The 144,179-nt window shown below is 43.1% G+C and overlaps 1 protein-coding gene across 3 annotated transcripts; it reads right to left on the reverse strand.

Moving 5' to 3' along the window:
* Positions 1 to 7,547: 7,547 nt before the first annotated feature.
* On the reverse strand, positions 7,548 to 106,549 carry ARFGEF2 (ARF guanine nucleotide exchange factor 2). 3 transcript variants are annotated; one of them, XM_027087072.1, is made up of 39 exons: positions 106,278 to 106,545; positions 91,894 to 91,924; positions 91,110 to 91,233; positions 83,770 to 83,916; positions 82,648 to 82,827; positions 82,055 to 82,289; positions 70,730 to 70,798; positions 68,950 to 69,101; positions 65,132 to 65,262; positions 63,708 to 63,942; positions 62,980 to 63,079; positions 62,123 to 62,262; positions 60,736 to 60,844; positions 59,843 to 60,026; positions 57,991 to 58,102; positions 57,213 to 57,418; positions 54,815 to 54,899; positions 54,540 to 54,711; positions 53,413 to 53,564; positions 52,216 to 52,344; positions 51,040 to 51,198; positions 47,231 to 47,378; positions 45,992 to 46,091; positions 44,057 to 44,097; positions 43,785 to 43,954; positions 41,058 to 41,209; positions 32,855 to 33,027; positions 30,488 to 30,648; positions 28,445 to 28,575; positions 28,166 to 28,295; positions 24,965 to 25,100; positions 23,973 to 24,111; positions 23,810 to 23,864; positions 22,521 to 22,635; positions 19,493 to 19,623; positions 15,544 to 15,712; positions 13,790 to 13,928; positions 11,802 to 11,919; positions 7,548 to 11,246 (listed from the first exon to the last, which is right to left on the reverse strand). In XM_027087072.1, the coding sequence occupies exons 1-39, from the start codon at positions 106,396 to 106,398 to the stop codon at positions 11,070 to 11,072; spliced, it is 5,358 nt and encodes a 1,785-aa protein (XP_026942873.1). In that variant the 5' UTR covers positions 106,399 to 106,545; the 3' UTR covers positions 7,548 to 11,069. The 3 variants fall into 3 exon arrangements, with proteins under 3 accessions (XP_026942873.1, XP_026942875.1, XP_026942874.1); XM_027087074.1 differs by lacking the exons at positions 91,110 to 91,233; positions 91,894 to 91,924; positions 106,278 to 106,545 and adding an exon at positions 85,129 to 85,236; XM_027087073.1 differs by lacking the exons at positions 7,548 to 11,246; positions 11,802 to 11,919; positions 15,544 to 15,712 and having other exon boundaries at positions 13,791 to 13,928; positions 106,278 to 106,549.
* Positions 106,550 to 144,179: the final 37,630 nt, after the last annotated feature.

Below are 144,179 nucleotides of genomic sequence, written 5' to 3' on the forward strand. Positions count from 1 at the left end.
GGTGGGAGTGTATTCTTGATGCCCTCCCATTGTCCCCAGTCCTCTGTTTTCCCAGGTGTGCTACTTTAGAGCTGGGCAAGCCTTTGGACCTTGGCCACTGTGCCTTAGAGGACTCCACGCTGGCCCTCCTCCAGCCACTCCCTGCCCACAGGCCAGGGGTCCACAGGCCAAGTGGGTTCCCTTCCGTGCTCACCCGAACCTGTGCCACCCCCTTTCAGACCACATTCCAGTTGTGCAGGACCCGGGAAGTCCTCACCCTCAGGCCCTGAGCTCTCTTCCAGGGTCTCTGGAAATCTCTTGCCTGGGTTATTTCTGAGAGCAAATACACAGCTGGCGTGAGCGCCTCTAAGCTGGAAGTGTGACTGGGAGGCAGCGTGTTCGCAGCTGTTTTTTTTTTAAAAATAAATTTATTTATTTATTTTTGGCTGCGTTGGGTCTTCGTTACTGCACGCGGGCTTTCTCTAGTTGCGGCGAGCGGGGGCTACTCCTCCTTGCGGAGCACGGGCTCTAGGCGCACGGGCCTAGCTGCTCTGTGGCATGTAGGATCTTCAGGGCTCGAACCTGTGTCCCCTGCACTGGCAGGAGGATTCTTAACCACTGTGCCACCAGGGAAGCCCCTGCAGCGGGTTTGGACAGAGCTGGATATCCACACACACATTCAAAGCCCTGTGGTGCAAGTTGAGGCTTGAGGGGGGAGGAGAAAGGGTGCAGGACAAAGGCCAATTCTCCCCCCACTGCTCTGTTCTGGCATGGGGAACTCTGGGGAGCCTGAGAATTCAACTTTTGAACCTGGACTTGCAGGTATTACAAAGGTATTTATCAAGGAAGGAGGTTAGGGTCTGTTTTATTCGAAAGCTTATAGCTTGACATATAACTTTGAAATATGTAGACTTAACTGCATGAGCCCACGGTTGTATTTCTGCCCCATAGCCAGCAGATGTCAGTAGTGGGCTGTGCTCTCTGCCCTCTGGAGCCAGTGCCACAATGATCTATCAATACGTCCATCTGTCTGCTCTCCAGCACATTAAATAGCCCTTCCCTTGTGTGAGATCCCTCCTTAGGGAGGGACTGAAGGGAGCATCAATGATGCAGTGGAGGGAATTCCCTGGGAGTCCAGTAGATAGGACTCTGAGCTTTCACTGCCAAGGGCCCGGGGTTTGATCTCTGGTCAGGGAACTAGGATCCCGCAAGCCACATGGCCCCCCGCCACCTCCCCAAAAAAAGGTGTAGTGGAGGAGAGGCATGCGGACAGGAGGTGACGGCTCTCACAAGCACTGATAAGTGGTGTGCAGCAGTGGTTAAGAGGCAGGCTCTAGAGCCAGACTGCAGGGCGTCAAATCTAGCTGTGTGGCCTTAGGCAAGTTCCTTGAACTCTCTGAGCCCCATGTTAAAAAATGGGGTGTGATGGGAATTCCCTGGCGGCCCAGTGGTTTGATCCCTGGTTGGGGAACTAAGATCCCACAAGCTGCACAGCCAAAAAAAAAAAAAGGGGGTGTGATGATGGTAGCTATCTTATGTCCTTATGGAGTAGTTGTGAGAATTAAAGGGGATAATATATGCAGAACAAATGCCTCGCACATTAAAAATCCAGTAAATGATCACTATTTGATCACTGCTCTGGTGCTATCACAGAAATGGAAAAAAAAAAAAAAGGCTGAACAATGGCTGAAATGGCAAAGAGCATATCAAATGATCAACAGGGAAGACTAACAGAAGAAATGAAGTTCTCTTTCTCACCTCCTTTGGTGGAGAGGAAGGGGAAAGTGAGGCCGGCAAGAATCCAGGGAGTGTGGAGTTTCAAACCAGAGCCCTTTGGGCACCTTTGGAGTTGAGGACTCAGCATCTTCCTGAATGCTCTCAGGGGAAGCAGGTACCTAGTGCTAATTTCCACCATGGCAGGTATAGAGGGCAAGTGGGGTCTTTGGGTGGCAGCTTCCTCTTCAAGCTGAGCAAGGCAAATGGAGAGTGGAATTGCCAGCAACTCAAGAAAGCACAGGAAATTACCAAATTCCTCTGGGTTTGTGAACTGTCCCATGATCACCCTAGAATTTCCACTTAAAAAAAAAAAATCCCGGGGCTTCCCTGGTGGTGCAGTGGTTAATCTGCCTACCAATGCAGGGGACACGGGTTCAAGCCCTGGTCTGGGAAGATCCCACATGCCGTGGAGCCACTAAGCCCGTGTGCCACATCTACTGAGCCTGCACTCTAGAGCCCGTGAGCCACAACTACTGAGCCCGTGTGCCACAACTACTGAAGCCCGTGCACCTAGAGCCCATGCCCTGCAACAAGCCACTGCAATGAGAAGCCCACGCACCACAACGAAGAGTAGCCCCCACTCACCGCAACTAGAGAAAGCCCGCGCGCAGCAACGAAGACCCAACACAGCCAAAAATAAATAAATTAAATTAAAAATAAATAAAAGAACTAAAAAAACATTTTGAAAATCCCTACATTCTTTCACCAAAAATTCACTGTATTTTATACCTGGTACTGTGTTCTGGTTGGTGAGACCGTCATAAACAAAACAACCCTGGTTCCTGTCCCCACTCCATTCCCCCATTTCAGTGGGGGGAGACATATCAAACAGATCATTACAGATGGTGGTGAGCTCTGAGGAGGACACCAAGAAGGCACAAGGAGTTAGTGTTTCGGTTGAACCCAGGAGGAGGAACTAGCCATGAAGCAATCTAGAGAAAGCGCCTTCCAGGCAGAGGAACAGCAGGGGCAAAGGCCCTGAGGCAGGAGCAAGTGTGGGACTCTAAAGAAGTCACGAATTCGTGCCTTTTTTAAAAAAATTGGAGTATAGTTGATTTACAATGTTGTTAGTTTCAGGTGTACAGCAAAGTGATTCAGATATCTATATCTATAAATATCTATATCTATATAAATATCTTTTTCACGTTCTTTTCCATTATCGATTATTACAAGATCTTGAATGTAGTCCCGTGTTATACAGTAGGTCCTTATTGTTTATCTGTTTTACATATAGTAGTGTATATCTGTTAATCCCAAACTCCTAAATTATCCCTCCCTCCCCACCTTTCCCCTTTGATAACTGTAAGTTTGTTTTCTATGTCTGTGAGTCTATTTCTCTATTGTAAATAAGTTCATTTGTATAATTTTTTTTAGATTCCACATATAAGCGATATCATATGATATTTGCCTTTTTCTGTGTGACTTACTTCACTTGGTATGATAATCTCTAGGTTCATCCATGTTGCTGCAAATGGCATTATTTCATTCCTTTTTATGGCTAATATTCCTATACACACACACACACACACACACACACACACACACACACACACACACACACACACACACACACACACACACACACCCGTCTTCTTTATCCATTCATCTGTTGATAGACACTTAGGTTGCTTCCATGTCTTGGCTATTGTAAATAGGGCTGCTGTGAACATTGGGGGTGCATGTATCTTTTTGAATTAGAGGTTTTGTCTTTTCTGGATATATGCCCAGGAGTGGGATTGCTGGATCACATGGTAACTCTGTCTTAAGTTTTTTAAGGAACCCCCATACTGTTCTCCATAGTGGCTGCACCAATTTACATTCCTACCAACAACATAAGAGGGTTCCCTTTTCTCCACACCCTCTTCAGCATTTACAAATTGGTGACGTTTAAGGTGTGTATTAAAGTGGAAAAATGAAGGCACAAACCACAAGCGCTTACTGGCCCAACCTCGGCATCTGCTCGCTTCCTCTTACATCTTCTCTGCCAGTCACTGTTCCTTTCCTCGACTTCTGAATGTCTGTGCTAGTCTGGAAAGGCTCTGAGGGTACAGCCCTACCAAGGTAGTGTAAGAAATCTGATAATGATTGTTTCTAACTCAGGTGTTTGTAATATCCAAGCAGTTAAACTTACAAACAGAGGCCTTGGAACATCAGCTCCTCAGAGACCAGGACTGTGTTCTGCTGGACGCCCTGCTGGGTTTCCCATCTCATCCACCACATCAACCGGCGCAGTGAGATGCAGTGTGGTTGGTGTGTGTGTACTCTGAAGACAGAGTCTGGGTCAGAATCCCAGCTCTGCCACTTCCCAACGGTGTGATTCCCCGCCTCGGTGGGCCTCTTGGGCCTCAGTGTCTTCATCTAATGCCGCAACCTTCATCATATGGTTGTGGTGAGGTTTAAAGGACTTCCTGTAGGCAAAGCACTTAGTAAGGTGTCTGGAGTGCTGTAAACATCAATAAATGTTAATGATGTTGGGATTTCCCTGGTGGCGCAGTGGTTAAGAATCCACCCACCAATGCAGGGGACACGGGTTCGAGCCCTGGTCCAGGAAGATCCCACATGCCGCGGAGCAACTAAGCCCGTGCGCCACAGCTACTGAGCCTGCGCTCTAGAGCCCGTGAGCCACAACTACTGAACCTGTGTGCCACAGCTACTGAAGCCTGTGTACCTAGAGCCCATGCTCCGCAACAAGAGAAACCACTGCAATGAGAAGCCTGCGCACCGCAACGAAGAGTAGCCCCCGCTCGCCGCAACTAGAGAAAGCCCGCGCGCAGCAACAGAGACCCAACGACCCAACGCAGCCAAAAATAAGTAAATGAATTAAAAAATGATGTTAATTAACATCATTAATGTTAATGAATGAATGACATTGATAGCCTGCTCAGTGCTAATACCCCGAAAGGGCAGAAAGTTAGCACAAATCCTTCTACACAAAGAGTTCTTCCTTTTTGGATTTCCTTCTCATTTAGGTCACCACAGAGCACTGAGTAGAGTTCCTGTGCTATACAATAGGTTCTCATTAGTTATCTATTTTATATATAGTATCAATAGTGTATATATGTAAATTCCAATCTCCCAGTTCATCCCACCACCCCACTTTCCCCCTCGGTATCCATATGTTTGTTCTCTACATCTGTGTCTCTATTTCTGCTTTGTAAATAAGATTGTCTATGCCAATTTTTTCAGATTCCACATATATGCATTAATATACGATATTTGTTCTTCTCTTTCTGACTTACTTCATTCTGTATATGACAGTCTCTAGGTCCATCCATGTCTCTACAAATGACCCAATTTCGTTCCTTTTTATGGCTGAGTAATATTCTATTGCATATATGTACCACATCTTCTTTATCCATTCCTTTGATGATGGACATTTAGGTTGCTTCCACATCCTGGCTACTGTAAATAGCTGCTGCAATGAACACTGGGGTGCATATGTCTTTTTGAATTATGGTTTTCTCTGGGTATATGCCCAGTAGTGGGATTGTAGGTATAGCTGATTCACTTTGCTGTACAGTATAAACATAATATTGTGAAGCAACTATACTCCAAAAAAAAAAAAAAAAAAGATATGAAAAAAACAGAACAAAAGAATTCTTCCTTCCAGCTTCCATGATCTGACCACTGGCCTCTCCTACAGCATGGTGCTTGGCTCTTCTCAGAAACCCATGCACTCTGGAGAAGGAAATCAATATGCCATTATTTAAGCTCAAATTCACTCAAGTTAAGGAGTTTATTAGAACATATGGGTATTTCTTGGACATAAATCAAGATAAATTCTTAAGGCAAATCTGAACTAGGTTAAAGGAGACGAGGCTATACAAGCTTCATGTAAAGACTGGGAGTCTCTGGGAAAGATGAAAATTGACTATTATATAAAATTATCCTCCGAGGCTCAATCGTCAGTTGAGTACCAGATAAGGTTGGCTTGTGTCTAGAAATAGGCATTTTAAAAAATACTGAAATCATTTTTGCCGGAAGCCTTGGGGAGTTCCCGTCCCTGTCCCTCCTCCTCTCGCTGTGGGCATGCAGCTGCATCTACTGAGCTGGACGCTCCTAAGATGTGATACAAATCACTAACCCAAGGACAACTTAGATTTCTTAAACAGGACAACAGGCATGTTACACAGGTTTGCAAAAATTCCGGGGAACCACTCTGGTCCTCTGAAAAAGGAAACGTACTTTTGCCTAAAATGTGTTCCAGTCTGTTGGCAGGGTACAAATGCAGAATAATGCTAAAATTACCTTTCAAAATGCTTAGGGGGGGTGGGATGAATTGGGAGATTGGGACTGACACACATACACTACTACTATGCATAAAACAGATAACTAATGAGAACCTACTGTATAGCACAGGGAATTCTACTCAATGCTCTGTGGTAACCTAAATGGGAAGGAAATCTAAAAAAGAGTGGATATATGTGCACATATGACCGATTCACTTTGCTGTACGGTAGAAACTAACAGAACATTGTAAAGCAACTATACTCCAATAAAAATTAATTTAAAAAAAAGCTTAAATAAGTAGCACTTGAAGTAAGGTGGAGCTGGCCCTTCCCTAACCAGTGACCTCAGCATGCCCTCCATAGGGGCGAGCAGAGGAGACTTTTTTTTTTAACAGGAAGGCCAAAGAAAGCTGAAAGTATCTGCCACAAAGGGACTTTTAGGTCCTGTAACACATGCTGAAGGAGCCCTGTTACTCAGAAGAAAGAAGTCACTTTAGTTCAGGGTGTTTCAACCTTGGCACTACTGACATTGGGGCTGGGTTATTCCTTGTGGGGCGGGGGGTCGGGCTGTTTGTTAGCCTCTACTCACTAGATGCCAGTAGCACAGCCACTCCCACCCCATTGTGACAACCAAACATGTCTTCAGACCTTGCCAAGTGTCCCCCGTGTTCCCTGGGGGCAGAACTGAAAACCACTGGTTGGCAGCAGGTTGAAAACCACTGCTCTAGATAAAACTCAGGCACTATCTGCTCTGAAGAGATAAAGACACTTCAGAAAACTTTTCCAAAAGAAAGCACTGTCCCTTTGTTCTTCCCTGGAAGCACCTGAAATGTGGCACCAGAGAGAGATGTTTTATACCAGTGAATTAATAAAGACAACCATGTATTAGTCAATTTCACCAGTGGATTTTTTTTTCTTTTTCTGGCCGTGCCGCGTGGCACATGGGATCTTAGTTCCCCTACTAGGGATCGAACGCATGCCCCCTGCAGTGGAAGCGTGGAGTCCTAAACACTGGATCGCCAGGGAATTCCCAGCAGTGGATTATTTTAAATATAATCATAATTTACAACTTTACATATTTCAGAAGGAGTGGATTCTGCGCTTGGAGGCAGGAAAGGCAAGGTTAGAGCTCACTGTCTTCCTAGGCCAGCTCCCCGTGTGAACCTCAGAATCGTGTCCGGCTCAGTGACCACTTGGCTTACCTGTGAGTCTTCCTCTGCGATCTCGCCTTCAGTGCCAGCGGAAGGAGATGTCTGTCTTTTTGGGAACTAACCCACTGGTCAAACTAATTAATGAGATAAATAAGAGTCTTCTCATGACCTCATAACTGGATATTCTTCCCTTTCACAGGGGGGAGGACAGTGAATGAAGGGAATTTTACTTAAAAAAATTAAAACCCACAATTAATATTCTCCCATTAATAATTATAATAGTTAAACATAAAGACCAAATTTGACCACCAATACCTGCCACAAGAACAAACTAACCCAAAACTTGATATACATTATTAAGTTTGATATAAATAATGGCTTGATATACATTAATTACTACATTAAAAGCAGCTTTACTTTTTAAAACTTTATTGATTTACCACCTGATTAAAGCATGGGATATTTATTTTAACAGTATTATACATAATATTTTTACATAGAAAACTTTACATAGCATTTCGTATTATATAATTCTGCTTATTCTTTCAAAAATGTATACATCCATTGGGCAAGGAATGCTTTTCATTAAATTACCAATATTAAATGCACTTAATCATCGTGTATAGATTAAACAAAAGCTATTAACTAACTTTTAGGCATTTTTAAGGAGGTAAAACATACATTTGCACATAAAGAAATATTTGATGCAAATATGCAGATAAAATTTTTTAAAAATTAGAACACTGAGAAAAACTACACTTTTGATGAGTGTCTTTTTTTGAGAGCAAGGATTTCCATATATAGTCATTCTTTTAAATATTCAGCTTTGGTTTCTTTGTTTCCCAAACTACAAAGCTGCCAATAGCAAAATTCCAAGATTTCATATGAGTTCAAGCTATATCTACTTTAACACAAATACTAAAACAGAATTCAGAAAATGCAGTATTAAGGATCCAGCTTCTATTTAAACCAATACCCATTTGCATCATAACAACAAACGTCTGAATGAGATGGCCATACTTGCATTTATCAGCAGGTTCTTTTAATAACTATAAAGACTACTAAATGTATAGCCATAATCACAAAAGAATGACGAGAAAGTTTAGGGTTTTTTTTTTTTTTTTTTGCATTTTGTACAAAAGTCACCTCTCAGAGGAAAATGTTGTTTCCAGATATTATTATACAATTTCCACTATGTGTGTTCTTTGCTTGTATGTGAGGAGTAACAGGGAAAAGGTGTATTTGAGGTGTAAAGATGCATATTAGAAATAAAATTTCCCATCCACCGTTTGTTGTTAAGATGCCAAAGCTGGTGATCTCCCTAAAGGACAACAAAGAAAAACAAAACTGCTCAAAGCAGCAGTACTGTAACAAACGAAAACTTCTCCAGAGACTCAGCACAAAAAATCAACACTTAAAGCATGCTGAGAAAGAAATAAGGCCTTGGAAATGTGTCGCTCTTCTCCATAACCCTGTGAATGAATGGCCCCTGGCCCAGTGCTGCAGGGTCACCACACCCCTTTCACTGGTGTGTGAGTGGCACAAGCCACGTTCACCGTGAGCTAGAATAGATTCATCACAAAAGAGAACTTAGGTTGAATGACTTACTACTGAAGTAAGGGATTTCCTCTGTACCGACAAGAAAAATCACCCTAAATGGTTTTACATCCAGTCTCTAAAAGGTCTATGCTGGTACAATTCAAATGCCTTATTCAGAATACAGAATCTTTTAAAAAACACAGCTGAAAAGAAATTCAAACCTGAATGTTTCGGGAAGTGACAAAACGTGCTTACACATTTCCTACTCTGCGAGAGGGGGCAAAAATGAAAGAGAAGGCAGGAACACACGGGCGAAGTCTTGCAGTCACATTCGGTGAAGAAAACGTCACATGAGAACCTCAAAAGGAAAGGAAAAATCTCCACCTAGGGACGCAGCTGGACAGAAAATGTAAGTATGAACAAACCCGCATGCTCCACGTTTATACCTTTAGTGCAAATGTCAATGGAGACGGCTGACTTGCGAAGGCTATGACCACCACAGTACCAGTGAGGACGTCTCAGCGTGTGGGGTCCATGCTTCAGGGTAAAGATGTAACGGATTCCAGGACCAGGATGTCAAACATGCTAACCTTTTCCATTCACAGTAAAATATTTAGCAGGTCCTTTCCTGCTAAATTCCGTAGCCCCTCTTCTCTCATGTATGTAAATAATGTAAAAACCTAAACCTGCTCTTTTTTTTCTTTGGTAGAGAAATTAAAACACTTTTGAGGAAAGAAGAAAGTAGACAGAGTACTACAGTTGGCCAAAACCAAACATTGCTCAAGGCCGTTAGAACACAAAAAATGTAAGAAATCGGTCTCTTAGTAAACAGAAGCACCAGAAATCCTTCTCTCTAAAGAAAAACTATCCGATTGTTTAGATAGGTTCCCAACTTACTAACTTCTAAGGCACCAGAGTTGACATCAATACAACCCAATTTACAGGACTACAGGGCGTAGGGAGCAGTCTCCACGCGTTAATAACTCGGCAACGCTTCTAACGCTGAGTGCTGCTCTCGGTGAGCAGGGGATGAGAGGCCAGAGATGAAGCCTGTGTTCTTTCTCACTGACTCAGAATAAAATTCAGCTCCCAAATCTACTGCTTGCAGGCTTCGGGCGGTATTCCTAGACCGCCAGCTTTTACACAAGCTGCACCAGAATTCAGTTCTCCTGCAGCTGAGAGTATTGCACCGTCATTAACGTGATAGGGACCCCAGAATCTAACCCTTCCAAAGAATTCAGCTCCTTGGTTCAAATTAATGGAACCACTGAACACAGGCCATCTCCTGCCAAGGTCATGGTCAGCTGTGCTGGCCCACAACAGCACAGGTCTGCTCGGGTTCAACCCATGACACGTGGCTGGGGGAGGCTCACAGGAGCCACCCTTCTCACGCAGAGCCCCCAGCCCCTCTCACTGGAGGGACCTTGCGTGGGGACTGTGCCCAAGCAGGGACACTCGTCACTGGTACACTCACTATCCCGAGGTACAAAGGAAAGGGTTACTCAGGTATAAATTAATTCTCTTAAATTACTACTTCACTTTGTTACTGCTTCATATATTAGATGGACAATGTATTCTGGAAATTTTAATACCCCTCCACAAATACTTACTTCATTGAAGACTAATCATCTTCATTCAATTGTTGACTTTTTCCTATAGACTTTTTCTCCCCCAGTTACTAAAACAGGGAGAGCCAGGAGGCACTACATTTGTTTTTTAAAACTTGCAAGCTCTTAATTCTAACTTAATTACTAAACTCTGCCTTCAATCAAATCCTCAGTAATATCTTTTTTGTCAAATGCTTTAAAAATCACCCAGACGTTAACAAACGAAACAGAAAAAACCAAAAAACCCAACCCTTTTCCCCCTACCTTTCCCCAAACTAATATAACTACAGTTGACTCACAACTGACAAAAACACTCAAACTTCTCTAGCACACTCAAACAACAAAAGATCCCAGCATATTTTAGGTGGCACTTAGCCGTTACAAGAAATTTTATTAACATACTCTCTAATAATCACGAACCTATACAGCTATGCTCAGTATCTTCAAGGAGAGCGACTTCCTCTGACAGAACATCTACAGCCAATCGTGGGACTTTGCTTGAGAATGACGGCAAGTGCAATGACAGATGTGACAGGCAGTTCAACTGGTAAAGTGGAATGACAGAGATGAGACAGACTCCCCACCTACTGTGTTAACTGGGTGCGCAACTGTTTAGGGAAACACCACAACGCCTCAGTCGGGGACTCTGATGGAACCATCTTTATCCAGGCCACGCTGAGCTCCAGGATGCCGACTTTCTACGGTCTGACCCTTCCCGAGATGTGCCAGGCAGAGGCGGCGAGGTGACAGTGCTGCAGAGCTGCAGCAGTGGCCCGGAGGGGCCAGGGCTACCATACTGGTGATGGAGTCCCTGGTACCTGGGATGGCTCTTCTGGAATCCATATCTTATACACAACACCTATCCTTAGGAAGAACTTCCGCAGAACTGCTCGGAGCTCAGGAATCAGGTCAAACTGCATAATTTCACACAAGTAGGGGTAGTACATTGAAGCATGTGCTTTAAACTTGAGGTGGGAGAAACAGAGAGAGAGAAAATTAGACATGGAACTATTTTTTGGCACTAGTTTTTCAAAAGTATTCATCTCACCCTGGAACTTCTTGCAAATAATATTGGTGTTTTTTCTGGTTATTAGAAAGTAAGTGCAAAAAGTTTGTAAATTAAAACTTCTTTTAATTATATTTAACTCCTAACACAAACTATTTGGGGACAACCTTGCTACCAAAGTCAACTTTCATTTTAGTAAATCAAGTCTCCAGTTCTAAACCAGTGTTTCACAATCTCAACCCTCCCTTCCAACAAAGCCACAGTGAAAATCACGGTAGCTGTTTAACAGCAACCTGCCTGGCTTCAACTTCAGCCTTTCTCCGCTGAGGCTCTTTGAGAGAAAAAGCCCCAATAACCCCAGGCGCCCATTGTTTGTAATTAATTAACTTCTCTGTGATGCATCTAGAATGGTGCTAGTTACGTAACCATCCTTGGAAGAATGAGGAAAGTAGTTACTTCAAAGTCTCAATGAAAAGCCAACCCAAATCCCTGTGAAGACATTACTTGTTTATACCTTTTCATCGTTTATTTTGAGGGTTTTTGTTAGAAGTAACAACAGGAGACTTGTCCACGCCTCCCGATGGCTTTCAGAGTTCACCGTGATGAAATAGGCCAGCGCCTCGCTGCACACACTAGAAGAATCAGAGGGGGGTTGCGGGGGGCGATGTCAAATAAAAGAGGAACATCTCACATTTCACTAGAGTGAAGAACTCTTTATTCTTTTATTATTCATTTATTTTTAAAAAATCTTTTGGCTGCGCTGTGCAGCATGTGGGATCTTAGTTCCCCAACCAGGGACTGATCCCATGGCCCATGCTGGAAGCATGGAGTCTTAACCACTGGACCGTCAGGGAAGTCCCAAGCACTCTTTATTCTTGCAATGAGTATTTAGTGAACACCTGCTCTGGCTGTGCCATCTTGAACAAATCCTGAGCCTCAGTTTGCTCAGCTGTAAAATGGGAATAAATAACTGTACCAAACTCAAGGGGCTGCTGTGAAGATGAAATGAAGCAAGTACATTAAACGTTAGTCCAGTGCAGGCCTGGCACGTGGCTCAATCAGGGTTTGCAGCACAATCAGCACAAGAGCCTGTTACCCACAGTTAACCATGAACTGTCTTTCTTTTCCCACATCGCACACAACGGCTATTTTTAAAACATGTTGTGCTAAAAACATTTATGTATCTCCTTTAGAGAAACTTTATGAGACTATGTAGGTAGTTCTCTTTTGGGCTTGATGTAAATTGAAATGAGCTGCTGATGTCCTCTTTAATTAATTCATTTTTCAGTTTATGACTTGTCATATATTCTCATTGCAAGACGACTGAAAAGTGCAAAAAATTATAGAAGAGAAAAAAATTCCCATAATTCCGTCATCCTAAGAGACACATAACAATATTCTGGAATAGGAAATATTCCAGTTTTTTTGTCTGTGATTTTTAAAAAACATTACTGAAAAACCACAAGTATATATGGTTTTACATCCTGCTTTTTTGTGGTGAAACTTGTATTATGAGCATGTTCCCACATCAAGGAAAATTATTTTTAAAAAACTTCATTTTAAAAAAAGTTTTATTTTTTGGGGGCCACGCTGTGCAGCTTGTGGGAACTCAGTTCCCTGACCAGGGATTGAACCTGGGCCATGGCAGTGAAAGCCCGGAATCCTAACCACTAGGCCACCAGGCAACTCCCCAAAACTCCATTTTTAAAGGCTGCATAATATTCTATCATAGGATATACCACAATGCAGTTATCCATTCCACAGCTGAGCTGCTTTAAGTGTTTTCTCTTTATAAGTAAGTCTGCAATGAATGTTCTGTGTGGGAATGCTGATTCCCTAACAGTGGATTACTGAGTCAAAGAAAGAGACTGAACCCTTTAAGGCTCTTGATATATATAAAATGCCCCCTGATTTCCAGAAATTGGAGAGTGAGTGTCTTTATCTCGTGTTTGCCAGCACTGCATGTTAATGTTTTCAAATCTTAAAGGAGCGAAAGGGGGCTTAGACACAGCATCTTGCTCACAGTTGCCCAAGACACTGGGTGGCAAAGATCTAGTTCTTTGCAGGGGGCTCTCTCAATGCCATCCACTGCCGGCCCACTGCTGCATTTCCACACAAAGTAAGTACATCCTGGTACCCACACGATTCTAATATGTTCCTCTGGGGAAGAAGGAATGGTGGGATGTTAGAGCTGACAGTGCTCTAAAGAGGACCCAGTCAGGACTTCAATCCAGGCTGGATGACTCTGAGCTCAGAGCACTTTTCCCTGCCTATGTTTCTGTGCTTTAAACAACGTTGAATGGAAGAAATGAGGCCCTGCCCTCTTCAGGGCATTAAGAAAAGTGAAATAGAAGAACCAGATAGGATGAAAAAACAAAAAGGAAAACAGTTGGTGAGGGTGTCAGCATATAGGTATTTTTCTCCTACTCTTTTCAAATCACAGTATTGTTATGAAGCATCTGTGTATTACAGGTAAGAAATTTAATCAGAAATCATTCTTACGTTAAAAGTCGCTGCTGTATTTCTTCCCAGGAATCCCTGCGGTTCTCATCGACATACATTCGAAACAGGATCCTCAAACAACAGGCCAGGCTGCTGGTTTCTTGTTTTAGAAGGTTGGGTTTAGACTTGCCCTTAAAACCTGGAGATCAGATATAGTCGTATAAATAGTGCACACTTCCAGGGTAATGCTGAGAAATCACGTGGGAAACTAATTGAGTTACTTTAGGAAATACTGAAAGATCTCACATTTTTAATACGGCTCAATTGTGATACCAGACGAGGCAGCCCTGACATCTCATCCTCCCCACAAGACACACTTTGCTCAACACCCTGAGTTGTTCTCCATTTAGACTCTGCTCACTGGCTGGTGAAGCCATTCATTTCATCTTCTCAAGTGTAACAGCTTTTAAGAATTCTAGAATGTCTCTGACTTGCTAGATTTTTTTCACAAACCACATATAAGAACACGTTTTGTTTTTGTTTTGAGAACCAACATGATAATTATTTTATTTTTCTAGCCTTCCAAATTAGACCCTCCATTAGAGCATTTTATCATTTGAAAATAAGGACCACTGCCCTAGATGAAAACTGCACAGCAGCTCCTGAAATAGCTCCTCAGTGCGTCTCTGTCATCTCTTCTCCCTCTGCCAATCCATCCCACACACATCAGCCAGAACAATCTTCCATAAGTATCCTTTCCTCTGTATCTCATCCCTGAAGAACAGTTTTCTTAAACAAAGCAATACCAATCTGCCACAGAGATGTGTAAACCACTCTTATAAGCAAAATCTTTTTTTTTTGGCCGTGCCATGCAGCATGTGGGATCTTAGTTCCCTGACCAGGGATCGAGCCTGTGCCCCCTGCAGCAGAAGTGCAGAGTCCTAACCACTGGACCGCCAGGGAAGTCCCTAAGCAAAATCTTATTATAGGCAAAGACATAAAATACCTAGATAGTTTAAAGATATAGAGAAAAATGACATTTTAAAATTATGGATTAAAACAGGCATTTGGGTGGAAAATTCAAGTAATTGGTAACAATACAAGAATTATATAAAGTATCACTTTTGTACACAGTTCACAAAATGAGACTCCTACCATCACCCCTGCACATACATGTGTGTCTACACGCACACACATATCACTCACTTCCAGGACTTACATATTTATTTGTACAGGTGGGAGAGAAAACCCCTAAAAGCCTCAAAAAATTGTATGAATGCTTTTGTTGCTCCTAGATGACCACACTTTTTACATCATCATACTTAATTTTACATACATTTATTTAGGCTGCACCGGGTCTTAGTTGAGGCATGTGGAATCTTTTAGTTGTGGCATGCAGGCTTCTTAGTTGTGGCATGCAGACTCTTAGTTGCGGCATGCATGTGGGATCTAGTTCCCCAACCAGGGATTGAACCCGGGCCCCCTGCATTGGGAGTGCGGAGGCTTAGCCACTGGACCACCAGGGAAGTCCCTAACTGTACAATCTTAACCTAATGTAAAATTTCTTGCCCTTGCTAGATCAATTAAACTCTCCCAATTCATTTTTCCATCAAATACTTACTGAGAGTCTCCCGTGTGCCAGACAATATTCCTGGTACTAGGATGAAATTTCCCTTCTCTCTCCCTCAAGCATGAAATATCTGGTAAGTTATTCCAGCTGTGTGTACCATGCCAGGAATTTTCCAAAGGCTTTAATGTTTTAGGACAGTGACCAGTGTGACCACCTGTCTCATCTGCTGTGCTTCCTCCCTTACCTGCTCGCCATAGGACAGTCCGTTGCTCGTAATTGGAGTTGAAGGCCTTTGAGAATGAATGGGACTCCTGCAAGCAGTCTAAGAGCTTGAAGAGGTGCTGGGAAGACATGCACTTATACATGCCCTGGTCCTCTGTCTCTATATGGATATCTGCATCCAGCGTGTCTTGCTAGAGAGGGGAGGATAAGAGAGCTAAGTAAAGAAGATGGAATGGTTTTGGACACTGTGGTATCAGACAGAGATCATCATAACTCTCCAGAAGTCCTCCTCTCTATAAGGTACACTTCATTCCTCAATACCCGGAAATGTTTTCCATTTAGACTCTGCTCACTGGCTGGTGAAAGAATATGCTGAGCTCTTGCATGACGGCAGGCTTTGCTGGCCAGAGTTTCAGATTTGTCAGTACTGCCTTCATTGCATGAACAGGAGTGTGTACTTCTCCAATTATTTCACTACAGGATTGCACTGTCCTCTTTTTATTTTATAAAGAAATTGGAAAATGAGAAAATCAAACTGTAGTGCACGTGATAGAAGGTGTGAGTCTCAAAACATACTCACTGAAAGAAAGAAATTGTTAAGCAAAGCCCAAGTGGCACCTTTAGCCTCATCACGTGATTAATGAACTTTAATAAGATTGACAACTGTGTTTTCAAATGTGAAGGGAAAAACCATAGAAATAGGTATGGAATGCTAGAAATTTTTATTGAACATGTTCTCTAAAATAATTAGGGATTATTAGATATAATTAAGGATTTTTTTTTTTTTTTTTTTTTTGCGGTACGCGGGCCTCTCACTGTTGTGGCCTCTCCCGTTGCGGAGCACAGGCTCCGGACGCGCAGGCTCAGTGGCCACGGCTCACGGGCCCAGCCGCTCCGCGGCATGTGGGATCCTCCCGGACCGGGGCACGAACCCGCGTCCCCTGCAACGGCAGGCGGACTCTCAACCACTGCGCCACCAGGGAAGCCCCCATAATTAAGGATTTTATATTTGTTGAGCCCTCTAGGAATAGACCACAACCCTCCCTAGAAGCCAGAGGTTACAAAAGGGCAGAGTTTGCAAAACTCCCCAAATTGATCTATAAATTCAATGTAATCCTTATCAAAATTCCAACTGACATCTTTGCAGGAATTGACAAGCTGATCCTAAAATTCATATGGAGATGTAAATGACATGGAATAGCCAAAATAGTCTTGAAAAAAGAAGCACGAAGTTGGAAGACTCATACTTCCCTATGTCAAAACTTACTACAAAACTACAGTAATCAAGACAGTGTGGTACTGGCATAAAGAGAGACATATAGATCAGTGGAACAGTACTGAGCATCCAGAAATAAATCCTCATATTTATGGTCAAGAGATTTCCAACATGGCTATCAGAACAATTCAGTGGGGAAAAAACATCTTTACATCAAATGGTGCTGAGATAATTAAACATCTACATGCAAAAGAATGAAGGGAGACCCCCTATCTCCCATCATATACATAAATAAACTCAAAAATGGATCAAAGACCTAAATAATAAGAGCTAAAATTATGAAACTCTTAAAAGAAAATGTAGGCCTAAATCTTTGTGACCTTGAATTAGGCAATGCTTTCTTAGAAATAACTTTAAAAGTACAAGTAACTAAAGAAAAAATAGTAACTTGGACTTTATCAAAATTAAAAACTTTTGTGCTTCAAAGGACACCATCAAGAAATTGAAAAGACAATGTACAAAATGGGAGAAAATAGGTCAAATCATACATCTATCTGATAAGAGACTAATAACTAGAATATATAAAAACTCTTGGGCTTCCCTGGTGGCGCAGTGGTTGAGAGTCTGCCTGCCGATGCAGGGGACACAGGTTCGTGCCCCGGTCCGGGAGGATCCCACATGCCGCGGAGCGGCTGGGCCCATGAGCCATGGCCGCTGAGCCTGTGCGTCCGGAGCCTGTGCTCCGCAACGGGAGAGGCCACGGGAGTGAGAGGCCCGCGTACCACAAAAAAAAAACAACTCTTACAATTCAATGATAGAAAGATAGAAAGAACCCAACTTAAAACTGGGCAAAGGATTTGAATAGACATTTCTCCAAAGATATACAAATGGCCAACAAGCACAAAAGATGCTCTACATCATTAGTCATTAGGGAAATGGAAATCAAAACCACAAAGAGACATTACTTCACACACACTGGGATGGTTATAATAATTAAAAAAAAAAAAGACAATAACAACCACTGGTGAGGATGTGAAGAAATTGGAACCTTCATACATTGCTGATGGGAACGTAAAATAGTCTAGCTGCTCTGGAAAACAGTCTGGCAATTCCTCAAAAAAGGTAAACACTGAGTTACCATATGACCCAGCAATTCCACTCCTAGGTATATACTCAAGAGAATTAAAAACTTATATGCACATTAAAATTTGTATAAAAATGTTCACTGCAGCGTTATTCATAATAGCCAGACAATGGACACAACCTAAATGTCCATCAACTGATGAATGGATAAACAAAATGTGGTACAGCCATACAATGGAATATTATTCAGCCATATATAAAAATGAAGTACTGATACATGCCACAATACGGATGAACCTGGAAAACATTATGCTAAGAGGCCAGGCACAAAAGCTCACATATTATATGATTCCAGTAATATGAAATATCCGGAATCAGACAAATCCATAGAGACAGAAAATAGATTAATGGTTGCTAGGGCTGGGGCAAGGAGGGAGTGGGGAGTGACACTGATGGTTAGGGCGTTCCCTTTTGCAGTGGTAAAAATATTCTGGTGCAGACATAGAGAATGGACTTGAGGACATGGGGAGGGGGAAGGGTAAGCTGAGACGAAGTGAGAGAGTGGCATGGACATATATACACTACCAAATGTAAAATAGATAGCTAGTGGGAATCAGCCGCATAGCAAAGGAAGATCAGCTCAGTGCTTTCTGACCACCTAGAGGGGTGGGATAGGGAGGGGATATGGGGATATACGTATATATGTATACGTACAGCTGATTCATTTTGTTATACAGCAGCAACTGACACAACAATGTAAAGCAATTATACTCTAATAAAGATATTAAAAAAATATTCTGGAATTAGACAGTGGGGATATTTGCACAACTCTGTGAATATACTAAAACCACTGAGTTGTATACTTAAAAAATAAAACCAAAAACCAAATAAGGACAGCCTTTGTGCTGGATCTGGCCAACAGATGTATTTTTGTTGATCAATAATTATAGTATTTAATAAACAAGAGATGCCCTATATGAGAAAAATCTTGATTTCTGACTCCTCTTGAAAAACTGGAAGACCATCCCAGCTTGAGCCACCTGACAGCAACTTGCCCCTGGAGCTGGAGGTGGCTGGGCTCTGGCGGGCCTCAAGCTCGGTGGTTCCCATTGTTCCACCCAGCCTTCCGCTCGCACTCACAGCATCTCCCAGCCCCTGAAGCACTTAAGTTTGCAACCCATGGTGTAAGGTTACTGTCCAACTTTTGGACACCAAATTCTGTTTCCAAGCAAACCGTATATATAAAAGGTTGCACATAGAAAACAAAAAAGTGCACTTCCTGAAGGAAAAATTGGTACCTTTATCCACATATTTTCCCTCCCAGTGATTCATGGTTAAACTGTATATCAATTATAAGGAATAGTCCCTGTGATTAATAACACATTTTTTTCGAAGCACCAAGGTGGGGGGTGGAGTCTGAGTAGTAGTATGCTGGTAAACTGGCTCTCGGTGAGGGTGGGGGGAGACAATGCCTGATTTTTAGCATTCGGTGATTTCAGTGGTGTAAATACTCCCATCGTGGCCAATTTTAAGTTACTAGTACCCTGTCACTGAATGTGGGCCTGGGAGGAATGAGCATGCTGGGCTCTTGCAAGCCAGTCTCACCAGGCTCCAGCACACCACTGCATCTGAACAACCTCCCGTCAGATGCCCTTCTTCAGGCCACTCTCACCTGGGCAGCAACCATGTGCTCTGCATCTTCCTTTTTGCTCGTTGCAGGGTAGAACACAATGTTGTCAATGGTCTGTATCAATTCCAACTGGACCACGCACTTGATGAGGAGGCTGGCAAACAGTTTCTGATCTATATTAGATGATAAAGATTAACCCTAATAATGATTCAGCCAGTACTGAATTCACTGAGCTCTGACTATGTGCCAGGCATGGTTCTTGATGCTGTGGCATAAACAGTGAATAAGCTGGACAAAAATCCCTGTTCCCGTGGCAGAGACAGACAGTAAACAAGCTACTTAAGTTAAGATGTAGTACGTTAAACAACGAGGACATCAGGCAGGGATGGGGATATGGTAGGGATGGTGTCAAGGTGGGGATGCAAGTTTAAACAAGCTGGTCAGGAAAGGTTCTCTCTGAAAATGAGCTCCCTGAGCAAAGACCTGAAGACGGGGAGGGAGTCAGCGATGCAGGTCCCATGTCTTCTGGCACGTTTTTCTGCTGCCTGAAGGGTCACTCCTACAGACCAGCTCTGGACTGTGTTCTATCCACAGGAGGCTACAGGTTCCTGTGGTAGCCGGGAGCCGACTCTCCAAAGGGCTGAATCTCAGTCTTGAGGAGCGGGGTGGGGGGGAGGGGGAGGAGGGTGTGGCTTATTTAAGCTCTTAGTTCCTGGATCACTTTCTGTCTGCCCTGGAAGTAGTAGCCGCTTCCCACATTTTCTGCTTCCATATCCCTCAGTCTTCTCCTACTTCTTTCAGTGGTTAGCCCTCTTTGACTAGTTAACAATTCTTCTTTTTTTTTTTAATTTTTTAAAATTTATTTTTTTATTTTCATTTTTTTAAAACAATTCTTTATGTAGAATTTTCCCTGTTCAAATTATCAGTGTGGTTTCTGCCTACTGATTAGACTCTGACTAATGTCTCATCTTCTCAATCCCTGGGCTCAGGGACAGCCCATGTCTGGCACTTACAAAGTTGGCTGATTTGACTACAGTAAAAGTAGAGCTTCCTTTTCAACTTGTTAAAGAATCAGAATGTTGAAAATATTAAATAAACATTAAATAAAAACAAGGAGTTGGGTCATCTTCAAGCTTTTGAAAGCGACTGTGAAATTATATATATGCATATAAAAATTCTCCATGCAGAATTAGTTTTTTTTTTTTTGGCCACACTGTAGGGCATGTGGGATCTTAGTTCCCCTACCAGGGGCTGAACCCAGGGCCCCTGCAGTGGACAGTTAGAGTCTTAACCATTGGACCACCAGGAAGTCCCCAGAATTATTTTTAATTGAAAAAGTATACAGTGGAATTGCAACAGATTTACATTTAACATATGCCAATTCAATGACACCATCTTGGACCAAAAAGAAAAAGAAAAAAAACAATACAAGTGGTGTAAGAGATTCTGCCTGCTGCTCTATTCACTGAGCTCATGCCCAGAAGGGAGGCTGAGATGGGAGCCTGGGAGAAACAAAGCACTGTTCCTTGGAGGAATGGCAGGGGTCTCAAGCCCCAGGCATCTCTTAGAGCATAAACATCTTGCTGCACTCAGTGTTTCCATTTAAAGAAATGTCCACTTGCCCCTGCCACACAAGCCAACCCCTTTATCTGGGGCTGATGAGGAAACAGCTTCTCTCCCTGGACACTGGAGAGACACTGGCTATGCTGCAGACACAGAGGAGCAGCCCGTCAGTCTCCAACATGGCACCTCCTGAATGGATTCCATATTTTTTGTGCCTTCAAAAGATAACAGTGACCACACCGGGCTTTGTCTAATGTGCTGCTTCAGAAGTTTAATGTCAGTGTGAACACCTACAAACTGGCATGTTGAGAAGAGGCTGAAACTGCTATGAAGAAAAATAATGGGGACCACAACTTTAAGAAGACCAGACTAACACCTGAGAAGTTCCAATTTCTCAGTCAGCCAAAAGGGTCTGAATCCCAACTCTACTACATATTGGCAAGTCATGTCATCTAAGGCCCAGTTCACTCAAATGTAAAACAGTACCGCCTCAAAGGGCAAGCATAAGGATCACGTGAGAGCACACACATGGGACACACAGTGCTGTGCCTGGCTGAGAGCAACTGTGAAACCTATTTGTTTAAATGACAGACAGGGAAACACACCATAAGCAACATTAAGAGAGAAATTAGTAAAAGTAATTTGAAACTCATATCCAGAAAAGGGATATCTAAGACATAAAGAGCCCTCCCACCCAAACCAATAAAAAGACAACAATCAATACAAAATGAACAAAGATTATGAATACATAGCTCATAGAAATTGTTCTTAAACACATGAAAAACTGCTCAATTTCACTCATAATTAGAAAACTGCAAATTAAAACTACTCAAAAGATACCAAATATCACCTACGTATTCCCAGAGATCACGTAAATAAGTACAACCTTAATAGGCAGCAGTGTGGAATTATCTATCAAAATAGCAAATGCACTTTCTTTTTTAACCTAGCAATCCTTTTTTCTGGGAATTTACCATACAGATAAACTCACAAATAACACATGTATTAGGTGATTCAATGCAGTACTGTTTGTAACAGAAAAGACTGGGAATAACAGAAACGTCCAGGTAGGAACCGAATTAAGCAAATAATAGCACATCTACAACCTGGGGCAATGTACACAATAGTACAAAAGCGCGTGAAAGCACTTTAGGTACTGATTTTGAATGATCTATAAGCTATATTAAGTGAAAAAAGAATAATGCACAGTATTCTATAATTTGTATAAAAAGGAGTGGAGAATTCATATATAAACATAGATACATATTGTATGCTTGTGTATGTGAATATGCATTTGCTTGCATATGAGCAAAATGTTTCTAGAAAGGTATATAAGAAACTGGTGACATTGGCTGCCATGAGGGACGGGCAGACTGAGGCCCAGGGGTGAAGAAAGGCTTATATCCTGTTTACCTTTCTGCACCTTCTGAATATTTGAATCATGTAAACATGTTACCTATTTAAAATAAATAAATAAATACAAAAACAATAAAGAAAGTGGCCTTACTTGCATACGGTCTAGCTTTCCAGCTGTCATCGGTCGGGTTAGAGAGTTGGCTCTGGCCTCTCTCAGAGGCATTTTTATCTATGCTGCTTAAAGACTGGCGGTCCAGATCCACATCCTAGAAGTAAACCGGAGAGAAACACAACGTTCATTTCTCGGTCCACAATTCAGTACCTGGGCAGAGATGAGCCTGTTTTAACACTGCTGGCCCAACTTGAATCTGTGTCTTGCTCAGCTTGAAGTATAGAAGTAGCACTTCTCAGAGGTTGCATAGGAAAGATTACCAATTTCAATTACTTCTCCCTCCCATTAAAATTTCACACTTTCTGATTCCAACTTAGACGGCATTTCCCTATGTACTATGAGTTCATGATGAGTGTGACAAAGTTTTAATGAGCTCAAGTTCAAAAATAAATGAGCACGGTAGCTAGGCTTTTTTTTTTTTAAGTTGACAGTAGAAAGTTAAAAAACAGAGAATGTTTATATAATGTGCTTCATTTTTAAGTTGCTATATCCCAAATGCCTTTTAAAATCTAATGGCTTTATAGGTACTTGGAAATAGAAGCTAATTAGACAAACCCCCTTGTAAACCAAAGTATTTTAAAGTGACACTTGAATGAGAACTCTTTTATGGGGCCTTACACAAAAAATAAAAACTACTATTTCATTGGTGGAGAGGAAAGCGCTCCTTACGTAGGAGGGCAATAAATAAGGATAATGACACCAAAGCAATCTTTGTAACAGTGAAACACCAGAACTGACGAGAGTGTCCAACAAGGGAAAATTCGTTAAATAAATTACAATAATGTGCAGCCACTGAAGAAGTTGTTCTCAGAGAATATTTAAGAATATGGAGGGACTTCTCTGGGGGTCCAGTGGTAAAGATACCACACTTCCAATGCAGTGGGCGTGGGTTCAAACCCTGGTCAGGGAACTAAGCTCCCACATGCCATGCACAGGGCCCCCCAAAAAAGGAACATGGAAAAATGCCCACAGTGGTGTTAAGTAACACATTATGTACGAAGTGAGCCCAAATTGCAAGCATGTGGGTTGTGTGTGCTCAGTCACATAAATAAGAAAACTAGAAGTGTTTTGTGGTTTTTATTGAGTGAAGTGACTTATTTCCTTAATACTTTTCTGTACTTTCTAAAAAATATTTTAATGAACATAGTGTTTAGCTCTTATAACCTTTTCTACTCACTTCCCATCAGAAAAGCACAAACCCTTTGGGCTGCTTAATTTTTTACTATAATATGTGATCAGAGAAAAGACAACTGAAAAAAAAATCCTACCAAATGTTTTTCTGATGGATCTTCCTCCATTCCTACAGGTCTCCATGTCAGCAAACTAAAGAGAATGCAAGAGAAGGAAATCAATCAATGTGAAGGGCAACCCAGAGCTTTAAAATAACCACTGAAAGTAGAAATAAACAGCAGTAATCACATTAACACTTACACATGTGGGATGGTTGTTTTGAAAATATCCAACATACAATTGCATGTTTTGTCCCAGACGTCAGAACTGAATTTCTCTCCATTGGATATTACTAAGTTTTCTAAGCAATTTGTACCTGATCGAGCCAATTGCTCATTATCTGCAAAATAAAACATCTATCATTAAACTTCAAATGCTGTTTTGATTCCAACCTGATTGCTGATACGTCCTATCGTGAAGTAGAGACAATGCAACTGTTTGGGTTGGTTGGCTTCTAATTAATGAAGCACTGGTATGGACGGTAAAATTTTAAGTAGGCTATAAAGAGGCAGAATTATTTATCATGTTATATTGCTAGGGATGGAAGAAGGTCAACATTTTGCTACTTAACTAACTGGCTCCTTGTTCGAGAAATGGTAAAGTAAGACAGAAAATATTAGACCAGTGTTTCTGAAAACTCAGTCACTCAAACATTACATTTCCAATTTTTGCTGTTTATTAACTATTTTATCAGTTACTTGAAAACTGAGTACTCTTGGAAAAACTTAGCTAAATTACGCCTTGTCCTAAGCCACATTTATCTATGGGATCCAGGTCTAATGTGCTACGCGGGTATTTTTCGTAATACATACTAAAATAAACAAGTAAGTACTCAAAACCAAAAACGTCCATTGATGAAGCTGTTGATCTTGATTCTCACAGTACATATAAAAAACATTTTATTTTAGAAAAGTTCAAACATACACAAAAGTAGAAAGAATAGTAATATACAAAGGTACATCTTCTGAGATTTAAAATTTACTATATCCCACCTTAAAAGAAATGCTTTATAAACTGACTTGGTGGAGAGACTGTTTTTATTTTCTAATTAAATTTTAAAAATACACATTTTCACCAATTAAATTATACATTGTACTCCTTGGCATTATATCCATGCTTTTATATACTGAAAAAATTAATCTCTCGTTAAGGACTACGTCAAGAAAAATGATGCCTAACCACATAAAGAGTACCTTGTTTTACACACCACTGCAACTGTGCAAATACATCAGAGAGAAGAACTTCATTCAAAGCTTCATAGAACTGGGTAAATACGTCACAAATCGCATAAAGTGCATGATTGCAAGTTGTTGTCATCCACTCAGATTTCTGGAAAAACAATTAAAAGATAATGTTTAAAAGCCACTCTCCCTGCGGTGAGATGGGCATTCTCACATATCATTGGCAAAATGTTCTGAAAAGCAATTCAGCACTAGGTAGCAACTGTCTTAAAATGTTCACATCCACTGATGCGATAACATTACTTCCAGTAATGGACCCTGAAGAAATAATCAAAGATCTGTGGCTGAAGGTTTATGAATAAAGATGTTTACCAACACTGGTATTTATATACTGTAAACACAGACATAAACTAATGCTCAGTAATGTGGCAATTAAATTGAGTACATCCATATGACAGAATATTAAGTCATTCAGTGATACTTCCAAAAAATTTTTATTATGCTAAATATTCACACCTTACACCAAAAATTTAAATACTAAAAATGATGTTAGATAGGCATTTTTCCAAAGAAGACATACAAATGGCCAACAGACAAGGTGCTCAAAATCACTAATTATCAGAGAAATGCAAATCAAAACCACAGTGAGATAACACCTCATGCCTATTAGAATGGTCATCATCAAAAAGACAAGAGATAACAAATGCTGGGGAGAATGTGGAGAAAAGGGAACCCTTGTGCACTGTTGGTGGGAATGTAAATTGGTGCAGCCACTGTGGAAAACAATATGGAGGTCCCTCAAAAAATTAAAAATAGAACTACCATATGATCCAGCAAATTCTACTTCTGGGTATATGCCTAAAGGAAACAAAAACACTATGTTGAAGAAATATATGCAACCCCCTGTTCACAGCATCATTATTTACAATAGCTGAGACATGGCAACAACCTAAGTGTCCATCGACAGATGAACGGACATAGAAAATGTGATATATATACACATAATGGAATACTATTCAGCCATTAAAAAGAAAGTCCTGCCATTTGCAATAACATGGATGGAACTTGAGGGCATTACACTAAGTGAAATAAGTCAAAGAGAAAGACTGTATGATCTCACTTATATGTGGAATCTAAAAATAACCCCCAAAACCCAAAGAACAAAAAACAAAAAACACCCAAAACCAAACTCAGAAAAAAAGATCAGATTTGTGGTTCGGGATGGGGATAGGGGAACTGGATGAAGGCGGTTAAAAGGTCCAACTTCCAGTAATAAGATAAATAAGCCCCGGGGATGTAATGTATAACATGATGACTATAGTTAACACTGCCTGAGTGTCGGTATACCTGAGAGTTGCTAGGAGAGTAGATCCTAAACGTTCTTATCACAAGGAAAAAGAAAAGTTTTTTTCTCTTTTCCTTTCTATCTACATGGGATAATGGATGTTAACTCAACTGACTGTGGTAATCATTTCACAATACATGCTGTACCCCTCAAACTTATACAGTGCTTTATGCCAATTATATCTCAGAAAGCTGAAAATAAAAAAAATAAAAATGTCATGAAATTACCAAAGGAAATATATAGAGATATTTATAAATTAAGGAAAAGGGAAAGGTTGCTAAGCATGATTTCTAAAGTGGAAACTATAAAGTAAAAAACTAATAGATTGGGTTACTTAAAAGCTAAAATTTTCCAAAACAAAAAAGAAAACCAAGTGGGCAAAATCATCTGCAATTTATGTAAGGATATGCTATATTATTTTTATACTAAAAAACTCATAAATCAATAGGAAAAAAAGAGAATAAGTCAATAGATGGGCTAAGGATATGAAAAGGCAATTTGTGAAAGAAGAAATGTAACGATCAGTGACGTGAAGGAAAACAGAACCTCGCTAGCAGTTAAAAAACTTTTAAATGTTTTACTCTTGGTCTATCATATTGATGATTAAATAAACTAAAATATGAAGAGCTGGAGTGGGTGTGGAGTAACACGAACTCTCCTGCATTGCTGACAGCAGTGTAAACGACTACATATGTATTTGGTCAACTCAGAAGTATGTATCAAAAGCCTCAGTAACATGCATGCCCCAAACCTGACAGTCAGCCACTTGCCCTAAACAAATAAAGAAATAAGTACAAATGTAGCTGGAAAAAATATTCATTTTAGTGCCATTTAAAGACGGAAAAACGGCAAAGAATTTTCCATGGACTATGGAACATCCACAACTAGGAATGTTTTGCAGTCCTTAAAAACATGGTAGAAGAAAAGTTACAGCTGTGGAAAAAATACTTATGTATTAGGTTAAAAAGTATGTGAGGTGGGATTCCATTTTTGTCAAAAGAAAAAAGGTATGAGATATACAAACACACAAGAACTACCTGACGGGGTAACAGTGGTTACCAGTGGAAGACTGAAACTGTGGGTGTTTAAATTTTTTTCTTTGTTTTCCTGTTTTATAAGGAAGAAAACTTTACTTTAAAGTAAGATTAGAAAACTGTATGTATACTATAACCTCAACCACATCTGAACCATGTAGAAGACTGAGGGAAGTTTGCCACAGCATTAAGTCTAATTTCGGAATGGTAAAATTATGAATTTTCTGTATATTCCTAATATTCCTTATTAAGCATATGGTACTTTTATACCAGGGGGAGGGAGGAAACATTGTTCCTAAAAGAAGGTAAAAATGTTGCATTCCCATCTAAAAATCTTGGGATAGAACATCCTTTCCTAACCCCCTTGTCCCTAGACAAAGACTCCTAGATGTATCAAACATTCTTTTAAAAAAAGGCCTAATATTTGCCAACATTATCTCCAGCTGTAACCTCACTAAAAATCCTTTTAATGGATTTTTAAAGGGACAAGAGATGTTCCACATTTTACCAACTGTTCAGAAGTTGATATGAAGCAAATAAAATAAGTAAGAGGACCAGTGGGGTGCCTGCGTGTCCAATGCCTGAGGGCCAAGTAGGCAGACGGTGGTGACTTATTTCCCCTCACTCTTCCCCGGATGCGGAGAGTTTCTTAGCACTACTCGATACTGGTAGAAGAAGGCCAGGAAGGATGTTTCCATTTTCAAAACAGACCCGAAATGGCTCAGTATTTAGGATTTCCGTGTGCTGTGGATGATGAAGCAACACCAGACGCAGACAAAGGCTGGAGGGGCTCTTCTCCCATCTCCCCAGGGCAGCGCTTTAGTCATCACCCACCTCCGACTGCTGCTCGGGGAGTTTCATATTGTCAAAAATCCTGAACACGATTCTGAACAGGTCCTGCCACCAGTGCTTTTCAAAGGTATGGCCATAGCTCTTCATGATCTCGAACATGACCGTGAGCCCTCTGGAGGAAAGAAAGCCAGCATGGAAGAGGGAACGGGTGGGGGAAGAGGACAGCAGAGAAGACAGTGGGAGAGCCTGGGGCCGGGGGAGCAGGGGCTGGAGGCTCATTCAGTGACGGAAGGAAGGGGCACCACCCTAGGTCACAGTTACCTTGTCCGTACATCTAGCTTGCATCTGTTAATGATGCAGGAGAGCTCGAAGAGGATGGGGAACCAGCCTCGGACCCAGACTCTGTCGCCAGTAGCCACATTCATGTCGTCGCTTGTGTATTCTTGCAGCACCTACAGTGAGAATCACCTCTCAGAGACAGACTAAGCAAGTGAAAGGAAAGAACTGAAACAGAACTACATGAAGATTAAAGCCCTGCACATTTTCCTCTCCTGAAAATACCCATTCAGCAAGGGTCTGATGGGAAATCCTGAGGAGACAGAGACAAGCCTGTTCCAAGGGCACATGAGCAGTTTTCCCCTTTGAATCTTTGGAATTTAGTGGGCTTTAGAATAAGTTGAGTGGGACTGACCACAAGAGTCCTGGGGGCAGGAGGTGGTACATTAAGAAAAGCCATAAAGGTCAAATGGTGATAGCAACATGTCCAGGATGATTCATATCTTAGGTCTTTCTGGGATGTTAGTGTAACACGTATTACTTAAAATAATAGCGGCAGCAGCTACTATTTACTAAATGCTTGCTGTGGGTCAGGAACTGTGACGGTGCATTGCATGGATTAACAATTCTCACAACAATTCCATGAAGCAGGTAGAAATAATGGTCCCATTATACAGATGAGTTAACTGAGGCACTAAGAGATTAAGTAAGCCGCCCAAGGTCATGCAGCTGGCAGCTGGCAATCTTTCCACAGTCTGAGTAGGAAGCCCTACTTTCTGCCCTATCTCTGGGATCTTGAGCCCTCTGTTCCTTAACCACTCTTGAAGTAGTATTGTCTGTGGTAATGGAATTTCTTTAACCTACCCTGGTTATTTAACATTAGGCAATTTCTCTCTCTGCTTTGGTTAACTCCCCTGTACAACAGGGATATAATTACTCATCTCGTAGGTCTGATGTGGGATTAAACAAATCTACACACACAAAATGCCTAGAATGTTGCCTGACATGTAGTGAGTACTCAATCAACAGCAGCTCTCATTATCATCACATCTTAATGAACCATTGTAGGGACCAGACATATCATCTTAGGGGTTTACACTTCTGTAAAGAATGCTTAAGAGGAGATCTATACAGGCCATCGATTTAGTTGTGTTCATTTCCACCCAATTTCAGTGTTTTGAGACAGTCAGCTGAACCAAACAGGACTCTTTATTTTTTAAAGGTTTTTTTTTTTTTTGATGTGGACCATTTTTAAAGTCTTTATTGAATTTGTTACAATATTGCTTCCGTTTTATGTTTTGGATTTTTGACCGCGAGGCATGTGGGATCTTAGCTCCCCAACCAGGGACTGAACCTGCACACCCTGTACTAGAAGGTGAAGTGTCAACCACTGGACCGCCAGGGAAGTCCCAAGCAGGCCTCTTCAGAAAGGTGAGATGTAACAGAAAAACCCTAAACATTTTCGGAAGTAAACAAAAGGTCATCTTGTTTTTGTTTTTTTTTTTTTGTGGTACACGGGCCTCTCACTGCTGCGGCCTCTCCCGTTTCAGAGCACAGGCTCCGGACGTGCAGGCTCAGTAGCCCTGGCTCACGGGCCTAGCCGCTCCGCGGCATGTGGGATCTTCCCGAACTGGGGCACGAACCCATGTCCCCTGCATCGGCAGGCGGACTCTCAACCACTGCGCCACCAGGGAAGCCCAAAAGGTCATCTTTAAATGTGATTTCTCAACCACATCACAGTGGTATAATGTCATTTCCTAAAAGAGAGGTTTGTTTTCTTTCAAATAGAAATGTCTTGCTTCTTCAGCTTTGCCAAAATTCATAGCTAAACTACTATTATCATCTACTAAAACAATCTGTAGAATACCATATAAAAGTTCAGTGTGAATAAAATAACTTCATACGTACAAAATAACATAAAAGATATAACCCCTGCGATGGCAGCATTCTGAAATAAACACCTAGTTTAGGGGAAACATGCGTTTCTAAAAGAGTAGCTGGAAAGGTCTTTGTCAGGAGCAAGGGGTTTTTGCCTACAACTCCTTTCCCCCCTCACAGGCCAAATGAGTGAAGAGAGGAAAACCGTACCCGAGGCCTCTCGGAGACATATTTCCCACAGAAGCGGATGAGCCGGATGGCTTCCATGCTAGTGTCAGGGAAAGCAGCATTGCAGGCAAACTCTGATAAGCACTTCACAGCATCCTGAAAGGAATCGATGGCTGCAGGGAAATGATGCTGGAAAATGGTTGCTGGGGAAACAAAGGCACATTTTTTATAAGCCCGGGATTCAGAAATGGGGATTAAACACACACACACATATACCAGAGATGATTACTTTTGTGAAAATCTAAGGAAAGCATGTCAGTGTCTCTGGAAGACAGGGTTTCTTATTAAATTATTCAGGAATGAATGCATTGAGTACAGCTTGGGCTAAACTACACTGGTTCCTGAGCTCACGCAATGATGTAAAGGCCTAAACAGTCACTGATTCAACAAACATTTGCTGAGTGCTGACTACATGCAAAGCGTGGTTGTGGGCCCTGGGTACACAGAGGTAACCAAATTTCCTGCCTTTGCTCCAATGGGCAAGATGGACAATAATCACCTAAATCTGTAGGTATGTAAAATCATCTCAGCTGGGGTAAGTGCTGAGTAAGGGGACAGAAGATAGAAAAGGCTGGTGGTGAGGGAAGGGGGATTCTGTAAAGAGGTCCTTTCTGAGAAGCAGCCCTAAGGAAGTGAGAGGACAGCCAAGAGAAAACCAAGTTTCACCAGGATGCCAAGGTGTCCGTTTTAGGATGGAGCTTGCATAACCACATAAGATATAAACGTGGATATGTGTGGGGTTGGCCCAGAGGGTCTGCCTGACAGAAGCTGAGCACTGAGCAAAGCTCTGGCCCCAGTTCTGGGATTCTGAGCATGTCCCTTAATTCCCCAGCTGTTTCCACCCTAAGACCACACCTCATGCTACCTCACTAGAGCCTTATGAAGACAAAGTGAGATAAAGAAAGTCAGTGAGCTAAAGGTGACAAGCAATTTAGAAACTGAAGGTTTTCAAAACCCTACAAATACCACCTAAGAGAAGAATACAAAAAGTTAAACGACCTCAAAAAATCAAAGCTGACCCACTGCTTTACAATTTCCACAAAAACCAAGACAAGTAAACATCTTGTGACGTGATGACAAGCAGGACCGGGGACCTGTGGTCAGTGCACAGTGGAGGGACACTGCACCAGCTCCAGGCTGGACTGCCAGGTGTCAATCTTCCACCACCTCCCAGCTGCATGACCTCAGACAAGTTGTCCTACTTTACTTTTCTGTGCCTGTTTTCCTCTTCAGTAAAATAGGGGGAAATAATGGTATCCACATCAGTGGGTTCAACCAACCCCAGATCGAAAATATTCGGGGAAAAAAAACTGCAGCAAGTTCCAAAAAGCAAAGCTTGAATTTGCTGTGCACCGGCAACTATTTACATAGCCTTACGTTGTGTTTATGAGTAATCTAGACGTGATTTAAAGTATACAGGAGGATGTGTGTAGATTATATCCATTTCATCTTAGGGACTTGAGCATCTGTGGATTTTGGTACCCGAGGTGTGTCCTGGAACCAGTCTCTCACAGATATGAAGGGATGACTGTAGTCAGTTCTTGTTACTCATGGTACTTGTGTTCTACAAAGTCGCTGTGAACAATGAATTAGCAAATACTGAACCATCTCCTAGGGGAAAAGGGGGTTAGGTTCCTGCGAGGCTCTGGTTACAATACTTTCATCAACCTATTAACACACAACCTTGTTTTACGTGTGTTTCTGTTTAACTTATTTAATATATTTTGTTGATTCATTAACATTACACTCATGGCCAACAGCTCTATAACTCATGCCTGAACGGAGTTAACCTAAAACATGTTATTTTTCTCCATAAAGTACACCACAGTCTCCCTTAGGGACACTGGCCAGCACTTCAGCACTGGGCTATGGACTGGTTTAAATGGCAAAGTTTAACTAAGACAAAGATGCCAAAAACGTGGCAGTAAGTTTTCACCACAGAAAGGCTACCTGTTTATTTACAGTAAGAGATCTGAAACACGAAGGCCTTGTTCAACCTCAGCTGGGAATGTGTGCCTTGGGTGACAAGCATTTTGCTGCTCTGTGCATGCACATGTCAGCAAATGACCACAAAAGGGCCAGGAATGTTGGTTTTGGGATTACGTATAAATTTTAGCAAGTAGGTGAACTCACAAATGTGGAACCTGCAAATAATGAGCGTCGACTGTGTTTCCTTCCTAGGGTTGTTGGGCACATGCCAAGAGCCCAGCACACCACCTAGCACGTCAGCACATCACAGTGTAGCTCAAGAAGCAAGCCCCTCTTGGGAGTAAAACAGATGGGAAAGAAATGATCACCCTTCTAGACTTGCATGTGGGACATTAGTCAGGAGGGAACAGATACACTTACTGACGATGTGGCCTGTGGTCTGGAAGGCCAGCTCCACGATGTTCCCGTCGTGATCCGAGGCGGCCTGGTGGAACACGGCAAAGATGTTCTTCCAGCCTGAGCGGATGTTGGCCGCCTGGGAGTTCACCATCTGGGTGATGCAGCGGATCACCATGTCCCGGATGGTTGGAGACCTGAGGAAAGAATGGGGTAGCCCATGTCATCTGTACTTTGGACAGTGGGAAGATAAACGAATACAGCTCATTGTTTAGAAGCAGCACTTAAAAAAACATTTTTTAAAGCATGTCATAATCTACATTCATTAAAAAAAAATTAGAGACAACAAAAAGAAAAAATAGTAAGACAGTCAACATGTCAGTTAGTTGCCTACCCAGCAGTCATCTTCCCACCTCCTTAATAAGTCTGATTTCATCTGGGCAGCAACATGCCCGACCTCAGGGAACTGATCATAAATAATATAAGACAATATGACAATCTTGTCTTATGTGCCAGGACCTCAATCTCCCAGCCTCCCTTGCAGCTAGGGGAGCTACATGACCTGTTCTAACTAATCAGATGTAAGAGAAAATCTATGGGTATGGGAGGGGAGGGATTTCTAGCAAGGTTCTGCTTTTGTCTTAAAAGGAATACACTTGGGGGCTTCTCTGGTGGCGCAGTGGTTGAGAATCCACCGGGTTCGTGCCCCGGTCCGGGAAGATCCCACATGCTGCGGAGCGGCTGGGCATGTGAGCCATGGCCACTGAGCCTGCACGTCTGGAGCCTGTGCTCCGCAACGGGAGAGGCCATGACAGTGAGAGGCCTGCGTACTGCAAAAAAAAAAAAAAAAAAAAAAAAAGGAACACACTTGGTAGGCTCTGCCCCTTTTCCTCTTGTTCCCATTCTGTTGGTGGGCTCTGCCTCTTTTAATCACTCCCACTGTGAACACGGCATGATGCCTGGAGCTAAAGTTTCTGTCCAGCAATCATGAAACAGTAAGCTCAAGGAAGAAAAGCACCCTGTTTATGGCCAAACAAAGGGACAGAAAGAACCTGGGTCCTTGGTTACAATTTGGGCTATGGAACCAAAGTTGGGACTGCCTGCTTCTGACTTGTTAAGTAAACAATACATAGACTTATGGTTTAAGCCACTGTTGGTCAATTTTTCTGGCCCCAAACATTTAGACTAATATACTCATAATTTTGCCACCCAGAGATAACGATTCCTAAATTCTTAATGCATATCCTCTTAGGTTTTTGGGCAGAGATATTTGTGGATGGCAAACACATACACTTGGATGGGAGCATACATACATAACTTAAGATGAATAAATTTAATTATTGCAAAATAAAACATGAAGACAGAAAAAATGGTCCATTTTCTGAAGCAGCTGCAAGGTTCAACACGGTGTGACCTGGATATTTACAACAGATTAGCACATATGTCTTTCCGACATATATGATTATGGGGTGAACACTATTATCTCACAAATAGCAAGAAGCAAGCAACACAAACCTAATGCTTCTATCATACTACCTTTGAAAGTCATTAGAGAGGTTTTAGGAGAGACTTGGCTTGCAAATTTCACCTGGCTTAGGATAACATTCATGCTTGTCTGCTGGACCTATACTAACTGATAATAGGAAAGGTTGCTTAGAGAAGGCAAGGAGAAAGTTAAAAATTAGCTGAAAGTCCACAAAGAAAATTTGCCACCTGCAGATAATGGAGGACTGACTACATACCTAGGTGACTTTAACACATAATACCAATGAATTCACAGTTTTCTCTCCTGGGAAAAAAAAGCAACTTGTTGGCAAGAACTATACATATTTATTAAAATATTTTTTGCCTGACTGTTAAAAGTAATAAATGATGACAATAAATGTTCTAGAAAATGTAGGGAAAAACATAAAGAAAAAGATTCTTTTATATGATGCTATGGCATTTCATATGGAGAGATATACTATATCACAACCTTTATTATTACAATGACTGCCCAATTCTATAACCTGCTCTTTTCACTAAGCGACTAAGCATTTCTCATGTTATAAACTTTCTTTTTTTTAACTGAATTTTATAATTTTATTTATTTTTTTATACAGCAGGTTCTTATTAGTTATCCATTTTATACATATTAGTGTATATATGTCAATCCCAATCTCCCAATTCATCCCACCACCACCACCACTTTACCCCCTTGGTGTCCATACGTTTGTTCTCTACATCTGTGTCTCTATTTCTGCCCTGCAAACCAGTTCATCTGTACCATTTTTCTAGGTTCCACATATATGTGTTAATATACGATATTTTTCTCTTTCTGACTTACTTCACTCTGTCTGACAGTCTCTAGATCCATCCACATCTCTACAAATGACCCAATTTCATTCCTTTTTATGGCTGAGTAATATTCCATTGTATATATGTACCACATCTTTATCCATTCGTCTGTCAATGGGCATTGAGGTTGCTTCCATGACCTGGCTATTGTAAATAGTGCTGCAATGAACACTGGGGTGCATGTGTCTTTTTGAATTATGGTTTTCTCTGGGTATATTGCCCAACAGTGGGATTGCTGGATCATATGATAATTCTATTTTTAGTTTTTTAAGGAATCTCCATACTGTTCTCCATAGTGTATCAATTTATATTCCCACCAACAGTGCAAGAGGGTTCCCTTTTCTCCACACCCTCTCTGGCATTTGTTGTTTGCAGATTTTCTGAAGATGCCCATTCTAACTGGTGTGAGGTGATACCTCATTGTAGTTTTGATTTGCACTTCTCTAATAATTAGCGATGTTGAGCAGCTTTTCATGTGCTTCTTGGCCATCTGTATGTCTTCTTTGGAGAAATGTCTATTTAGGTCTTCTGCCCATTTTTGGATTGGGTTGTTTGTTTTTTAATATTGACCTGCATGAGCTGTTTATATATTTTGGAGATTAATCCTTTGTCCGTTAATTCATTTGCAAATCTCTTCTCCCATTCTGAGGTCTGTCTTTTCGTCTTGCTTGTAGTTTCCTTTGCTTTGCAAAACCTTTTAAGTTTCGTTAGGTCCAACTTGTTCACTTTTCTTTTTATTTCCATTACTCTAGGAGGTGGATCAAAAAAGACCTTGTTGTGATTTATGTCAAAGAGTGTTCTTCCTATGTTTTCCTCTAAGAGTTTTATAGTGTCCGGTCTTACATTTAGGTCTCTAATCCATTTTGAGTTTATTTTTGTGTATGGTGCTAAGGAGTGTTCTAATTTCATTCTTTTACATGTAGCTGTCCAGTTTTCCCAGCACCACTTATTGAAGAGACTGTCTTTTCTCCATTGTATATCCTTTCTTCCTGCATCATAGATTAGTTGACCATAGGTGTGTGGGTTTATCTCTGGGCTTTCTATCCTGTTCCATTGATCTATATTTCTGTTTTTGTGCCAGTACCATATTGTCTTGATTGCTGTAGCTTTGTAGTATAGTCTGAAGTCAGGGAGTCTGTTTCCTCCAGCTTCCTTTTTCTCCCTCAAGACTGCTTTGGCGATTTGGGACCTTTTGTGTCTCCATACAAACTTTAAGATCTTTTGTTATAGTTCTGTAAAAAATGCCATTGGTAACTTGATAGGGATTGCATTGAATCTTTAGATTGCTTTGGGTAGTATAGTCATCTTCACAAAATTGATTCTTCCAATCCAAGGGCATGGTATATCTCTCCATCTGTTAGTATCATTTTTAAATTCTTTCATCAGTGTCTTATAGTTTTCTTCATACAGGTCTTTTGTCTCCCTAGGTAGGTTTATTCCTAGGTGTTTTATTCTTTTTGTTGCAATGGTAAATGGGAGCGTTTCCCTAATTTCTCTTTCAGATTTTTCATCATTAGTGTAGAGGAATGCAAGAGATTTCTGTACATTAATTTTGTATCCTGCTACTTTACCAAATTCATTGATTAGCTCTAGTAGTTTTCTGGTGGCATCTTTATGATTCTCTATGTATAGTATCATATCATCTCAAATAGTGACAGTTTTACTTATACTTTTCCAATCTGTATTCTTTTTCTTCTCGGATTGCCGTGGCTAGGACTTCCAAAACTATGTTGAATAATAGTGGCAAGAGTGGACATCCTTGTCTTGCTCCTGATGTTAGAGGAAATACTTCCAGTTTTTCACCATTGAGAATGATGTTTGCTGTGGGTTTGTCATATACGGCCTTTATTATGTTGAGGTAGGTTCCCTCTATGCCTACTTTCTGGAGAGTTTTTATCATAAATGGGTGTTGAATTTTGTCAAAAGCTTTTTCTGAATCTATTGAGATGATCATACGGTTTTTCTTCTTCAATTTGTTAACATGGTGTATCACATTGATTGATTTGCGTACATTGAAGAATCCTTGCATCCCTGGGATAAATCCCACTGGATCATGGTGTATGATCCTTTTAATGTGTTGTTGGAGTCTGTTTGCTAGTATTTTGTTGAGGATTTTTGCATCTATATTCATTAGTGATATTGGTCTGTAATTTTCTTTTTTTTGAAGTATTTTTGTCTGGTTTTGGTATCAGGGTGATGATGGTGGCCTCACAGAATGAGTTTGGGAGTGTTCCTTCCTCTGCCAATTTTTTGGCAGAGTTTGAGAAGGATGGGTGTTAGCTCTTCTCTAAATGTTTGATAGAATTCACCTGTGAAGCCATCGGGTCCTGGACTTTTGTTTGCTGGAAGACTTCTAATCACAGTTTCAATTTCATTACTTGTGATTGGTCTGTTCATATTTTCTATTTCTTCCTGGTTCAGTCTTGGAAGGTTATACCTTTCTAAGAATTTGTCCATTTCTTCCAGGTTGTCCATTTTATTGGCATAGAGTTGCTTGTAGTAGTCTCTTAGGATGCTTTGTATTTCTGCAGTGTCTGTTGTAACTTCTCCTTTTTCATTTCTAATTTTACTGATTTGAGTCCTCTCTCTCTTTTTCTTGATGAGTCTGGCTAATGGTTTATCAATTTTGTTTATCTTCTCAAAGAACCAGCTTTTAGTTTTATTGATCTTTGCTACTGTTTTCTTTGTTTCTATTTATTTCTGCTCTGATCTTTATGATTTCTTTCCTTCTACTAACTTTGGATTTTGTTTGTTCTTCTTTCTCTAATTCCTTTAGGTGTAAGGTTAGATTGTTTGAGATTTTTCTTGTTTCTTGAGGTAGGCTTGTATAGCTACAAACTTCCCTCTTAAGATTGCTTTTGCTGCATCCCATAGGTTTTGGATCGTCGTGTTTTCATTGTCATTTGTCTCTAGGCATTTTTTGATTCCCTCTTTGATTTCTTCAGTGATCTCTTGGTTATTTAGTAACGTATTGTTTAGCCTCCATGTGTTTGTGTTCTTTACGTTTCTTTCCCTGTAACTGACTTCTAATCTCATAGCGTTGTGGTCAGAAAAGATGCTTGATGTGATTTCAATTTTCTTAAATTTCCTGAGGCTTGATTTGTGACCCAAGATGTGATCTATCCTGGAGAATGTTCCGTGAGCACTTGAGAAGAATGTGTAACCTGCTGTTTTTGGATGAAATGTCCTATAAATATCAATTAAATCTATCTAGTCTATCGTGTCATTTAAACCTTCTGTTTCCTTATTAATTTTCTGTTTGGATGAACTGTCCATTGGTGTGGTGTTAAAAGTCCCCCACTATTATTGTGTTACTGTCGATTTCCTCTTTTATAGCTATTAGCCATTGCCTTATGTATTAAGGTGATCCTAGGTTGGGTGCATATATAATTGCTATATCTTCTTCTTGGATTGATCCCTTGATCATTATGTAGTGTCCTTCCTTGTCTCTTGTAACATTCTTTATTTTAAAGTCTATTTTATCTGATATGAGTATTGCTACTCCAGCTTTCTTCTGATTTCCATTTGCATGGGATATCTTTTTCCATCCCCTCACTGTGAGTCTGTATGTGTCCCTAGGTCTGAAGTGGGTCTCTTGTAGACAGCATATATATGGGTCTTGTTTTTGTATCCATTCAGCAAGCCTGTGTCTTTCGGTTGGAGCATTTAATCCATTCACGTTTAAGATAATTATCAATATGTATGTTCCTATGACCATTTTCTTAATTGTTTTTGGGTTTGTTTTTGTAGGTTCTTTTCTCCTCTTGTGTTTCCCATTTAGAGAAGTTCCTTTAGCATTTGTTGTAGAGCTGGTTTGGTGGTGCTGAATTCTCCTAGCTTTTGCTTGTCTGTAAAGCTTTTGATTTCTCCATCAAATCTGAATGAGATCCTTGCCAGGTAGAGTAATCTTGGTTGTAGGTTCTTTCCTTTCATCACTTTAAATATGTCATGCCACTCCCTTCTGGCTTGTAGAGTTTCTGCTGAGAAATCAGCTGTTAACCTTATGGGAGCTCCCTTGTATGTTATTTGTCATTTTTCCCTTGCTGCTTTCAATAATTTTTGTCTTTAATTTTTGCCATTTTGATTTCTGCGTGTCTCGGTGTGTTTCTCCTTGGGTTTCTCCTGTATGGGACTCTGCGCTTCCTGGACTTGGGTAGCTATTTCCTTTCCCATGTTAGGGAAGTTTTCAACTATAATCTCTTCAAATATTTTCTCGGGTCCTTTCTCTCTCTTCTCCTTCTGGGACCCCTATAATGTGAATGTTGTTGCACTTAATGTTGTCCCAGAGGTCTCTTAGGCTGTCTTCATTTCTTTTCATCCTTTTTTCTTTATTCTGTTCCACAGCAGTGAATTCCACCATTCTGTCTTCTGGGTCACTTATCTGTTCTCCTGCCTCAGTTATTCTGCTATTGATTCCTTCTAGTGTATTCTTCATTTCAGTTATTGTATTGTTCATCTCTGTTTGTTTGTTCTTTAATTCTTCTAGGTCTTTGTTAAACATTTCTTGCATCTTCTCGATCTTTGCCTCCATTTCCGAGGCCCTGGATCATCTTCACTATCATTATTTTGCATTCTTTTTCTGGAAGGTTGTCTATTTCCACTTCGTTTGGTTGTTTTTCTGGGGTTTTATCTTGTTCCTTCATCTGGTACATAGCCCTCTGCCTTTTCATCTTGTCTGTCTTTCTGTGAATGTGGCTTTTGTTCCACAGGCTGCAGGATTGTAGTTCTTGCTTCTACTGTCTGCCCTCTGGTGGATGAGGCTATCTAAGAGGCTTGTGCAAGTTTCCTGATGGGAGGGACTTGTGGTGGGTAGAGCTGGCTGTTGCTCTTGTGGGCAGAGCTCAGTAAAACTTTAATCCGCTTGTCTGCTGATGGGTGGGGCTGGGTCCCCTCCCTGTTGGTTGTTTGGCCTGAGGCGACCCAACACTGGAGCCTACCAGGGCTCTTTGGTGGGGCTGATAGTGGACTCTGGGATGGCTCATGCCAAGGATTACTTCCCAGAACTTCTGCTGCCAGTGTCTTTGTCCTCATGGTGAGACACAGCCACCTCCTGCCTCTGCAGGAGACCCTCCAACACCAACAGGCAGGTCTGGTTCAGTCTCTTACAGGGTCACTGCTCCTTTCCCTGGGTCCTGATGCGCACACTACTTTGTGTGTGTCCTCCAAGAGTGGAGTCTGTTTCCCCCAGTCCTGTTGAAGTCCTGCAATCAAATCCCGCTAGGCTTCAAAGTCTGATTCTCTAGGAATTCCGCCTCCTGCTGCCAGACCCCCAGGTTGGGAAGCCTGACGTGGGGCTCAGAACCTTCATTCCAGTGGGTGGACTTCTGTGGTATAAGTGTCCTCCAGTTTGTGAGTCACCCCTCCAGCAGTTATGGGATTTGCTTTTATTGTGATAGCGCCCCTTATACTGTCTCACTGTGGCTTCTCCTTTGTCTTTGGATGTGGGGTATCTTTTTTGGTGAGTTCCAGTGTCTTCCTGTTGATGACTGTTTAGCAGTTAGCTGTGATTCCGGTGCTCTCGGAAGAGGGAGTGAGAGCATGTCCTTCTACTCCGCCACCTTGAACCAATCTAGGTCACAGTTCTTGACCCTGTGTGAGGCTGCTTTGGCAGTGGCTCTTTCTCTGAACTCCCTCAGCACCCAGACCCCCGGTAAGGATGCATGACGTACTTCTACTAGCTGCAGTTGTATGATCTGCCCTTCTGGGAAAGGTTACACACAGATCTTAGTGCGATTTACTTAGAGATAATAGGTGTGAATCAAAGTCCGCTCATTTTATTTGCTTCCGCCAAACAAGAGAAGAAAAAACGAATCGTGTGGTTAGTGTTAAGAGACCTTTTTAGACCCCCAGCAGAGATCTGACTAAGGGTCTTCCAGAATAATGTACATACCTGTTTTTCTTCATGATATGCTCAAAGGGCCTCAGAAAATCCTTCTGGAAACGGAAGTTGGCTAATTCTCCCTTCTCAAGAAACTTCATGGAGAGCTGCCTTAACGAGTCAACAGCAAAGATAGCCACATCCTCATTGGGGTTACAGCCAACCTGAGCAGGAACACGAGGTGAGGTGAAATAGGCACAGTGGAACAACTGTGGATATGGGGTTCTGAACCTCAAACAAGGACAGCCTGCCTTCAAAACAAATGCTCTGGGAAAACACACCTCAGGAGGAAGAAAAGGTATTTCTTGGCATGAGCTGGACAGTTTTAAGGTTAATGATGAAACACATTTAATTAAACATGCTTTCAAAATATGCTCACTTTGTGTCTCTGTGTCACATTTTGATAATTCTTGCGATATTTCAAACTTTTTCATTATTATTATATCTGCTATGGTGATCTGTGATCAGTGCTCTTTGATGTTACTATTTGCAAAAAGATTACAACCTACTGAAAGCTCAGGTGATGGTTCACGTTTTTTAGCAATAAACTATTTTAAAATTAAGGTGTGTACATCTTTTTTTGGTTGTTGCACACTTAATAGACTACAGTATGGTGTAAACATAACTTTTTTATGCACTGGGAAACCAAAAAAAATCGTGAGACTTGCTTTACTGCAATATTTGCTTTATTGCTTTGGTCTGGAACTGAACCCGCCATATCTCTGAGGTTGGCCTGTATACTGAATGGATAAAAAATAATTAGCTTTGGGGAGGGTCTGGTTGAGGGGTGCTGATGGTCAAAGGTGCTTTTAGCTGTAATTTTTTTTAAGTGTTCGTGTAATGTTGATGTAATTAGAGACTAATAAGAATATTATTCCCTGGCTCAAAATCCCTGGCTGCTTCAGGAATACACACCACGCTTACCATGCAGCTTTGTACACCCCAGGACATATTTGTGCCCTAGTTTAGAAGAAGAGAAACATGTGACTGTCCCAATGACTGTCCTAGAATCCTGAGAGCTCTACTCGGCCATTTACTTCTTCAAACCCACAGGATTTTCATGTCCTCTGGCTCCCAGGGGGAAGCGGAACATCCTCCTGAGGTGGTGGAAAGAATGATGAGTCCCAGAGTGAGCAACTGAGTTTTCCACAACTTTGTGCTTAACAGCACTGATGAGATGGAGTGGACATTTGTAATGAGGTTGACAACCACGACGTGTCTAATTACTACCCGCCAGCCTAGATCCGAAGCTTGTCATAGGCTTGGACAAGAATACAAGGTGCAGTCACGGTAATGGTTCACATTTTTTCTCTCAAACAAGTTCATATCAGTGATGTCCACTAAGAATTTATTTACCCACAATAGTGGGAAAGATGGTTGCTGAGCTGACTGATTACTTTAGACGACAGTGTTACCACTAACTCAACAAACAGTTGCTCTGGGGCATCTGCAGGCTCTCATGGCCACCTCCTCACCGAGGGTTCAGAAAGGTCACCTCCGGAGAGGCCTGACACACTGCACTGCCTGACCCTTTACCATCAGTTATTTCATCATAAAATCCAAGTGAGCTCCAGGAGGGCAGGGAGCCCATCTGTCTACTACCTGGTACAAGGCACTCGGACAGTTTGTTAAACAGATGGTGTGCTGAGAGGTACCTTACTTAGAGCTGATAAGAAAGCAAAGTAAACAAAGAACTCTGATTAGCTGATGGACCAAGTTAGAAGCAAGACTACATGTGACAATGCCTCATTTCAGTGGGGTTCCCCAGCTGCCCAGAAAAGCCAACAGTACCCAACTCTTCCCAGTTCCCATTTAGTGACATCACACTGCTAACCTTCCATCGATCATGGGGTGGTGTTCACACCACAGAAATCAGCAGACGCTACAAATCATTTACCAGCGCTCTACTGCTTGTTCTATATCCCAACGACAGATTACTTCTTCTTATGATTTTCTCCTATTCAATGTAGAGAGGGCAATTCTCTTTTGGATAAACTGTCTTTTATTAACACTATTTTTAAGCATCTCTATTACAATTCTTTATCTCCAGGCCTGAGAAAATTTTTTTGAAATCATGAAATGTGTTTTGGTAGCAAACAGTGTTGTTAAGCTGTTAGTTTTCCCCTAAAAAGCAAATGACATTACAGATACAGACATTCATATACACATAAAATATATTCTGATTTGTTCAATTTACATGTGCATGTGCCTACGTGTATATAACGAAACCTCGAGCGGAGAAAAATCTGGTTTTCTCGCCATAGTTTTCAGTTTTAGAACACAGAAGTCTCTGGCTTGTTTCTGATTTAAATAAATGTTAGTTTCCTCAACGAAGGTTTTAGAAGAGTGGTGGCAAAGGAAGCCAGAATACAAGAAGTAGTGACATTTAGAGTGAAACTATTGATATAAAGAACATAACTTAATCTTTGGTCATTCAGAAGGTGCTTCAGGATTTCACAATGCTTTCAAACACCAATGTCTGTCCAGTGACTATAATGATTTTTGTGGTGTGAGCCTACCTCCTAAGTATGGGATATTAAAGTATTTTAGATATGAATGGATTTTTAATTCATTCTCCATGAGCTCTATCAATACGTAGGTATGCTACGAGCTGTTCTCCACTCCACAGGGAATGTGAATTATACGCACCTACACACTCAATCATTTCTGTTTTGAAGTTAGTTGCCTGCCTTTTATTTGGACATTGATGGAGTGGGGTTTTTGAATTTGAAGAGTTACCTTATTGAAGTGATCTCCAATCACATGCCATATTCGGGACCACTGTAGTCGGATCCGATTCATGTTGTAGTAAGATATCTCCACAATCTTCTGCAAGCTGAACATGCGGGGGTGATGGGGGGAAGCCAGCTCATCCATGGACACGGCACACAGCCAGCGGACAAAGTCAACTACAGGCCAGACCCGACAACACACGCGAGGCATCGTTAGTAATGGTCAGACAGTTATGATAGGAGGCTTCTGTAGTTGTCACAGGTGAGTCAAATACATACCTATTGCATTTCCATCCAGTCTGGTAGAGCCAGTAAAAATTCTAGGAAGAAAATTCCAGACATAATAAAATAAAAATTAGACTTGGAAGCTGCAGCTTCAATTTCAAAACACTCAGGAAAGACAGAAAGGAAACATTTCAGGTGTGGCACTTCCACTAACATAAACAATGAGGCATCAGAGGAACAGAACTGGTCAGTCAGCTGAGCTGAGAGCTGAAATGCTTATACTGATAGGAAGAGAAAGTGACACAACAAAAGGATGGGGGAGAGTCAAGATATGATAGCATGGAATGTCACGGCAGTGGGAATGGCAGACTGAGGACCTTTAAAAAGCTGCTCCTCCATAAGAGCAACCAAAAAAACTGGCAAAAATTTAACAAAATCAACTTTTTCAGACCTGAACTCTGGAAACTACCAAAGGCTTGTAAAAATGTTCCTTCAAGAAAAATGGCTGAATCTTTAGACAGCATAGAATTGGATCATGTTTATTTTAATTCATCCTGCCAATCTCACTTTAGATTCAAAGACACAAATAGGTTGAAAGTAAAAGTATGAAAGAAGACACAACATGCAAACAATAACCAAAAGAGAACAAGAGTAGCTGCACTGATATCAGACGATGTAGACTTAAGACTAAAATCAGTAGTAAAGACAAAGAACATTTTATAATGATAAAAAGTTTAATCTGTCAAGAAAACCTAACTATTATAAACATATATGCATCTAACAACAGAGCCCCAAAATCATGAGGCAAAAAACACAGAATTAAACAGGAGAAATAGGCAATTCAACAATGTCCAGAATCGGCAAACCTACACAAGCAGAAAGTATATCAAGTATATCAGTGGTTACAGGAAGGGCGGGAGAGGAAATGGGGAGTGACTGTGATACATGCAGGGCTTCGTTATGGGGGTGATGAAAATGCTCTGAAATTAGGTAGTGGTAATGGTTGCACAACTCTGAATATACTAAAAACCACTGAATTGTACATTTTAAAAAGAGTAAATCTTATGGTGTACGAATTATATCTCAACTTAAAACAATTTAACAGCACACAAAAAGGTGCTAGGCAAGTTACTATTGCGCACTATCTGGCTAAGGCAGAAAAACAGGAAAGAAATGTGCGGTTAATGGCACAACAAACATTTTGTTGTATTAGCCTAAACCTAAGGGGAGAAGTAGGGAAAACTCATCAAAAGTACATTACAGACAATATCCCTGTTGGAGAGAAGCAGAAAAGCAACAAGAGCAAGGTGATCAAAATATGCTGATGAAGAGTTTAAAATACTAGGAAAATTGTTCTGAGAGCAACACAAATTATGTCATAAATTCTATATTGCTATCATTTCAGAATTATCTATATTTAATGTACATGATTAATCAATGGTAATTTTCAGAGGTTTGTTGATTTTAAGAAAATTCCTATTTTAAGCCCTCATATATAATGAATATCTTCAAATGGGAATACCTGTATTTCTCCTGGATGTTTAGGTCAAGTTTTAAGTGAACAGAAATAGTGGGAAGGTTTTGAGGAAAAAGAAATGGAAATGTCAACTCGGCCAACTCTCACTCATGGGTAGGCTTTAAATACAAAACTCTTCTTCAAAGTTTTTAAAATGTAATTTCTACACTAAGGAAACAGGGTGATTTAAAACACTAGCACAAGGAAAAACTCTTGTTTTTGACATAATTTGGTCACAGTTATAATTTTAAAAAAGGTTATGATACAACTCAAGATCAAAATCCAAACGAATGTGAAGGTAATCAGTAGTTGCGGATCATGTGTGCCACTTTTAATCTCTCCTAGTTTGAGTAATCTAGAACTGACAATACTTACAACAGTCAAACAAATTAGTGATCATTCATACCCAGTAAATATACAGAAGATGCCAAGCCACTGGGTAGTCCAGCTTCACTGGAGAAGAAAATCATTACCTGTCTACAGCTACGACCACACTCTGTGAGCTGGTCTCACCGACCGATTCCTGGAAGCTGGCCATCTGTCTTTTGTCCACTCCACCACTCACCAAATTACCTGAAACACAATGCACAAAATCAACGGTGTTTCCAAAACAGTGAAGTATTTAGAACAAAGAATCCTGTGATATCCAATATGCACAGATAAGAAACATAAGTGAGAATGGTTTGCAGGCAAAACAAACAAACAACCCCCCAATGATGACAGAATAAAATTAAACTCAGGTTATGGCATTTGGCATTCAGAATACATTCTTATTAGAGGCTCCCTGGCTTGTACCATTCATCTCCCTTTCTTAAGCGTCGTTTACATTTTTATAGTATTAAATGTCTCTTTTTATGAAAACAAATTCAAATTGATCAGTACAAACTCAGAGCTCCAAGAACATGTAATGGTTTCCACATGTAGAAGGTCTGGAGAGCTCTCTAGGATTTCACTCCAGTCACCCTCATATACACCCTAAGAAGTAGGTGCTATTACCCCTCCCCCATTTTCAGAGTCTGTGCTTTTATACTGTACTATACTGTATGTGGGACCTAGGAAGCTTGCTCTCCGCATCAAATGGCCTGGGTTTGAAACCGACCTCTGCCACTTCCTCATAATGTCACCTTGTTCAAGTCACTTCACCCTCTGTACCTCACTTTCCTCATTTACAAAATGGGGATGATAACAGCCCCAATTTCACTGAGTTGTTACAAGGTTTAAAAGAATTAAAATATATAAACTAAGTGCTTAGAATGTAGCCTGGCACATTTGTTTACCCTTTTTACTATTATTATTGTTATATCACGGACAAGAGAGTCTCTCAGTTCACTGTATTGCCAGAAATAATTCTACTTTGATAAGAACATCAGTTAACAAAAGATGAACATGGAAGAGAGGTTGAATCTACCTTTGAAAATCTAGATACACACACCCACTCCTCAAATACCAGATGGCTTTCCCTCCAACATACTTATATGTATAGAAAGAAACGTAATGCACCCTGCTGATGTTGATAAAATAGGCATTTACTCGACAGTTTAATCACAATTTAGAGAGCTGAGGCAGCACTTCCGCTTCCATCAACAAACATACTGTCAGCGGGCACATAAGGAAGAGACGATCTACGGGACAGTCCTGATGAGACAAGAAGGGTTTCGTGCCGGTTAACTGGTGAGTCCGTGATGGCTGGCTGGGGGGGCCTGGTATCTTACCGAGGCCAAGGCCCATGAACTCTTCTCCCGACAACGTGTGGCCCTTCAGGCTCCCTTCTCTTTCACGCCCGGACCCAGACAGGTAGCGCGTCTTGACACCGGTTCCTATCAGCTGAGCGAGCTCCAGCTGGCTGATGCATTTCAAGATCTGATGAAAAGAAGGTGTGAAAAGATGAGTTCCCATTTCATTGGCTGTAAAGGGCACTATCATTTTAAATTAGCCATTAGAGAGTTCTCTGAGACAAGCAGCTTTTCAGGTGAGAATAAAATCTGAGGGTCTCAGACTGGCTTCCCTAGTTCCAGCTAGGCAACCCTCTGAGTGTGGGTCTGGAAGACAGACTTCACTATTTCTTTTCTTTTCTTTTTTTTTTTTTTGCGGTATGCGGGCCTCTCACTGATGTGGCCTCTCCCATTGCGGAGCACAGGCTCCGGATGCGCAGGCCTAGCGGCCATGGCTCACGGGCCCAGCCGCTCCACGGCATGCGGGATCCTCCCGGACCGGGGCACGAACCCGTGTCCCCTGCATCGGCAGGCGGACTCTCAACCACTGTGCCACCAGGGAAGCCCTTGTTTTCTTTTTTTAACTATTAAAAAGGGAAAGAGAAAACAAGCAAAAGAAAAACTGGTAGAGTTATGCAACACAGATGTTTAGTTATGCAAATTTAATAAGTGCTCAATAAAGAAAGAAAAAGCATTTGATTGGAGCAGGGGATTCCATCCACCATGCCACTCAGTAAGTGCACCATCTAGTCTGACTCAGCCAACCCCCATCTCCCTTCCACTCGACCCCTCAGATACACAACACACCAGCCTCCCCAGCCTCCCTGCTGCTCCTTTACCTCGACACGTCTGGCCCTACCCCAGAGCCTTTGCACTCTCTGTTCCTTATGCTTGAACGTGTTCCTTACACTCCTCCCCATGGCTCACCCCTTAGATTCCCAGCTCGGACATGTGTTCCTCAGACAGACCTCCCTCGACCGCCCTGAGATCACACACCCTCCCCCGGCCACCCATATTTTTTTTCCTTAGCACTTACAACTTTTTGGCATTATGCCAGCTATTTGTTTGTTCTCTGTCTTAAGAGCCAACAGGGCATTAACTCTGTCTTGTTCACTGCTGAATCCCCAGCACTTAAAATAGTTGGTGATTATTATTTGGTTAATCAAATAGATGAGAATGTGCCCTGGAATGGTCTCCCAGCCCTACGGGGTGGTGCAGGTGCTTGACAACGCGTCCCTGCGCACGGGCCGTCTCTCACCTGGAGCTTACCTGAAGAAACAGAGATTTGTTTCAACTTCTACTGGAGCAAAAACCGGCTGCTTAAAACTTACTGAGGGACGACGGCACGTAGACCTCTAGGTAAACCCTTCCTAAGGAATTTCCATGGGGACTTCTGACTAAAGCTGAGTTTTGCTTTTCATGGTAGCCTTACAATCCAATCCCAGAGTATGGGACTCCATTATACCACTGAGCACTGCTGAGTATTTTCACTTATCAACAGCCTTCCCCTTGACTGAGAAAGGTACTTAATTCGGCCAGAGAGAGCCAACCCCTGACTGTTCCACATGGCATAATACTGTTAAATTATTACTAGTAAACTGCTAGTGTCCTCCCTTTTCCAGAAGCTGGAATCTCAAGTATGTCAATAACACTTGTGGCCGAGGACTTACTGATTCCAACCTGATTTCTCAAGGTTTCTGCATATCGAATAGGTGGTTGATTCATTTTTAACATTTCCAGATGCTGCTATACACTTGGCAACTGGCAGAACCCCACCTTCACCATATCTCTCAGGTTAAAGAAAAAAGAAAGTTCTAGGAGAGAAAGCAGCTATTTATTGATTCACTAGGTATCATGACTCCTCAGAAAACAGGAAATTATTTCTTAAAAAAACACACAACTCAAAACAACACCACTGCCCCGCCCCCCCCATCTTTTCTAATATGGAATACTCCAGAGTGGTGACCAAGAAAGGAAACATTCGGTGAAAAGGGACTGAGGTATGTGCCATGATGATGATGACCATGACAGCTAATATCTACTGAGTTCTTACTACTTGCCAAATGCAGTTGTAAGCCCTTTTCCACGTTAACCCCCTTTTTTTCTCAGAACAACCCTATGAAGGTTGTAGAGAGGAGGAAGATGAGGCTCAAAGACTAAGCAACTTGCCATGTCATACAGGCAGGAAAAGGATGATACCCAGACTGGATGCCAGCCGTCTGGCTCTAGGCCTTCCCCCTGAACCGCATGATCCCCATGGCAAGAGGAGGCTGACAGCAATTTTCTTTCTAGGGCATCACAGTCCCCACCACTCTCCATGCCCTCACCTCTACTCTTTCAGTTTTCTCTCTAAAACAAAAAGTAATACGTACAGACAGTAGAGAAATTAGAAAACTTCAGGAAAAAAAGAAAATAAATCGCCTCTATAATGCTATCACACAGATAGGATGTTAACATTACTGTTTATCTTTTCAAATCCATTTTCTGTGTACGTCTGGCATGAAGGATGAAGCCTCACGATGTTTATAACGATTTCTCAATTTAATATACTGTGATCACCTTCCCACAGTATTAGACAGTGTTTAATAACATCTTTACCTTTTTCTCTGAAGTCTCTTTCAATCCACAGGCCTGCCTCCGCCTCACCTCCAACCATCTACTATTTTCCATGCAATGTATTTGTTGAAGAACGTGGTCACTGGCTCTGAGGCTCTGTCATATCCTAGAGTTTGCATGCTGCATTCTCATGATACCATTTATTGTGTTCCTCTGTCCCCTACATTTCCTTTAAACTGACAGTGGAGGCTTGAATTGACTCAGGTTGAAGTTTTGGGCAAAAACATTTCTTAGGAGGTATTGTGTGCTTCCATCAGGGAGCATGTCATGTTCGGCTGTCTCTCCCTTCAGCAACATTATTTTATTTTGTTTCGTTTGGTTTTATTTTTTTTTTAAGATTTTTTTTTGATGTGGACCATTTTTAAAGTCTTTATTGAATTTGTTACAATATTACTTCTGTTTTATGTTCTGGATTTTTGGCCACAAGGCATGTGGGATCTTAGCTCCCTGACCAGGGATCAAACCTGCACCCCCTGCATTGGAAGACGCAGTATTAACCACTGGGCCGCCGTGGAAGTCCCTCAGTAACATTATTTTAAATGGCCACACAGCATTCTAAGGAGTGGTGCAGCACACTTTTTAAAAAAAAGGGCAATCTCTCATTGTTGGGACACCTAGGCTGTTTCTAACTTAATTTTTCCCTTGAACGACTAAAATTTCGATGAACAACCTTTCAAACACCTGTTTGTGCACATGGATAATTATATCCTTACGTGAAACTCTTAGAATATGGTTTAGTTAAATAAAAACGTGAAACCACTGGCAATTTCCCTAATGGCTCACTGTAGATGCTGACCATCTCTTTTCTCATACACTTAGGAGAAATCGGGCTCCTTGGCTTTGTCTTAAATCTACTCCCTGGTGGTAAGAGCTCTCAGGAAGTACCTAAGGACTTGGGAAAAGTGGGAAGGAAGCTGCCACACCAGAAGTGCTCTCCGCGTGGACACCGGCCACCGGGGACAGGAGCACCTTGTGAGGTGGTGCATCTGAGGCATTTCACCCACCACGCCCCAGGGAGTCTGACTTTTCTGATACATGATGTATTTGAGGAATGAGACAAAACCCAGTTAAAGTTAGGCTTGACTTCAAGAAAAATGGAATCGACCAAAGAGAGACTGGCTCTGAATCAAAGGACAGCTGGGATTCATCCTCACTAAGAAAAGGCAACCCCAGGCTTTCAAAGAAACACACACCTCGTGCCAGGAATTCCCGAGGTAGTTGCCGTCCGTGTGAGCCACTGTGATGAGCGTCTTTATGGTGTCGATGTTCTTCTGCTTCATCTCTGTGATGCTGGAGCTGGCCGTCAGCAGGGAGAAGCGCGCAAGAGCCTGAACGTAGGCATCGCGTTCCAGCTGTAAGGGAACCGAGAGGGAACGCTGAGATCCCGCCCTGAGCAACACCGTTTTCACACTGAAGGGACTGAGCACTGGATCCTCTGCCGCCTTCTGTACACACGTCGACAGGCTTTACATACATTAACACACCAGTTACTCCACACTGCTATCCTCCCGCTACCTGAACAGCCCATCTCATGTTTGAGAACTAGTCTCTCCTTTGCAGCCGACCTCAAACTGATGTTCACGTTCCATTCCCTTCGGAGGGAGTAGGGGAGGAATCTGCTGAATGCTAAGATTGTTACATAAATGCTAATTTCTCCAACAATCCTGCAAGGTAGGTCTATTTTCTCAAGTTTACAAATGAGGAAATAAAGGGTGTCTTAGGGAGAAGTTAGCTAGACCAATGCTAGAGAAGCAGCAGAGCTGAGGTTTGAAACCCAAAGCCCGGGGTCTTGGTACAAAAGAAAATGTCTAACTGTAAGATAAATGGGAACAGAAGACTGAGTTTTTCAACATAAATGGGTGCCAATTCTTAGTGATTTAGCAAATGATACATGGGACTGACAACTTCCTGATTTCCTAACATTCTGAGGACTGTATTTTGCTTATTTGAGTTTTTCAAGATTCAAAAGATTTACAGACATATTCATTGTGCATTGAACTATTTATTTCCCCCAGAGAAGACCTGGAAATAAGGGAAATTAAAATAATAAGCTGATTTTAAAAGGAAAAACAATATTTTAAGCACCAGGGCAGGCAGTTAGCCAGATGGATAGAAAGGCTGTTTTGTCAAATCCAATTAAGTAGCTTGGACCCCACCTATCTTCAAAGAAGGTTTTAATCCAAATCTCCAATTTTTTCCCCTAATGAGGCTGTTGCCAGCACAAATCTGTGGGCTTCCTCTTGGTGGGCATAAGTATGGAGTTTGCTGAGATGTTTTTGGCTAACTGGAAATGTCTGATAGTTTCTAAATTTTTACAAATCTGAAAGAAAATGGCCCACCAGTATCTCTGGAGCTGTGTTTATACCCACCTGCATTCCAAAGATGCAGGCAATCCGGATCGCACATCGGATGCCTTCCAAACACAGAGAGGCCACTTCAGTGTCGTCACAGTTCTGCAGTCCGATGCTGTAGGCTGCCAACAGTGGCGTCCACACCAGCTACCAAGGAAGGAAGGTTTCAATAACGTCTAGAATCTCAGTGTGGAAGAGCACTTAGAGGCCACACTGTTAGTTATGACACAGCCAGGATGCCAAGTTCACTGCTACTTTGATTCATTCACAAAGTAAAATAATTCTTCCTAAACTGTGGTCAAAGCTGTCACTACAGATATGCCATTTACTAAACGTACAGTTCTAAAGGAAGGATGGCAAACATGCGGCTAGTGTGCCCCCACCATATCTATCTGTGCTCATGGCAGACATCACTGATCAATCAGAGATCCCACTCCCTGCTGAGTCTAATCAGGGCTGGAGAATCCTTTACACAGTGCAGCAGGCATCCATCACTAATCAGAGGCCGGCATGCAAGGTGAAATCTATAAGCAACTTGTGTTCTATAAACTTTGTTTATTGAAAGGTTCCTAATTCAAATTATTTAGACTTTACTTTTCCTCCAAGTTTCTTGTGAATTCCCTGAAAATAAAAGCTCACAAAAATCTAGAATTGATCAACTAACAGGATATTAACAGTTACTATAAAAACATCTTAGAGAAAAACATGAGTGCTATGTATTTAGAAAGTGTACCTTTTCTAGGCATTTAAAAAAGAGACCTTAGGATATTGTCTTTTACTTCTATGTAATTTTATCTGATAAACTAACCCTGAGGCCACTGAGATGAGATGTCACAATAAAACTGTCTCTTATGCCTGAATAATTATTAATTCATTCAATCCCCCGGCAGCCCTGTAGCACTCTGCATTTGTCTCCATTTCACAGACGATGAACAGACAGAGGCTGAATAACCTCACCATGGTCACAGAGCGACAAAGTGGCAAAAGCAGGGTTTAAACCAGACGTTCTGATGGCACAGCCCATGCTGACGTATCCCTAGCATCATCACAGGGCTTCTAGGAAGGACTTGCTTTAGTTGCTGTCCAGAAAGACACACCCAGGCTTGGCCTTTTCCTCTCCCCAATCTCTTCACCATTATAAACTCGCTGGTGAGCTTCTGGCTGGTCAGCTCTAGAATCAGGCTTAGCTGTGTCCTAACTTTTTAGGATACTCACTTTGAACATTGGCCGGACGTGGTCCAGGTGAGTGGCACTCGTAAACGGGGCTTTGGCGTGGCTCACAGCCTCCATCAGGGCTTTGGCTGTTTTAGCCATTTGCTCCATCTCCAAATTGTATAGTAGCCGTCGCTGCTTTTCACTAGCGACACCTACAAAGAAATAAGAGAATAATAGCAGCTAACATTCACTAAGCGCTTGCTATGCGCCAGGCTCTGTTTCAAAAGATTTACAACAATTAACTCACAAACACTCATGAGGACCACTACATGAGTCTGTTACAAGTATTATCGCCATTTTACTGGTGGGAAATGAGGCACAAAGACATTAAGTGACTTGCTCAGGGTCACACAACTAATAAGCAGTAAAGCTGGGACGTGAATCCAGGCAGCATGGCTCTACAGCCCGTGCTCTAAACCAGCGGTCCCCAACCTTTTTGGCACCAGGGACGGGTTTCGTGGAAGACAATTTTTCCACGGACCTAGGGGGAGGGGATGATTTCGGGATGACTCAAGCGCATTACATTTATTGTGCACTCTATTATTATTATATTGTAATATATAATGAAATAATTATACAACTCACCACAATGCTGACAGGAGGTGGAGCTCAGGCGGTAATGCGAGCGATGGGGAGCAGCTGTAAATGCAGATGGAGCTTCACTCGCTCGCCTGCCATTCACCTCCTGCTGTGCGGCCTAGTTCCTACCAGGCTGCGGACTGCTACCAGTCTGTGGCCCGGGGGTTGGGGACCCCTGCTCTAAACCATACACACTGCTGCCTCTCAAATAAAGAAACTGGTAGCTTCACAGGGGTGTTAACTCAGAGAATTCTAATCAAGGTTGGCACAATCACCACTGGTATTACGGCAGAGTTTTAAGGAACATTTTGGGGGAATGATTTAGCTCTCAGATTATTTTAAATTCCCTCTTGTAACTAATTACAAATCTAGCAAGAAGATAAGTGACATTATGAAAGCGCCAACATAATCATAATAACTAATTTAATCATATTTCTTATTTAGATAGCTAGATATGCAAATTAAATCTATCACCAGGGAACTTAATCATGCATTCTGATACGCTCGAAAATTGGAATTAATAGAAATAATTTGCCATTAGACCTTACTCTGCTTAGTAGATTTGGTTGCAATCGTGTGTTCTTTTGTTTCTTTCATCGCAATTTTCTTGCCTTCTATTTCTTCATAGATGCTTGAGAGATATTCTTCAGGCAGATCTTTACTATCATTGATACCCCGATTCATTTTAATATACTGCTCTTTTGTCATTTTATTTTTTACCTGAAATTTAAAAAAATTAAGAACCCATTTAGAAGACAGCCAATGGCCCAAATAAAGCTCCTTATTTAGCCACTATAGTATATGTATCATTAAAATATTTTACCTGAGGGCTGTGCAAGTCTGTAGTTAGCATAATAATTGAATATGCTAGGACATATGCAGTGTCAGCACTAGCAAATAGAGTCTGCCTGAAAAAAAAAAAACGATTCCAGATGTGAGAACATACACGGAGACGAGGCTGGAAGGGTACAGTGCTCAAGGAGATGTGCTTCTCTGAGCAGGCCCACTGCTCTTCAGGATGCTTTCATCATCACTGAATGATAACTAACGATCCAGAGTGCAGAAAAAGCTAGTTAAGAATACGTGTCAGATTTAGACTTCTTTGAATAGAGCAGTTTCAAGTCGATTTTTTATAAAGATCCTTAAGGAGCCTCCAGGGCCAGTGACGAGGGTGAGTCTGCACCTTCAGTGCTTCGCTTGCCTCACGTTGGTCCTGTTCCTGAGAATACCTACTGTGTGCTAGGCACTGGGTGGAAAGGTGACTAAAACTCCTGTCCAGTTATTAGCCATTTAAAGTTTACATTATGCGGGCTTCCCTGGTGGCACAGTGGTTGAGAGTCCGCCTGCCGATGCAGGGGACACGGGTTCGTGCCCTGGTCCGGGAGGATCCCGCATGCCGCGGAGCGGCTGGGCCCGTGAGCCATGGCCGCTGAGCCTGCGCATCCGGAGACTGTGCTCTGCAACGGGAGAGGCCGCAACAGTGAGAGGCCCGCGTACCGCAAAAAAAAAAAAGGCTTACATTATGCACTATAATATTTAACAGCAGAAATACGAAGAAAAATATTTATGTTGCTTTAATAAACAATATGCTGGTGAAGTCTGACTTTTTTCGCCTTAGGCAACAGAAGAAAGACAAATACTTGGGGATGCACAGCCTTGTAATATGTGAGGCTAAAGAAAAACTTGTCTATCCAAACTGCCCCCAACAGGAGAAGGAGAAGTTCTGAAGAACACAGTAAAAGGTCTACATTCTAACGTGACATTTAATTGGGTCACATATTTACCGACTAGGGGACACAGACCAAGGTCTCTAGGTCCACATAAGAGATATGTTTAAAGTAAATAACACCTAATTGTGTCTTCACAGAAAATTCTAATACCTATTTGGTTAAAACAACCAGAGGCTGCCTTTTCTGACCAGGTCATCTCATGGGGACAGCCTGGAGGATTGGGACCAATTAACATGAAAACCAAGCTGACTTAAGAGGCAAAACTGTTCTCAAAATGTTTCCACTGAAAATTTTCCACTTCATGTTCACAGTATATTCAGACATTCTTAACTTCACGTTCAGAGGAAAGAGCATGAGCTTTCTTGAGTCAGATAAATTCATATTCAATCTCTGCTACTTTCTAGCTGATTAATTTTTGGACCGGTTGCTATCTCAGAGCCTGTTTCCTCACCTATAAAACAGGGATACTACCTCCCAGGCTTACCGTTAATTAAGATGAAATGCATGTAAAACTCACGGCACGGCTGGCACACAGGAGGTGTTTAATAAAGGTTAGCTCTCCTTTCAATTTCCATTTCCTACGCAAAAATGAACTACCTAATCAAAAAAGGTCCCAAGGGACTTCCCTGGTGGTGCAGTGGTTAAGAATCCGGCTGCCAATGCAGGGGACACAGGTTCAAGCCCTGGTCTGGGAAAGATCCCACATGCCACAGAGCAAATAAGCCTGTGCACCACAACTACTGAGCCTGTGCTCTAGAGCCTGTGAGCCACAACTAGTGAGTCCACATGCCACAACTAATGAAGCCCACGCGCCTAGAGTGCGTGCTCCGCAACTAGAGAAGCCTCCGCAATGAGAAGCCCGCGCACCACAACGAAGAGTAGCCCCCGCTCGCCGCAAGTAGAGAAAGCCTGCGCACAGCAACGAAGACCCAATGCAGTCAAAAATAAATTAAATAAAGTAATAATTTAAAAAACTGAACTGTAGGGAAAATAAACTATTTTAAAAATAAAAGAATTTAAAAATTTTTTAAAAATTAAAAAAAAAGTAATAGTTAAGAAAAAAGGCCCCAAGATGAAATCATGTACTTAGGTGGGGTTTTATTAGTTACGGAGCCATTTCAGTAACCTGCTCATCAGTATGTAATCAAAGAAAAACTAAAATTCTTGAGATGTACCCCATATATTAAGTCAGGGAGCTGTCCCTGATTAGGAAAGAGATGCCTGAGTGCCTCTTCTCAACCCACAGAACTGCTCTTTTGTCATAATTAAGAGCGTGGGCTCTAGCTGTGTAGTCTTGGGCAAGTTACTTAGCCTCTCTGGTCCTCAACCTCCTGTAGAGGGGACATGAACGGTCGAGGTGAGGTCCTAACGTGAGACACAGTGAACAGAAACTTTAATAGCTTGGCGCAGATTAAACCCCAACCACGCTAAGACTGGTGCTCTGAGGAAGGCAAAAAGAGGGCGCAGAAGGGACTTAAACATGGTGCTCACCCCTGGTTGCACTCTATGTATCTTGCAGCAAACTTCTCCATTAACCGATCAATCTTCTGAGCTTCCCCAGGTAGGCGGAAACCTTCTAGAAACGTCCGCAGGGCTGAGACAAACTCCTTTTCACAGAAGTCAAGTTGGTCCACATAGGCATACATCACCTCCTTGTTGAACTTCATGCTTTCTCCCAGAAAATCACCTACTTGGGTCTGAAACATACACACTCACTCATACCTACAAATTGTCAATTATGAACACCCAGTGAAAGACACTTCAGTCAAAGGCGGGGGTGGGGGTGAGGCCCGAATGCCCTGGCTCTGAACACCCAGAATGGGCTGAACTGCTAGAAAAGTTAGGCAACTCCCTGAGCCTGCCCACCCACCCAACCATTCCAGGTTCCTTCGTCCCGCCACGAAGGAAGAGGGGGAGGCACAGGAGACTGAAAAGTGGAGGAATGATGGTGCACACTCAGGAGGGAGGTGAGCTGCCAACGAGCACCCAGAACAATTTCTAGCAGCCAAGTGACACTTTTAGCTCTGACACTGTCCCACCAGATACACAACCACCTGTCAGGAGGCTGGTTTATTCCCTTTAAAGAACTTTTTGCAACACTGGCCAAAGGGATAAATAGAACTTTTTGCAACACTGGCCAACCCTGCTGTAAGCAGGGGTGTGGACAGTAGCACTGCACTCAGGGTCGGCCAGTCTCTAGGCTAAAGCCAGAAAGGTCTCAGAATCACCCGAAAGAACCCACATGCACGTACCCAGCCCCCAATCTTACAGAATCGAGGCGCTCCTCCTGGTGCAGGAATTGGGCAATGTCTTCAACTGACGTTCCCAGCATGCCCTGCTCCTGGAGATACTGGATCCCTCTCTTGGGTTTCTTGTTGAACCTTTTTCAAGAGATGGGACACAGGTTGCTTATTTCAAACTCTGGAGGATAGAAAAAAGCTAGCATTTGAGGCAAATTACAGTAACACCACGAACTGTGTGTGTCCTGGTAGTTTTTCTCAATTCCACTTTTAATTTTTGACCTAGCTTTAACAGAATCTGCTGGTTGTCACCCAATATCCATTCTCCTCTTCTCCAACACTAATAAAACCTAGATGTTTAGCTGGGCACACAACTATCTGGGATAAGAACTACATTCCCCTGCCTCGCCGTGTGATAAAGTTCTGGCCAGTGAGAGGTGAGCAGAAGTGGTGTGGATACTTCTAGGAAGGATCCTTAAACAAAGCTGACTTGGCAGGGAGGTGCACATTTTTTGCTCTTTCCCCTTCTTCCCCAGAATATATGTGTGATGACTGGAGCTCCAGCAGTCCTCTTAAACCACGAGGCAACACTGAAGATGAAAACTGTATTCAAGATGGTGAAGCAGAAAGATAAAAGGAGCCTGGGTCTCTGACGTCCATAAGAGCCACTGCAACTGTCCTAGCCTGTCCCCTTTGGGATTTTCTTTAATGGTGCTTAAGCACTGTTACTTCTGGATTTTCTGTTAAAGGCAGGCATACTTAACTGACGTATAAATTCAACTTGTTATTTACCAGGCCATGCATTGGGGAATGATCTTCATGTATAAGCACAAACTGTGGCAAGGACTGTGAGGACAGGCTATGACTATGGCGCAGGGACAGAGACTACCTCAGGACTGTTCAGAGAGTGTGGTTACAGGGGGCCTCTTTCAGGAAGAGATGCTTTGCCAAGCCCGAAGAATGAAAAAGATCCAAGAATATTCTAAGCAGAAGGTGCAATAGTGCAAAAAGCTTGAGGTGTTCAAGGGACTGAAACGCCCCTTGTGACCCAGGAGTACTGAACGGAGATGAGGTCAGTGAGGGAGGCTGGAGGCTGGATCGGGCTGTGGGGAGGAAATGGGAAACCTGCAATGACTGTAGGCAGGGAGTGACAAGACCTGATTTAAGTTTTTAAAAGATTCCTTTAGCTGCTGTGGGAGAACAGACTGGGGGGGGGATGCAGGGATGGTGAGAGTGGAAATGAGGAGATCAACATTTTAATTAATAAATGAGTATTATAACATCAACTTTTAAAACAAATTGAGTTTACAAAACTAATCATTCAAAAGTTGGACAGGATGTGAGATTGTGTGTATATGTACTTTTGGGTATAAAAAACTGAAAAGAAACATTATGATTTACCAGTGATTGTAATAATGATGATGTGGTTACATGGGAGAATGTCCTTATTTTTCAACTATGTACAGCTGAAATATTATGATGGCTACAAAGTACTTTCAAATGGTTCAGGAAAAAAATACACAGATAACACTAATATGGCAAAAGTTAATTTTTCTGTATGTTGAAACTTTCCACAATACACAGTTAGAAAAAAGTGTTACCAATGGTGATTTCCTCTAGGTAGAAATTGTATGACTGATTTTAACATCCTTGCTTTATGCTTTTCTGTATTTTCTAAACTGGTTTGACTTTTTTAATTAGGGGGGGAAAAAAGACCAGGCATCAACCACACAAAGCTATTAAATTTCTCTCTCACTCTCAGCCCAGCCTGATTGGGCCTGGGCACAGGTGCCAGCACTGGTCTCTGGAAACAGGCATTTTGTCTTGAGGAGTCAGTGCCAGGTTCCCAAGAGATTCAGCTAGAGTGACAGCCACACTCACAGGTCAATGCCGTGTTCAATCATCTCCTTTTGTTGCTTGATGACCTCAAACTGTTCCGGATCATCCTGGATGGCCGTCTGAGTCCCCGAGGACACCGTGGACTCCATGGATGTCACGCTGCTCCGTCTCGCCATGTCAAGGCCTTTCCCATCCCCCATTTCCTGATCCGTGGACCTCTCCTGACCTGCGATGACATAAAAGCGAAGGAAACCAAATAAACAGATGGGACAGAGACACGGCTGAGGTGAGGTCTGCCTCTGCAGTTCCCTTTCCCAGACCTGTAACAATAAAGTTTGTACTGTAAGGGTCATGAGCACCTTGATATCACTCAGTTACTTTACTAAACAACTTACTTGTTTGTGGAACTTGATAAGCTAATGCTAAAATTCACATGAAAGAATAAAAGTACAAAACCAGTCAAGACACTTAAGGAACAATGAACAGGAAGACCTGTCCTAGCAGGTATCAAAACTCACTGCTAAGAACTCTAGGCATTTGAAAGGCGTGGTATTGGTGCAAGAACAGGCAAATAAATAGAACAGAATATTCAGAAACAGACTTACACACACAGGAGAATTTGGTATATCATAAACCAAATCAGTGGTGCTTCAAATCAGTGAGGGAAGGAGAGAGTACTAAAAAAACGTTGGAATAACTGGCTCCCCTTTTGGAAAAATGGAGTTCGAGCACAACTCACACTATTCCCCCCCAAATTCCAGATGGATGAGAAAACAGAACATTTAAAATACTTCACCTAGTTTGCAAATGAAAGTGTTTTGCTAACTCTAAGACACCTATATCAGGATAGCTTCCCCCGATGACGTGAGCAGCCTATTGTGCGTGGTGGGGGTGAGGGCTGGATGGGGAGGTTGTTTGCAGCAGGGGTCTCTCACCGAGGCTGGCCTGGTGGTTGGGATTCACATACAGGTCTTTGCTCCACTCCACCATGCACTTGAGGATGGACACGAGGCACTCCAGGCCTTTCTTCCTCAGACTGAGCTCCTGAAGGACGAAAGTGACACGACACAGAGACTCAGCAGATAAATTAAGTGCCGACATCTAGAGGGCTCCGGGAATCCTGAGACGACACGAGATAAGCACTGACATTCGGTGCTATTAACCCAAGGAAAAGCTAACAGGTGACATAAATATTGACGGCTCACTGCAAAAGCATGAACATCTTTAAAGGTGTTCATTACAAACTCCCCAGCAGCAAAAATATGGGATGTGTGCATTCCCAAAACAGAGTATTATCTGGATTTTTTAAAAGAAAGTCCTCATTCATTGCTTGTTTAAATTAAACAAAACACTTAAAAATAGCATTTAAAAAAATAAATAAATAAGAGGGTCTTAACTAGTGACCCTGAAAAAAGAGAAAAGAATCTTTTCCAGCAGATGAATGATTGTGGACATACCATTATCCCCTAAACACCCACAAAAGCATTCCATTTTAAGGCTTATTCTGCAAGTAAATAAAAATACTGTTTTTTTTTTCTTCTAAGGAGCATTTCTTAAAAGTTGAATGCAAGTTGTAAATGTCTTAAAAAATGTTGCAGTTCCCTGGTGGTCTAGTGGTTAGGACTCTGGGCTTTCACTGCCAGGGCCCAGGTTTAATTCCTGGTCGGGGGAACATCCCACAAGACACACAGCCAAAAAAAAAAAAAGCAAATTATTTTAGACTCAAAACAGCATCTAAAATAGTACAGATCTCTCTCTGTGAATTTAATGACAACTATGGACCTTCATCTAGGAAAAATGCCCATACACCAAAATTCTATATATAATTCCAGGTGGCTCACAGACCTTCTGACCAGTTTCTTCAGAGACCTCAGGTTAAGAATACTATTCTCTTCGTAGGCACTCTAATAATGAGGGAATCTAATAAGAAGCAATCTCCTTTGCCTTTACTGGAGTCTGGGATCCTGTTTTCACGTGATCTATGGAAAGGTGACAGAGTGAACTCGCTTCTACAGGTCTCAGCTCAAGTGTCACCTTCTCAGGAAGGCCACCCTGATGCCCCATTAGAAATGGCACCACCCTCACCTCCAACATCCCTTCTCTATCGTCCCTGCTTTATTTTCCTCTGCGGCTTACTTCTTCATTGTTTGCTTTCAAGTGCTGGGACCACAGCAATCGTGCACATGGATGTGCATGTTTGTGTTTTTTTCACTGCTGTATCCCCAGCACCAAGGACAGTGCCTGGCACACGGTGACTTTCGAAAAATGTTTACTGAAATGAATGAACTTTAAATTATAAACGAGTGCTCTCAGTGTTTGTACCTGCAGAGGTGTCATTCCCAGCTCGTGTCCACTTCTTCCCTGAGCGATTTTGGATAAATCGTTTACGAGGCGCTCAAAAATGTTAGCAGCATTTAAATCACAGTCGTAGTTGACATAAATATCTACAACACACTGGGCATCTTGGAAAATAACACATGGATATTAGAAATTCTGACTGAACACAGACAGCAGTTACGTTATCTTATTAAATGAGATTCCTCGGTCAAAAACTTTTCCCAGTGAATTACTAACTCAGGCTGGACACACCTCACTCTGGAAATGCATGCTGGAAGGACCAGGAGCATGGAAGGCCCTCTTTCTAGGCCTGCCCTGGTACTAACTGAAATCTTAGGCAGCTGCTTCCACCTCTCTACAGCTCACTTTTCTCATCAAAAAAAGGGAGAACTGCCCGATCCAATTCTTAAAGTTGTGTAATTTTTATGCAGTTACCCAGATAACAAACAGATGCTCGGTTTATAGCTACACAATTGTACAGTGTAAGGGAAATCCACATTTACCTTAGCATCCAATCAAGGGTTGGCAGCACCAAGACCCAGGACCCTGTGACTTACAAACCACGTTCAGCTTGTAGGTAGGGTGACAAGTGTCCTGGTTTTCCAGGATTACGGGGTTTCCCAGGACGTGGGACTTTCCATGCTAGAATCACAAAGTCCTGGGCAAACCAGTCTGAGTTGGCCATTGGGCTAGCAGTAGCCTTTGAGGTAATGATTTCCTCAGCACTTCATTAAAACTCTAAAAGGAGGAGTTAAAGGTCTTAATCTGGACTTTAGAGAATGAAAGCATCAGAAGTGTTTCTGGGCAAGTCAAATAGATGAGCACCCTCAGGGTGAAAATACCTGCACAGATCCTTGTCAGGGTCTGAATGACCATCCACCTGTGCTCAAAAGAACTTGTTGATGTTTCTAAAATGTTCAGGAAAATCTCTTTGAAAAAGACCTATACGACAAGAAGAAGATAAAGGAGGATACCAATTAATAATTTAAATTAGGGCTCAAAACCCCCAAAGCCTTTGAAGAACAGGCAGAGCCTATGAGTGAAGCAGCCCGGGCAGGAGAAGAGGTGAGGCACACACACTGCTGACCAGCACCGGAACCCTGGGTGGGAAGAGCTAATAGGGTAGGACCACAGTGAACCGAGAACACGGCCCCATCAGAGAGAGCAGCTGCTCCTGAGAAACCACCAAGAGCTGCTACGTGGAAATGCAGGACCGGGGTTGTGGTTTTTTGAGAGAAATCACAAATCTGGATGTTCATGGAGAATCTGATTTCTCAATTTGGAAACTAATTCAAGTTATCCCAAACAACTTATAGGCACATGTTTGGGGACTGAGCCCAACACACAGACCATATGATTTAAACCTTCGGTTAAAATGAAGGTATACAAGATTTTGGGGCAGTAACTTTTTATGAAAAGGTGTTCTCTTGCTCAAAAAATTCTTCTTTGGGGTACTAGCAAGTAGACTGTGTAACTCTAGTTCCTGGTGACTATGAGGCCAGCAGTTAACGCATTATGCAAAAGTGTCATCAAACTTAAAAAAAAAGAAAAGTCAATTTGGAGTCCTTACCTCTATCTGCATCTTCAAGTGCATTTTAAAGTTTGAAAGAAGAGTAAGAAAAATGGCAAGAGAGAGCTCAAAGACATCAGGCACTGAGGAGACGCCGTTTTTGGACAATGCCACGCAGAGATACTGCTTGATTGCATTGATGAACATCTCGTGAGTCCTGAAGACCGGGCCAGCGTTCTGCAACACGGAGAGGAGGAGCTGCAGGGAAACCACCTTGGAGCGCAGCTCGTGGGATCTGGCGAAGGAAGTGGAAAACAAGGACAGAGCTGAAAGGTGAAATTTTAGAAAGCATGTTTCTTGAGAAGGTCTCACTCCTCTACCAGTGGAGCAGGATTTTCTGAGAAGCCAGGGAGTTGAGAATTGGCAACAGCACCTAAATGTCAAGAGAATGAGGGCAGATGGCATGAGGTGAGTTCTCACAGAACCTGCAGGCCCTGGGAGAACGAGAGCTGCCAACTCTCTGTCATAAAGCACAGAACCGAGCAGGAGCAAAATAAGTGCACACTGACTCTGGAAAGCTGGTTCTGCAACTAATCTAATAGAACCAATTACTTCACATCCAGCACGTGAGACGAAAACGTCTGTCCCGCTCTACCTTTAGAGACAAGGAGAACAGTGCTCTTCATCCATCTGCCTCATGCTCCCCATCCCGGCCCACAAGGGATGGAAAGAATGGGAAACTTTCATGAGTCTTTTCCCTAACAGTCACCATATTCTTAACAGAAGAGTGAGGATTATTATTAATGACTAATAATAATGATAATAATAGTAACTATAAAACTCTCATCAAGTACTAGGCCCTATGCTTGGGATGTCATTCTATCATTTCACATCATTGATCGTGTGAGGTGATTTTCCGTATTCCCATTTTTCAGATGAGGTTTAGTAGCTCATACGGCCATGAAGTTGGACTCAAGTAAGCCAGGGCTGAACACAGCTCCCTGTGGCTCCAGAACTTCTGCTTTGACACTCCACAGCACTACCATCCTTGTGGTACATCCTTGACTCTAAAGGTTTGGCTTCTCTGAGTTGAATCTGGGGCTTAAATCTGTATCCACGAAGAAGTTGTTTCCAATCAGGGTAAGAAATTGAGGTTTGTATGCATCCTGATGGTGGACCCCCAGATCAGGAGATTAATTCATTAGTCAGTAAAAAGAAGATGAATGTTCAATATAATGATTATTTTTAGCACGTAAACCAAGGAAAGGAAAATTGGGCACAATAATCATGGTTGGTGGGAACACAGAGACAATTCATGATGAAAGGACTAGGGGACCTGCATGAGCCTGAAAAAGTTGTAAAACCATCCCGTAAATTCCTGAATTTACACCAACCAGGGGACAAGGCCCTGGGGTTTCTTGGAGCCCCCAAGATCCTTCTGGGTCATTTGGGTTATAGACGGCCAAGAACTGCTGTCTGCTCACTTTGGATCTGGGGGACCTTCGCCCAGGGGTTTCATGGACAGCTTGCAAAGGGAGCGAAACACCAGGAAGGCGTCCTTCTGCAGAATGTGCGAGAACCTGGCGGCCACTGGATGTCCTTGTGCATCTGATTCCTAAGATTAGAACAAAGATGAGAAAAATCAAAGGGTCCAAACCAAAGGGTAACTCTTCAAAAATAATAAATGTAATTATCTCATGAAAATTTAAATTATTGGGTGGGCCAAAAAGTGCCTTCAGTTTTTTTAAGTAAAAATAAAAGACGCATTTTTTATTTTCACCGAGAACTTTATTGAACAACGTATTCACCCTTTTGTTCCACTACCTTCTGCCATTTTTCAGGCAACTTCATAATTCCATCTTCCCAAAACTTTTTATCTTTTTGAGCAAAGAACTGTTCCAGGTGCCTTTCACAGTCTTCCAGGGAATTGAAATTTTTTCCACTAAGAGAATTTTGTAAAGACCGAAATAAATGGAAATCCAAAGGAGCAATGTCTAGTGAATACGGTGGATGAATCAGAACTTCCCAGCTAAGCTGTAACAGGTTTTGCCTGGTCATCAAAGAAACATGCGGTCTTGGGTTATCCTGACGGAAGATTACATTTTCTGTTGACTAATTCTGGATGCTTTTTCTTGACAGCTGCTTTCAGTTGGTCTAATTGGGAGAAGTACTTGTTGGAATTAATCATCTGGTTTCCCGGAAGGAGCTCATAATAGAGGACTCCCTTCCAATCCCACCATATACACAACATCACCTTCTCTGGATGAAGACCGGCCTTTGGTGTGGTTGGTGGTGGTTCATTTCGTTTGCCCCACAATCCCTTCTGTTCCACATTATTGTACAGTATCCACTTTTCATTGCCCATCACAATTTGTTTTAAAATAGGAATGTTTTCATTACGTTTCAGTAGAGAATCGCATGCGGAAATACGGTCAAAACATTTTTTTTCCCTTAACTTATGTGGAACTCAAACATCAAAGCAATGAACATAACCAAGCTGGTGCAAATGATTTTCAACGCTTGATTTGGATATTTTGAGTATGTCAGCTATCTCTCGCGTGGTATAACGTTGATTGTTGTCAATTATTGTTTCGATTTGATCACTATCAACTTCAACTGGTCTACCCAAACTGGGAGCATCGTCCAGCGAGAAATTTCCAGCACAAAACTTTGCAAACCACTTTTGACACATTTGATCAGTCACAGCACCTTCTCCATATACTGCACAAATCTTTTCATGCGTTTCAGCTGCATTTTTACCTTTCTTGAAATAATAAAGCATGAAAATGTTGCTTTTTTCTTCCATCTTCAATATTAAAATGGCTACACAAAAATTCACCAATTTTGATTTCTTATTTTTAAATGTCTGCTGATATGACAGCTGTCACATACAATTTAACAAACCTGTTTCAAATGAAGTTAAAGACGACTAAGTGCTACTAGAGCATCTTATGGAAAAAACTGAACGAACCTTTTTGCCCACCCAGTATTTATTCAATGGGGAAGTGAGGGATGTGGAGGAGGAAACAATATGTCAAAACAGGAGCTTATGGGGGAGTCATTACAGCAATTCTAAAAATTGTTCCTTGTCCTTCAAAGAGTGGGTGTGGGTGGTTTAAAATGATAAATGAGCAAAGGTTAAACCATAAAAAATCCCAAAACAAATATGGGTAATTATTTATATTAGCTTGGGTAAAAAAGGTATTTCTAAGAATATTATTGCAGGATAAATGGGGGAAAAAATGACAGGTGTTTGTTTTAAAATAAACTTCTTTAAATAAAAAAGTAAGCTACATTAAAATTTTTTTAAAATAAATATTTGCAATATATGACAAGGATTAAATCCTCAACATACAAAAAGTTCTCATAATTCTTTCAGGAAATATGGAAACCCTACTCCCAAATGAAAAACAGGCAGAAAGCATGAGTAAACAATTTACCAAGAAATGCAAATAACAGATAAACCAAAATAACCTTACTACTAATTATTAAGGCAGGATCTTTCTTCCATCAGACCAGCAAAGATTTGAATGAATGCTACTGCTCAGTTTTAATGAGGGAATGGGAAAATGAGTGCTGAGAGCCTCCAAGTGGGCAGAAATTCGACCATTGCCCTCCTGGCCGCCTAATTTGATGTTAAGGAACAAAAGCCTTAAAGCTCCCAACTCTTGACCCAACGATACCACTTGTGTGAATTTATCATAAAGAATTAAGGATGGGCATAAGATCTATCTACAAGGATGTTCAATGTAGAACTGTCTCCTGTGATTAAACTGAAAATAACCCAAAAACCTAATAGGGAACTGTTACATTATGGTAATCCATGATAGAATTTCACATGGCCATTAAAAACATTAGTTAGACATATATGTACTACTGATGTAAAAAGATGCCCATAAAACAGTGTTGAGTGAACAAAGTTGCAGCCTAGTACATAACACACAAATACCTTGTGTGGATTTAAGTACATCCCTATATAAGTGCATTCTTAATGGGGATGATATAACCCCAAGGGGACTGCTACAGACTGGATGTCTGTGCCCCCTACTCCACCCCAAAATTCACATGTTGAAACCTAATCCTAATGTGACAGTATTTGGAGGTGGGGCCTTTGAGAGGTGATTAGGTCATGAGGGTGGAGCTCTCATGGATGGGATTAGTGTCCTTATTAAAGAGGCCCAAGAGAGCTCCCTCGCCCCTTCTGCCAGAAGGACAGAGTAAGAAGACAGTTATCTGTGAGCCAGGAAACAGACTCTCACCAGACACTGAAACTGCTGGTACCTTGATCTTGGACTTCCCAGTTTCCAGAACTGGACTTCCCAGTTTCCAGAATGTGAGAAACACATTTCTGTTGTTTACAAGTCACCCAGTAAATAGTATTCTGTTACAGCAGCCTATACAGACTAAGACAGGGGCAAAAACTGGTTGGGGGCGGGGGCAATGGGTGTGGGAAAAAATCATTCTTTATATGTATAAAGCACAGATATACATACAGTACATAAACAGGTATCTAGTTTACCAATAGCTTTAAAATTTCATGAAACAGGGTGATGAATGGGAAAAATACATAAAAAGGCTCCCGTGTGTGTGTGTGTGTGTGTGTGTGTGTGCGCGCGTGTGTGTGTGTGAGAGAGAGATCATTTAAAAGGTTGAGAAACATTGGTGAAAAGGTACAGCGAGAGAGTGGGTTCAGGTGGGATGTTAATATCATTTCTTCCTGTTTTGAATGTTTATATATACTGTTTTCAAGAGAACAACAAAGCTACCTAAAAAAATAATAATAATGTAGCAGACACACTTAGGGGGGCCCTGAAAGGATGTTAATATACCTCAAATTTAAAAAGCAGGTTACAAGACAGCATGTACGTTGTGTTACTACATTTAAGTGGTAAAAAACATGGGAGGGACAGAAAAATCGAGAGTATAAGTAGAATGTTAACAAATGTTATCTCTGGGTTAGAAGATTATGGATAACTTCTATTTCCTTATTTTCCTTCTCTGTATTTTCTTATTTTTCTATAATGAATATACACCATTTTGAGAGAAAAGAAAAAGGGCAGGAAATATAAGTTTTTAAAAGTCTGAATAAATACAGTTTAACAACCCTATTATATACCACCAACATTAGCATGTTCCAAGAATGGAACCTGTTAACACAAAGACTATCAGGCCAGGATGGTGTGGCTAAAGAATTGAACAGGGCTTGTTGGTTTTCACTCGCTTCCTCTGATAGAGATTTAATTCTGCATCTTCTAAAACAGTAAAAACCAAAACAAGCCTGATAGGAAGATCACCAACGTACCAGATTATCTGCCGATGACAAGGACTGTCTGTCGTCCGCTATCCCATTGGTCTGTGAGTTTTCGTCAGCTGCTGGGGGCGCGGCATGTTCCTGGCACTCCAGTTCACCCAGGACCCTCTCAGGCTCCGTCAGACTGTGCTTTTGTGCTGCTTCTTAAAATACAATGCAAAAGTCATTACCAAGTCAGTACTTACCCTAAAAGGTGGCCTCACACCAAGAAGAAGTTATTCACATAACTTTCCAGCTACTGCTTTTTCCCTTTCCCTGAGCCACTGCCCTGCTCTGGCTATATGTGTCTATTACCCACAGCCCCACTCCCAGGTGGCTTCCTTCATATTGTGGCCCAGGTCAGTGGTGCCTTCAGAATTGTGCAATACAGCAGTCCTGCCCACCCCTACCTACTTCCAAAGAAGATTAGAACCAGCTAAACATAAAAAGCACCGATTTTTTTTTTAAAAAGGGCTACTAATAAAGGGGTTAGAGAACAAGAGTTACGTAAATGAAAAGAGTTTGATAGTTATGATAGAAAACCTTAGTCACATGAAAAAAAGAAATGTAGACCTGAGCTTCCTGGCAGCCATGTGGAAAAGGAAAAGACAAAGAATTAAATAGATTCCATCATTTAATGAAAGAAAGCATATCTGATGATTAGCAGAACATCTGAACTCTATGAGGAATTTACCATGTGGATCATTATATATTTAAGGGACACCGAACAACTTAATAAGCGTAACTGTCCATAATGGTTTTTGAAGCATATATTCATTCAACAAATATTTATCAGGCACCTATTATGTGCCCAGCTCTGTGCTAGGGGCTGAGGGATATAGCAGTGAACAAGACAGATAAGTGTTTATTATGTGAGAACTTCTTGCATTGGCCCCAGGAAAAAAAAAATCTAAAGGTATTATTTTAAAGACATTTCTATAAAAAGTTAAATAATGAAATCTATGAATATAGTTTGGTGGTACCCTAAATTAATAAAAGGATAGGGCTTAGAGCAGTGGGTCAAACTTCTTTGACCACGACCCTCACTAAGAAATACATTTTAACAGTCATGACCCAGTTATACACATGTGCACATAAATAAATCACTGAAACATGTTTCATGAAACAATGCTTAACATTACTATATGAGTCACATTCAGCTTGCATCTATTTTCATTTTATTCTCTTCCATTTAGAAAACGCTGATTGCAACCCACTAATTTATTGACTTTTCAATCCATTAGTGGTTTATTGGCACTGGAGCTGAGTGTTCAGCACATAACCACTGACCTGAAATTTTGGGTAAAAACAAAGGAAAAATCATCTGATAATCATTCCGAGCTATACAAGGTTAATTCCACTGAAACTACACCAAAAACTGAGGGAGTTAAGAATGAAATCTAACAAAATGAACAAAGCCTCCCTGTGCATCTGATACCTGCTGACGTGGGGATGGTCCCCTGGATACATCAATGGCTGGTCAGGAAAATTCACCACCTCAGGGCTCCCCGTCCACTTCTGGAAAAACCTGGCTGTATACAGGAGTGGCCCTCTGCATCTCCATGTGGAGCACCCAACTCTTAACATTGTCAGACTGTGCTTCTTGAACCCAACCCGAGTGAGAATAACGCCAATCACTAACGACAAGTAATTTCTGAATTCCATATGAAAGGTGGGCAGACAGGGGCAGACTCAGTTTCCATGAGTTTACTGGGGGTGGGCACTAAAATACCTGGCTGGGGACTTCTATGATGGAACGAGTAGGAGGAAAGGCTGGGGTCTTGGTTCTTACCTTTAACTGCAGACGTGACCACATCTTCTAAGATCTCCTTCACCACTTCCTGAGCTCCATCTTCGATCCCTACACATACACCAAATACACAAATGCAAACACATACGTGTGGGCATTTCCAGAGAAAACTAAGGAAGGTGGAGAAGGAGATTACGAGTCGCAGTCGGAAGGCAAGGGTACAAATAAGCCCTCTCCAAAGCCAAATCTGATTGTGTCCCAGGAAATCTGGAAACTCAGAGGCAGCATCTGCTATGACTCGGTTTTCCCTCTGTGGAACACTAAGACCTCGCTGTCTTATACATTCTTCCTTCCTGAGTCACAGCTGCTGGCCCAGGGCCCTCTCTACCACCCCGGCTTGGAGACAGGAGCTGGACTGTATCCAGCTATAGTTCCTGGCAGAACAGAAGCAGCAGCTTCATCTTGTCCCTTCACCTCGTGTACCACAGAGCCCTGGTAAATGACATGCCTTCTGCTGCTTTGTTTTCCCACACTGTAAGCCCAGAACTTAGCATGAGATTTCTAATGTGACAGTTGAGAATTTACTAAATTTTAAATTGAATTATTCTATAAAATGTTAACTGTTTAAGTGGAAGAGGTTTGGTACCAGTTGTTTTTGTAGAAAACTAGTTCTGGGAGAACTAGTAAACAGCACTTGACTAGACCTTTGGAAGCAAATATTACTGATTTATAAAACATCACTGACAAAAAGACCATCATGTTAAATAAACAAAACCAAAATAACCCTTTAAATTCTTCCTTAACGAGGATTTTCAATCAGGCCACCATTTTTATGAGTTCTGTGCTTGGTCCATTAGATCCTGCAGAAGCAGCACCAAGTATTTTCATTGAGCACTTAACTCGTGTGAAAGAAAAATGTTGCCCCACATATCATATCAGTAAACAAAAGATGTTGCAGCCAACAAGCCACCAGAGTCGCCCCCTACGGTAAGCCCCGGGGGAACTCAGGATGGAGACAAATGACACCACGCCCTCAGCCACTGCAGCCACCTCCAAAGGGTGCACCCTAAGGGGACTCAGGATGGGAAAGCACAGTATACTGGCCCCAGATAGTTAAGGTGCACATCAACGGAATGACTTCAATGAGCCCAGACTCTTGCATCTTCCCATACACAGAAAAGTACTCAATTCATTAACTTGAGATATCTGGTTTTCTTTAATTAACAGTAATATTTTGAAGTTCCGACTACCTGGTCTTTGTTGCAAAAACTCCTCTATACCCTGGCTCCTCCCTGACCTCTTCGGAGCAGGCCTGCAGAGAGGCTGTGTCCTGGCTTAAGTCCTCAGGTTTGTCCACCAATAAAACATAATTCTCAACTTTTATTCTCAACTGTGCATTTTTTTTCAGTCGATACTCACCATAACTATTTATTTATTCTCCACCACCCAGCTTTACTGAGGGCTAATTGACAAATAAAACCATCATAATTATTTAAATGGGTAAGTAACTTTATGTGGAAAATACTGATGTTATATGCTTTTCTTAGAGGGCAAAAAAGAACTTGAATGGAAGTTAGAAAAGTCCGCAGCCACAGGCAAAATCTTCTAAACCTGTTTTTTCATCTAAATAAGATGATTTAGTCTACATCAGTGTTACTCATACTTCAGTCATTCTCACACAACCTTCACAATTTTTGCCATTTTCGTGCACCACTTATATTATTATATTTATTACACACATATTTACATACACTTTTTTTGGGGGGGGTACCAAATTACTTTATTTGAAGGAATGGTACTAAGGAAAGGACTTGTAGATATTTTGGTACATACATACATATTTAACAGTGCTCTTTAACTCACCTTAAACAGTAACTAACATTCACAAAATCACAGGCTTCACACGCTAATCATACTTTCTGAATGCGTGTTAAAATAAACATACAACTGTTAAAATAAAAACCATTCACCTATGAGCCGTCTAAGATCTCATCTACGCCATGATTTGGTAAACAAATGGCTAGATATTTCCAAGTTCCTTTCTAGTTCCAACATTCTCTTATGCTATGATTTAACAGAATTATGATGACAGTTTCTAATCTGTTAGTCCCTTGTACACATTCAACACCCAAGAAATATCAGCCTGATGCATACATTTCATCAGAGGAGCTGCAGGCTTGATGAGTTAAATCAGAGGCTGGGAAGTGGTGGCTGCCGGGTACATCTGGTCTGCAGATACGCACTGTTTAGCCTATACCCTGCTTCCCCCCACCCCCAAACTTTAGTGAGCTATAAGTGACAAGAATTATATATATCTAAGGTGTATGACTTGATGATTTGATATATGCATACACTGTGAAATAAACACTACAAACAAGACAATTAACATATTCATCACCTCACATAGTTACCTTATTTTTTTCCTTTTTTTTTTTTCTGATGAAAACACTTAAGATCTACACTCAGCAAATTTCAAGTGTATAGCACAGTACTGTTAACTCTGGTCACACAGTTGTACATTAGATCTCCAGAACTTATCCATGTTGCATAACTGAAACTTTGTACCCCTGACAAACATCTCCCCATTTCCCCAGCCACCTTTCTACACTATCTCTATGAATCTGACTACTCTAGGTACACCTCATATAAATGGAATCATGCAGTATTTGTCTTTTTTGTGACTGGCTTCTTTCACTTAGTATAATGCCCTCCAGGTCCATCCATGTTGTTACAACTGGTGGGATATCCTTTTTTAAGGCTGAATAAGATTTCACTGTATGTACATAACCACATCTTCTTTTTCCATTCATCTGTTGATGGGCACTTACGTTGTTTCCATATCTTGGTTATCGTGAATAATGCTGCAATGAACATAGGAGTGTAGATTATCTCTTCAAGATCCTGATTTCATTTCCTTTGGCTACATACTCAGAAACAGAATTGCTGGATCATAAAATATTTCTATTTTTAATTTTTTGAGGAACCTCCATACTGTTCTTTTTTCCCTCCATACTGTTTTTTGTAACAGCTGTACCAACTTACATTCCTACCAACGGGGTACAAGGGTTCCCTTTTCTCTACATCCCCTCCAACTCTTTCTGATGAAAGTCATTCTAACAGACATGAGGTGGTATCTCATTGCGCTTTGGATTTCTATTTTCCTGGTTATTAGTGAAGTTGAGCACCTTTTTAAATGTCTGCTGACCATTTGTATGTCTTCTGAGAAATGTCTATTCAGGTCCTTTACCCATTTCTCAGTGGGCTTATTTGTGGTTTTTTACTCTTGTATGACATTTTGGATGTTAACCCCTTATCAGATATATAGTTTGCAAATATTTTCTCCCAATCCATAGGTTGCATTTTCACTCTGTTGATTGTTTCCTTTGCTGTGCCTATGCACTGCTTTCTAAAACTTCTGAATTAGCTGTGAACATTTAAAAACTGGGAGACATGTCATAAAAATCCAGATCTCGCTTCTATTTAAAGAAAAAAAAAGAATATCTGGTAACACTGGCCCCAACCGGCTAGAACCAGGAGCAGCTGTCCCCTTTAGCCAGGGCATGAACTCTGCAGATGTCCTGCTGCCTCATTCCATGCCGCTCCCAACTGTCTATCCTCCTTGAGGTCAAGCACAGAGAGTAGGAAAGGAACACATGCCTAGTAGCATGTCTCTGACAAGAGTGGTAAAAATGGAAGACTGACAGGGTAGGGTGTTTTAAGAACCTCAGAGAGAAAATGTTCCTCAACACAGTGATTGAGAGTGAGGGCTCTGGAGCCAGTATGCCTGGTTCAGATCCCGCTCTACCACTTCCCAATGTGGGAACTTAAGTAACTGCCCCGAGCCTTGGTTTCCTCAGCAGTAAACAAGGATGATTACAACAGCACCTACCTCACAGGGTTTGTGAGAACTGGATAAGATAAAACACATAAAGCGTTTAAGATGATGCCTGAAAAGAAGAGCACTCAAACGTTAATTTTTCTTAGGCCTGCGTGTTTTATGTGTAGAGCGTAATTGCATTAAGACATTCACGATGCCCTGGTGATAGAAGCTTTCTCGTTTCTGCCATCTGCCTGGCCCTGGAGACTAAGTCCATATTGAAATTTCCCAACTAGCCATGTTGAAAGCACTTTCAGTTAGCTAAAGCCTTCACTATCTTTCACTCCTACAGAGAAAAGTAAAATTTCCATTTCAACATGGATCTCCCCTTTCCTTCACTGCTGTTTTTCCATTTAAACAGCATCAGGATCACCATTTTTTTGAGGGATAAGAGTGTTTAACCTATCTTCCTTGACAGGCTGGATCCGTACCAGCACCCATTCAAAATTAAAATAGTCTCAGGCTAGGAAGGGGGGGGGAGTCAGGAAGTCCAGACTCCTGCGGAAGGTTCCTGCAGAGGGCGCTGTTGCTGAGGAATCCCACTAGCGGCCCAGAAGCAGCAGGACTCCACACAGGAACCCTGGGCCGCTTCCCCTGCTGACATGACTGCCTGCAGGGCTCAGAAGAGGCTTTCCTGGATGGTGTAATGACCACCAAGAAGGCTGCTGGGTTTAAGTTTCAAGCCTGCTGTGAAAATGTGGGACAACCAAATCAAACCAAGTCCTTGCAAAGTTCTGAGTACACTCAAAAAACACTGGTTTTGCTGGTTTGCGGAGAAGTCCAGCGGCCACCACCTGGCCGTTACTGATTAGGTAACAGACCCTACCTGTTTCACAGACTCTGTCCCCAAGTAAAATAAGATAGACACCTTGACTAGGTTCTGACTGGAGAAAACCTTGCTGCCACCCCCTCCCTAGCCAGCTAGACAACAACCCCTGAGGCAGGCACTGCCAGTTACCTAACTCAGATCCTTCTTCCTCAGAGAGCTCTATTTCTGTTTCGGAAGGGGCTGTGCCTACATTTCCTGGCCTTCCTAGTAGAAAGGGTGGCCATGTGACCCAGTTTTAGCCAATGAGGGGCAAGCCTAAGTAACGGGGATGGCACAGGCTTCCAGGAAGGCTCCTTAGAAGGGGCGTGACTCGGCTAGGAGTCCTTTAGTCCATAAAAAAGAAGGAAATCTTGCCATTCGTGAAAACATGGATGGACCTAGAGGGTATTATGCTAAGTGAAATAAGTCAGAAAAAGACAAATCCTCTATGTTTTCACTTATATGTGGAATATAAAAAACAAAACAAATGGACAAATATAACAAAACAGAAATAGACTTACAGATACAGAGAACAGACTAGTGGTTGCCACAGGGGAGGGGGGTGGGGTATGGGGTAAAATAGGTGAAGGAGATTAAGAGGCACAAACTACCATTTATATGATAAATAAGTCACAGGGATGTAATGCACAGCACAGGATACACAGTCAATAATATTGTGATAACTGTGTACAGTTTGTCGCCTCTAAAAATATCAAATCACTATGGTGTACACCTGAAACTAATATCAGGTGGTAAGTCAGTTATACTTCAATTAAAAAAATAAAAATTAGTCAGTCAAAGATCCTTACTCTCATGGTACTTACATCTTAGCTAGGATAATAAATAAGTAAATTATACTTTCTGCTACATGCTAGGGAAAAAGTAGAGTGGGAGAAGGGAGACCAGGAGTTAGAAGGGGCAAGTGTGTGCATGTGGTGACAATGAAATATGACATACACCTGTTTCCTAGAAACAAGGCTTTGGTGATGTCCAGCATCTAAGCATTTGGTAACGCGTAAGAAAACTAAAGGGAAAAACCAAGGCATAAAGCTGTTTGCTGTCACATTCTGGCCACACGCCAATACGGTTCCTCAAATGTATGAAATACATTGGACAACTTATTGTCCCAAAATAAATGTCCATTACACAGCTAATAAAAATGCTATAAACCAATGAGCTGTAAAACCTCCCTGTAAAGCAGGCTGTGTCAAAAACAAGTCAGAAAGAAGGGGGACCTGTGGGTACATTTTGTTGTTTTGATAAAGAGCCTGAGAACTTTTGTTTGTCTGTTTAAAGCTATTTTAGTTTTTTTTTTTTTTTGGCCAGGCAGCACTGTGCAGCATGCGGGATCTTAGTTCCCCGACCAGGGATTGAACCCACACCCCCTGTAGTGGAAGCGTGGAGTCATAACCATTGGACTGCCAGGGAATTCCCCAGACCCTTTTTTTTTTCTGGTCAACAAAAATAATAAAATTCCTAAAGCAGAGGATCTGGTATCATTAACATGGAAAACAGACTCACGTTATCCTACTGCACTGTTCCCATTAACTTCAAGTCTGATTACCATTTGAAATATTTGTAATTTTTTTCTCTAAACTAACTCATTTTTTAAGCTGAAACTTATATGAAAGATAATAACAACAAACACTTATAGAGCCCTAAGTGCCAGACACTGTTCTCATTAATTCTCACAAACCTATAAGTACCAGTTGTATTCTCATTTTAAAGATGAGGAAACTGAGGCTCAGAGAGGTTAAAGATTTTGCTCAAGGTCACAGAGCTACTAAGTGGTCAGTTATGATCTGAACCCAGGCTGTCTGATCAGAACCTCCACACTAGCTGAGGGAGGATACATTTTCTCTATTTTGTAGTACCTAAGAGTTGGGTTGTTTTTCCCTTAAAGAATGGGTTGCAAGATGAAAAAAGTGAGCTAAGAAATCTGTGAACACACTGGTAACTCTGTACCTACAACAGCTACATATTAGCTGTATACATGTAAAAATGCTAAAGTCTAATGCTGGGAGTTAAATAGTCAGAATCTTAAAAATAAACTTAGAAGAAAAGGGGAAGTGACTGCTCGTGGGTACAGGGCTGGGTGTGATAAAATGCTCTCAAACTGATTGTGGTGACTGTTGCAAACTCTGTGACCATACCAAAAAGAACTGAACTGTACATTTTAAACGGTTGAACTTATGGAATGTGAACTGTATTTCAATCAAGCTGTTTTTCAAAAAATTGACGAGAATAGCTGGGCCATCGGAGGGGTGTGAATGGACAAATGGGGTGAGGTCCCAAGGGAAGGCTGCTGGCCATGCCCTAAAATTCACATAAGCTAGCATGTCACAGGCTCAGAAATCTCATTTTGCGAACTTACAAAGAGCTATCTGATCCACTTCTTGCTCAGGCCGACAAGACTGACAAATTGTAGATTTATCAACTTGGGATGAAAAACTGCTGAGGGGAAAAAGATGCTCTGGTCTGTCGGTGAATTGTTACCCACACACATTTCACTGGGAGGCACATTATCCCAAGAAGGCCCAGGAAGGGTTCCCAGTAAAGCAGGACAACGTATGTGGAGCACCCAGGTAGCAAGCACCACTCCTGGCACAGTGACTGCCTAGCCAGGGGTGGCTACGTGACGGCCATTCCACAGGATGGAACCTGCAGGAGAGCTGGATGTATCGTTCTTTCCTTAGAGCCACATCTGGAGAAGTGGAAGCCAGTCACTCTTTGTAAGGGTGACGGTGCACCTCCATTCTGACCTACCATTGGCAGGTTTGGGTCTGATTTCTACAGGCAATCTGATGCCCACGTTCTTGGGAGAAGCCTCACGGGGTATATCATACTGGCAACAAAATCCACAGCAATATACTAAGTGTAAAGCATACTTTGTTAGAACAGAATTTTAAGTTAAAAAACTGTATTTACTGAATATGTGTGCTGGGCACCAGACCAGGTGTTGGGAATATTGTGGTAAACAGGGTGGCCAAGGTCTTAGACCAGGAACAAGTGAACACAAACTCTTCAGTGATTTGGGGTAGTAATAAGTGCTATGAGGGGGACTTCCTTGGTGGGGCAGTGGTTGAGAATCCACCTGTCAATACAGAGGACATGGGTTCGAGCCCTGGTCCAGGAAGATTCCACATGCTGTGGAGCAACTAAGCCCGTGTGCCTCAACTACTGAGCCGGCGCTCTAGAGCCCACGAGCCACAACTACTGAAGCCTGCGCACCTAGAGCCTGTGCTCCGCAACAAGAGAAGCGACGACAATGAGAAGCCCATGGACCACAATGAAGAGTAGCCCTCCCCGCGTACAGCAACGAAGACCCAATGCAGTACAGCAAAGGAAACCATAAACAAGATGAAAAGACAACCCTCAGAATGGGAGAAAATATTTGCAAATGAAGCAACTGACAAAGGATTAATCTCCAAAATTTACAAGCAGCTCATGCAGCTCAGTATCAAAAAAACAAACAACCCAATCCAAAAATGGGCAGAAGACCTAAATAGGCATTTCTCCAAAGAAGATATACAGATTGCCAACAAACACATGAAAGAATGCTCAACATCATTAATCATTACAGAAATGCAAATCAAAACTACAATGAGCTATCATCTCACACCGGTCAGAATGGCCATCATCAAAAAATCTACAAACAATAAATGCTGGAGAGGGTGTGGAGAAAAGGGAACCCTCTTGCACTGTTGGTGGGAATGTGAATTGATACAGCCGCTATGGAGAACAGTATGGAGGTTCCTTAAAAAACTAAAAATAGAACTACCATACGACCCAGCATCCCACTACTGGGCATATACCCTGAGAAAACCATAATTCAAAAAGAGTCATGTACCAAAATGTTCATTGCAGCTCTATTTACAATAGCCAGGACATGGAAGCAACCGAAGTGTCCATCAACAGATGAATGGATAAAGAAGATGTGGCACATATACACAATGGAATATTACTCAGCCATAAAAAGAAACGAAACTGAGTTATTTGTAGTGAGGTGGATGGACCTAGAGTCTGTCATATAGAGTGAAGTAAGTCAGAAAGAGAAAAATAAATACCGTATGCTAACACATATATATGGAATCTAAAAAAAAAAAAAAATGTTCATGAAGAACCTAGGGGCAAGATGGTAATAAAGATGCAGACCTACTAGAGAATGGACTTGAGGATACGGGGAGGGGGAAGGGTAAGCTGGGAGAAAGTGAGAGAGTGGCATGGACATATATACACTACCAAACGTAAAATAGATAGCTAGTGGGAAGCAGCCGCATAGCACAGGGAGATCAGCTCGGTGCTTTGTGACCATCTAGAGGGGTGGGATAGGGAGGGTGGGAGGGAGGGAGACACAAGAGGGAAGAGATATGGGGACATATGTATATGTATAACAGATTCACTTTGTTATAAAGTAGAAATTAACACACCATTGTAAAGCAATTATACTCCAATAAAGATGTTAAAAAAAAAAAGACCCAATGCAGCCAATAAATAAATAAAATTATATATATTTAAAAAATCTGCCGCTGGACTAAAAGGAAAATAAAGCAACCTTACAAAGGATGAAAAAAAAATGCTATGAGGAAAATAAAAGAGGATGATGGGACAGAGTGATGGGGAGCTTCAGAGAGACGGATCAGTTAGAACTGAGAGACCTGAAGACAAAGGGGGGGACAAGGCAGGGACAGTAAGTGCGAAGGCACCAAGAGCAAGCACCACACTTTCAAGAACCAGAACCACTATCGCAAACAAGGGGAAAGGAAGTAAAAGAAGAGTATAGGGAGGTGGGTGGGGCCAGGCCACACAGGGCCTTGGAAGCTGTGGGGATGGGGCAGGCATAGACTTCACTCTGAATGGGACAGGATGGGAAATTATCAGAGGGGTTTAAGCAGAGGGGTGGTGGTGATCTAATTCATGCTTTTAAGAGATCACTTTGGCTGCCATATGGAAAATGGGCTGTAGCGGAAGGACGTTCTTACAGCTCAGAGAGACTTGCTTTTACATCTGCACAGCTATGCTTACTACAGTCTGTTTAAATATTAATATTGATTGATTGAGCACAGTCTGATAAAGGTTACAGTAAAAACCTGCCTGGTCCTTGCCCTGAGAGTTAATAAGGCAAAGACGATGACACCTACAGAGGGTGGGCCAGGACTTCCTGAGCACCTTCCAAGACACATGACAGTGGGACTGAGTAGCCTGCAACAGTGTTCACACGAGACACACATGTAGTTCTTTGTGGCAACTTTTTCTTTGATCCTTGCCTTGGGTAAACTGATACAGAGCAACATGCCAGCAACAACACTTGGTCTGTTCCTACCTGTGCCAAGCACTGGTAAATTACAGATGAACAAAAACTGCTCAAGTATGGTCTCTCTGGTAGCGAACATACCACCAACAGACGTCATTACCAATAATGGGGCAGAAAAAGATATGAGACCAATTATAAAGGCAGGTCAGACATATATACGCTACCATGTATAAACCAGATAACTAATGAGAACCTACTGTATAGCACGGGGAGAAAAACAACACAATCTGTTTGTAGACATATATTAAGTTAACCTTAAAAATGCATTCCAATATACAGTAGGTGCAGAAAAATACTGTTTGATTCCACTTATACGAAATACCTAGAATAGTCAAATTCATAGTCAGAAAGTACACTGATGGATGCCAGGGGCCAGGGGTGGGGAGGGGAAATGGGGAGTCAGTGTTTAATGGGGACAGAGTTTCAGTTCAGGAAGGTGAAAATTTCGGGAGATGGATGATGGTGAGAGTGGCACAACAATGTGAAATGTACTTAGTGTCACTGAATTGTACAGTTAAATATGGTTGAAATAGTATGTTTTATATTATGTGAATTTTACCACAATAAAAAAACATTAAAAAAAAAAGATGGGTCAGATACTTCACTGTAGAGCCGTCAGCTAGAGCGAAGAATTATTTGGCAGAATCACTTGGCAAGAAGGTACATTCTTGAAAAATATATGAACTTAGGATCTGGTTTGTACAAATTGCCCAGAGAGAGATGCAAACATTCAGAAATATATGACAACCCAGTCCAAAATTTCATGCCTCATGTTTTACTTACTTTAAGACTATCACCAGGTGTGGAATATCTCTTTCAATTAAAAAAGCAAACACAACCAAATAGTGTACTTGGTCTCAGAAGAAGAAAACAAAGCTACCTGTTTATCTGTTTCTCTATGAATCCACCCACCCACCCACCTTCTGGCTCCCTTCACAGATGTCCATAAATAGCAACTAACTGTCCGGCAGTGGGCAAAGCACGGAGATCCTGTGGATACGTGACAGAGGAGGTCCTTGTCCTCCTCTGGGAGATAAAAGAGACACTGAACGATCAACTACCCAAACGATTAACTCCTGGGAGACAAATGCTCCAAAGTGAACCCACGGCACTGAAGTTGACATCAAGTAGCAATGGCTAGATATCAATACATTCCAGGAACTATCCAAAGAAAAGTGCACAACTGACAACGTGATCTGAGACACCATGCCTCACTGGCTGTGTTTCGTAAGAGAAAAGTGAAAGGGAAGTCAAGGGGGAGGCCCAGAAATAGAAGAGCTGCTATCAGAGGTTTCCTGCGATGACACCAGACAACTCTTTCACCTGCCCCTCGGATACAGGATGGACAGGGAAGCGCATGGGCCGTACCTGATGGCGATGGGTCTCTCTCTCTGGGCACATCTCCATTCTCTGCGCTCACTTTTCCAGAACCACTCCTGCCATGTTCACCATTGGTTAAATCTGTCTTCTCAGGAGTTGTTGGTTTGCTGTGTGCCTGGCTCTGTTTCAAACGATTGAACTTTGGGGACACTGTTGCAGCTTGGATCACAGGGGACTGGGGTTTCGAATGGATTGGTTTTTCCAATTCTCTGGCCTCCTGCAACTGAAAGGCAACAAAAAAGGGATTCAATCTAAATGGATCCAGCATTTTGATAAGGAACAGAAAATACGCCAGCCTGTTGCATAAAAAATTTCCAAACAGAAGGATAGAATTTTAAAAAGGAAATAAATTCCTGCAGCAAACTCAAAGCAAATTCTGAATGCAAATTTCAAAACCCATGCTAGATTCTCTCTCTGCTTTTTAAAGCAAGGATAAAAACAGAGTGCAGAGAACTCAGAGGAGGAAGGGATTGATTTTAAAATGCTATGAATCTTCACCAAGCACCGAGGCCACACATGAAACAGTTCACAGCATGGGATGGTGTCCCGCCCCCCAGCAGCTGATAACTGCTACCGCTCACCACTTGGTTTTCCATGCGGGTGAAAATGACGTTCAGCATCTGAGTAAGAGTAGCCTTGGCAGTGGTTTGATTGATGAGATTTTTGCTGGCCAAATAGATATTGTAACATGTCCTGACCGTCTGCAGGATAGTACCCTCGTGAATTTCAATGTGCGGGGACGTCACTGCAGTCAGAAGAGCCTAAAACAGAAATCCGCAACCTTCACCTTCACGAGCACCCACCTCCCATCCTCTCACAGCCAAACTTTTCTACACGGTTTGGCTTTGTTTTTAATTTGGTTTGGTTTAAGAAGATGGCTCTGCAAACTAAACTGGATGATTAGTACCAAAAACCAACCCCCTACTGCTTTGAGTTTAAACACAATTATTAACTCCACAGAATACAAGTCATTTAAAGTACGTAAGTTGCGCTGAAGTGGGCTTTCTATCAGCTTACTTTTTAAAAAGCCAAAAATACAGACTTGTCTCAGGAGGGAAAGTGCTCCAACTTGATCTCACCTACGCCAATCACAAAATATACATGTTTTGATGGGGGGGGGAGGGTCAGTTTCGGAGTTCCCTGGTGGGTTTTCAAGGGAGCTTCAGGAAAGGTGTGGCTAACAAGGAGCTCCCTCACAAAGCTAATACATCCAGGATTTAAGATTTGAAACACTGACCGCACCCATCCTGATCGGTTCTCTGACAAGCAGATGGGACCACCCCATGCCAAACCATTCCTGGCAGCAGAAATGGAACAGGGCGAAGGCAAGGGAGGGTAAGAGGACAGGGGCAAATTGGTGATAAAAGTATCAACACGAGGACCTGCTGAGAAATGGCAGTCTGGGAATCCAGAATTTCGAGGGGAAAGAGCAGAGGATTTGAAGTCAATTTAATTCACAAGCAATTTATGTAGTTATCAGTGGAACTGTTTACTTTGAAAACACACCTGGTTCCACTCTTCTTGTCTCAGTCCATGCTAATCAGTTCTGACACTTAACAAAAGATCTAAGTGATGCTTACATTTTTCTGTTCCAGCTCAGCACCTCCTGAGACAACTAACACATGGTAAATTAGAAAGCCAAATTCCCAAGGGCGATGAGCTTTCTCATTTAAAATCCAGACCAGGCAGACAGACAGAAATACCTTAATTATTTGTAACTGAACTCCTTCATCGGTCTGAGGGCCTTGAAAACAATTGCAAATGGTTTCAACAATCCTGTCAATCAGCCGCTTCCCGGGGGCTCCACTGTCGGGGGCATTGCCGGTGATGTGCCCATATGCGATGAGTTTCTAAACACAGAAATCATAGACATGAGAAGTTTCTGCCAGGCCAGGGCTGAGGCCGCCCACAGCAGTAAGAGGCAGGCAGTGGGCTCAGCCTTTAACTTCCGGTTCCCACACAGATCTCTCTGCTCTCCTGGGTGCAGGAGGCACAGCCACCCTGAGAGCGTAGCATCCAGCCTGACTCCCGATGGCAGAAGAGCCCACAATGGTGGAAAAGGCACGTGTAGAACAGCCCCCAGCGCAAAATCACTTGTGTAAAAAATGGAGCGATTAAAAACTATACATAATAGAGACAGAAAGTAGTCAGCGGCTGCCTAGACCTGGGGGGATCCCAGGGAAACAGGGAGTGACTGCTGATGAGCAAAAACGGGGCTTCTTTCTGAGGATAAGATGGTCTCTAATTAGATTGTGGTGAGGGCTCCACAACTCTGTCAATATACTAAAGTCACTGAACTGTGTACCTCAGATGGGTGAATTGTACGCATGTGAATTATATCTCAAGCTGCTAAAAAACTTTTTTTTTTTCCTAACAGTAAGATACATAAAAAGCTAATGATGACATGGTTTGCTTGAGCGCAGGGAGAACTAAGCAGCTGTAGGCAGGGGTGGGACTAACACATTTTGTAGAGCAGGCTTTCATTCTTTTTGAATGTTGAATCAAACCATGTTGGTGTATTTTCTATTCCAAAAATTAAAGTAAAAAAACTAACTGACTTCTGCACCTACGTTATCAAACTGCATGTCACCCGTGCGGCAGCCTCTTCAGATGAGGCTGCTTGAGCTGTGCCCTCTCGGTCAGGTGACAGATCAGTTTGGACAGGGGCCGCCTGCCTGCCTGGGCCACCTCACGCCTGACCTGGATTTCATCAGGGACAATCTGAGAGCTGGAAGGGAACTCAAAGGTCAGGATGGTTTCAAAGCCTGGCTGAGATTCATGGTCACCTGAGGGAGCTCGTTACAAATACAGATTCCTGGACCTCAACACAAACTTCCTCTAACAGAACTTGTTGGGTGGAGCCCAGGAATCGGTTTTTCTCCAAGTCTTCCAGGTTATCCTGATGGATGACCACATAAAAAGAACCACTCATCTGCTACAAGCCCTCTGGGATCTGTGAATTCTAAGGCACCCTCTGCTTCCAGTGACTTAGTAAAGACTCTGACAAATGCTGTTCTGTTCTTTATCTTTTTGGTTTCTGGCGTGTCACATTCTTGATCTACCTGCCCAGAGAGACACAGCTCCTGAGGCGATACACAGTGCCGCCACCACTGCAACAGGAAGATGCGCCGCCCTGCGGAGGCCAGATGCCGTTTCTCAATGGCTCTTCCCCATCATTAGCCTCAAAAGTGCCGCCATTCAATAAGCAGGAAGAAAAACAGATGGAAAGAGAGTGACTGAGAGCACATATACGACATTGCTGGATCAAGTGACCGAGTGAGCAAAAGAGAGGCCTGCACACACTCTGCTGCTCAAGACCAACCCCAGAGAGCTCCAGATGGAGGCGGGGAGGTGCTCAAGTGTGTTTTTGAAGAACAAGTCCAGATGCCTTTTACCCCATCTGCTCTCATCACTGCTCCCCATGCGGGCTTCCAGTGAGGGCAGCGCCGGCCGCCTGGTAAATGAGCTCTGCTTTTGGACACTGCTGACTCCTTACTCCTAATGGACTCAAGTCCGTTTTGAGTACTGGGTTATGAGTGGGATGGTCTATGAGCTCCTAAAATGTGAATGCTGAAAAGCAGGCCCCAAAGAACCCAACACTGATGGTGCAAAGCAAAGATGGAGGTGAATTACAGATGTTTAATTCAAATATAAAAAAAGATTGGAAGTATTCGCCCCTCTGTGCCCTCCTTAAAGGGCACATTACCGTTCCAATGGAAAAGGGTTTTAAGTATAATTTTACTCCCTTGTGAGGCAGGGCCGGAAGAAAGCAGAGTTCCTGCAACCTGTGGGTCTTTCTAGTTCTGCCTTCTCACCCTTCCTTGTACCGGATGTTGTTTTGGCACTGGGGGTACAACAGTGATAAGACAGTCCTTTTTCTCACAGGGGCAGAAGTGTGCTTGGCAGGCTCACTTGAGGAAGGTGCTCTGCACAGTGAGTGAGGTAGAAAGTACTAGCAGGTGTAAGCAAAGGATGGACATGATGGGATACATTTCTAAAGGCTCCGCCCGGCTCCTGAGTACAGAACAGGCTGGAGGGCAACAGCAGTGGAAGCTGGGCACCCATGATGAGGCCACCTCAGCTGTCTAGGGGGGAGATGCTGGTGGCTTGGACCATGAGGGACTGACAGAGATGGAGAGTAGAAGTTCCTGTCTTATTCTTTGCTGATGCGAAGCAGGGATGGGAAGAAGGGCAGAGGAGGGAGGCCTCTGGGCAGCTGGCTCACTGATACTTGTGTCCAAGGAGGCTGCTTGCACAGGGATGCTACTTGTCAATGCCCCTCTAGACGGGGAGGGATAAGTAAGATGGTTGCATAACACATCATTTATCAGTCCACAGGAATGCCCTCAATTTGCATGTAGTGTTCTGGCATTAAAAACACTGGTGTAAAAAGCAAGCCACAGAAAAATCTGTACAAGTATAAGTGATATATGATATAATTTCCAGCTACTACAGCTAAGTTGAAGAGTTGAAATGGAGAACATACGACCTACAAAGCCTAAATATTTAGCATGTGGTCCTCCACAGAAAAATGATATCACAAATGATATCATTTATGTTTAAAAAAAAAGAAAGAAAGAAAAAAAAGAAAGAAAAGAAAAGAGAGAGAAAATTATACACCTAAATAGGCAACTGGGTTTGGGGTTAGCAGTCCAAGGGCCTTCAGCCTTAATCTGTAAAGTTCTGAAAGAAATTTCTAACAGAGAATATAGTCAGGTACAATTTATATTATTACAATAGATTTTAAAATGTGCATTAAAAAATACAAAGTCTTTTAGAAATAAGAGATAAAGAATAATGCTTATGGGCTTCCCTGGTGGCGCAGTCGTTAAGAATCTGCCTGCCAATGCAGGGGACACGGGTTCGAGCCCTGGTCTGGGAAGATCCCATATGCCGCGGAGCAACTAAGCCTGTGCACCACAACTACTGAGCCTGCGCTCTAGAGCCCGCGAGCCACAACTACTGAAACCTGCACGGCTATAGCCCGTGCTCCGCAACAAGAGAAGCCACTGCAATGAGAAGCCCACGCACTGCAACAAAGAGTAGCCCCCGCTCACCGCAACTAGAGAAAGCCTGTGCACAGCAATGACGGCCCAACACAGCCAAAAATAAATAAATTTATTAAAAAAAAAAAAAAAGATAATGCTTGTGGTACAAACCAGATGGCTCAGACCAGTGGTTTCCTACAGCCTTACGTAGAAAGAAAATATTAGAAGTCTGTTTCTATCTACTTTTTTGTCCTACCCTTTTAAAAGGTCTGTTTTTGTATTGTTTATAATGTACATAATTTAATAACAGTAGTACCTGTATATAGTCTTATAATTGAAGAAATACGAATATTCTGAGAGAATATTCTCAAAAATAATTTCTGTGGTTGGTATGTGCCCAGAAAAACTTGAAGATCACTCACTAGTTTAGGCAAGCTTGAACTAACCCTCCTTCCTCCAGTCCTGGTCTTGGGGGAGCGTGTGGCAACCAGGTGCTGGAGAAAAGGAATAAGGAGAATCTTTGTCACTTGGGAGAAGTGAGAAGGGAAGGCTCTGGGCTTCTCCCTGTGGGGGAAGGAATGCTGAGCTCTGTACTCACAGCAAACCAAACCCAGAAGCACCTTTGCTACCCCATCATCTCTCCATGCTCAAAAAGGGACTCCTTAAAATGCCCAGGGCACAGCCTCTGCAGCTGGCTTCAACCCTGCCAAAACCAACCTTTACTCCTAGACACTGGTCCTCCATTTCCAAGGCAGAAGTCACATCACCCACACTGGGAAAAGCCAGTCAAACAGGTTTGCAAGGACAAACCCCAAGAGGAAATGAATTTTTTCATTCAGTATTCCAGGGAGCACCCAGCCACTTTCTAATGTCATAAAAAGGACGATACATTTTGCATTTTGTATACTAACCAAAGAAATCTTAGTGTACCTATCAAATTACAGAGAACTTCCATTCTGAAAAAGAGAGTGAACCACATGCTAAAAGCCTCAAGACAGGTACTGCACTCAAGTTGCTGAAGTACAGCAGGACGTCGATGTTTCCATCAGAAACCATACTCACACGTACACAGAGTTCCAGAAACAGACTACTTCCAGGAAAACACAGCATATTTTTAATTAAAGAGGCCAGACTACAGGGTAATAGTTAAGAGCAGAGGTCAGCAGCCTTTTTCTGTAGAGGACCACATGCTAAATATTTAGGCTGTGAAGTCACATGGTCTCTGTTCCAACTCTTCAACTCAGCTGTAGTAGCTGGAAAGCAGTCATATAGATAATACATCAACGAAAGGGCATGGCTGGTGTTATGGACTGAATGTTTCTGTTTCCGCAATTCCTATGTTGAAGTCCTAACCCTCAATATGATGGTATTAGGAGGTGGGGCCTTTGGGAGGTGATTAAGTTTACATGAGGCCATGAGGGTGGGGTCCTCATGATGGGATTAATGCCCTATAAGAAGAGACCAGACACCTAGCTTGCTCTGTCTGCCATGTGAGGACACAGTGAGAACTTGGCCATTTACAAATCAGGAAGAAGGCTCACCAGGAACTTAATCAGCTGGTACTTTATCTTGGACTCCCCAGCCTCCAGAACTGTAGGAAATAAATGTCCCGTGTTTAAGCCACCCAGTCTGTGGTATTCTGCTATATCAGTCTGAACAGATTAAGGCAGCTATGTTCCAATAAAACTTTATTTACCAAAGCAGGCTGCAGGCCAGATTTGGCTCATGGCATAGTTTAAGGACCCCTGATTAAACACAGGCTTGGGGTAAACAAGTCCTAGACACCCACCCAATCCCATCACTGCCTGGCCAGGGGAACTTGGCAGGGCTGGTCATTTTATTCTCCAAGCCTCAGTTTCATTGATTCTAAAATGAGGATGAGAGTAGGAACCTCAGGTGGTTGTTGGGAAGATTAAACATGATGCTGGGGATAAAGCACTTAGCACAGGGCCCAGCACAGGCTGAGTGCTTAATACACTGGCATTGTTTAGGACACCAATAATGTTAACCATCAGCACCAGCTTCCAAACTAAACCTTAACATGAGGACAAAACAGCTAATTATGCCAAATTTCCTCTGAAAATGTTCACGGCAACAAATATTTCAGGATAGAAGTAGGATCTGAGCCTGCCACTTTAAAATGCTTGGCTCATTACATGTTCCACATATGACAATCTGCACAGAATCATACTGAATGAGAAAATGGCTTTTCATTTAGAAGAGCTGCTTCTGTGAAGAAACTCTCACCAATTTTCAAGTATAGATATATCAAACAAGAGAAATTAATAGAGTAAATATCAGACTAGAGATGCCAAAGATGTGGCATGCCCACCGCCACTTGGCGGTCCTGTTCCTCAGCAGACGCGACCAATCAATCATGGCACTTTCTCAAGAAACCCAGATGAGGTTCCAGGTATTTGTTCAACACAGCTTCCAAGCAATAAAATATAGAACCTATTCACTATTCCTGTTCTAGAAAGTACTGATAAATTGTGGCTCTCTCCACTGTATTTTTTAAAATTTATCAAGCTCTTTTCATTGCTGTAGGTTGCCCACTGGGGTTAAAAACAAATGTTTCTGAGGTAACCGGAAGCTTCATGAGTAGATCTTATGAAAAATACAAGAATGCTGGACTGGGAATTAAGAAGCCCAAGTTGCAGTCCTGTTTCTGTCCCTCACTATCTGCATGTCATTGGACAAGTCACCCTAATTTCTCCACTGCTGCTTTTTCACCAGTAAAAAGTAACTTATAACAAGGTTACTTATGGCCCTAAGTACAGTCGATCCTCATTATTCACAGGTTTGTACTTGTGACTGCCCGCTCACTAAAATTTGTAAGTCCCCAATCAATATTTGGGACGCTTTTGTGGTCACTTGCGGACACCTGCAGCGCAGTGAAAAATTTGAATCACTTGATGCACAAGTTCCTGGCTAAGGTCAAACAAGGAGACGCTCTGCCTTCTTGTTTCACCTCTCATACCGTAAACAGTGTCTTTCTTGTGATCTATTTATTGCCATGGTTTTCACATTTTTGTCCTTTCCGTTGGTGTTTTCGCCATTTAAAATGGCCCCCATGCACAGTGCTAAGTGTCCTTTCCGTTGGTGTTTTCGCCATTTAAAATGGCCCCCATGCACAGTGCTAAGTGCTGTCTAGTGCTGTCTCTGTAGGATGCGCCCTACAGAGAAATGACGTGTGATCAGCTTTGTTCAGGCATGTGTCATAGTGCTGTTGACCATAAGTTCAATGCTAACAAATCAACAATATATATTAAATAAGGTGTCTTTAAACAGAAACACACAAAGAATAAAGTTATGTACTGATCAGCTGATGAACACGTGACCAGAGAGGCTCACAGGAACCTAGCCCTGTATTCCCTCCAGGAACAATGCTTCAGGGTTTGCTAATTCCGTGTTCACAGCAACTTTATAGACCATCACCACAAATAATGAGAGTCGATGATATCTATTTCTCTACTTGGCATTATGAATATTAATGCCATCAATAAAGAAGTAGCATTAAATATCTTATGTACCCGCATATGTACCAAATATTCCAATCAATGCTAAAGGTTTCATTTAGGAAAACATACATAAGAGAGATCAACAAAATACTTCGAGAGAAACGAATTCTTTTTTAGGTAAAGAGGTCAGACCTCTCATTCTTCCCTCCCTCACAAGACCTCCATAAAGAATGAGCTGAAGGGCTTCCCTGGTGGCGCAGTGGTTGAGAGTCTGCCTGCCGATGCAGGGGACACGGGTTCGTGCCCCAGTCTGGGAAGATCCCACATGCCGTGGAGCGGCTGGGCCCGTGAGCCATGGCCGCTGAGCCTGCACGTCTGGAGCCTGTGCTCCGCGACGGGAGAGGCCACAACAGTGAGAGGCCCACGTACCGGAAAAAAAAAAAAAAAAAAAAAAAGAATGAGCTGAAATGCTCCTTTCTCCATCACCTCCGGAAGCATTCTGAGTACCAGGGGGTTACGGGCACAGCTCCTGTGCAAAGGACTACCTGTGGCTTGAGAGAACATCCTTTATACAACCAAGTTGAAACATGGTACCTGCAAGCAGTCGAGGGATGTGCTGACCACCCGTGGGGACTTGGACTGGCAAGCCAGCTCAAATGGAAGGAAATACTTGTCAGCTTCAATGAAGTTTGCCTTTGGTGGTGCGGTAGCACCAAGCCTAGGAAAAAAGCAGGAGAGGGCCGGAGAGGGGAAATGAAAAAAAAAAAAGAGCTTGCTTTTCCTACCCCCCACTCTAACTTCCCATCCCACTTGCAATCATTTAATTAAAAGTGCCTGCAAACTGCATCTGTGGGGCTAGACAATGAAAAGTTTAAACACATGCATTAGGAAAAAACACCAAGGGGCCACAGGCAGAGAACAAGGTCTCTGATGAGCAAGCTGTATCGACAGCGGCCTGGACTGAATCCTGGCACCTGCCACGTCAGAGCTGTATTTCTGAAATGGGACTCACTGGCTTCATTACTATGAAGATGAGGAGCAGCCCCTTAACAGAACAAGCTGCCCTCCTGCCTGAGGAAGCATGACATACAAGAGACAAGGGCTTTGCCTCTTCTGTCAAGAGAAGGTACAACAGCATTAACTTGACCTTCCTTATCCTTTCCTCCAAATATGCAGTTGTTGAGCCAGTAACCTGTTAACTCGGTATCAGTTCAAACACATACAAAGTCTTGCCACGTGCCCAGCGCTGTGCTAGGAGAGTGTGTGCCACCTGAGGATCAGAAATATGGGAAAACATGCAGAGAAAGGGGTTCCCACGGCCACCACCTACTACTCCCTTCATACTGCACTTCAGCAAGGAGAACATGCCCAGGCTTACCTTTGCTTTTCTATTTCTGCTTTAATTTCATCTGGTGGGAAAGAAAGAAAGGCATGTTAGGAGCATGCAATATGTATATTAAAAAAAACAAATATAACAAAATACTGAAAGCTATCTAAGTAGGAGGATGATGATCTTTTTCTCTTTCCCACATTTTCTGTAAGTATACATACTTTTTCTTTAGCACTTAAAAAAATTGTGGTAAATATGTGTAACACAAAATTTACCACATTAACTATTTTTAAGTGTACAGTTCGGTGGCATTAAGTACATTTATATTGTGCTAAGTCATATATAATTTTTATGAATTAAAGTTAATTTATAAACCTTTACCATGGAGGGTACAACAACTACATGGTTACGGTTATGGAATAGTGCCAACACTCAGAAGTCACAGTCTCAAAGAGAGATCATCTTACTTCCAGGAGAACAAGATTTTGTGCCATCGAGACAAGAACATCCTATATCTAAACACGCCGGACTCCCCCACAGCCACTTAGTCGAATGCATTCCTACGTGTCAGGCTTGGCAGGCTCGCGGTATTATCAAAGCAGGCCAGTGAAACATGTCTACCTGAATGCCATGTATTCAGATAACCTCCAAAAGGCCAGCCTTCTTCACACAATCTCTTGAGAGCCAATGGTTTGGATATGGCATTAGTTATCCTAGCAACCCCAGAACACAGTTCTGGAAGTGACAAGTTTCCTTTTCCTGGACAACTCTATTCTAGACTGACCTTTAGGAAGTGAAAACCGAGTAACTGGACTCACTAGAGGTGGCAATTTTAACCTTCAAGCCACTCTTTCAATGTCCTCTTACTACACACATAAGAAAACAGAAGAGGAACACCAGATGACTAATATCAAACATTTCGCTCATGGACCACAAGGCCTGTGACACACAGGTTCTGCTAAAGAGAGCTCTGTGGCATGGTTCCTGCTCCTCTGGGACAAGAATCCACTTAGGAAGTAGCTCTGGCCTCCTCTAGCTGAGGCCCCAGGCTGTGGGAGTGGCCCGGGAAATCCAGCCCAGGAGGCTGGTGGCCAAGCTTTCAGCTTGCAGAAATCAACATGCATAATGTCAAGACTCTGCTTGGTGGTAATATTGTCTGTCACCGTGTGACGTGTCAGAGGGGCACTGATGCCGGAACTCAAATGCAAGGGTTCCTTCCAGTCATGGTTACCTTATTAGAGTTAAGTTTAGCTGTTAAGTGTATCTGAAGCAATTAGGCATTTGTTAGAGTCTGTGCTGACCTCTGAGCTCTAAAATAGTCTGTTCTAGAATGCCACTGGTGTCAACCCACCAGTTGACAAATCAATCACCAGGATTGCTACTTACTCACTGAGGCACTAAGGGTAATCAAATCAAAGACCTATGGAGGCCAGGCAGGAAACCTCCTGGAGAGACACAGGTGGGTGTAAGACATCAGGGGCAGGGAGGACCCCCTCCCCACCCAACAGGGCATGGAGTGCAGCAGAGTCTCAGTCCCAGCTGATTGAGCCCAGAGATGCCCGTTGTTCTGATTTTTCCAGAAGTCAAAATCTGGATTTTAAGTGAAAACTCCAACTGTAATTGGAAGTAATTTCAACTGTTTAAAAAAGTTATGCTCAGGGACTTCCCTGGCAATCCAGTGGTTAAGACACCACACTTCCAGTGCAGGGGGTGCTGGTTCCATTCCTGGCCGGGGAACTAAGATCCTGCAAGCCGCGAGGCATGGCCCAAAAAAAAAAAATTATGCTCAAATGAAACTTGTTTGCAGGCTGCCCTGACCTTACACTACCAGTTTGCAACCTTTGTCTTAAGGGAGAGGGAAGAATCAAGGAGAAAGAAATTCACTGGCAGCGGAAAACTAACTGCAGGGCATAAAGGACTATGACCAGCACAAGGAAAACAAAACATCCCGGTTTTATACAAGCAAAACGTTGCCAAAGAACAAAGAGCAACTAAGGAGCCAGAGGACCAGGGTTCGAGGCCAAACTCTGCTATATCTTACAGACGAAGAAACAAGATCCAGAAAGGTTACAAGTCAGTGAGAGGTGGAGCTGTGACTTGAACCCAGAAAATTAGGCTCCCAAGCCTGTGTTCGTACCTCTTGGGTAACTTGGCTCTCAAACAAGCATGTCGAATTACTCCGTAACCTATAAGTGCGAAACAATATAAACACTCGTTTTGCATCATTAATTCAAAGCGTGAATGCTGTGATGTTCCTACTGCTCTGTAGTACGAACATCCCTCATCCAGCCTCGAGGAGCCTATTTACAACCCAGGCTCTGGAATCCCCCCACCTCTTTTTCTGGCCTGATGGGACAGGACCACAGGAAGGTGCACCCTGGTTTTCCGATGGGAATGAACAAGGGCCAGTGTGACTTGAGCAGGGCAGGGCATAGCCCTCCACAGTGAGCAGTACCTACTGCAGAAGACCAAGAAACTGCGATCTTCACAAAACACGTGATCACAGATTTCCTTTAGTCTTCTTAATCTATACTTAAGTATTCCCACAAGTATGAGGAATTGTTGCACTCTCTAGAACATTCTTTGTTAAAGAAAAAAAATTTGAAAAATCCTCTCCACAAGGCCCAGTAGGGGTCCAGATAAGGAGAAGCCCCTGGAGGGCAGTGGAGGAGGGGCCTGAGCGGACCTATGTTTGGACAGATCCCTCTGGCTGCAGTTTTGAGTATAAAGAGGAGGGTGGACAGCACAGAAGCAGGGAAGCCAATCAAGAGGCTGCTGCTAATAGCCCAGGCAAGCATTAGTGGGGGCTGGGGCCAGGGCGGGGGCAGAGACGGATGAGCATGAGCCACAGGAAAGCTGGAAACGGCTTGAGGGTAGTAGTTCCATATAGTCTGACCCAACAGGTGGCTTCTAGATATATTTGGATAATACAATATTTTTTTCCATTGAAAAGAGGCAGGGGACTTCCCTGGCGGTCCAGTGGTTGAGACTCTGTGCTTCCACTGCGGGGGGCACAGGCTCGATCCCTGGTTAGGGAATTATGATCCCATATCGCACATGCTGCATGCAGCGTGGCAAAAAAAAAAAAAAAGAGGCAAGGAAAAAAAAACAAACAGGGAAAAGGTGTGTGGCATGGGGTCCCACAGAACACTTGACATAGCCTGGTGTGGTGAAAGACAAGAAATGGGTTGGAAGTTCCGAAAGAAAATGGACATCTATTAGCTGAATGATGCCAGGTAGGTTATTAAACCTCCCTGAATCTTGATGTCTTACTCTAAAAAAAATGAGGATGATAAAAAGCAGCCCCATATGCTCCCGAGACTGTAACTAGGCAGTTGGGTGTAGGTAATTCTTTTAACAAACCCGAAGTATTGATGGCTAAGGCAGTGTCAGGCATACACAGGTGGTCAATAAATGTCCGTTCTCTTGCTCTTATCTTAAAACAGGAGTCAGTAATAGTACAAAATCTCTAGCGCCATCAGTGGAACGACGGAAAGCCAAGGGAAAGAAGAAAATCAGTGGAACATAAATCATCATAATAACTGCTGACATTCGCTAGGGGCAGGTGCCCATTTGGTCCTCCTTACAACTCAGGAAGACAAGAGACTCATCTCCTAACCATATACAGTGAGGAATCTGGACACAGAGAGGTGAAGTCACCTGCCCACAGTCACAGTAGGAAGTGCCACTACAGGATTCACACCCAGGCTGTCTGCTCCAGAGCCAAAGAGGAGGAGGATGGGTGAGGGAGGAGGAGTGGGCACACTTGCTCCAGTTTATTGCCCTGCCTTTTAACATGCACTGCTCTCCCAACAGCCAACTGGGCAATTAGCAGCAATAAATAAGCAGGCTGGAAAGGAGCCAGACCTGAGTCGGGTGGGGCAGCTGCACCTGAAAAGCCATGCTGTCTTCCTGGGAAATCCTTCCTGGCCATCGCTGTCAGTTAGGAACCTCGGGTCACAACTCCCCATTCATCAATGACTTTGGCACCAGCTCACATTCTCTGCTCCACTCCCAAGCTAAGTACAACAATGACCACGACCAAGCTCAACAACGCCATCCCCGGTCAACCCTCCAAAGCCCCACGGCATCCCGTGGAACCTTCACCTCCCCTCACACATCTGATCTGCATACCCCTCTCTACTATGCAAACCAACACTACCCTCAGTTCCTCCTCCACCCCAAGTCAGCCTGGCGTGGCTGGCCACACTCTGAATCTTGTCCCTGTTTGGAACTGTGCTACTTCTAGCTGCTGCCTGTTCTCCGCCCACAACCTCCTTTCCTTCCAGATGACCCACTAACTGCTCCCAGTAGGACCCTTCTTTGGCCTGTCAGACCTGACAAGGCCAAGAACTTGTCAGCTTTCCCCTCTTTTCATTTTCCAGGATGGGTCCCATTACAGGATTGTTATCTGAATGACAGCCAAACAATAGGCTTGACTCTCTCTGACTTTTAGTCTTAACTTCTGGCAAAATCCCAAACTTAGATTATATGACCCTCTCCCCTGACCTGTCTCCATCTAACGACTAGACCTCTGACTACAGGGCAAGTTGGTAGGTCTATAAAGGCCCTAATCACCAACCACAATGGAACCCTAAATCCTGCCAGTTAAGCTCACCACCTCCAACTCTCCACAAAGACTACTGCACATTTCTCTACTCTCTTCAAATACCCCATCTCTCCCTCCTAGTCATCACCATTCATCTTTACTCACAACCGATGGAGCAGCCTATTTCATGCAGAAATTAGAAGCCAACACGAGGAGACTCCCTCAACTTCCTGTTGGCCAATCTACAAACTCACCTACTTCTGTACCCAGCCTGCACTCTCTCCTGCTAGAAAACAGTGTCAAGCCCCTCCAACTCCGCAGTCTCCCATCCCTACTGCCTCCTGAGGAACTACCTAGAATCTGATCACTTCTCATATGCTGGACCACCCCCATTACCCCAGACCAAGCCACCATCATCTCCCACCTAGACTAAGAGCCTCTTTCTTAACTGGTCTCACAGTTTCAGCTCTCACCCTTCCTCCCGGCCCACATCTTTGTCTACACAGCAGCCAGAGGGATTCCCTTAAAATGTAAATCAGATTACATCTGCTCAAAATAGATTAACCATAACCATCATAACGTAAGTCTGATTAACATCTGCTCCTTTGCACAAAATGCCACTGGCTTCTCATCTCACAGAGTAAAAACTCACAATCTTGAACTTGGCCTCCAAGCCTCTAAAACATCTGGCCCCCTGCTATCCCTCTGATCTCACCTCCTACCACCCCACCCCCAGCTTACTTGTTGCCTGTCCTGTTCAGGGCCTTTGCACTTGCTCTTCCTGCCACCTGGAATGCCCTCCCTCCCCCAGATATCCACAAGACTCACTCTTCCCTTCCTTCAGATGGCTGTTCAAATGTCACCTCTTCAGAGAGGCCTTCCCTCTCCACCTAAAACTGCCCTCCTTGTGATTCTGGACCACCTTACCTGCTTTATTTTTTCACTTTACACCGATTTTTCCTAGTTTTTCATCACAGTATTTATCACCCTTGACATACTTTGTATCAGTTCACTTATTCTCCATCTTCCCCAGTAGAATATAAACTCTGTGATAACAGAGACTTCCGTCTGTTTTGTTCACTGCTGAATGCCCATTATCTAGGAATTCCTAGACACAGAGCAGGCGCTCAGTATTTGCTGGATGAATAAACTGTCCTTTCTCTTTCTTGCATTATGTAACCTCTCCTTTAACTGGCTCCCTTCCCAATGACATTTAAACAAGTTCAAGCCTCTTCTACCTTTAAACAAAGAAAAATATAAAACCAAAAACTCCCACGATCCACATCTCCATCCTCTCCTTCACACCCCAGGCAAAGCCCTGGAAAGAGCTGTGTCTGTTTCCTCACCTCCCATGCGTGCCCCAACCCATTCCAGTCTGGTTTTCACCTTCACTGCATCAGCAAAACAGCTCAAGCTAAGGTCACCCATGACCCGCATGTCTCTAAATCTGATGGGCAATTTTCCAGTTGCCATCTGACCTGACCTCCTTGCAGCATTTGACCTGACCTCCCCCTCCTTGAAATTTTCTCGGAAATTTTCTCGACTTCCGGCTTCATAAGCACCCGTTTTCATCTGCCCTCTGCTTCTTGTCCCATCTCTTCTCCATTTCCTTGGTAGACTCAGCCTCCTCTGCCCAGCCAGGTAGGCCAGGGTTCCTCGGGCCCAGGCTCTCCTGCCTCTCCTTTTCTGTGCACTCTCCCCCACAGGCCTTCGCAGCCTCAACTGCATCTTCAATTCCCACCTGGGCTCGGATGACCCCCAAATCTTGATTTCCGGTGCCGGCCTGCCTTATGAACACAAGGCTCGTACATCCATCCACTTCCTATTCCACCTGTCCAACTGGATGCTCAAAGGCAGGTGAAACTCAACACATCCAAGTCCCAACTCAGATCAAGCTCCTCAACCCACCTCTCCCTAGATGGTCTTCCCACTCCCATCTAAAAGAACCGCACCACTATCCATCCAGTTGCGTGAGTCAGAAACTTAAGAGTCAGCTTTACTGATCCACTTTCTCGTGTTCTTACCCAATCCATCACCAGGTTTTCTTAGTTTTACCTTCTAAACAAGTGGGGATACATTCACTTTACTCTGTTACTACTGTCACTACTTAAGTCCAGGCCACCAGCATCTCTCCCTTGGATGATGGTAACTGCCTTCTCACTGGTCCCTGGGCAGTCCCTCTGGTTTTCCTCGAAGATGTTCTGAACATAATGGCTAAAGTGATCTTTCCAAAATACAAACCTGTTTATCCCATCACCTTCTTCCCTGTTTAGAACTCTGCAGTGTTATCTCACTGCTTTTGGTCTAAAATCAAACTCCTCAACATAACCTCCAAGGTCTTGCATGGTAGGACCCTGGACTACCTCTCCCACCTTATCCCCAAAACCTCTCCCCCTTCATTTGCCATGCTGCAACCACACAGTGGCCTCTTTTAGTTTCTTTTAAAAAAATTATTATTAAAGCTTTTTAAAAATTTTGAGGTAACTACAGATTCACAGGCTGTTGTATCTTTTAGTTTCCTTAACCGTCATATTCCTCTCTGACACAGGGCCTTTGCATATGCTGTTCCCCCTCCTGCTGCCATAATGCCTCTCACCCTAACCTATTTAATTTTTATTTATCATTCAGCTCTCAAGACTTCCTCAGGGAAGCTTTCCTTCATCCCTTTGTCCACTCCCCTTGTGGGACCAGGTTCCTCTCCTTCATAGGAGTTGTCAGGTTATTAGTATGACTCAGAGGACATGATCATCTGAACAGTCCCCTTCCCCATTAACTGCAAACATCATGAGAACAGGGTCTTTGTTTGTTTTGTTTTCCTTGCATCATGACACCTGGTATGACACCCAAATAAATATCTTCTGAATGAATGTCACCCTGGTTTAGTCAGAAGGACTATATAGAGAACAAGTACCTTAGGACAGAGGGAAAATTTAAGAATTCTAGGTCCTAGCACAAGAAGGCTGTTCTCCCCACAAGTCTATAAAACCTAATGAAATACCTAATAAAAAAGCTAAAAGACTCATTCACAACCAAGACGGTAAACCCAAAGAAGCTTCTTATAGGAAGACTCCAGGAATGAATTCACAAACAGTTAAGGATTTTCTAAGATAACCTTGCTGGAAAGAAAGTCAAGTATTTTCCAGGGAGACCCCCTCAGCCTGGTGAAAAAGAACTCAATACAGTTCTGAGCTATTTATATAGGAGACTCCATGTACTTGCTGATTAAGCACACGTTTTCACAAGTTTGCTCTTTTCCATAAAGAATGGTCTCACTGTTTTCCCCAGGACTGCTTACGGTTTCCCCTGAGATTTACAAGTACAGGACAGAGCTCTAAATTTTTCCAACCACTTGCCTCACCAGTGTCGAAATGTCAGAGACCAGCAAAGATGTCCATAAACCAACCAATAAGGGAGGCAGGAAGAACAAGTATTCAGTTCCTTCTCCTTTAAATATGGTAACACCAATGCCTCTGAATTTTAGTAGGTCATTTGTTAGGTGCCAGATACGGTGTCAGTTATTTATTGCGTTAGTTCATATAACCTTTACAACAATCCTGTGACACAGGCATTATCACCTTTCTCATCCCAGGAAACCAAGGCTCCGAGAAGCTAAATGATTAGTCCAGGATCACAAGACCAATCAATAAGCAAAGTTTCAAACACAGCTCCCAATGAATTTTCTGCCAATCCAACAAATAAATGCTTTTCAATAATCAAAATTCAATTTTTAGTGCTGCTTCTAGACAGAGAACCTCCTCCTGCAGAATCACTATAAAGCTTTTCAACAAAAAGTAATGTCAGGGTCCCAAGTCCTATTATTTCTCAAAATTTTTATAATCTACAGCACATATAAACAAGATGTCTAATCAAAACACCCGACTTTGCTAACATTAAAGGTTTTACTTTGTGTTTCAATTGAAAGTCTTACTTTATGACAATTTAGGGATATTTTTGGTATTTTTCAAATTTTGCACTTACGTTCCTCCTAATGATGAGAACAGTTATTTCAAACACATCAAAGTTAGAAGAACAACAACATCGTATGCAGGAAAAAGCCATTTACCATATATTATACGGACATGTGAATGCTGAATGCTTTTTGTATATTAACATGCAACTAAAATTTATGAATATACTCCCTTAATTGGCTTCATCCTAATGACATTTAAACAAGTTTGAGTCTTTTCTACCTTTAAAAAAAGAAAAAGAAAAAACCAAAGAACCCCCATGAGTCACATCTCCCTCCTCCCCTTCACAGCATAGCCAAACCTTGGGAAGGAGTTGCGTGCGCTCACGGTCTATTTCCTCACCTCCCACTCACACCTCAACCCACTCCAGACTGGTTTTCACCTTCAGCGTGCCACCAAAACAGCTCAAGCTAAGATCACCAATGACCCACATGTCTCTAAATCCCGTATATTAAACAGAGTAGCAAATCTAAAAGTGGATTTTATGATTTATATGTCAGCTACCCGTTGTAGTTGTTGCCCACCTGGATGTGCAGATGTAGGCAAGTTGCCCTCTGAGCTTTGGTTTCCCTTTGCCTGCTGTACCCAAAGACGGACATCAATCAACGTCACAACTCCAGAATGAATAGAAGAGTTTACTGCTGATGTAGAGAGAGGTCATAAATCAGCAAGATTTAATACCTCAAATGAAACTCATGGGAAACCAGCTCTTTAACTTCATTTCTTTCTTCCTGTTAGTCCGTAAATTAAACCAAAGACATAAGCAGTAAAAAGCTGCAGAGAAAAAGCTGTGATCTTTTTGATTAGAGGCTTTCAAATACTACATCTCAAAATTCAACTACAAAAAATACGGTCTCTTTACTTATTGAATGCTCTACTTACTGAAACATCACCAAAAGTTCACTGCATAGAAACTTCACTGCCAATATAATGATTGTTTAAGACTCCAATGAGTATTTTATACAACATAAGAACTTTTGTATGGAGGAGCAATGGTAGTAATAGTTAAGATCTTGGGCTCTGGAGCCAGACTGCCAGTGTTCACAGCCTGGCTCCACTGCTTCTGGTTAAGTCACGTTAGCCAAGTTCTTAAGGCCTTTGATGAGGATAATAATAGTAAGAATTAAACTGCATGTGAAGCGTATGGCATGGTGCCTGAAACACAGAAGTGCTTAGTACATGGTTGATATCATATAGCTATTATATAACATGTGATTTAAAAAAGTCACTCACTCGGGCTTCCCTGGTGGCGCAGTGGTTAAGAATCCACCTGCTAATGCAGGGGACACGGGTTCGAGTCCTGGTCCGGGAAGATCCCACATGCCGCGGAGCAACTATGCCCGTGGGCCACAACTACTGAGCCTATGCTCTAGAGCCCACGAGCCACAACTACTGAAACCTGTGCGCCTGGAGCCTGTGCTCCGCAACGAGAAGCTGCTGCAACGCAAAGCCCATGCACCGCAAGGAAGAGTAGCCCCCGCTCGCCACAACTAGAGAAAGCCCGCACACAGCAACAAAGACCCAATGCAGCCAAAGATAAATAAATAAAATAAATAAATTTATAAAAAAAAAAGTCACTCACTCAACTGGGTGATAATGATGCGTCAGAGTTGGGTTCGTCACTATATAATCGCCCCACTCTGGTGAGGGATGTTGGTAATGCGGAGACCATGCACGAGGGCGGGCAGGGAGGGGAATATGGGAAGTCTCTGCACCTCCCAGGCAATTTTGCTGTGAACCTAAAACTGCTCTAAAAATTAAAGTCACTCAATTTCATATGAAAAACATAGGTATGTTTAATGACAACTGGCAATTACAGAGCACTCAGCCCCTACTTGGCACTTTGTGGGTATTAAATTATTAAATAAGATACCGAATCTCCTACCATATATGAAGACTACTGTGAAAACAATTCAGTTAAAGTTTTCGAGATTTCCAGATTTTTCCACACCATTCGAAACCACTCAGCTTATTTTCTCAAGTCTCTAAACTTGATAGAGTTTAAGGACAGAAATATAATTTAAAGAGACCATGTGAGAGAATGGCTCTTAAATAAAACCGCTGTGAAAGGGAGGTTTAAAAATGTAATTATGTACCCCAACTGGAGGGCTGAAAGGTTCAAGACTATTAATATATATAAAAACTTCATTAAGAAAGTAAAGAGCAACAATGTCCTTGGGGGGATGAATACTTTCACAGGCTCTTTTGATTTCTCAATAAAGGCTGGAAGGCCATGATCCTCTAATCGGGCAGACCCTACCTATGCATTTGGCATTTAGTGAAGATGAATCCCGGAGATTACTCCAAAACTATTCCAACCTGATAATCACTGTTTTTACAAGGAACAACCCTTGTCTTCATTGAGCTTAGCAAGTTAACACTCTAATAAACACAGCCTTTCAGTCGTGTAATTACATTCCTATTTATTGCATCTACAAACCAAATAGAGCAATAAGTCATTCTTGAACGAGGAACCAACCTAAGTTAACATCAAGCCAGGGTGCTTAGAGTGTCTTGTGGTTTCTCACAGCTTAAAATAATAAATAACAGAGCAAGCCTTTACAGAGCACCTACTACATGTCAAGTTTTTTGCACATGCCAACTATCTTTTTTTTTAAATAAATTTATTTATTTTATTTATTTATTCGTTGCCGCGCGCAAGCTTTCTGTAGTTGCAGCAAGCAGGGGCTACTCTTTATTGCGGTGAGCGGGCTTCTCATTGCGGTGGCTTCTCTTGTTGCGGAGCACAGGCTCTAGGCGCACGGGCTTCAGTAGCTGTGGCTCACGGGCTTAGTTGCTCTGCGGCATGTGGGATCTTCCCAGACCAGGGCTCGAACCCGTGTCCCCTGCATTGGCAGGCAGATTCTTAGCCACCGCGTCACCAGGGAAGCCCCCTAACTTTATCTTTATAATAACCCCATCAGGAAGCTATAAGATCTGTCCAAGGTCACAAAGAAAGCAAGTAGAAGGCAAGGGATCTGAACCCGGGCAGTCTTGAGTCCACAGAACACACTCCAAATCCCTACACTACACAGCCCCTGCATCCGTGATCCCCTCCCTCTAATATGCTACAACTGGTGGAAGGTCACAGAAGCTGTTTCCTGGAAGTGCTCCTATCGTTCAAACATTTCAACTTTGAGCAGTCACTTACAGCTCCTCTTATCAAAGTGAGTAATAATCTATACACGGCAATCTCTAAAATACTCGCCACATTGCAATGCTTCGTACACAGGCTTGTTTCAGCTACTTTTACTGGACACAAAACTGGGCCTTGAGATGCAGAGTGAAATATCACCAGATACTTTGCTATATGCTTTCTTCTGCAGTCATTTTTATTTAACAGCAATGACACACAAGTACTGTCTTAAAAAAAAAAAAAAGATGGCCAGTCTAACTCTTTACATAGGTTCCCTTGTAATAATTACTCAATTTGATGATGATGAGCCACCATGACAGTTTGCTATTCAATTAACCTGTGGTCACATTACTTCCTTTATCGGCTATTTCTTTTTTTTCTTAAATAACATCATATGGGATATTTTATTTAACTCGTCTATATTGTTTGACAAGAAAAATATTTTTAACGGAGAATTTATATTTTCAGTATAGGCTATTTCTTACAATTCACTACCAAAACAGTGAATGTGCATTCCACAACTTGGGTTGGAAAAATCTGAATTTCTCAACAAGGCATGATCCAAAAATATATAAAGAGCTCTCAATGTTAAGGCCCTCTATGATCCATGTGACGATTTTATACGTAGGTTCCAACAAAGTGATATACAATTTGCTGAAAATCTGATGTTAAGTGTTCTGAAGGGGGAATGAAAACTTCTCTGCCACTTATCTATTTTGAAACTTTTGCAACAATTCACTTAAAGTAACACTGAGAGGATAGAATCCAGGCAGATTTCCAAGCAGAGTTGTAAGTACCAGGCTTTTGCCTAACTACTGCTTTGTAGTGCTTATCCTGCATTCCTGATAAAACAATATCCAACAGTTAGCCTTGGTTTCCTGAATAAAAAAGCTTTACAAATCTAAATCTCAGTAAATTCCTCTAATTGATCCTGAATTTCACAGGACTAGTATGTTTCCAGATTTTCTCAGCAACAACCACCTTTGTACCAATAGTTCTTGATCCTTGAGGGAGTCTCAGACCCTTCTGAGAAGCTGATGAGAGCCACCGCCTTCTTCCCAGAGAAATAAATGCAAAGTTCACAAACCCATTCCTAGGCCCCAAGAGAAGACTCCCAGAGTACCCTGCACCAAATGAAAGGAGAAAGGTGATGGTAACCTCAAACTCTGTGACAGAAAAGCAAACTTTCCATTTACGTGGTCACTTGTTAGGGAAAACAGGTCTTTTTACAGATTCCAAACCAAAGGCATTGGGGTGATGAATTAACTTGATGCCAACTCTGGTCAAATGTATTGATCCTCACGGCCTAGAACTCTCTTCTCCTGAAATTCCACGTGGTGAATACTTCCTGCCTTTCAGTACTCGGCTCAAATGTCACCTCCTCAAAAAGGATTACTTTCTTGACCACCCTATGGAAAGCAGTCCTCAGGCCCTTTTTATCACATCTACTTTTACAAAAAATTTTACAGAAGTAAGGTAATTATGAAAAAATTACTTTTAGGGCTCCCCTGGTGGCGCAGTGGTTAAGAATCCACCTGCCAATGAAGGGGACACGGGTTCGAGCCCTGGTCTGGGAAGATCCCACATGCCGCAGAGCAACTAAGCCCATGTGTCACAACTACTGAGCCTGCGCTCTAGAGCCCGCCAGCCACAACTACTGAGCCCGCGTGCCACAACTACTGAAGCCTGCAAGCCTAGAGCCCGTGCTCCACAACGAGAAGCCACCACAATGAGAAGCCTGCGCACCGCAACGAAGAGTAGCCCCCGCTCGCTGCAATTAGAGAAAGCCCGTGCGCAGAAAGGAAAACCCAACACAGCCAAAAATAAATAAACAAAATAAATAAATTTTTTAAAACTGCTTTTACAAAAGTATTTATTAGCATTCAAAAAAATGTCTCATTCATTTTAAAATTTACTTATTCTGCCTCCCCTATTAGAGTAGAAGCTCTGTAAGGGCAAATACCTTGTCTGTCTCATTCCCCATTGTATCCTCAGTGCCTGCCACCCAGTGGGCATTTGATAAATATTTCTTGAGTGACAAACTAAAAGATAGGATGTTGATGATGGAATCAACTACCAAGGTTTTAACTAGAGATGAATCAGACTTCTCCCCTCTTTCAATCATCTGTGGGTCCATTCAGTCAGCATCTACTGCGTGTTAGGCCCTGTTGCAGATGCAGGGGATCCAGCGGTGAATAAAACAAACAAGTGTCTCTGCCCTCACAGACCCTCTGTTTGAGTGGACCGCAAGGAAAGAGCAGATCTCTTTAACACTACAATACCTGAAGGTGCAGGATAACCCTCTACATTCCCTCCTGGAGGGAGTTATGGGCGATCCCCAAATGAAAGGAAAACATACACCAGTTGGGCACTTCCAAAGCAGGCCTCAGGAGTTTCCCTAAACCAGTTGGGCAGCTCTGCTCACATGGGGTAACTCCAACCAGCAGAACCCAGGTAAAGAAAAAACTCAGAGCAAGGGCTGCTGCTTCTGAAGGTGACGAGAGAAGGAACCAGGAAATAGGACGGCAAGGAGCCGCGGCAAGAGCCCTGGGCTGGGAGGCTGGAGAGCCAGCCCTGGCTGTCACCAACTTGCTAGGTGACCTTGGGCCAGTCCCAAGCTGGCAGGGCATCAGTTTCTCCCGGGGTATAATAAGGAGGGCGGGAGGGTGGGACTCGGGGTCGTGGGGAAGTGGCGCCCAGGAGGCCGGGCTGAGGCCCCGTGGGGTAACAGCAGGCGTGGGGAGGCCGGCGCGGGGCCGGGCCGGGGCGGCTCACCCACCGAGCGCCACCTGGCAGGCCCTGCGCAGCTGGGAGTGCTGGGGCCGCTTCACCTCCTTGTCGGCTAGGATCTTCTCCAGGGCCCGGGACACGAACATGCTCTTGGTCTGGCTCTCCTGCATGGCCCCGGCCCAGCGGGGGCTAAAAGCCCCGCGGGCGGATGGCGCTAGCAGGCGGGCGAGCGAAGCTGAGGGCCCGGCGTCCACGCCGGCACCAGCCGCGTCCGTCCGTGCCGCCCAGTCAGGAAGCGACGCCGCGGCCCCACGGCGCCGCCATGTTGGAGCGCGTCACGTGACCACGTGACTGGAGGGAGCGCTACGGCGTCCGTCGACTCCGTGACCCTGGGGGCGTGGCCTAGGCTTGGGGCGGGGCGGGGCCAGGTGGACGAGGAGGGGAGGGGCGAAGGTGGAGGAAGGAAGGGGCAAAGTTGGGAGGTGAGTAGAAGTGGGTGGAGGCAGGAGGGCATGTGAAGGACGGAAGAAAGGTGGTGGCAGGCAGGAGGGGTGGTGATGGGGGTGTGAGGAGAGAAGGTGAGGAGAAAGGCCATGAGGAACGTGAGAGTGGGGACGACAGGGTCAGAGAAGAGATGAAGGAGAGAGAGAGGTGGAGGAGATCGGAGGAGAGGAAGAAAGGAAAGGGAACAAGAGGACTGGAAAAAAAGAGAGAATGTGAGATGCAAAAGGAGTAAGAGGAGGAAAGAGAGGAGGTGAGGGAGAGAGAGAAGATGGAAAGAAAGTTGGTGAGTGAGAGAGAGGTGATTAGGGAGTCACGGGAGGTGAGGAGAAAAGAGGAAGCTAGAGGATTGGAGGGGGGCGGGCGTGAGAGGAGGGGAGACGGGAAGGTAAGAGGAGAAGTGAGGGGAAAGGGAGGGGGAGATAGGGAGAGAGCAGGGAGGAAGAGGAGAGTTGGGGAGCAGAGCAGAGGAGAGGGGGAACAAAGAGGAGGAGAGGGAGGGAAAGAAAGGGAAGGGGGGGAATTAGAAGGAGAGGGAGGCAGAATGGAAAAAGAAATGGTGCGGGAGGGAGGTGAAGGGGGAGGAGGCGAGAAAGGCAAGGAAACAGGCTGGGAGAGGGAGAGAGCAAAGGAGGGGAGCGTGGAGGGTGGAGGGAAAGGGCGGGGGAGAGAGGGATGGTAAGGAGGTGTATTCATGCACACTCTCCAGAAATGGGATTTCACCACCCCTGTGGCAAGACACACACCTTCCACACAACCCTCCTGTCCCTGGAGTAGATCCGACTCCTGGCATCCAGTCCAGTGAACTTCTGTGTGTCCAGTGCCACATCTGTGCGTGGTGCTGCCAGAAAGGACCATCCCGAGTGCACCTCCCTCTGGAGTGTATCCGTCTATTTTCATAAACCCGTGGTTCCTCCCAGTGCAGTGTGCGAGGTGGGGACACTTGGGGGCGTCAGACAGGGGGAAGAAACAGAGATGGCCAGTGTCACACAGCCTGCCAATGAGGGTAAGGAGACAGATTCTGACCCACTCTGTGCTGTCCACTGGAGCCCTTCCTTTCACACTACCCACCTCCCCCAAGGGAGCCATGGTGCTGCTGGGCGTGCAAGGGCAGTGTCTTTTTGGAATCTCTGGAAACTTCTGACACAGACATGCTCAGATGCTCAGGTCTCAGCTCAAACATCTCAGGGAGGGCCTCCCTGATCACTGTGTTTAAAGTAGCCCCTCTCTCCCTACGGCACTTTCTGACCTTTTTCACTTGTTGACTTGTTTGTCATCTGACTAGGGTTTAGGCCACAGAGAAGCAGGCTGCATCCCCAGGGCCTGTTCTGGAGCTAGGTAGAAGGTTTCATGGCCGTAAATTCCATTGCTGTCTGGAGACTTTGCAGCTCCTCCTGCTAAGAGGTGAAGTCTGCGTAGGATGGATAAACAGCAAGGTCCTACCATATAGTACAGGGAACTATATTCAATAACCTGTGATAAACCAAAATGGAAAGAATATGAAAAAGAATATATATATATATATATATAAAACTGAATCATTTTGCTGTACAGCAGAAATTAACACAACATTGTAAATCAACTGTACTTCAATGAATAAATGTTATCTCAAAAGAAAAAAGAAAGAAAGAAGTGAAGTCTGTTTCTCTACCCTCTTGTGACTTGCCTTGACCAATAAATGTGGTGGGAGTGAGGCTGTGCTCTTCCAGAACCCAGGCATCATGAGGTCTTCAGAGGTGCAGGAGCATCTGGAAGAAAGAGCCCGTGGAGAGAGAGGCCCGTTATCCCAGCACTCCTGGCTGAGCCCAGCCCCCAGCTGACCCACCAGCTGAATTCAACAGCTTGAGAAACCCTGGTGAGACCAGTAGAGGAACTGCCCAGCTAACCCACAGATTCGTGGAAAACAACAAATGATTGTTATTTTAAGCCACTACATTTGGGGGTAGCTTGTTACACAGCAATACATACATCACTGAGACACTCCTCAGTCCTCACGTGTTGAATGAATTAGTGAGTGAATGAATGAACGTGTGAAACGCAGAAGAAAGCAGTGCAGTCCACTGACTAACAGGTGTTTTGAGCCATCCCCCCATGACAAGGTCAAGCCATGTCATTCTCCTGCTGAAAACCCTACAGTGACTCCCCATCACTCTCCATTGTCCTTGGAATTGCGTCTAAGTATCTCACTGTGGCCGACTTCTCTGGCTTCATCTCTCTCCCCCTTTCCTCCTCGTCAGGACTCTCAGGCCATTCTGGATTCATTTTGTTCCCATCAAGGGCTTGACATATGCACCTCTGTTATGCTCAATCATTGCTTCTCCTTGAGGGCAGTACCACCCCCAGGGACATTTTTAAAATTTTGTGGAGGAAATATTTTTATTGTCATGACGGGGGGAGCAGGAATGCTTGTCTACATCCTGCAGAGAGCTGGACATTCCCAGATAGCAAAGAATTACACATGTCCCACTTGGTTGGACTAGACATTCCTGGAGGTGAAAAACCTATTGATAATGATCTCAGCCTAGAACCTACATAAAAACACAAAGCATTTTTGGTGCGGTTTTAATATATATTGAATTTTCCAGGAATGCAACTGTGATTATAATTCAAGGGAAAACTGTATTTTGTCTGGAACGTTACCAAATGCTGTTCACTGTTTCAAAACCACATTGCCACCATTTAGGCCAGCCATGGTATTTGAGTTGCCCCAATGGCACCCTTGCATTTGCAGCTGTTGTAATCCAGGGAGTTTGACTTTTAGGTTCTAGCAGCTGACTGATTCATTATATCTCTTAGTGTAATAGCACCTAAACATTTATATACTGAAATCAAATCTACAAATTACACATTGCTTTCCTTTTGTTTCGTCTTTGTTAGGTCATTATATTTTCCAAAAAATTATGTGCATAGGAAGGTTTCATTATCTATGAATTTCAATTCAGAATAGTTAACGGAGGTACAGTGTGCATCCGCGAAGGTGGAGACATTGTTCTGTTCACAGCTTTATGCCCAGAGCACATAGGAAGTGCTCAATAACTACTTATGGGATGAATGAATGAATGAATGAATGAATGCAGGGAGGGAGGGAGCTGGATTGGGGACCACAGAACTTAGTCATTTAATCAGCAGGTTATTTGGGGGCACAACTTCTGTTTTTCTATGGCGTAATAATGGTCCCCAAAGTTATCCTCATCCTAATTCATCTCCAGTGAATATGTTATGTTAGAGGGCCAAAGGGGCTTTGCAGATGTGATTAAGTTAAGGGTTTTGAGATGGGGAAATTATCCTGGATTATCTTGTTGGCTCAATATAATAAGAGTCCTTATAAGGGGGACACGGAAGGGTCAGAGTCAGGAGGAGATGTGTTGACGGAAGCAGAGGTTGGAGTGATTGTAGAGCCACAAGCCGAGGCACGCCAGCCTCCAGAAGCTGGAAAACGCAGAGAAACAAGTGCCCTGAGTGCCTCACAAGGAACACCACCCTGCTGATCCATTTTACACTTCTGACCTCCAAAACTGTGAGAGCCTAAATTTGTGTTGCTTTAAGCCACTGAGTTTGGGGTCATTTGTTACAGTTGTTACTTTGAATTTCAGCTAAACAAGAAATCCTTTTTTTTTTTTTTTTTTTTTTTTTTTAGTATAAGTAGGTCCCATGCAATAATTTGGACACAGTTATATTTTTAGAAGAATTCGCTGTCTACCTGAAACTTAAATTTAATGAGATACGTTGCATTCTGTTTAGCCATCCTCCTCCCAGCGCACTTTGTCCAGCAGCCACGTTGCACCCAGGAGGCGATCTTTGGGATAGAAGTTTTTCTCAGCAGAACAAGAGAGAAGGCGCCTGAGTCCCTGACATTCGGGAGAGTCATGCCAACTCTGGGGTGCCATGCCAATCCTGGGATGCTGACCCATTGACTTTTACATGAGATAGAATAAGCACCTTTTATTTTCAGTTCCCTATCTCTTGCAGCTGAACCTAGTCTAACGGATAAAGTTGGCAGCCCACACTGTCTGCTTTGACTCCTGCTTTCCTCTGAGTAATGTCTTGACTTGGTAACAAGCACCAGTCATTTAAAGCCCTTGTAGCTGTGCCTGCAGTCTGCCTTTCCAGCCGCCAGTCTGGCTTCTTCCCATGATACACAGCCTCTTTATAAGCCCAGCCGTCCTGGATGACCACCCCCCGCCCCCCGCTCCCACAGTGCCTCTGTGTGTCACTGCTCCCCTGGAAACAAATTCATTTTCCATGTTTACTTTAAGGCCAGACTCAAGTGCAGCCTCCTCGATGCCTGTCAGCATGGCTGGGGAGGGGGCTTGAGGCAGAAGCACCATTTGGTTGGGGCCTCATGTTTAAGAAAAGCCTCAAATGTAGATTTTCAAGATTGTCTCCAAAGGCGGTTATGTATACAGCAATTGTATGTTGCTTGCTTGTGTCCCTGTGTCCAGCTGCACTAAAAAAGTGTTCACTTGCCCAATGTAAATATTTGACACCACAGTTGTGGGGTTTTGTTGTTTGTTTGTCCCTGGATCTTGGTTTGGGCTCCCTGAGAAGAAGACCCCAAGACAAGGATTCAAGTGTGTTTGGGGAGGTGATCCCAGGACACAGCAGCAGAGGAGTGGGGATGCAGCCAACACAGGTGTGCTATCAAGCCCGTCATCACCGAAGGCATCTGGGGTTCCATCCCCTCGGAGAATTCTGGGAGCCAGTGTAGGCATGTCTCAGAGTTATCCCAGCCAAGGGATGGGAGAGCAAGTGTATCCATTCACCAGCTTCTCACCCATCATTGACTACGGGCTGCTTCTGGGGGCATCAGCTCTGATACTGTGTCCTGCTCACAGGCTGGCCAAGCCCCATGGCCTATGCAAAGCAGCCTCCTGCAGCCAGAAGAGGTGAGTACCCAGGGCAAACGTCTAGAGCACTGACAGGGTCTGCTACATGCTGTTTTGGTATTTTTTGTTTTTAAATATGCCAGACCCTCGGCCTGAGCGCTCTCCCTGGACCCATATGTGTGATTGGCTGAGCCTAGGGCACGCCAGAAATGCCAGTGGGTTGACACACTGGGGAGAGCTACCCAGTGATGAAGAGACAACTCTGGCCACACACCCTGTTGTGGCTTCCTCCCCTCCCCTGTCTCATTTCCCCTCTCTCCTACTGACACTTCCCAAATAAACCATGTGCGTCCAAATCCTTATCTCAGAATGAATGAGTTTCTGGGGAACCCAACGGTGATAGACAGACCAGTAACTCTCCAAAGATACCCACCCACATGCTAATCTCCAGAACCTGTGAATATAACCTTACATGGCCAAAGGGACTTTACAGATGGGATTAAACTGAGGATTTTTTTTTTTTAGTTTTTATTTAATACTGGAGTCTAGTTGATTAACAATGTTGTGTTAGTTTCAGCTGTATAAATTGAGGATCTTGAGAGGGGAAGACTATCCTGGATTGTCTCTGTGGGCTGAATATAATCCCAAGTGTCCTTGTAAGTGAAAGAGGGAGGCAGGAGAATCAGAGCCAGAGAAGGGAGATGTGATGACAGAAGCAGAGGTCGGAGTGATGCCCTTGCTGGCTTTGAGGATGGAAGAGGACCACAAGCCAAGGGCACTTGGGCTGCCTCTAGCATTTGGAACAGGCAAGAAAACAGATTCTCCCCCAGAGCCTCCAGAAAGGAACACAGCCCTGCTGACACCTTGAATGTGGCCCAGTGAGACCCATTTCAGATTTCGGGCCTCCAGAGCTGTGAGGTGATCAATTTCTGGTATTGCCACTAAGTTTGTGGCAATTTGTCATAGCAGCAGGAAGAAACTAATACCCAGACAGTGAGTGTCTCAGACAGGGTTCTGAATTGTGAACAACAGCATTCACTCCAGATAATTTAAGCAGAAAAGTGTTTTATTAAAATATACCAAGAAGCTGATAGACGCTCTGGGAGGGCCAGAAAATCAGTTTTGGAGGCTTTGCAGCCGGATGCAATGTCTATATTTCACTGCTGGGCTGTACCAGAAAGATCCACTGCTGCCGTCCTGGGTACAGTCTCCACGGCCAAGGCTGGGTATGGGATGCCATTTCCAGGACCCCCACTTCTGCAAGCTGCAGGCCTCTCTGCTACTCTTACCTGATGGATTTTAGGTGGGCCTTCTTCAAGTCACTCACCTCCAAACTGAAGGCTGGTGTGGGTGTGGCTGATTAGCAGAGCCAAGGCCACGTGCCAGCCCCTTTGCTGCAAGGGAGGCTGGAGACCATGTCTGGCTTTGCCTTCCACTCTTGAGGTGGGAAATCCCCCAAATATAGACAGAGTGGCCAAAAGCATGGCACATGTATACCCACAGGTCATCTTTAGATAAATCAGAAGGACAAGGATGGCCCTTCCAGGTGAAAGGGCCTCAAAAGAGAAAGTATGATGCAGTGGTAAAGAGTGCAGACTCCAGATACAAATGGTCTGGGTTGGAATTCTTTTTTTACTTTTTAAATTTTTTTTTTTTAATTTATTTTTGGCTGCACTGGGTCTTCGTTGCTGCACACCAGCTTTCTCTAGTTGCAGCGAGCAGGCTTCTCATTGCAGTGGCTTCTCTTATTGCAGAGCACAGGCTCTAGGTGTGCAGGCTTCAGTAGATGCAGCACCCGGGCTCAGCAGTTGTGGTGCGTGGGCTTAGTTGCTCTGCGGCATGTGGGATCTTCCTGGACCAGGGCTTGAACCCGTTTCCCCTGCACTGACAGGCGGATTCTTAACCACTGCGCCGCCAGGGATGTCCCTGGGTTGGAATTCTGACTTTGCCTACTTGCTGGCTGTGTCACTCTGGGCAAGTGACTCACCCTCTTGTGTCTCAGTTTCTTTATCAGTAAAGTGGGGATAATAACAGTGCCTGCCTCGTGGGTTTGTGTGAGGATAAGTCAATGTATATATAAAGCACCTAGCACATTACCTGGCACATAGTAGGTGCTCTGTATTTGTTCTCACTCAAAGGACCAGTTTATTACTTTATCAGTAGATACCCACTGGGTGAAGAACAGTTTGAAGTTCAGGATGAGACAAAAAAGAGAAGAAGACAGGGTCTCTGGATCTTATGCTTTATTATAATTGGGGGTGGAAAATAAGACACAGTCAAGGGTGAAACAATACAAGAAAAAAAATATCATGGATATAGGCGGATTCATAGACACAGAGCGTAGATTAGGGGTTTTCAGGCCCTGGAGAGAGGGGGATGAGAAATGACTGCTAATGGGTACAGAGTTTCTTTGGAGGGTGATGAAAACGTTCTGAAATTAGATTGTGGTAATGGTTTCACAAGTCTGTGAATACACTAAAAACCATTGTATACCTTAGATGGGTAAATTGTATGATCTGCGAATTAAAGCTCAACAAAGCTGTCTTAAAAATAAAGCAAATATACTGGAAAAATAACTAACAATGCAGAAATATGAGAGCTAATAGTGGATAACACACATGGTACTTCCCCCAGGCCACACTATTCTAACTGCTTTTTTTTTTTGGCCTCACCTAGCGGCATGTGGGATCTTCCCCAGGGATTGGACCTGCGCCCTCTGCAGTGGAAGCTCAGAGTCTTAGCCACTGGACCACCAGGGAAGTCCCTAAGTGCTTTTCTTTTTTTTAAAATTTTATTATTTTTGGCTGCCTTGGGTCTTCGTTGCTGCATATGGGCTTTCTCTAGTTGCGGCGAGCGGGGGCTACTCTTCGTTGCAGTGCGTGGGCTTCTCATTGTGGTGGCTTCTCTTGTTGCAGAGCATGGGCTTTAGGCACTCGGGCTCAGTAGTTGTGGCACACGGGCTTCAGTACTTGTGGCTCGCGGGCTCTAGAGCACAGGCTCAGTAGTTGCGGTGCACGGGCTTAGTTGCTCTGGGCATGTGGGATCTTTCCAGACCAGGGCTCAAACCCGTGTCCCCTGCATTGGTGGATTCTTAACCACTTAATCCATAAGGTGGATTCTTAACCACCGCGCCACGAGGGAAGCCCCCTAAGCGCTTTTCTTAAGTTAACTCAACACTACCCCAGGAGATAAGTAGTAATAGTACGTCCTTTTTACAGAGGAGAAAACTGAGGCTTCATGAGGTTTCTTGTCCAAGGTCACACACAGGTTCACATTAGCGCTGGGATTTGAATCCAGGCTCCCAGGCTCCCACAGCTGAGCTCATCTCTATAGGGCACTGTGTTTTAAGATGTGGCAACTTAGTATACAACTAAATGACTTGGGGCAGGAGTTTGGGAGAGCCACAGAGGAGGAAGAGAGCTGGATGGTGGAGGATGCCTTGGCCTAATCTAGGCAGAGAGGAGTGCGACAGATATTTCCTTCTGTCCTATCACCCTGTGGTTCTCGAACCCTGTTCTAGGCACTGGGAACACTGCAGTGAACAAAATGCCCAAGTCCTTACCCTCATCGAGCTTAATTTCTAATGTGGAGAAACAGATAATAAACACATAGACTAATGTGGGGGGGGGGTTGGTTGAAGCCTTATCTGTATCATATTTTAAACTTTTACCAAGTATTAATTCTTGTGGCAGGTTTAAAATATGTACACAAATTCTTTGACAGTCCTCCCATTGAGAGGTGAGACCTATGTCCCCAACCCCTGAAACCGGGTGGGCTTTTGAGACTATATCAACTAATAGAGTAGGGCAGAAGTGATGTTATGTATTTTTGAGGCTAGATCATAAACAGTGGTTCAGTTTCCGCTTTGCTCATGGGAACGCTTGTGCCTGAGCCCTGAGTTGCCATTTAATCGGACACACTGCCCTGAGTCCACCACGCTGTGAGGAAGCCCAAGCAGCCCATGTGGAGAGCCCAGGTGGAGATAGGAAGATGCTGAGCCCCTCCAACCCCCACCTGCTCTGGCTCCCACTGTCCCAGCTCCAGTCATTGCAGTCCTTGTCACACTGCAATCACAGAAGAAACTTCCAGCCAGAACTGCCAAACCACACCCTTGCCGAATTCCTGACCCACAGAAACAGAGAGAGGTACTGATTATTGTTTTAAGCCACTAAGTTTTGAGGTGATTTGATCTGTAGCTCGGTAACCAGAACAGTTATTTAATCAAAAATAATTTGATGACAAAGGGAAAGATCACCCTGCTAGAAGGGATCAAAGAGAGAATACTCAAAACAGGAAAACTTCTGCTGTTTTCTAGCTGACAGGGGTTGGTGGCCTGGACCAGAGCCGCAGCAGGAGAGGTGGAGAAAAGCAGGCAGATTCAAGACCAGTTTAGAAGGTTACATGATCAGGCCTCAGGAACTACTTGAATGTGAGGATGAGGGAGAGTAGGGTGTCTAGGATGACCCCCAGGTTTCTTATTTGGGGAACCAGACTGGTGGTGAGGCCATTTACCAAGCCAGGGAACGCAGGAAAAGGTGGCTTCGGAAGGAGAAGGGTATTGTAGGCTCCAACTCCAAGAGTACGCCTTCCAGTGAACATTCCTCTTAAGCAATGCCAGCCTCTCTGAAACGTCTTAGTATATCTAACATTTCTCTGTTCATAAAAGGGAAAGAAGACCCTCCACCCCTCCTCCATCCTCAACCTTCATGCAATTTATATATTGGCCATAAGAGGGCGCCAATGTTCTGATTAGACTCACCACCTGGTCCTATTTTCCACCCCTCCTGAAAAAAAGGAGGGAAAAAGGTTTTTGTTTCCTCCTCCTGCCTTAGAATCATTCTCATGCGCTACCTTGGCACCAGAAGAACATCTAATAGCTATGTCATGTGTGAGTGTGGTACCGGCTTATTTTATTCCCCAGAGCTAATCAGAAAAAATCTCTCTCACCACAATTTTCCATGAGCCCATCTTACAAAGTCTGGGGACTTTTCCTTATTTATTTTCATTGCCAGTCTTACGTGAAAATCAGTCAGGTTTGATTCTGATTCGCTGACACTTCTGCCTGATACTCCCTATGACCCCCCCACCCACCCCCGCCATCTAGGACCTTCTCTTTTGTTGCCTTTTCTCATTTCTGTGCTTCCAGCAGTGAGCTGTGGGACTGGAAAGCTAAGAGGATAATTCCTCCTCATAATGAGTTCAGCCTACAACTGCCCGGTATGCCCCCGAATTCTCCAAGGGGTTTTAACGAGTTGGGGGGCCGCAGGGTCTCAGAGTCTCACGGACCCCAGTCCTCTGACATCTGCTGTCCCAGGTACCTTATTGTCCTTCATGATGGTGCGAGGACCCCATATATCTCCTGACCCTCCTGGGGGCTGCTGCTTCCCTCTCAAACCTGCACTGGCAGGCACTTTAAGGCTAAATTCCAAGCTGGATCCTATCAGAGGTGATGGTTCTCAGAGCCTCTGGGGCCCAGGAGGAGAGGGGACCAAACCCGCCCACTGTTTTCATTAATGCCCCAACTGGAAGAGATTATTTGGCGATAGAATCTCTGCTCCTAAAGGTACCAAGACTCTAGGAATTGCAGATTCTCTTTGGTCTGGTAAAAATTATCTCCCAGACTTATGGGCTCATAGAATTCATTTCAGCCCACTCAGATCTCTGCTCCCCACCTGGTTTTTCCACAGTCAGGACTAATTTCTCTCTCTGGGTTCTCTTATTGCTTGTGCCTCGATTAAAGCAATTATCCTGTTTTTTGTTGTTGTTGTTGTTGTTGTTTTCTTCTTCTTCTTGGAACCTGAAGCTCCTTAGGGCAAGAACCACTTTTTATGAATCTCAGAATTTTCTAGAGCTGGGTTACCCAACATCCCTCTGCTACATGCGTGTGCACACACACACACACACACACACACAAACTGGCTAGACAATGAGGAGGGTTTTTTGGTTTGTTTTTTTTCTTTTTTCTTTTAACCAGTTCATGGTACTTTGGGGAAAACAACAATGTAATGAAAATTTTATAAACTTAAACAACTGCTGTTTATTCTAATAGTTTAATCTCTTTCCCTTTTTGGCGGGTAGTGGTGGTTAAAATGTTCTTTCTTTGTGAAGTAATGATGAAAAGAATTCTTTAATTTTCTTTTATCTTAAAGTCTTTACTTGGCAATATAAAAAGGAGACCATCTTATGTAGATCACCAAATCACTTGTTTTGTGGAAATGTAGTCTGATTCCAGATAGCCCCGAGCCTAACTCAGGAAGAAGGGGAGAAAAAGCCACTGGGATACTACTCATAGCCTTTCCCACAGCAGTTTACACTTTATATAGGCCTTTCTCACTGCTGTAAACATCCACATTCATGCTGACAATAGCATTGGGGTTCCCGGATCAAACTGTGCTTGAAATCAGTACATCCTCAGGACTTTTCAGTTACATAAGCTGATAAATTCCCTTTTGCTGCTTAAACCATTTGGGGTTAGGTTTTCTGTCACTTGCAATCAGGAGTCCTGATTAATACATTTATCAAACACATTTATTCTTGTATTCAGGAGGTATACTCCATGTGTTGCCAAGAGCTCAACATTCTGATCTAAGAGCATGCAAGGAAACCAGATCCTGTATGTAGCAGTCAGAGTCCAATCAGAGAAGCAGAAACACCTCTAGGTATTCAAACTGAGGGAATATAATACAGGGAATTGGTCATGTGGGTAATGGAAGAGCTGAGAAGGCAAACAGGGCATATTAGGCAGCTCGGTGATTAACCAGAGAAGGAAGAGGCTGCCACCCTTGTAGAGGGAGAGAAAAGACAGGAGTTGGCATTAACGGTGGCGTGGGAGCCTGGGCCACCTGTTGGAAGCTTTGACAGGCAGCGGGAGCCAGGACCCATGAGGGAGGGGCTGTAAGGCAGGAGCTGGAGACACAGCAGCTGCTGAAGATGCTGTTGGAGGTGGAGAGAGGAGAAAAATGCTCTGGATCTTCCCTTCCTTTCATCCTCCAACCTCCAGCCACTGCCTCCCATTTGGCAGAATCCACCCAGAAACCAGTGAGGTTATTACAGGTACAATACCTCCCCAGGTCCCGGCACGTAACAGGCCTTTGGGAGGCGCTGGTTGAATTTGGATTTGAAGAAAAGAGAGAAGTTTGTAGTTGCTTCATCTGTACAGTGAGGATAAGGATAGCAGTGGCAAGTAGGATGGGCTTGAGGATTAGGTGAGCTGAGTAATGCCAAGCATCAGCACAGACATTGGCATGTAGTAAGTGCTCAATAAACACATCATAATAACCACAATCTGTACCGCTGCCATACAAGGCAGGTATTAGCATGTTTTTATCCCGGTTTTACTGGGAGGCTTAATTCATTTTGCAGCAGTGGTTCTCAACCAGGGATTACTTTGCTCCCCAGGGGATACGAGGTTGTCACAAAGTGGGGTGGGAGTGCTACTGGCATCTAGTGGGTAGAGGCCAGGGATGTTACTAATCCCTCAATGCACAGGATGGTACCCACAACAGAGAAGTATCTGGAGAGAACCCCAGGCACACACCGCAGCTGCAGTGGAACCCAGTGTGCGTTTCCTTTTCTCCCTCAAGTCCCTTTCTTCCCCTCCCCCAATGCCTGACACTGCTTTCAACTCCCCACTGGTTTCTGGGAAGCATGTCTGCCTATTTATAGAATCTCAAGTTTGGAAGGGCCCATCTAAGTGTCTCAGCCCAGCCAGGCAGGCACTCTGTGGGGAGCTATTCGCGTGTTATCTCACTTAATCTTTACAAAGACCCATTGAGGCCGGTGCTACTCCCTGCCCTTCACAGATGGGGAGACAGAGGCTCATAGAGGATGAGTGAATGTCCACACAACTAGGAAGTGCTGAGCTCCTGACCTTGAACCCAGGGCTGTGTGATTGCAGAGGCTGGAGTTGACACCATCTTGCCGAGGACACTTCCAAACACTCTTGAACACTTCTAGACAAGGAGATCCAACCAAGAGCGTCCACCCCCATCTCCAAGAGCCACATTGCAGCACAGCCCGACTTGGGGATGTGCTGGGCTGCTAAGGGAGGAGGGGGATTAGACACTGAAGGGGCTGCACAATCAGTTTCACGTGTACCAACCAGAGTCAGGAGAGTGTGGATGGACTGGGTCCAGAGGGCGCTGGATCGGGGCGGAGTGTAGGGAGATAACATGATACTACATATGAGTGAGTTTACCATTTGTGAGTATTTTCCTGTGATTTAACACCTTGGCACATCCCCAGGAGATAGATGATGCTCATATGCTCCCAGAAGGGCAGCTTGAAAACATGTGTGTGGTAGAAATGCCAGGACTGCCCCAGCAGACCATGCAGGAAGGGAGCCAAGACCCAGAACGGCAGGTTTGTAAGAGTGAGGACACTAAAACCCCGCCCTGCCAGTCTGTTCTGCAAACGGGCCCAGGGAATTCTCCACTTATCTGCACAAGAGAGATCTGGTGGTGGAAAGCTCAGGGGAGCTGGCTTCTGTAGATCAGGGCTGGTGATAGGAGATGCTGCCGTAGACCTGGGCCCCCCAGTAGGAGTGGTGTTGCTGGCCATATCACGTTTTTTTGTTTGTTTTTTTTTAAATCAGCTGTCTTCCTGAAGAACATTTAGCGTGTTTCCAATTTATCACCGTTACGAGCAAAGTCTCAATAAACATCTTTGCACACGTGGGTATGTTTTTCCCTGGGGTAAAAAGAAGTGGAATAGCTCAGCAAGAGGGTGTGTGTAATTTTAATTTACTAGATATGCCAAATTTCCCTCCAAAGAGGCTGCTATCAGTTTATAATCCCGTGTCCTTATATCCTTGCCAATGTTTGATAACATCAATTTCAAAATTTGTATTTCATAACTAGTGAGATTCAAGTTTTTCATATATTTGATGATCAACTGTCTTCCCTTTTCAGTGAATCGCCTGTTTCTCTCCTTTGCCTGCTGTTGTATTGAGTCATTTGTCCTTTAAAAAAATTAATCTGTGGGACTTCCCTGCTGGCGCAGTGGTTAAGAATCCACCTGCCAATGCAGGGGACACAGGTTCGTGCCCTGGTCTGGGAAGATCCTACTTGCCCACATGCCACGGAGCAACTAAGCCCGCGCGCCACAACTACTGAAGCCTGCGCTCCGCTGCAATGAGAAGCCCGTGCACCGCAACGAAGAGTAGCCCCTGCTCGCGGCAACTAGAGAAAGCCCGCGCGCAGCAACAAAGACCCAATGCAGCCCCAAAAATTAATTAATTAATTAATTAATTTGTAAGAGTTCTTTTTTTTAAGGTATTTATTTGTTAATTTATTTATTTATATCGAAGCACAGTTGATTTACAATAGTATATTAGCTTCAGGTGTACAACATAGTGATTCAATCTTTTTATAGATGATATTCCATGTAAAGTTATTATAAAATATTGGCTATATTCCCTGTGCTGTACACTACATCCTTGCATCTTATTTATTTTGTACCTAGTAGTTTGTACCTCTTAATCCTCTTCCCCTACCTTGAATTTGTAGGAGTTCCTGATATAGTTTTGGCACTAATCTTTTGCTTGTATAAGCTACAAATATTTTCTCCCGCCCTGTTCCTTGGTTTTCAACCTTGTTTCTGGTTTTTATTCTTCTTGTTGAGCTGATAGATATTTATAAAACTCTTCACAACAATTCGTGGTGCAGAGTTAGCAATCAGTAGCGATAACGATGGCAAACGTGCAATGGATGCCTCCTCTATGCAAAACAAGCCTGGGGCTAGGTAGGTGGAAGCAAGCCAGGCGAAATTTAAGGGGGTGCCAAAAAACCTCCATGACTGGGAGAAATGATATTTATAATACAGTATCTACAAAAATCAAAATGAATATGAAAAATCCATAATGAACAAAATACCAATGTTTTCTATATGGACAGGATCAGTAACAGTGCCACGTGGAGCCTTACTGGAGCCTGAGACAAGAGGCAAAGTCTGTAGTACTGCTCCTGTCTATTTAACATGTTGGATATTTTTATCCATCATGGATTTTTTACATTCATTTTAATTTTTAAAAAATATGGTATTACAAAAATCAGTTATCTTAATCACCGAGTTTTTTGGTGCCCCCTTAAATTTTGCTCCAAAGCAAGTTCCACTTGCCTCACTCTGGTCCCAGCCCAGGTTCTAGGCACCCTTCTAAGTGCTTTCAATGTATTAATTCCCTTAATCCTCATAAGAATGCTAAGAAAGATGGGGAAACTGAGGCACAGAGGTATGCTTTAACTTGATCACAGTCATGTGGTCAGTCAGTAACAGTGCTGGGGTTTGAACCCAGCCCATCTGCCTCTAGGTCCTATTCTGTGTATCATGTGACTTTGGGCAAATCACCAGCCTTTTCAGGGCTTCAGTTTCCTCATTCGCTATCCCCTCATTGCCACTCCCAATAGGGATAATAATAGCTGCCCTACCTACCTCCAATGGTTGTTGTGAGGCTTAAATGAGATAGTGCATGCCTGACAGCATTTTGCAAACTGTAAAGCACTGTGCACACAGGACGCAGAATACATAGCAATCAAGAGCCTGGGCCCTGGGCTTTCCTGGTGGCACAGTGGCAGAGAGTCCGCCTGCCGACGCAGGGGACACGGGTTCGTGCCCCGGTCCGGGAAGATCCCACATGCCGCGGAGCAGCTGGGCCCATGAGCCATGGACGCTGAGCCTGCGCATCCGGAGCTTGTGCTCTGCAACGGGAGAGGCCACGACAGTGAGAGGCCCGCATATCGGGGGAAAAAAAAAAAAAAAAGAGCCTGGGCCTTGGAGCCAGCCTGCTTGGGTTCACAACCTAGCTCTGATCTCTGTTAGTTGATTGAGTTTTGGGCTACTGACTTTGCCTCTCTGTGCCTCAGTTTCCTCATCTGTAAATGGGGATAATAATAGTACCGACCTCAAGGGGTTATTGTGAGAGTTAAATGAGTTTATGTTTTTAAAATCTCAGAACTGTGCCAGATATGTCATTGGTGCTCTTTACAGAGCCATAGAGCCATTAGTCTGGAGGTACCAGAGTTTATTTCTCCATCCGCCTGCTGAAGGACATCTTGGTTGCTTCCAAGTTTTTGGCAATTATGAATAAAGCTGCTCTAAACATCCATGTTAGATTTTTCTGTAGACATAAGTTTTCAATTCATTTGAGAAAATAGCAAAGAGTCTGATTGCTGGATTGTACGGTAAGAGTAGGTTCAGTTTGCAAGAAACCGCCAAACTGTCTTTCAAAGCGGCATTAAATTCCCACCAGTAAGGAGTGAGCGTTCCTGTTGCTCCACAGCCTTGCCAGCATTTGCTATTGCCATCCATGCTTAAACTAAAGCCCTACTGCACTCCTTTTTCATTCATTCATTCATTTATTCATTGGCATGAATTCATTCAAGAAATATTTACTAAGCACCTGCAATGTACAATGCCACACACACACACACACACACACACACACACACACACACACTGTTCCAGGTGCTGGAGATATAACAACGAAACAAGACGGTGTCCCTATCTCAGCTGTATCTATTAGATCCAAATGATATATGTTGATGGTGATGATGATGATAGTGGCTAATTTTAGACTCCTCACTAAGCTGTTCTTTATATGCATTAACTCAAAGGAAGTACTACTATAATTTCCCCCATTTTATAGATGAGACAACAAAAGCAGACAGGCAAGTTGAGCAACTTGCCTGAGATCACACAACTGGATACGATGGACCTGAGGTCAAACACAGGTTGTCTGACTCTGTTGTGAGGCCATCTGTCCAGGTTCAAAACCCAGGATTGTTTAGGTTTTACACCTGTTGTTCTATCATAATTATTAGTAGCCACACCCATTGGTCTCAAAACTGTGCTGGTTTGGGTGATAAATTATATGGTCAGTCTACATCTTAGCCATGTAAAGTCCGTGCATGGTAAAACTTCAGGAAACTTTAGAGTTTCACAAAATCCCAGAATCCAAAGCCACCTTACAAAAAACGTTTCCTCATTGAATAACTCTCTGTATATTGAAGATTCTGAATACTAAAGTCCCTCTTGGAAATCCACAATATTAGTAAAAATAGCAGAGTTTCTGGGAAGCTCCATAGTTAAAAACAAAAATAGAAATGATTTAATATGATTAAATTCAGTGCTTCCCAAAACTATTTGATAACAAAAATCCTTTTTCTTCACCAAATGATATTCTTGGTCCTGTGGAAAATAATTTAGAAAACACTACATTTTAAATATTATGGATAAAGCTAAGGCAAGCAGCAGAAATAAGTATTAGAGAAGAAATTAAGGATATAAAGAATAGGAAAAAATAGAGAAAATAAATGATATCAAAATTTGGTTCTTTAAAAAGATCAACAAATCTTTATCCAGATTGACCAAAGGGAGAAGACTCAAGTTACTAAAATCAAGAATAAAAGAGGGGGCATCATTACCAACTTTAAAGAAATAAAAAAGTTTTAAAGGAGTACTATGAACAACTGTGGTGAAAAATTATGTGATTTAGATGAACTGGACAAATTTCTGAAAAGACATAAACTACAAAACTGACTCAAGAAGAAACAGAGGGGCTTCTCTGGTGGCGCAATGGTTGAGAGTCCACCTGCCGATGCAGGGGACACGGGTTCATGCCCCGGTCCGGGAAGATCCCACATGCTGTGGAGCGGCTGGGCCCGTGAGCCGTGGCCGCTGAGCCTGCGCGTCCGGAGCCTGTGCTGCGCAACAGGAGAGGCCACAACAGTGAGAGGCCTGTGTAACGCAAAAAAAGAAGAAACAGAAAACTTGAAATAACCTTGGAAAAGAACAAAGTTGGAGGACTCACAATTTCTGAATTCAAAACTTACTACAAAGCTACAGTCATCAAGACAATGTGGTTTCAGCATAGGGCCAAAGATCAGTGAAACAGATCAAAAGAGTAGAAATAAATCCTCACTCTTACAGTCAGATGATTTTTGACAAGGATGCCAAGATAATTCAATGGGGATAATCTTTTCAGTTAGCGGTGCTGGGACCACTGGATATTCACATCCAAAGAATAAATTTGGATCCCTTCCTCACATTATACACAGAGAATAATTCAAAATGGATCACAGACCTAAAGGTAAGAACTAAAACTATAAAATTCTTGGAAGAGAACATCAGAGCAAATCTTTGTGACTCTGAGTTAAGCAGAACCTTCTTAGATATAACACCAAAAAAGCACAAGTGACTCAAGAGGAAAAATAGATAAATTGGATTGTATCAAAATTAAAAACTTCTCTGCTTCAAAGGTCACCATCAAGAAAGTGAAAAGACAAGCTACAGAATGGTAGAAAGTATTTCCAAATCATACATGTAATAAGGGACTTGTATCCAGAATATATTTAAAAAACACCCACAATCCAACAATAAAAAAACAATAAATTGAAGAGTGGGCAAATGATTTGAATAGACATTTCTCCAAAGAAGATATACAAATAGCAAATAAATCCATTAAAAGATGGTCAGTATCACTGATCATTAGGGAAATGTAAATCAAAGCCACAAGACACTACTTTATACCCACTGGTATGACTAAAATAAAAAAGACAGCCCATAGTCAGTGATGGTGAGGCTATGAAGAAGTTGGAACTGATATACATTACCGGTGGAAATGTAAAATGGTGCAGCCACTTTGGAAAACAGTCAGCAATCCCTCAAAATGTTAAACATAGAGTTACCATTTAACCCAGCCATGCTACCTCTAGTTATATACCCAAGAGAAATGAAAACATACATTTGCACAAAAAGCTGTACGTGAAAGCTCATATCTGCATTATTTGTAACAGCCCCAAATTGGAAACAACCAAAATGTCCATCAACTGGGGATGATTGGATAAACAAAATATGGTATATCAATAAAATGGAATCTTCCTTGGCTGTGAAAAGGTACGAAGTACTGAGGAGTGCTACAACATGGATGAAACTTGAATACGTTATGCTAGGTGAAAGAAGCTAGTCACACGTGAAAAACAATATTGTATGATTCCATTTGCATGAAATATACAGGATAGGCAAATACATAGAGTCAGGAAGTAGATAAGTGGTTGTCTAGGGCTGAGCGTGGACGTGGGGTGGGGGAGGGGAAAGGGGTGTGACTGCTCATAAGTATGGAGCTTCTCTGGGGGGGTGATGAAAATATTCTAAAATTAGATTGTGGTGATTGTTGTACAACTCTGTGAGAAACCAGTGAATTGTGCTTTTTAAAAGCGTGAATAGTACAGGAGGTGAATTATATCTCAATAAAGCTGTTAAAAAGTAAGTTAATAAAGTAGATAAAAAAGCCAAAAAAAAAAAAATGAGGGAATAGTTATGATAGAAACAGCCTGTCAATTTAACTTAAAGCAAGTTTATTAAAAGGAACATTTTAAAAAGCAATTGTCAGAAAGGACCTATTGCAGAGTTTAAATCTTTTTTTATTATGGAAAAAATTTAAACATATACCAAAGTAAAGGAAAACACATAACACACTCCCATGTCTCCAGCACCCAGTCCAGCAATTTTCAACTCATGGCCCATCTGGTTTTAGCTCTACTCCCACTCACTCCCTTGCCCTGAATTTTTGAAGCAAATCCCAGAATCGTGTTGTTCCTTTACTGCAGGAATATTGTTAAGGATATTACCCACCATGTCCCATGTCTCCTCAAGAAGACCTGTGGGGAGACTTTCTTTTTAACCTCGGTATTGGGAAAAGGTAAGTTTTTTTTTTGTTTGTTTGTTTGTTTGTTTGTTTTTTGGTTTTTTTTGGCCACACAGCTTGTGGGATTTTAGTTCCCCGACCAGGGATTGAACCCAGGCCCTTGGCAGTGAGAGCGCAGAGTCCTAACCATTGGACATCCAGGGAATTCCCAGTTGTTTTTTGTTTGTCTGTTTGTCTGTTTTTTCTGAGCAATGGGTTTGCTTTCTTTGCTTGGATAACACACTTTGTATTTAGCCACAGATTCCTTTCTGCATCGTCACTAGGATGCTTGGAGACAACCTGGCCACCAGACACCTGAGACATCTTGACAGTAGGCAGTTTTGGGAACCAGCTTACTTTCTTCCTCTTCCTTACTTTCTGCCATTTTCTTATCTGTAGCAGAGATTTCTAGTGGCCTACATGTTATCCGTTCTCCCTTCTTTCCTTGTAACCAAGCCCTGATTTTATTTGAGGTGGCAACGTGCACGGTTAAGAGACCGTACTTTTCAGGTCCCTATGTAACTAGGGTTAAGTTCTGGCCAGTGAGAGATAAATAGAAGTTTTGGGCTGGAACTTCCAAGAAACTCCTTAAAGAAAGCTGGGATTGCAGGATTTTCTCCCTCCCGGCCTCCTGCTGTCTAAATGTGGCTGCAATGGCTGGAGTTCCTGTAGCCATCTTGAACCACGGGGTGGCCTTGAGGACGGAAGCCACATTCTAAGGATAATGAAGCAAGATGCTAGGAGGAGCCTGTATCCTCAATTACTGTGAAGCTGCCACAGCAGTTCTGGACCTCCTCCCTCCAGATTTCAGTTATGTAAGAGAAAAATTAATGTCTGTGGGGTTTGGGCCACTGTTATTTCTGGTCTCTCTCACCAGCAGCTGAGTGCAATACCTGTCAGATATACTGCTCCTTATTTTTTGTTCTCCCTGATTCCCTCATGTATTGATTTCATCTTGTACATATTTTTAAAAACCACTTTAAATCCTTTATGGACTTAGAATCAAAATAAATAATTTATTAAATGGCAGCGTTACACAATTGGGCACCAGGATTCTTATTTCAAAGAGCACCAACAAAAATCACTTGCAGACGAAAAGTTAAACTGCGTCTTGTGATTCGCAAAACTGAAGTTTGAATCAGGAAGGAAATCCGTTGCTTATTACCAGAAAGATGGGCACCACATGGAAATTCAATTTCCAACAGAGTGAGTTTTTAAAATTTGAAAAGCTGAACAAAAACGGACCATATGTCTCACCGTGAAGGAAGGGTAAGGCCAGCCATCGTGTGTTAAACAAAGGAATATCAGATTGCCACTAGGAATCACAAATATGACCATGATGTAGAATAAAGGAAGGAGCTCTACAAGGTAACAGGCAGGGAGAAAAAAGTTACTTGGCCTGGTGTCCATGCCTGCTTGGTCACCAATGTGCCAAACTATGTCTCTGGTGTCTTTAGGATCAGACGAGGTTACACAATTGACAATAATTGGTGATTTGAGGGATGGAGGGTGAGGCTCTTATTTCGTGGAGCTGTTGATCATTTAGGGTTTCCATTTAATGCATGCATATTGAAGAGTCGATAGATTACCCAGAGGTGATATCAAAAATATGTAGCCTTAGTCAGAGAGCAGGTCCAGGAGGCTCCTGCCAGCCCTGGTGTTAACCCTTTAGGTGGTAGATTATAGGATGGGCTGGAGAGTCCCAAGAGAGGGGTTGGGTGTGTCCTAGAGATCCAGGGAGTACTTGGGAGATTCAGAGTGGTGCTGTTTACCAGCCATTATGAAAATATTTCAGTGTTCTAATAACCCATGTGGCCATACTTGTACCAAGTGACTATCAGCCCTGATGACACAGAATTTTAAATACTTTTTTAAGTAACTTTTAAAAGTGGAAACAGATTTCGATATGTGTGCAGAAGATGGAATCATAAAATACTACTAATAATTACTCCTGTTTTTTTGAGTACTTACCGTGCTAAGCGCTGTATAATTCACAATGTCCTTTAACCCTTACAACAGCAGCCCTTCAATGTGGTCTTTTGGTTACAAGTGACTAAAACCAAAGTCAAATTGGCCTGAGCAAAGAAGGGAATCTTCTAAGGCATGTAACTTTAAGTCTAGTGGGATTCAGGCATGGCTGAATCCAGGAGCTCAAAGATACCACCAGAACTCGGTTTTCCTCTCTCAGCCTCACTGCGCTGCTTTCCCTGGTGTTTGTCAAGCACACTCTCTCTCTATGTGGTAGCTCTTGTGGCTTAATTCTTGTATTATGCTTCTAACAACATTAGCATAAAGAGAGCTTTTTATTTCTAATAATTCCAGTGGAAGTGTCAGGATTGAATCTCATTAGATTGACTTGGGTCACATGCCCACCCCTGAACCAAGCTCCGTGAATGGTTTTGGAATGCTGCTGGAATGTTCTGATTGGTCAGTTACAAGTCCATTTTTGGATCTGGGATGGGCCAACACTTCCTGAAACACATGGGGGTAAGGGGATGTCACAGAGGTGCCCGAAAACGAGGAATGCTGGGCAGACAAAATGTCAGATGTCCCCTACAAGCATCCCCATCTTATTAATAAAGAAACCGAGGCTACTGCATGCCTAATGGTTTGTGGATCAGCAAGGAGGACAACCTGGCTGGAAAGTAGTGAGCAAGGGGAGATTAGTGGGAGAGGAAGTAGTTGAGGAATCGGAGCTGGGCAGGGGTGAAGATCATGCAGTGCCTTGTGAGCTATTGTAAGGACTTGGGCTTTTGCTCTGAATGAGATGGAAGGTTCAGAGCAGAGGAGTGAAATGATCTGATGTAGGTTTTGAAAAAGAACCCCTGTAGCTGCTCTGTTGTTCAAATGTAAAATATTATATTGCTATCTTTAGCCTTTCATATTTATTCATGTAAAAAATATGAAATGGACATGGGGCTTAGGTTTGGCCAATCAGCATATTCCATTCCCCTGGCCAGTGACTGTATCAGGAATCAGCTTGTGACCCACATCAGTCCAGCAAGATCCAGTCCAGGCACTTCTGCCGTAACTATTGGGAGAATAGAAACTCTTTCCACTGGGGTTGCTGAAGGTATGTCTTGCCACTGAGAGTCACCACTTAGTAAGAATCTACTTGAAAATAAGGCCTACACAAAGAGCACAGGATTTAAGTGATGGGATGGAAGAAAGTCTGACCCTAATGACTTTGGTTAACCCCTAGATCCAGCCATGCCTGACGTCATTCTAGCCCTGGATTTCTCAGTTCTATAAATCAACACATCCCACTTTTCATTTAAACCATCCTGAGCTGGGTTTCTAATACTCACAACTGAAAGAATTCTGGATGAGCTGACATATATATTGAGCCCCATTACGTGCTTGTTTCCAGAGACAAATGCCAGTATGGTTTTGACTAGGTCCTTGCTCCTAATGAGCTCACAGTTGAGTGAGATAGATGAAGAACCTGTGCCTCTTTTCCTGCCTTTATCTAGATTACAGACCCCTCTTACGCAAAGACAGTCTTTTACCTTTTCTGTCCCTCCCCCTAAATGGTGTTCAATAGTTTGCTTGAGGATGTGACTTCCAACAAGAAAATGTTAAAAATCCAGGATGGCTGGGAAACCTGCCCACCTCCCAGGCCAGATTACAGTCTGAGAGTCACCCACAACTCCTATCCCACAGACCCCTGGCCAGCAATTAACCAAGAGGTAAAAGGAGAGAAAACAAGGAAAGCTCTATTCCCTTTCTTTGATTCCAAGGAGGAGTTAGCTTGATAAGATCAGCACTTGGCCACCTCTGCCATCTTTCATGTTGCATCGGGTTTCATCTGTTTCCTCCAAGGGCCAATCCTGCAGCGAGAACCGTCTCCAGAGACTCGGGTTGGCTTCCATCCCACCCACCTGAGTCCAGGTGGATGAGAAAAACAGTTTTCCAACCTCTGTCTTAACAGCAGACTTGGGCTAGAGCCTGCTGGGGAAAGGGCTTCCTGACTCAGGGATTGGGGATAGGATTACAGGATCTGTTACCCCATCTCCCACCTTGACCTCTCCGAAAGGTGTGTCTTTGTGCAGAGGAAGAGGGGGAAGGGCCCCAGATGTCTCGTTCTAGTCCCTTGTGGTGAGAGAGCACAGAAGTGAGCCCGATATATTATTACAAATCATCTGATCGTGCTGCTTCCCAGTTCCCGTGCCTGGTGTGGGACGCCCTGCACAGCCTACCCCCAGCTGAGCCCCAGCATTCCCTGTGCCCCTCTCCACCAGGAATCTAAGTTCACACCCTCCAACCTGTTTCCTTCACCCATCAGGCACTTTCACCTCTGCTGTGCCTTCTGCCTGCTGTGTCGTTCCCCCCCCATCCTGGCTTAGTGAGCTCCCATTCATTCCTCAAGACCTAGCTCAGATGTCACCTTGTGACACCTTCCAAATGCCAATCCCTCCCCGACCTGTTCCTCTATTCCACACCACAAACACCTCAGAATTCGTCTCTTCTGTGCTTTGTTCAAACTCCATGCAAAGGGCTTCTCAAGTTATGCTATCCAAGACACCCTTTGGAAACCTTGAATTTTTAGCTGCAGACCTGACCAGAGGAAATCATACCCAGAATCATCACACGATTCACACAGCACCTCCCCTGGCCCTGATCCAGGGCCATGTGCCGCCCTGCCCTTGTCCTCTCATATGCTCATGAAGCCATTCTTGCACGGTCACATACGTGTGCCATCTTCCTCTGGCACCAGCTTGTGGTCACGCACACGTTTCCCCTCTTATCTGCCTTTGCAATGCAGATCAGCTCAAGTCCCTGCAAACCTGGCCCCTGCCAACCGCCCGGCCTTATCCCACATGGCTTCCCTACCTCCATCCCCACCCTCTACCTCACCACCCAGGAATCTTTCTCTTCCTCTGATGCCCAAGCCCTATCCGGCTTCACTCAAGGTTTTCCCACCTGCCATTCTCTCTCTTCCCTTATTCTTTGCCTAATTCCCACTCAGCCTTCAGGGTTCTGCTTGAAGGTCAGTTCCTCAAGAAACCTTCCCTGACCCCGGTCTAAACTAAGCCCCCTGGTGACACACTCACATCACACCTACTGAGTCCAATGAGTGTAGCAATCACCACTGTTCCCAATTCAGGCCAAGATTCATTCTTTCTCTAAATTTTTCCCATTTTCTAGGAACATGGTTAAGGCTCGTGTCCTCCAGCATTCAGCTCTTAGACGGACAGAGCAAACGTCCCGTCGGTGCCCAATCTGCCAGCTAGCACATCCTGCCGAGTTGTTCAACTGCCTCAAGAGAGACTCCTTGTTTCTTTGGCTTAATTATAAGTGACCAGAGGGTGAAGGTCTTTTCTGTACATCATGTTTCCCAAAGCTCCTAACACAAGTCTGGTCATAGTGATAACTCCTTTTTCCTTTTCCTAAAACTCACTCTCAACACACACACACACGCACATACACACAAACACAAACACAGACACAACCATCGCCTTCTCTGTGGTCCCATACGAAAGGCATAGTGGGCTGGTAATAACTTTGGGGGTATATCTGGATCCCTCTTTTTTTTTTTTTTTTTTTTGCGGTACGCGGGCCTCTAGCTGTTGTGGCCCCTCCCGTTGCGGGGCACAGGCTCTGGACACGCAGGCTCAGCGGCCATGGCTCACGGGCCCAGCTGCTCCGCGGCATGTGGGATCTTCCCGGACCGGGACACGAACCCGTGTCCCCTGCATCAGCAGGCGGACTCTCAACCACTGCACCACCAGGGAAGCCCTGGATCCCTCTTTTATAGAGACAGCCTCATCGTAATGAAAATAATTTTTTGAGTTTGAATCCTGGTCCAGCTATTGAAGAGGTGGGTGATCTTGGGTACGCATCTTAACCCCAGATTCCTTGCTTATAAAATAGCAACTCAAAATGTCTAATCAAATCTCCAAAATGTACAAGCAGCTCATGCAGCTCAATATCAAAAAAACAAACAACCCAATCCAAAAATGGGCAGAAGACCTAAATAGGCATTTCTCCAAAGAAGACATACAGATTGCCAACAAACACATGAAAGGATGCTCAACATCATTAATCATTACAGAAATGCAAATCAAAACTACAATGAGATATCATCTCACACCGGTCAGAATGGCCATCATCAAAAAATCTACAAACAATAAATGCTGGAGAGGGTGTGGAGAAAAGGGAACCCTCTTGCACTGTTGGTGGGAATGTAAATTGATACAGCCACTATGGAGAACAGTATGGAGGTTCCTTAAAAAACTAAAAATAGAACTACCATACGACCCAGCATCCCACTACTGGGCATATACCCTGAGAAAACCATAATTCAAAAAGAGTCATGTACCAAAATGTTCATTGCAGCTCTATTTACAATAGCCAGGACATGGAAGCAACCGAAGTGTCCATCAACAGATGAATGGATAAAGAAGATGTGGCACATATATACAATGGAATATTACTCAGCCATAAAAAGAAATGAAATTGAGTTATTTGTAGTGAGGTGGATGGACCTAGAGTCTGTCATACAGAGTGAAGTAAGTCAGAAAGAGAAAAACAAATACCATATGTTAACACATATATATGGAAACTAAAAAAAAAAAATGTTCATGAAGAACCTAGGGGCAAGATGGTAATAAAGACGCAGACGTACTAGAGAATGGACTTGAGGATACGGGGAGGGGGAAGGGTAAGCTGGGAGAAAGTGGCATGGACATATATACACTACCAAACGTAAAATAGATAGCTAGTGGGAAGCAGCCGCATAGCACAGGGAGATCAGCTCCGTGCTTCGTGACCACCTAGAGGGGTGGGAGGGAGGGAGATGCAGGAGGGAAGAGATATGGGAACATATGTATATATATAATGGATTCACTTTGTTATAAAGCAGAAACTAACACACCACTGTAAAGCAATTATACTCCAATAAAGATGTTAAAAAAAAAGTCTAATCATAGGGTCAATATAATTGTTAAATGGTTAGATACTTGTAATTGTCATGTGAAAATACATAGTGTATGAACTCATTGTGCAAAATAAAAATCTTCTGTGTGTGTGTGTGTGTGAAAGTGTGGGAAGAAGTCTGACGGGGCTCAACCCAAACTGATGAGGTGATTATGTCCAGCTAGGGAGAGGTGGGATCGGGAGGATGGTAAAGTATTTTCCTCCCTTGTTATGTTTTTATATTTTCTTGTTTGAATTTTTAACGTGACTGCATTCACGTATTATTGATTGCATCCAACTAGGTGATTTTTGAGCAAATATGTACCCTCTCCTCCTCCACTTCAGTGGATGGAACATACTTCTCCATCTCTTGTCTTTGGCCTTGGCTATATGACTGGCTTTGGCCAATGGGGTATTAGTGGACATGATATAAACAAAGACTTGAAATGTGCTGGTGGAGTTGGGCTGGTCCCCTGGGTTCCTGCATTTCACAATGAGAAGAACATGTTCTGCATAGCCCACTAGTCCCCCCAAAACGAGTGACATATTGGGGATCTCTAAACCAACCCCCTTTCCCAGAGGTCCAGCTGAAATCATGAGATCAATAGTAGCTCCCCACTGGGACTTTCCTGGTGGTCCAGTGGTTAAGACTCCGAGCTTCCACTGCAGGGGGCACGGTTTCGATCCCTGGTCGGGGAACTAAGATCCTGCATGGCATGCGTGGCTTAGCCAAAAAAAAAAAGCTTAAAAAAAAAGTAGCTTCCCCCAAAATCCACAGATGTGTGAGCCAGAAATAAATGAGAGTTTGTTCTGTAGCAAAAGCTGACTTATACATTTGTGTTATTTTTTTAAACAAATCCTTTTATTTTTCATGTTCCTTTTTAAATTCCTTTTTCAAGTATAGTTGATGTATAATACTATATAAATTATAGCTGTACAATATAATGATTTACAATTTTTAAAGGTTATACTCCAGTTATTATTATAAAATATTTGCTATATTCCCCATGTTGTACAATATATCCTTGTAGCTTATTTTATACCTAATAGTTTGTGACCTCTTAATCTCTTACCCCTACATTGCCCCTCTCCCCTTCCCTCTCCCCACTGGTAACCACTAGCTTGTTCTCTAAGTCTGCTTCTTTTTTGGTTATACTCACTAGTTTGTTGTATTATTTAGATTCTACAAGTGATATCATACTTGTGTTATTTTTTAAAGAAAAAAAAACTCAATAGAAAAAATTAAATCAGGAAACAGAGTGCCAAGCAAATAGCTGTTTAATAAACGCTGGGTCCTCTTCCATCCCCTAACCCTCCTTCAAGGGATGATACAGAAGACTCCAGAAGCCCTTCCGGGCTCCAATTTGAATGGGTTGCCCTTCCCTATGGCATTTTGTAGCCGCCATTTATTTCATTCTATTTTGCCAAATATTTAGCCATTCCCATGCCTGTCTTACCCACTAGAAGACAGTCCCTGCTGTCAATCTAGTTGCATAAACACAATATAAATACAAAGGAATTGTTTTACATGTGTACGCAACTTACACATATCTAATTATCTGTGCTCGATGTAAAAAAAATCATAATGTGATGAGTATGGGTGATTCTGTCCACTGCTCTTGACTAAATGAGGGTGTGACGTGGAGGAGTATAAGTGAGAGGGGACCCTTGAACCTTCTCTCCTCTCACACCGGCCCAGTTCCTTTGAGCCTTTCATAGCTTGAGCACCTTGGTGAGCTGATTCTCATGTTCAAGGTACTTATTTTGTGTCCACTGTGGTTACCGCAGTTCAAAGTGGGGACTACCTTTATCCTTCTATTATAGTTGAGGGAAAAGGAATCTTAAAAGAGACAATTATCCAAAGTCATACAGTTTACAAGAGGGTTGAGTCAGAAGTGGAGCTCAGGTCTGTCTGGACCCAAAGCTACTTCACGGGTTTTAGTTGCAGACTCACTTCTGCAATAAGGGGCTTCCTCAAGCACTTGGGTGAAGGGCTTTAGGTTGAAAGAACAGAAATAAATAAGATTTTGTGGTTGGTTGTTACACAGTAAAAGCTGACTGATACATCTGAGAGGAGGTACTTGCTGGGTGTGGGGCCAGCTCCATCCACAGTCAACATCTGCAAATAAGCCTGGGACTTTTTCAACTGGTTAAGCTGACAAGGTAACTCTGCAGAAGCTGTAGTTTCTTACCACCAAAGCTGAGGGGTCCCCCAAGCTGGCAGTTGGCTGGGAAGTTGATCAGGTACAGTCACAGGAATCAGGCTGTTGAGATTCGAATCCTGACTCTGTGGTTCCTTCACTGTGCAACTTGAAGCAAGTCAATCAACATTTCTGGGCTTTGAAGGGTTGGAGTTGGTAAAGTTGGAACCGATGCAGCCCACAGCTTTGTCTTTTTGGATGCACATGGTTTTTATTTTGTTTCATTTTAGTTTATTTGTCAACATTAAAACAATAAAGTGTTTGTGAGGAAATAGTCGCTCATACATGACTGGCAGGAGTGGATCTTGGTACCACGACTATGAGGGGAAAATTTGGCAAGTTTGTTAAATATTAAAAATGCAAATATAAAAATTCTACTGTTTGGAAACTAGCCCACAGATACATGTGCACATGTGAAAAATGATTATGTTGGAGGTTATCCAGGCAGCATTGTTTGTAATGCAACAGTTTCAAAAAATAGCCAGAGCCTATCAACAGGGGATGGGTTGGATCAAATATGGACCATCCATAGGCTGGAATACGATGCAGCTGGAAAAAATGAGGACACTGCCCAGTACTGATCAGGTAAGTTCTCTAGGATAAATTGTTAAGTAAAAAAGCCGGGTGTAAAACAAAGTGTTTATTATGCTCTCTTTTGTGTAAAAATGGAGAAACAAGACAAAACATATGTATGTGTTACTATTTGCTTGTATAATTATAAAGAAACTTTAAGTATTCATAAGAAATCAATAACTGTTACCTATGGGAGAGGAGGACCCAAGTGGGAGGGAGAATTTTTCTGTTTACCTTTTCAAAATGTTTTCAATTTTGAAGAAAAGCTTAACACATTCAGTGTTTTCAATAGCCAAGACATGGAAACAAGCTAAATTCCATTGACAAATGAATGGATAAGGAAGATGTGGTGTGTACACACACACACACACAAACAATGGAATACTACTCAGCCATAAAAAAAAGAATGAAATAATACCATTTGCAGCAACATTGGTGGACCTAGAGATTATCATACTAAGTGAAGTAAGTCAGAAAGAGAAAGACAAATACTATGTGATATCACTTATATGTGGAATCTAAAATATGACACAAATGAGATTATCTATGAAACAGAAAGAGACTCACAGACATAGAGAGCAGACTTGTGGTTGCCAAGAGGGAGGGGGTTGGAGGAGGGTTGGATTGGGAATTTGGGATTAGCAAATGTAAACTATTATATATAGGATGGATAAACAACAAGGTCCTACTGTATAGCACAGGAAACTGTATTCAATATCCTGTGATAAACCATAAAGAAAAAAATATGAAAAAGAATGTATGTGTATATGTGTGTGTGTGTGTGTGTGTGTGTGTATATATATACCTGAATCACTTTGCTGTATACCAGAAACTAACACAACATAGTAAATCAACTATACTTCAAAAAAATACATTAAAAAGAAATCAGGTGTTTTCAAATATAGATGATCTAGCGTCCCTGCAGGCACAAGTCAGCTGGCGCTAAGTAGGCTGTCTCTCAGATGGGGTTGCATGCTTTCCAGTTTGCCATGGTGCCCACTGCTCCCTGTTTTCTCCCTGACCCCAGTGTCTGTGGCCATTTATCATTTTGCTCCCTGCAGTTTTTCTTAGACTAGAACTAAAAGAGTGATATGCTTCTTATCCCCATGTCTCTACCAAGAGTGACAGGCTCATTACACAACAATGTGAATGCATTTAATGTTCCCAAAATGAATATTTAAAAATGGTTAAGATGGTAAATGTTAGTACATTTTACCACAATTAAAAAAACTGTTGGCAGGCTCTATGCCTGTGAATAGCTGGTACCAACAAAAGTTCCAGAACCAATTCTCATGAGCCCATCTGGGCTCACGTCCCTGCTCTGCAGCCTGTGGGCTAGAACGGCTGATCGGCTTCTCTTTCGGGCATCACCTGTGTGGCCTGTCAAGTGTGTAACTCTTAAGTAGACGGTTTCAAGGTCTCTCCTACCTCTATGATTCCTGAGCTGTGTCTGCCCCTAACGTGCTGTGTGACCTTGGACAAACCACTTGCGCTCTCTGAGGCTTGACTGCTCCACCTGTTAACTGAGAAGCTTAAAGTGAATTATCTTAGAGGCCCTTCAGCTCTAAAGATCTCCCACTTGATTTCTCCTTGAGCAATACTTCTGTCACTGTCTCCAAAGAGACAGAAAGTGGGCTTGGGGCTGGGGTGGGGAGGGCAGAGGCCTCCTTTCATGTCGGGGCTATGTGGGCTACAGTGGGAGGTTCCCTTTTCTCTCTTCCTTCCTTTCTTTCTTTTTTTAACCAGAAAGTTATTTTAAACCCTAAGCGGGGAGCTGCTGAAAGCCACATGCCTCAGACCTCACGTGCTACAACCTGCTGTGGGGAGACAGCAAGCAGAGTTCTCAATTCTTCCTGTTCTCTCCCCTTCCCCAAACCCCACCCCAAGGGAGGGGCCCCTCATTCCATTCATCCTTTGCTCGGCTGAGTCACAAAACAGAGAAGCACTTGTAAGACGGGAATAAAGACACAGACCTACTAGACCATGGACTTGAGGATATGGGGAGGGGGAAGGGTAAGCTGGGACAAAGCGAGAGAGAGGCATGGACATATATACACTACCAAACGTAAGGTAGATAGCTAGTGGGAAGCAGCCGCATAGCACAAGGAGATCAGCTCGGTGCTTTGTGACCACCTAGAGGGGTGGGATAGGGAGGGTGGGAGGGAGACGCAAGAGGGAGGAGATATGGGAACATATGTATATGTATAACGGATTCACTGTTATAAAGCAGAAACTAACACACCATTGTAAAGCAATTATACTCCAATAAAGATGTTAAAAAAAAAAAAAAACACCCACTTGTCTTCTGGCCCTTGGAGGCCTCCGGGGCTGCAGCCTGAAAACCAGTGCCTCTCAACCTTGCACACGCATGCGACTCACCTGGGCATCTTGTCAAAATGCAGATTCTCTTTCCGCAGGTCTGGGGTGGAGCTGAGGTCCTGCCCTTCTAACAGTCCCCCAGGTGAATGAGGGGCCAGACTGTGAACCACGGGGCCCAGGTTGCTGGTAGCTCAGAAAAATCCAGCTGGAAAGCCACCTGAAATCACTCAGCTGCTCCTCCTTTAGAATTTGCCCTGCTCCCCTATTTAAATAATATTCTTGAAACATATGGTACAGACACAGGTAAAAAGAAAAACTCAAACTCTTCAAAAAGGGCATACACTGAAAAGTCAGCAGCCCCCTCTCCCACCCACATCCTTCTGTTCCCAGAAGTAGCCCCTGTACCCCGTTTCTTGTGTCTTCCTCCAGAGAAAGTTTGTGCGTAATGCTGATACTTATTAGTATACCTACTCTTTACTGACCACTTCCTATGTCCTAGACCCTGAACAGAGCCTCTTATGTAGCTTACTTTATTTAATTCTTCGTTACACAGCAAGGGAGGGCCAGAAATAGGATGCCTGGCCCCAGGTCCTAGCACTCTTTCACGATTCAACACCTCTATAGACAAAGCCCTCCCTTCTCTCTTCTTTCTGCTGTAGTTGAGATCGCATATAATGTTCTGAGGCTTGCTTTTTTCCCCTTAACAAGTTATCTTGAAATCTCAATCGCAGTGGAAAGCTGACTTTTTCTTTTTTTTTTTTTGCGGTACGCGGGCCTCTCACTGTTGTGGCCTCTCCCGTTGCGGAGCACAGGCTCTGGATGCGCAGGCTCAGCGGTCATGGCTCATGGGCCCAGCCGCTCCGCGGCATGTGGGATCTTCCCGGACCGGGGCACAAACCCGTGTCCCCTGCATCGGCAGGCGGACTCTCAACCACTGCGCCACCAGGGAAGCCCTGACTTTTTCTTTTGAACAAAACCATAGAATTTGTTTGCGAGTATGAACCTCATTTGTTTCACCAGGGACCTGTTTAGGGGAATGGGAGAACTATGGGGTTATTCCAGTTCTTTTGCTACAAACTGCTGTAATGTCTAGGTTTGTGCATATATCATCTTAGACACATGCGTGTGGATAACTAGGATGTCTGTAGGATGAACTTCCAGCCCTGGGACTGCTGGGTCAAAGGCTGTGTTCTTTTAAAGCTGAGTAGTTGTGATGAATTGTTTTTCAAAGCAGCTATAGCCACTTTCTCTCATCAGCGGTGTCTGAGTACCTGTTTCCCTAGAGCCTCACCAACACCATTCCAGAAATGTTGGCTTTTTCTGCTGCTGATTTTGAACCACACCGGCAGGAAACAGAGTTGGGTGCGACTGCCCCTCCTTGCCTGGTCCAAAACACCAGCTGAAGTGTGTAGCTTTTTTCCATACCCAGCAACTCTGTTCTCTTGGTCAGGTCAGCCTGCTGCTCCGAGAATTTGTCATCAGGGATTTAATGGCTTAAAAAGAAAGGGGATCTGATTGCACTCAGGAGCCCTGGCCAGCTACGAGCCCTTCCCCCCAACCCCCAGGGACCACGGCTAAGAGACTGGAAGAAGCCAGAAGAACAGTGAGGTTTGGCTTCTCAGAACTCTGAAAGGCAGGGGGGCCCCAGCACAAAAAACACGAGAAGCTGAAGATCAGCGTTTAGCCTGGGCTCTGCCACCAACCCTCGGGCTAAAATGACCTCCCATTATTTTAGAGCAGTGGTCAGCCCACAGACTTGGGAGCCCCATGACCTGGATTCAAATCCTGCTTCCTCCACTTTCAAGCTGTGTGATCTCAGGTTAGTGATTTAACCTCTCTGGACTCCAGTTTTCCACCTGCAAATGGGATAATGATAGTTTTACTTCCCAGGGTGCTTATAGGGGTCAACTGCCTTAATGCACACAAAGAGTTTGGAACAATGCCTGGTGCAAAGAAAGTACACAATAAATATTGGCTGTTCTTTCGTTATTCATATTATTTATTTATTTACTTGGTTATTGTCTGTCTACTCCAGGAGGGCAGAGACCTAATCTTTCTGTTCCCAGCAGTGCCCCCTGACCCAGCACAGTACCTTCACATAGTAGGTCCTCCGTAAATATTCACTGGAGGAATGAATGAATGAACATGTCACTTCCCCTCCTTGAGCCTCAGTTTCTTGATCTGGAAACGGGGAAATTTTTATTTCATTTTCAGTGTTTGTCCATATTGTCCTAATCCATGGTGATCCTATATCTTTGCTTTTTACCATTGGAAGAAGTAATTATTAAAAAATGTATAAGCCCTTGTTCATAACTGCCAAAACTTGGAAGCAACCAAAATGTTCTTCAATAGGTAAATGGATAAACAAACTGTGGTACATCTAGACTATGGAATATTATTCAGTGTTAAAAAGAAATGAGCTATCAAGCCACGAAAAGACAAGGAAGAACCTTAAATGCATATTAGTAAATGAAATAATCCAATCTGAAAAGGCTACATACATGACGTTCTGGAAAAGGCAAAATTATTGTGACAGTAGAAAAAATTCGGTGGCTGTCAGGAGTTTAGGGGAACGGAAGGGAGGGATGAACGGGCAGAGTACAGAAGATTTTGAGGGCAGTGAAACTGTGCCATATGATACTGCAATGGCAAACACATGTCATTATACACTCATCAAAACACACAGCATACACAACACAGAGTGAACCCTAATGTAAACTATGGGTTTAGCTAATAATGATGTGTCGATATTGGCTCATCAATCGTAACGAAAGTACCACGCCAATGCTAATAACGGGAAACTGGGGTGGGGTTGAGAGCATATAGGGGAACTCTGTACTTTCCTACCTTCTCCTCAATTCTTCTGTAAGCCTAAAATGGCTCTAAAGAAGTCTATTAATTTTTTTTTAAAGTATAGACTCATTTTTAAAAGCTTGGTTAATTGGCTCTTTTCTGTTTGTTTCATAACTATTTGACAATCAGTGGGTAGTTCTCATCCACGCTGACTGCAGATGTTTGAAAGTGGTGACAGGGACACAGGGAACCGAGCTTGTCTGGTGAATCTTCATCCTCATTTTGTTTTCTGGACACCAGCCACAGGTACAGTAGGGACATTGCTTGTTCCTTTGGCTTGGGTCAATGCTCAGAGCTGGAGTGCCCATCTTCTTCATGGCAAACTTCTGGATCTCCCTGAGTGTACAAGGAGCACGCTTTTTGAAGCCTGCTCCACGGGTGTGCTTGTGAATGTCAATGATATATTCTCTGCTCACCGCCTTGTTGCTGGCAGAATGGTCCTTTTCACCATCCTTCTTTGTGGGAGCCATTCTGCTGGCCCAGGCTGAAAAGAAAAAACTGCAATGGATTACTGATTAATTGGCTCTTAAAACACACACACACACATGTCCTACACTGGCATGTAGGTGGTTTCAAATTCATTCTTTTTAGGTATGCTTTGATTGTTAGGAAATGTGTTTAAGGCATAACAAAAAGTTTAGACTGTCATGATGACCTTGTACAGCTTAGAGATTTCACAGATGAGAAAACTGAGGCCTGGAGAGAGGAAGTGACTTGTCCAAGGTCATAGCATGAGAGGTGAGAGAGCTAATGTCTACTCACCACCGCTGTGTGGGCTCTGCCTCAGTTGCCTCCTCTGTAAAGGGGGTTAAAATAGCACCTACCTCCTCCTATTGTTGTGAGGATTAAATGAAACAATACACAAAATGCTTAGAAGAAAGCCTGGTACATAGCAAATGCTCAAATAAAGTTAGCCATTATTCATATTAATTCGTGGTGCGGAGGAGAAGGAGGAAGAGGATGACAATGTCAGCTCCTGTTTCTCTTTTTGGTCAGGGAGGAATCACAAGACTTTTTTTTTTTTTTTTTTTTTTTTTTTTTTTTGCGGTACGCGGGCCTCTCACTGCTGTGGCCTCTCCCGTTGCGGAGCACAGGCTCCGGATGTGCAGGCTCAGCGGCCATGGCTCACGGGCCCAGCCGCTCCACGGCATGTGGGATCTTCCTGGACCGGGGCACGAACCCGTGTCCCCTGCATCGGCAGGCGGACTCTCAACCACTGCGCCACCAGGGAAGCCCGACTTAGCTGGCTTTTGAAAAATACATAAAAATCACCAAGTTTTCTAAGAATCCTTTTATTTCCATTGGCCATAGGTGCTTTCGTGAATTAAAACTTCCAAGTATTCAATACAGTGCATAGCATACAGTAAGTGCTCTATAACTCTGAGCTATTATTATTAGGAAGACTTATGGTTGCCAGAGGCAGGGGCTGAGGGTGGGCGGAATGAGTGAAGGGGGTCAAAATGTACAAATTTCCAGATATAAAATAAATAAGTCCTGGAGATGTAACATACAGCATGGTGACTATAGTTTACAATACCGTAGAGCATATTTGAAAGATGCTAAGAGGATAGATCTTAAAAGTTCCCATCACAAGAAAAAAAACTGTAGCTGTGTGTGGTGATGGATGTTAACTAGATTTATTGTTGTGATCATTTTGCAATATTTATAAATATAGAATCATTATGTTGTACACCTGAAACTAATATAATGTTATATGTCAATTATAGTTCAATTAAAAAAAAAAGACCTCAACTGCCTACATCAAAGAGAGATATCACCAAGGAAGAGTTTTGGAGGTCTGATGGTGATTTGGTGGGGGGGGGTTAGGACCCCCATCTCCCCCACCAGGTTCCCCTAGATGCTGTCCCTGTGCTTGGTTATTTTTGGCCAGCCTCACTCTGGGATTCCGTCTGCCACCGTCTAACACCAGGAGTGAGGCCAGAGGAGACAGATCTGGCCCGTGGAAGCCTGTCTGCAGGGCAGAGCTGATAAGCCCCTCACATCAGGTCTGGCTCGTGCTCTCTCTGCTTTTCTACCTAGTTTGCAGGCAGATTCACTCCTGAACAACTTCTCTGCTCTCTCGCTCTCTTTTTTCCCTACCCCCAATTCCTGCCGCCGCCGCCAGGGAGGAGGGAGATGTAAATTCATCTGCTGCAAGGCTCCCAGAGGGCGTGAACTTGAGAAACCGAGGTGAGGATCTGCCTGTATGTGAGAAAGGCAGCTGCTGCTGAGTTTGTGGGAAATCAGAGCTGGGGATGGGGGTGGGGTGGGGGTGGTAGTTAGAGTCACGTGCCAGGAGCACAACCAGGAACTTCCAGGGTCAGCTGAGGAAGTACCGGGATGTGTAGAAGGCCAAAGGGAGTCATGGAAGAGTGAGCCTTCGTTCTGAAGGAGATCTGACACCAACCATAGAGCCCTCCACCGGGCAGCCACCGCCCTTAGGACTGAATCCACAGTGGCCTGCAAGGCCCTGCCCCCACGTCTCTGATCTCATCTCTCACTTCCCTCCTCCTGGTCTGCTCTGCTCCAGCCACACTGGCCTTTCCTTTCTGTTCCTCCAGCACCATGCTTGTTCCAACCACACGGCCTTTGCACGTGCCGTCCCTCGGCCTGGAACTACTTCCTGGCTTTGAAAATGGCTGGTTGTTTCTTAAGCTACAAGCACCACTCATATGTCACCTCCCCTGGGGCCCTTCTCTGACCACACTCAATTAGTCCTGCCAGTCCCTTTCTTTTATTTCATCCACACTCTTGGTATTCTCTGAAATTATCTTGTTCATTATGTTATTTTCTAGGTGGTCTGCTGCCTGCCATTTTCCCCATTCACCATGATGCATATCTGCTGGCTGAACAAATAAACTTGCTGTACAGCCTCAGATGAGCTATTTTTCTATTCCAGGCCTTAGTGTCCTCATCTGTGGAAAGGTGACGAAGAGCCCAGAGTTTTCTCTAACCCTTGCTCAGCATGGGCTGTGAAGACCTAAGAAGATCAGGGGAACGTTCTGAAAAGCACAAACGAGAAGTGGAGAAGAGCAAAGAAACCAGTCTACAGGAGAAATTGCTCATTTAACACATTTAAT

Source organism: Aethalodelphis obliquidens, unplaced genomic scaffold (assembly GCF_003676395.1).
Source record: "Aethalodelphis obliquidens isolate GAN/ISIS:26980383/991018 unplaced genomic scaffold, ASM367639v1 scaffold57, whole genome shotgun sequence".
NCBI lineage: Eukaryota > Metazoa > Chordata > Mammalia > Artiodactyla > Delphinidae > Aethalodelphis > Aethalodelphis obliquidens.

Excerpts from the sequence above, each read along its gene's own strand:
- ARFGEF2 (XM_027087072.1), bottom strand. The coding sequence starts at position 106,398 with ATGCAGGAGAGCCAGACCAAGAGCATGTTCGTGTCCCGGGCCCTGGAG. Across the intron at positions 91,234-91,893 it reads GCAGAAATAGAAAAGCAAAG|GCTTGGTGCTACCGCACCAC; the intron begins GTAAGCCTGGGC and ends CTTTTTTCCTAG. Across the intron at positions 51,199-52,215 it reads CCTGCATCTTTGGAATGCAG|CTGGAACGCGATGCCTACGT; the intron begins GTGGGTATAAAC and ends GTTCCCTTACAG.